This window comes from Tauraco erythrolophus, chromosome 3 (genome assembly GCF_009769465.1).
Source record: "Tauraco erythrolophus isolate bTauEry1 chromosome 3, bTauEry1.pri, whole genome shotgun sequence".
Lineage (NCBI taxonomy): Eukaryota > Metazoa > Chordata > Aves > Musophagiformes > Musophagidae > Tauraco > Tauraco erythrolophus.
In genome coordinates this window covers 6,427,035-6,571,213 of record NC_141467.1, presented here as the reverse complement: position 1 = coordinate 6,571,213, position 144,179 = coordinate 6,427,035, and the positions used below count along the sequence as shown (strand labels likewise).

Genomic DNA, 144,179 nt, shown 5'->3' with positions numbered 1-144,179 from the left:
CATGTCTTTGTGCTGGTGTAAAATGTACTGTTCTACTCTTCCTCTTCCCCCTAGCCTGCCCTTTTTCTTTCTGGGTTTGCAGGAGCGAGGGTACAGATGCACAAAAAAGTGCAAGGAACAGTTTTTATTGACTTGATGAGCCCAGCTGAAAAAGCAGTACCTGGAAGTATTAGGAAACTGATTGTCTTTGGTGCAGTAATTGGATGGAAGACATTCAGATCACCTTTGATTAGATGAACTTCTGAAACTGCTGAGATTTATCAGTGCACAGATCTTATTCTCAGAGGACTGGAGAGAAAGTGTCCCATTAACTTAATGAATCAGGCCGCAAGAGAACGACGGCTCTCGAAGCCAGAATGAGAGATTTCCCATCAGTGGCACAAATTCTGCCAATAAAGGCAACAGGATTTCTCAAGTGAAATGAGATTAGAATATGTCTCCCCTGATTTTTAGTAGTTAAATGATTGACTATCCTGTAACAGGCTAATTATTAGATTTCCCTTCAATTTTTGTGTTGCAGGAAGGAGTGAAAGTTTTCTTTCTTTACCTAGACTGTGTTGCAGCTGTGGCAGCGTTTCATCGACGCTCTTGCGTAGTCTTGACCTTTGAAAGGTGGCACGGTGCATTCATCTTTCCCAACCTCATCTGCCTTCAGCAAGGTGTTCCCAGCTCTGGAACTTCTGGCAATTTGACAAAGGTGTCTTCCTACATGTTGGTTCTTGTTATCCACTCTGTCTTCTTGACATATGACACACAAGTCAGCTCTCATTTTTCCACTGCTTGCTTTGTTTGCCCCTTCACAGGTAGGAGATTCCACACCCTCTTTTTTGAGCCATTTCCAAGGTGCTTCTTATTTTTCTGAAATACCTTTGTGGCCTTTCTTGGTGACTTAAAGGATCCTTTTTGTCACTGATGGTTTGTGGTTCTTCACAAAGAAAAACAGCTTTTTAGAGGCCTCCTTAGCTTGCCTTAGTAAACTATTTCCATGCCTTCTTTACAAAGGATACTCTTCCAGCTACCGTAGGAAAGTTGTTGCTAAATGTTTTTGACCTGGTGCATATGGAAGTTGCTCACCTCAGAATGCTTGTTTAGTAACATCAATGAATACTTTTACAACCTCTTTATCTTTTCAAAAACATTTCAAGTGTTGTTTGTTTCATCATTATAAAATTGTCTTACTGCTAAATATGAACATCTTAATTTTACAGACAGCAAAACTGGTACCTGCCTCCCACATGCTTTAGCTCAGGCTGTTTGATTGCAGTGATTTGTGATGGGGCATTGACAAGAAGTCTCTGCAAACCATCCGATCACTGTCTCCGCTCTCGTCTGGAAGTGAAAGAGCAGGAAGCCGAGTTTATAGAAACATGTTTGTGTCGATCCGTCCTTCACAAAGGCAAGGAGATATCTATCTATCTATCTGTCTATCTATCTATCTAGTTGGAGATATCCCTGTTCCTTCCAGGGGAGTTGGACTAGATGACCTTTGAAGGTCCCTTCCAGCCCTAACGATTCTATGATTCTAAGGTGCCTCTGACTGTGCCCCTAGTAGCTGCTCAGTGGTCTTGAAAGTGGTTTTAGGGAAAAAAACCTACAGGGTTGACTCACAAGGAGTAACTGTTTCCAGGCAAGCGGTCCTGAAGGCGGAAAGGCAAAAAACCATTCCTGAGCTGTTACTCACACATTGGGACACTTGCAGGAAGGACCTCAGTAAGAGCTGAGAGAAAGGGCTGGTACTGGTCAGATTGGGTATGATGGCTGTACATGCTAAACTACTTACCTGAGGTGAAGAAATTAAGACAGAAACATAGCAATTTAAATAACTTTTAAGCCTCATTTCTCCTTTTATACGTGGCTTTTTGCACCACTTTACCTTTGTAAAGGTAGTTTACACTGCTTTGATGTCAAAATGACATCATCATAAATGAGAGGCAGATATTTACAATAAATATATACTTTGAAAATACGCAGTTGCTGTGACCTAATATAACTTGATTTTATTACAATACATTTATTAACGTTAATTTTGAGGCTTTTTTAAATCCAGGTTTTATTTCTGCAATCACTAGCATAAATAATTATACCTAATAAAAACATCCTGATGCTGAGGGGTCTTCCTGTATGAGACTAGACTACATTGGAACACATGCTAATAAAATTGGCTCTTCTAGACAGTTTGGCGTTTTTCTTACAAATTTAGTTATATTTTTTTGTTTCTGATCCCCTTGAGAAGTTGCTAGCACAAGGCAGTGTGAATAGTCATGTTTGTCTCGCCTTTCAGAGTTCTCCTTTTAATGCAGTCCGCAGAGATGATGCAGTCAATGACTTTTGCCCGATTACTTTGGCTTTATTTAAGTGTCGTGGTTTTTGGACTGAGGGTCGAGATAAGAACCGAGAGGGAGCACCCACCAACCATGGTCCCGGGCAAAACATGACTCAGGCTTTCTTCATAAAACAAAACAATTTATTAACAGTTACTTAACAGGAGACATAAGGGAACGAAACCAGTTACTTGAGAGGAGAAAAGAGAAAACAAGGCCAGATCTTAAAACAACACCTCCCCACCCCGTTTCCTTTCGTTCCTGGCTCAACCTCCCCCCCGGGGGCGCAGGGGGACAGGGAATGGGGGAGTGCAGGTCAGTTCATCCGTGTTGTTAACTGCCGCTCCTTTCTTAAAGGAGGAGGAGCCTTTACACCATTTTTCCCTTGCTTTGGTGGATCCCCTACTCATGAAGAAAAAAGTCCCCAAACTTTTCCAACGTGAGTCCTGCCCGCAGGATTGCAATCCTTCCCCATGGATTGCACCAGTTCAGGCTTTACCAGTCTCGGCCTCTTAGGGAGCTGCTGCCACTCGCGTCGGTGTGGGTCATCCCATGGATTCCAGATGCCTCCACGACCTCGTCGTGCATTCCATGCCCCATTATTAACAGTACCTGGTCGCGCATCCCCTGCTCCACGGCCTCTCCTGGGCTCAGGCATCTCTTTTCCGACGTGGGTTTCTCCATGGGCCACAAGTGGGTCTCTGCTCTGCCGAGTACACCCTGGCTGCAGGGGGGCCGCCTGCCATCTCACACCGATTGCAAGGGAAACAGCTCCAGCACACCTCCTCCTGCTCCATCTTGACTGACCCGGTCGCTGTGGTTGTCTTCTCTTAGCTCTTAATCCTCTCTGGGGGAGCTCGGCCCGGCGGGCACCCCGGGAGCGAGGTGCTTCCCGAGTCCCCCATGCGGCTCCCCCGGCGCCATCTCGAGCACATGGCGCCGGCCCGAGCCCGAGCGGCCGCTCGGCCGGGAGCCGGGAGCGAGGGCCGCGCCCTCCTGCCGTCTCCTCTCCTCGCTCCTGAGCAAAAAGCCCCTTTTCCCGCCCCTTTGTCCCGACTTAAATAGGGCAATTCGCAGAGGCGCCAATTTGGCTCAACCTCCCCCGGGGGGGGATGGGACTCAGATCTGGTGGCACAGGGAGCAAATCCCCTCTCCTGCCACCAGAACATCCCCCCCATCAAACTATCACAATAAGTTTATAGGGATAATTTGCATTCTTAAAATTGGGAAGGTTTTTCGATAACTGGTTAAACGGCAAACAAGAGATCTGAAATTGTAGCATTAACCTACATCACAATATTCTGACTGTTTTCTTCCACAAAAAGGAATTACCAAACAGGCAGACCTGTCACACTGAATTAGAACATGGCTCAAATGAAAAATGCAAAAGAATGTGCAACCTAAACTTAAAAGAAAGTTAGATGACATTAGCAAAGAACAGGTATAAGAAGTATTTAAAATGTATATGTCTCTATATCAGACAATTTGCAGTAATGCAAGAAAGGTTGTAATATTTTATCATTACAATAAGTAGAATGCATGCTTTCAGAAATTGCCTATAGGCACATACTTTTATGCTATACAGTAAACACTTCAAACTATGTGTCTGAATAATAAAAGCATGAAGAACCTCCCCTTTACATTCGATAAGCTCTTCTCTGTTATTTATGTATGTTGAATATAATAACAATGCCGACTTCAGAGAGCTGATGTGGACATTTAGTAATGCATGTTTTATCAAGTTTTCAAAGTTCTTAAATGCAAAGTGTTTATGTACCTATGTATGTGTCTGTGTATCTATACACACACACACATATATATGTAAATCATTATGTGGATGTATTATTCTGGCTGTTCTAAATCTTTCTTCACTCTTTCCTCCCCTGCATCAAAATCTTATTTTAAAAATCATTGGTACTGAAAGTGTGAAATACAGTCAAATGTTTGAGTATCTATAAATCAGCCATCTGTGACACACGCTGTAACAAGGAAAAAGAAATCAAGTTTGCCAGTAAATGCTACTCTGACAAATCCGATCTTAAATGAAATGTACTACTAAGGGTGTGTCATAACAAGTTTCATGACTTTAAAAGGACAAATAAGTTATTTTTCTTTTTATTAATGCATTTATGTGGCGATTTAGTATAGTTTGAATTCAGATTTTTTACTTCTGTGGTAATTATGTTCATCTCAAAGAAGCTCAGTCTGAGCTTTTGGAGATGTTAATGGCTTTGCACGCTGCTATAATCAACTAACAAAAAAAAGCCGTGCAAGTTGATACATTCTAAACAGCCAGAGGACTTGATGGGCCGAAGGACAATGCATTCTTTCAGCTAGTGTTGTAACCTTCACACCAATTTATCTGGAAATAGGTTCTAAGGAAAAGCTCGGCAGAGATCTTGAGGAACATATGCGCTTCTAAACAGGTTTTTGCTGGCTATTTTGATCTCTCTCTTTTTTTTTAGATTATCTTTGTCCTTTGCAAAATCTCAGGATTTTGTTAAGGACAGCCAAGTAGGTGGTTTGTGATTATTAAATATACCACCCCGATAGTACACTCCGGAGGTTAGATGTACTCACCAAGATAACAGTCAGATAAACACAAGAGACACTTCTCCGTGTTGACCCACCCAGCTCACTGCACTGAGGGCAGCTTTTCAAGAGACGTGACAAAGTAAGTAAAAGACAACCTTTAGCGATGGAGAAATAACGTCAGGCATAGCCATAACGATACATGCAAAACAAGTGTGGAGCTGTTACCAGTAAAACTGTTAGCAGCCGGGAAGAAAATTCACCTGCACAAGGTAGATAACCAGGCACTGCTTTATTTCAGCGCTGGGGACATGGCGGGTAGCTCCGTCCAAGTGTGTCCACCTCAGCATCAAGATCCAGAGGTTTTTATACACTTATTGAGCCATTGTTACATAAGTTCTTGTACATAAAATTACATATTATTCTCGCTCGTAATTTTGACCTTTAAAGTGTTTGGTTTTACTAGCTATATTACCTTATTGATACTCTTATTCTATAACAATCATTGGTTATTCTACTTAATTTTACTAATTAGAATCCTTGCTATTCAAATGAAGATGGGAAGGAGCAAGGGAGTTTCCAAGCAGCGTAACTGGTGTCCGTGACAGTCTCCTTAACTTCTAAAAACAAAACACAGAAAAATGCAGTAGCTGGGTGATGAGGCATCCATGGTTCCTTGGTTTAAAACAATCCACAGAAAGATCCAGTAATTTCCTAGTGAAGTCTCTATAGTTACTCATTAAACTTAACAATCCTAACTCATAGATTTTACCTTTCAGTTTTCTATCTAACTTTTCTACTTGATTAAATCTTGATTATTTTGTCAAAGTTTTGTAACAGAGCCGACATGAAGTCTAATACACACATAATCCCCACCACGTGCACACACACGCTCCCCTCAATTCAGACTTCATGAAGCAGGAGGGAGGGTACTGTAACGCAGCGCTCTATATGCTTCCATGGTGAAAGGTTCTTCCAAAATGTGAGAAATGCACAATACACAACCTTACAGTGCATGTCCTAGCACAGCTGGTGTGTGCAGCAGCTGCAAAATAGAGTATCTACATGAGCTTTATTTAGTGAAACACAGTCTCCAAGCGATCAGAAAGTACATCATGAAAGATCCCCCAGAAACAGAGTAAAAGGAAGTTGAATACTATAATTGCTTTCTATGGATGAATCTCCTTAACCTTTAGTTAGGGCATATCTACACACAGCAGTTCCATTTTATCTCTGGATGTTCCTAGACTGTAAGTCATGAATTCGTTTTGAGTATGGGCATAGCTAATGCACAACAGCAGGCACCTGAGTATGTAGATATGCCTTTATTGAGCTCAATTTGGAACACACGTTACCCTGTTGGGTTTTTCTTAGTGAATGCAAATTCTTCAGGAGTTTTGTTCTGTAAACTACATTTTGTAATGAGCTTCCCTTTATATGCACCCAGATGAAATGGAAAAAGTGCCAAGTCAATTAGAGGAAAATCAAATAATATTGTGTCACGTAATATCAGATAAAACGAACAAACACTGTTTCCCTCGGTTTTGCTTTCAATCAACCTGAATATATTGTCTTTGTGCAGTTCTTTCTCACTTTCACCTGAACCATTTCCGAAGGCAGAGGGAAGAGGGAGAAAGACACACAGAAGAAAAGCAATTTATGCCATTGGACTTTTTCTTAAAAGACTTCAGGGAGACCTAATAGCTGCCTTCCAATACCTGAAGGGAACCTACAGGAAGGCTGGGGAGGGACCTTTTACAAGAGTGTCCACTGATAGGACAAGGGGAAATCGGTTTAAGTTGAAGGAGAACAGATTTAGATTAGATCTTAGGAAGAAATTCTTCAGTATGAGGGTGGTGAGACTTTGGAATAAATTGCCCAGAGAGGTTGTGGATGCCCCCTCCCTGGAGGTGTTCAAGGCCAAATTGGACAGAGCCTTGAGCAGCCTGATCTAGTTGAGAGGCGTCCCTGCCCATGACAGGGAGGTTGGATTAGATGATCTCTGAGGTCCCTTCCAGCCTATGCCATTCTATGATTCTATGAAATAACAATGTTACTGAAGTTCTGTGGGGTCTTGCTTGCCATAGTTGGATTGGGTAAAGACCAGAAGAATTATTTAAAGTGTCTTTTATTGTTTTATTATCTGCAACAGTACATCGTAGATCATAATCCGATGTACAATAAATAAAATTTACCAACGGGGTTACCTAAAGAAATGTGCTTACTCTGATTTAAACGACATTTAGTGTTTCCCTAGGGAAACCTAGTGAAGGTGAATGCTTGGAAAGGGAAGCTAGAATGTATTTGCACCTGGCAAAGTAAGCCACCCAGGAGAACGTAGATATTGGTGAAATATTCATATGGGGAAACCATGATTGAAACAACCACACAGTCAAGGTAAATTAGTTTTAAGCATTCTAATTTCATAAAAGGTTGATTCCAGACAACTGGCAAGGAGTAAGGACGTGTGATAATGACACTGCCAACAGCATTGGAAGAGGGCTCCTAAAACAATTAAAATGTCCTAAAAGTCATGCAGTTTAAAATCATAATAATTAATTTTTAGGTACTTTTTATTAACTTTTTAGCTTACAAGCCTGTAGGAACGAAGTCATGTTTTCAGAGGGCTCTTTGCATCTGCAAAGAAACTTTTAAAAAAACTATTGAATGGAAGCTGAGTTTTTTACTAAATCTATGTGGCTGTAGGAGCTTGCTCAAGAAGGCTATTAAACATCATGATAAAATAACGACTTGGCAAGACTGTGTACTCATACACATTTATAAAATATACGTGACACACAAACATGTTAACTTCTATCTTTGTGTCGAAAACAAGAAAAAAAAAAGGGCTTTTCAGAAACCTGTAATTTTTCTTCATGTAGCAAACACAGGAATTTTCTAGTTCTACCAGGCTTTGGCAGGTAGTAAATCTTCAAGAGAGAAGTAAATAGTTCCTGCACTATGCTCTTTGTATGGAATACATATATAAGAAGCAGAAAGGCGACCTTTTAACTCCACAGTATTAAATCCTTTAACAGAAAAAAAATGAAGAGACATGGAGAGAAAGCTGTACGGGTGCATTACTCAAACACGCTCCTTAAGAATTCCCTTGTGCTCTGGAGTTCTCTCTCATCACCATAAACTCTCTGCTAGGTGTGAAACCATAAGCATACGAGAGCTTGTCATGCAGGTGTATTTCCTATACCTGCCACACTGTGAACTCACCATGTCTCTGGCCCCGAGGAGAAGTTCTCTTTCCTTGCAGCAAGATTATGTTTTAAAAAGCTGACTTTTAAACCTCTTACTGAATTTTTTAATGGATTAAATTCATCATGTCACCAGCTGCTGTGCAGCTAATAGAGCCATAAAACACTGTATTAAAGGATTACCCATGCAAAATTTCCTCTTGTGCTAATGTGAATTTTAATACTTTTAACATTTAGTTGAGATGGGAATGTCCAAGAACAGCTTGTTCAATAGGTTGTTCTATAAAATTAAGTTCCTCAGCTCATCACAAATGCCAGGACTCCATTAAGTTAAAATTTTACAGAGAGGCTAAGATGATTCACTGTATAGCATTTGCAGGGAGGAAGGCAACATCTGCTTCTCCATTAATGCCATAAACCAAGGAAGTAAAACACACACGAGCATCGTAACTGCAGGGGAATCGGGCGGAACAGCTGAGAGTCCTCGCTCCAAATTAGTTGGAGGTCAGTTTATGCCATTATGTACATGGGGTATAAGAACAGAGGGAATATGAAATCCCACTCCCTGAAGCAGGGTGACAAGAGTAGGCCTTGAGTATAGTCTCACATTAATGTAAAGTCAGAAGGAATTTTGTGAAAGCAAATTATTTAATCTGGATAGGAGGCGTGGGGAAGAGAAGGGATAGTCATGCTTTCAAAACAGGGAGTGAGACCTTTAGTTTTATTCTTATCTATAAACAGTAATAAACAAGGTAGCATTTATGTACCTGAAATCATGAAGTGACTGCAAATAAGATATAAAGGGCTGCAGTTTGAATTTCTTTCATCTGACAGCAACAAAATGGTTTTCTAGAGGCTGTCTCTCTGGATTAGCTATAGGATTAGGAGTAGGGTGCCTTTTCTGGCTTTTAACTCCTATCTTCTGCAGAACAGGATAGTTTGATGGGATCCTAGTAGGTGTTACAAAGAGCCCCACCAAGCCTCTCCACCGCTGTCTCGCCCATAAGGATCTCTCATGGAAACCACCATCATTAACTAGATGCAATCCGTTTTTACTGCTGGCATTAATACATAATTAAGCACTAGGACCTTGCTCAGACCTATTTGTCCTGCCACAGGCAACAGGATAAGCTTGGAGGAAGGGCAAAGAGCAGATAAGAAACGGCACTCCCAGTCCATCAACATCTGCACTGAGCATCACTCTTGACAGTACAGTGTTTGGGTAGACAAAACTGTTAAAAATAAGGGAGACTAAGCTTTCTTGTGACCCTAATAGCACTTGGAAAAGAATGATTGGTAATGCAGCCAAAGCATTCCATGTTTTCAAATCACTATGTAAAAACTGGTTTTTTCCTTATGGCAGTTTGAGCACTGATTGTCCCAGTGCCAGCTAATAAATGGCAGCATGACCCCACACACTGTACCCTGCTGGCAGTGCCTTCATCGTGCAGAGGGTGCTGCCAAATTAGAAACCACTGGTTCCAGGGGCAGCCAGAGTGCTTCTTCAGTCCCACCCTGAGTACGTGGGAAAGAAGGCAGCCCTGCTGACACTAGCCCAGGCACAGTGCACCTTGGAAGAGAGGCAGGTGGTTGGCTTTATCACCCACTGATCCCAAAATGACCAGAGCCACTGCCAGCAACCTTCTCCTTAGAAGCCTGTGCAGCTGTTTACCTCTGATAATGTCCTGAGGGGGAGATCTTCACAGTCTGGAGCCTGATTAATGGGCAGAGGAGGGCAGTAGGAGCAGTCAATGGATTTTAGGTTACATCTCTAAATGCTTTAAAAATCCAGTGATGAGTAGTTGACTACCTTTTAAAATGTCTCCGAATGAGGGAGACTTTCCATATGGCAAGTAGTTCACACTGCTAAAGTATTTGACAAAATTTTGTAGCTGTAGCAGTAGTAGTAGTAGCAGCAGCACCAGCAGTAAAGGTTTCTGATGCTCACTTTGGAATAAAAAAAGGACAGTTATTTAAGATCCAACACAAGAGTGGTGAGAAAGTTTTAATAGGAATATGCTCAAGCTGCTGTTCCTTACCCCAACTGAATTTTCTCCACAGCTCCATATTTTGTTCTCCATGTGTATTACTGTTCTGAGAGCCTGTCATTTCTTATCAGAATGAGAAAGGCTAAAGAGATAATATTTCAATAACATACTGGCCTGATCATAAAATAACTCAATGGAAATGTGTAACTGCCTCAGGCAGCACAGCAGGATAGTCAGCAGTCAGATGATTTCTATTCTGGGTTTCTCTTTTTTATGGTTACATTTTCTGTTATATCAGACATACCCTCAAGTCTTAGTTATGCTTTTATTCAAAAGGAGAACCACAGTATAAAGATCTACAAAACTTATTATGATATATTACTGTAAAGAAATAAAAGTTGGTGCCACAGTAGCATATTGATAAGGACAGGCCTGCCACATTAATTGACCTTTTTTCATCTCAAACACCAGAGCTGAGGCCTAAGCATCTCAGTTGCTTAGCAACAGGGTCAATGCTTTCAGGCCTTAAAAGCACAAAAAAAAAAAAAAAAAAAGTTAAGAAAAAAATCAGAAGATGTGATCTGATGAAGGCAGCAGATATTTGGCAGAAGAAAGTATTTTTTTCTAACCGTTTTTACCCTATGCCGTTAAGCGCAATGCATAGAGGGCAAAAGGGAAACCAGGGTCTGAAGTTTTACTGATCTAAACAGACCAGCAAACCAGTATGGAAACCACAGGCATATATATGTTCCTGCTTGATATCAGTCCTGATGAGATGCTTTTGATTTTTAGAACATCCATAGATGTTTACAAATAATTCATAGGATTCTTCTACGTGCCTAAAACATGCACATACATGTGAAATACTAAGTGACCTGGATAACACAGATGTATTTTTATGACAGCAGGGTGCAGCAGAAAAGTAAAGAGGGGTTCCTGTTGTCTAGATTCTTTTTTAACATTCTATCATAAACATTAGTGCTCGCTCCTATGTTTAATGACAGGGCTTGAGGCAACACAACATCTCCTAAAGGTCAGCTCAGAGAGAAGTTTGTTTCTTCCCTCCTCAGCATGAAATACAGGAAAAAGTCAACACTTCTTTTAAGCTTTAATAAAGGCCATGGAACAAGAGTGCTTCTCTACCAGAAATCAAAATCTCTGGACACCAGAGTAGCCAAATGTTCACTGCAGGTCTCTCCTGGAGAGGAATCCTAGTGCTAGAGTCTGGAAGTCTGTGTTTTATTCCCAAATAATCATAAACAAAAACGATACCTGGCTTCATGAATGCCACTGTGCCTTAACACCAACCCTTTCTCAGCTTAAATGTAAGTTGGGAAGCTCCTGTTCTCTCAGTCCTAATGTAAATAACTGTGTGGGTCTCAGTGAACAAGGTATTTAATGTAAAACAAAAGTCAGTATTTGCCTCTCACAAAAATCAGTTGTGGTTGAATTTAATGTTAAATGTGGGGCACAGTAAGGAGAGTTTTTTAATTTTATTTATTTACACTGTTACTTTAAGCAGTTCTCTAGACCTTCCCTGGTGTGTTTTACTCTTTCACTGTTACTACCTGGCAACAGAAGTATTTGTATTGGAGCTTTTCACAGAATCATAGAATCATCGAGGTTGGAAGGGGCATTTGAAAATCGTCTAGTCCAAGCCCCCTGGATAAGATTGCCTTGCATCTATTCTTCTTGAGCTTGAACAGTCCCAGCTCTCTCAGCCTCTCCCCATATGACGGCTGCTCTAATCCTTTAATTATCCTGGCGGCCCTACACTGAACTTGCTCCAGTGTTTCTCGTATTGAGAAGCCCAGAACTGCACCCAACACTCCAAACGTGTGCAACTGGGGCTGAGTAGAGGGGAAGGGTCACATCGCTCAACCTGCTGGCAGTGCTCTGCTTAATGCAGCCCACAAGGATTTTGGCCTTCTTTGCCACAAGAGTACTCTGCTGACTCATGGTTAACTCAGTGTTCACCAGGACCCACAGGTCCTTTTCTGCAAAGCTGCTTTCCAGCTTTTCAGCCTCCAGTGTCTACTGGTGGCTGGGACTATTCCTTCCCAGGTGCAGCACTTTGCACATCTCTTTGTTGAACTTCATAAGAGTCCTGCTGGTCCTGTCCTGTACTTTTTGAATGGCAGCACACATATCTGGTGTATTAGCCACTCCAAATTTATATCATCTGCACACTTACTAGGCATGCACTGAGTCCAATTACTGAAGTCATTAATGAAGATGTTAAACAGTATTGGCCCCAATATTGACCTCTGAGATACTCCACTGATCCCAATCCTTCAAGCCTTGCATTTCAGCCAGTTACGAGCCGATTCCACTGTCCAGTCATCTAACTTGTATTTCAGCAATTTGTCTATGAAGATGTTACGGGAGACAGTGTCTAAAGCCGTAATAAAGCCAAGATAAACAGGAACCACTACTCTCCCCTCATCCATGAAGCTAGTCGTCTCATCATAGAAGGCAATCAGGTTGGTGAAGTATCATTTATCCTTCTTAAATACATGCTTCTTTTCCTCTATGTTTTCAGAAATGATTTCCAGGAGGATTCGTTCCTTCACCTTCCCAGAGATTGAGGTGAGGCTGACCAGCCTTATGGGTGCATCACATCAGATCCCATGGACTTGTATATGCCCATTTTTTAAAATGTTCCCTGCCCCAGTCCTCTTCCACTAAGGGTAAGTCTTCCTTGCTCTGGGACTTTGCCACTGGTCTGAGGAACCTGGGATTCCTTAAGGCCAGTCTTACCAGTAAAGACCAAGGTGAAGTAGGCATTGAGTAGCTTGGCCTATTCCCTGCTCTTTGTCACAAGACCAAATGCCCCATTCATCAGAAAGCTTGCATTTTCCCTAGTCTTTCTTTTGTTGCTGGTACTAACAGAGGATCTTGTTGCACTCCACATCCCTCACCACATTAAACTTGATAGGCTTTGGTTTTTCTTACTAAATCTTTGCATACTCAGTGTCTATGTATTCCTTCTGGGTCACCTGCCCCTGCTTCCATCTCCTGTACACTTCCTTTTTATGTCTGAATTTTTTCAGAAACCCCTTGTTTATCTGTGCAGGCCTCCTGCCACCTTTGTTTGATTTCCTGCTTATTGGGATGGACTATACTTGAGCTTGGAAAAGGTGATCCCTGAAAATTAACCAGCTCTTCTGAACCCACCTTCTTCCTAGGACAATTTCCTATGGAATTTGTCCAAGCAGATCCCTGAAGAGGTCAAAGTTTCCTCTCCTGAAAGCTAGGATTGTACTCCTGTTGCTAGCCTTCTGTGCTCCTTACCTTTTTGCCTCGTTTTTTTTGCGTTTTCCCGTATAATGATGTTTTAATGCAAGGAAAAGGGGACAATGAACTGATTTAGGTTATAGCTAGAACTGGCAGAAGTGTCGCTGTGACAGCAAATCATCTAGAATATGAGAGAACTATAGGAACACATTCTAGGCACATGCAGCAAGCTCTCAATGTGTGTGTGTGTGTGTATATATATATATATATATATATATATATATATATATACAATGCCTTCTCTTCCACATCAGTTTTTTTTTCTAACAAAATGACCAGAATACCCACACTCTGTTGTTGTCTGGATCAGCAGATAAAATGAGCATCTCTGTATTGCTTTCTGACCTTAGTTCCCAAGGTGGGGGATTTGGATGTCCTATTTTGGTGCTCACACTTGCATACTCACTTCCAAAATAGAGTTCCAATCCCTGATTGGAGAAAGCTGTGCATCACGTGGGGACTGTACAGGACTTACGGATCAAGCATTAGTCTTTGCCTATGATGTGAAGTTGGAGTATGTTGTCTATACAACATATTTAAGGAGGAAAATACATTTAAATAGGAAAATCCGTCTAGAAACGGTGATATCATACACATTACTAACAATCTCCCAAAACCAGCTTCAGTTGTATAAAAATTTAAATATCTGCACACATTGTGTCTAGGGGTGCCTTTAGCTTGGTAATATTTAACAGTTGTATGCAGGAACTTAGGGATTTGCACAGTTGGTTTTGGATCTTACTGTTGATTTTAAATAAGATCGGCAAGATGTTTGCCATGAACAAAGGATCAGCCTTAGTAGAATTCCTTTTGGCTAATTGAGTTCAGCCTTCTGGTATCTTCTTGAACATCAAAATGTTGTAACAGGTAAATCAGCATGTCAGGCTTTGTCTCTCTACCAAGATGGAGTATTAAATATCTATCAGCCTTCAGAGTTAACTGCTTTTAATGCTCACTCATACTAAAGATGTCCAAATACTTTTGATGAATTCTAAACTGACCTACACTTAAAAGTGTGACTCTCAAACGTTAATAGTATTAAAGTTACACTTTCATACTTTCTACGTATGTGACTCGTACATAGGTGGGTAGAAGTATTAATGTAAATGTAGTTACACAACAGACATAGCCTTCCTGCTGCTTCTCTCATTTAGGTGTCCTGTGTAAAACATCTCAGCAAAACCACTTTTACAAGCATAGGTAGATTAGGTGTAAACTACTCAGAAAAATGGGACTGCTAGTACGAACCCCGAGTATATTTCTGGCTTGGGCAGAGAAAGACCAGTGGAAACCCATGTCACAAATTTGTCAAAACATACATGATTGTGCCTTTAAATGGTGATTAATAATACTTGAACTGCTGCTGTCCTAAGCCCAGATTTCAGTTCCAGCAACTTCTAGAGTGGTATGCTTCCTTTTTAGTCTCAGTGATAAACTGGTATAAGGTTCTGCAGATCACTTGGCACTGCAGGTGTTGTTTATCCTGATGGCGAAGTTCAAGTCTGAGAAGTTGGGAAGTATTACAAGTGAGTGTCCTCAAGTATATCTTCACTTTTCCTACTGAGCTAAATCAATTTTGCCTGCGCACAGGTGTTTCTTTACAAAAGAAGTCTTAAGGTGATTTCTCAGAAGAGTGCTATATTTTATTCTGTTTTTATTCTGAAGAGGGAGGACAAAATATTTTTCTAGTTCAGATACTGGTACACAGCAGCAGACTGTTGTTACTAATGACATGTTAGACACTCATATGACTTTACAAATACAAAAGATGTATTTTTTTTCTCCATTCAGAAAGGGGAATTGCATCATGCTTACTGCATATCGTCTGTTGCAAAAAGTCTCACTGAAAAATCTTAAAAGGATCTATTTCCCTTAAATCAGTCCTTAGTTTTGCTCATTACCCTAAGGGTTCTTCCAGGATTTTGAAGTATTACTGATAGATTTCTATTTACTAGAAGAACTAAATTTGAGAATTAATTCTAAATATTTCTTTAAGCTAATATTTTTTCATCCTTTTTATTCTTTCATTTTTTTATACGTTTCTTTTAAGACTGCTGTGGAAATGGTTTTCATGGGCATATACAGCATAGTACAGACCATAGGGAGATTCTGCAAACATGTTTGTAAAGTTGTAGCAATAAAATATCTACCATCAGGCTACAATAGCATTTGAAAAATTATATGCAATAGAATGACTGAAAAATTACTGAACGTACAAGCTAAAATTCACTAACCACTGATGGTAAAGCCTTTAACTATGTAATTTGATCATGCATTTTTTGTAATTGCACTTACTGTTATTCTTCTGTGACTTTCTACTTTAAGAAAAGGCATGGTGGGAAGAAAAAGGAAAAGAGTTCACAAATTTCAGGGTTCTTTGACTTCTGTACGCGCGAATCCTTATGTGCATAGTATTTGACCAGGTACAGCCTGGAATACAGTCACTCCATTGAAGGCCACTGAAAACAAGCTGTGAAACTTAAAAAAAAAAAAAAATACCTGTGAGAATTAGGAACATTTCAGAGGAATTTGGGCATCAGATGGACACTTAACTGGTAAAGTACAAAAGAGCAGTGAAGTCTTTTTCCAGTAGTTAAAAAACATAGCAAAAAAAAGAAAAGGAAAACACTGCACAACTCTGTTGTGAAATCCATCATTTTCTCTATGTTCACTCAGTTGTTAAAGGAAAGCCATTCGCTATAGAACAAAAAATCTAGTGCATTTCCACATCAGGCCAAATATCGGCTGTTTAAACTCTGACTTTTTAGCAATACACTTCTTTAGCCCCACTAAATGACTGTTTTGTAAGAAATAGAGTATTATGGAAACCAAAGTAGGGCAGTACCAGAGCTAACTCTTTCACATCTCTGTGTGTGAATCTGTGAATCTCTGTGCAGATTCTGTTAGTCTTCAAGTCTACCAGGAAGACACAGGTGTAGAAACTCATCATGAGCGATTCTGGATTTTCTATACAGTTTGGAAAACTGGTAAGATGAAGTTGCAGATGTTCTAGTCACTCTCCCTTGCCTTGATTTCTGGAAAGTGAGTAATAACTGGTATTTACTAAAATGGTCATAGACTTGCAGGATTGGAACAGAAATTCTTGAAAAGATAATCTATGAAAGCCAGTGACCAGAACTCTACAAAAGGACTGGTTGAACTGAATTATCTTATTATTGTCACTAGCCAATAATCAGTACTTTTAACACACAGGGGGGTCTTAGTTTCATTTGAACCTGTAGCTTAGCAAAATCAAAAGTGCACAAAAGTACCGAAAAATCCAAAACAAAAGTAAATTTTCTGATGAAAACCACAGTGAGTAAAGAAATGTTGATCTCCCGGTCGAGTCAAAAGGATGGTCAGTACCTGCAGAGCATTGGATTCATTTTATATACCAGTGGATAACACTTTCCTTGCATTAATTTGAGGTCAAAACTGCTCAAGAGGAATATGTTTTTCTGCCCAGTCCCTTTAAGCCACTTCTTCTCTGGTAACCTTGCAGAAGGACTCAGTGGAAAGTTGCTGTGGTCACTCTTACTGCACACAGACAAAGCTGATTGAACTTTTTACCTTTTGGTTATGCTTTTGATCTGCAACCCACATGATCTCATCAGGACCATATTATTTAGCTTAAACTTCAGATACTTGACCATTTCTCACAGTAGCCCCAGGCTGGGTTCAGTGTAATATTGTTCGTGCCGGCTTCCTGGCATATCAACATGTCATAAAGTATCTGTTGGGATATGACAGAAGAGGTAGGTTGGGGGATGGAAGCTGGAATAAAGAGGCTCAGACACTTAGGAGAGCTTGCAAGGAGAGGTCAGTGCCCATCAGACAGTAGGATACCGAATCCCAATTACTCAGGAATGCTCAGCATGGGCTGCCTGATGCAGACTGTAATAAATCTTACAGCAGGCATTAGGAGCACCTGGTTTCAGATGAGAATGCCTTTCTTAGGTCCGTCTAAATCAATCCTCTCTCTTCCCCTTGCCTGCACTGATCTCTATCTAGTGGCGGAAGGGAGGGAAAGAAAAGCAGGCAGGTGATCTTATTATGGGTCTTGTCAGCCTCACTAACGCAAAACAGGTAACAGGCAGAAGAGACAAAAAGAAGAGGGTTTAAGCAGAGCAATAGCTCCTGTCACCTGCTTTGCGATTTGAGAGGAGCTTCTTTAACAACTGCCTTCAAATTGGCACATGTCACAACACTGGATTTTGTCCAGCCCGCGCTCAGATGTCAGATGAGCTTGATGGTCAGGAGTCCGTCCATTAAAAGCTTTTAACATTGGTGACCTCCTGGGTATCTTGGCTCGGTTGCTCTACCTGGAGAAGAAGAGGGAAGGTAAACACAGTTCAGGTACTGTCAGCTCTGCTGATCTAAATCACAATAGTTATGGTGATTTCAAGGAGCTGAGTCCGGGCCACACTCACTGTGGTCCTACCCTGCTCTTAAAGGACAAAAGGATAGTTCCCAGATTAAAAATTTTTAATAAAGCCATAAGCACTACAATTGACTTTTTACAGATTTGTATCTTTTAGATTTGCTGTCTGAGAAGGAGTAAGCTCTGATTTAAGTATTTTCCCTGGACTGGAATATCAGCAGGATCTCTCTCCTCCAGCCTGCCTTCATAAAAAGTACTTAATCTCTCAGAGATCTCTGCTGTTCCATGAAATTCTGCTGATATTGGTCAATAGATTCAAAATTTACCAAGGAGAGAGAAATATACACACATGCATACAGAGACATAGAAGATGATTCCATGAGTTTATTCCTTGAGAATCAGCCTGAAAATCAGTCAGTGGCAGCTGGGATTGTGGTTCACTGTGTTGTTCATTTTTCCTCTCAAACTCTTTTCTTTTCTTTACCCTTTCCTTTTCTTTTCTTTACTCTTTTTTCTCTTTTCTTTTCTTTTCTTTTCTTTTCTTTTCTTTTCTTTTCTTTTCTTTTCTTTTCTTTTCTTTTCTTTTCTTTTCTTTTCTTTTCTTTTCTTTTCTTTTCTTTTCTTTTCTTTTCTTTTCTTTTCTTTTCTTTTCTTTTCTTTTTTCTTTTCTTTTCTTTTCTTTTCTTTTCTTTTCTTTTTTTTCTTTTCTTTTCTTTTCTTTTCTTTTCTTTTCTTTTCTTTTCTTTTCTTTTCTTTTCTTTTCTTTTCTTTTCTTTTCTTTTCTTTTCTTTTCTTTTCTTTTCTTTTCTTTTCTTTTTTCTTTCCTTTTCTTTCCTTTTCTTCCCCCCAAATAATTTTCTTTTCCCTCACGACAGTCTCTTCCCTTTCAAAGAACTCCTATGAGCTATCCCGAGGGAATTTCCCATGTAACAGGTAAACATATGACCCAGTTACAAATACAGGATGTATTCATGACATGTAGATATGTGACTATCCTAGCATTGTTGCCTATCAGCATCCATTGCAAACAGACATCCAGTTCTGACCCTTGAACAGATCCATAGATTACCATGACCAGAAAGGCCAGCTGAAGGCCTTATGAGAGGAAGGAAACAGAATAAAATCTTCACACTTGCACTCCGTGGCAGTTTGGAGCTTACTGGCTTCCCCATTGCACCTTATGAGCAGCAGCTGTATTCCCAAGAGCTCCAGGCAGCTGCCCGCACAGTCGGCTGTGTCTAACAGGCACTGGAAAGCCAGCTATGTGGGATTATTTCAGTAATGGTTCTCACTGGGCTACCTAACTGATAATCTTCTCCCCCTGGTACACACAGCAGCACCGCAGCTCAGTGTACTCAGAGCTACAGAAGCCACTGAAAAACTTCACAGTAAATTAAGTACAATTAGTAGAGCAAACATCACCGCTGCTAGCCTCATAGTCTTGTAATTATTCTGACAGCACTTATTATTTGGGCCATTTCTCAAACCAGTGTTTTTGTAAATGAATATCATTGTAATAAAGTCCCTTTTCCAATAGAGTACCTCAGGGTACAGTGGAGGCTTGAGGAAGAAAGGGTTAAATCTTCTAATTCGAGTAAACATTGCAGTCCCACTCTGGAGAGCACCCGTTGGACCTTGTCAGGTGAATGGGAGAAGGACCTATACAAAAAGAACCCATGACCTGGTTCTTCCTGACTAAAGTCATGGTTAGATGTTGAATTTTAGAGTGGTGTCCAGGTGGCACTGCGATATGGACTGCAGGAGAAAACCTGCCTAGTGATGCAAACAAGCATGTGTCAGGCTGCCCATGCCCAGCAGTAGATCTCTCATATATGTTGGTCCTCAGCGGGTCTGCAAAACTCAGTGTCATTCTGGGATGATGTAACCAAAGTGCATAACCTTTCATGCAGAGCTCGAGACAGATTTTCCTGCTGCTTGGCAGCCCGTTTATCCCTCACTGCTTATGAAAGCACTCTGCACTTAGCCTTAGGCTCGCGTTTAATGCCCCGCACCTAAAGAGTGCTCCCAAACAGGAGTCAGCCTGGCCAGACTGAGTACTGGGGTTTACTGTCTGAAGGACATCAGTGGGACCACAGAGACAATACATTTGTAGGACCGCCACAACAGATATCTTGAGGTATGATGTGGGGTGGGCTAGCATTTTCAGCATCTCAAATTCCTCTGGAGCCAATGGGATCTATCCATCTTTGCAGCCTCCGGGAACTTATGTCTACTGCTGTTCTGGTGCCCAAATATGGCGAGCAACTTCAGGGAGTAAGGGTCAAAAGTTTGTGGCTAGTACAGCTAACAGGATAATTATTTGGAGAGATTGATCACCTTTCCTACTACATTCTGACTTACCTCTACTGAGTGACAGACTGGTGGCAATTTGTTCCAATTCTACAACAGAATAAGGGTAAACTGAGGACTCACCTGTTGAGAGCATCAAAATAAATAAGCGAAAAATGACTGGAAATGACAAGATCTCACTCCAGAAATAAACTCCCGTAGTAAAAAGGTTAACATTTGTGACAATTCTCTCTGCACAGCAGAGGCGAGGTATCGACAAGTGCCTGGAGAGACAAGGGATAAACAGCCAAATAAAAACTGCAAGAGAAGATATCAAAGGAGGCTCTTCATACTTAAAGTAGGGGTTTCTGACTCTTTAGTTCACAATTTGCTACTACTGAAGGTTTCCTGTATACTTAAAGACCAGAAGCGTACAGAATTTTAGACACGGGAATTCCAGATGCATTTCTTATTTAGAGAGGAGGGGCCACTAGGTGGCACAAATGTTGCCTAATTTCGGCAAATTCTCTGGTGGTGAGTTGGAAAATGACACTCCAAGGGGTGAACTACGGCTTTGTAACTACAACATTGTGCAACCAGCACAGGAAACACGCCAATGTTTGGAAGGTTGAGATTCTTCAAGTCCGTTCTGTGCTACTACATTGTAGGATTGGTGTGGTTCTGTTATTATTGGCCCCTCTCTCTAAAAAAACTGGTTTGTTTTTTAAAGAAGTAATTGATTAAATCTCACAGAAACAAAAGCAATTCTGCAAAATGAGAAGAAAAAAAAATAAACCCAAAACAGTGCTTTTTGTATTACAAAACAAAGATGCACAACCAGAAAGAGCTGACAGATTAATTGCATTAAAACATGGAAGTAAGTATGATGCTCCAAACAGATAACATTGTGCACTGCGGTGTAGTACAGCCTACAGAAAGCCCCATTGGCAAGGCACTCTGAGTTCAAGGATGTAGGATTATTTTTGAAAGAGGTGAGAATGACATCAGGAAAAAAGATAGGAAGAAGAAAAATATGTATAGTGGGACAGGTTGTTGCAGTGAATATTTATAACCTGAGAGCCAGTCAGCTAATGTAGAAGTCATCCTTACCAATGATATCTCAGAGGCACTTAAATATCACCCTCATTAATTAAAAAAACAAAACAACTGAAGGCCAATCCCTTTGGTCCCAGAGAGCATGCAAGGAACATTCCGTGAAGGAGAATTCATCTGACCCTCTGGACATACAGAATGTTGCACGATTTGCTGCTGGGGCTACCAACTGTCTGAGCAATGCCTTATACACCACATGAACATCCAGAGAGTCATTCTGGTCAAGGAGAGTCAACTCACAATCTGAAATCAGTTTTAATGAGAAGACTTTGATGGGCTTCTTTCAACCTTGGGGTTTTGATTGGCTGCTGAGGACTGCCCTTTAGATGATAACAAGGATGCTGTCAGTCCTACACAGATTGCTTGCACCAGGCTCGAATGCAAAAGCAAGTAGTGTGTGTATCATACATGATCTTTCTGCATCAGAAAGAATTTCAGCTTGAAATAATTTCACTGTAGGTAGTATTTAAAAACCAATTACAGATGGCACACCTTAAAAGTGAGATGTTCCTGCTGAGATAAACCATGGGCCTGATCATGAAAGTGTAGCTCCTGAGATCACTCAGTGGTATGCAGAGCCCAGTATGATCCAATTGCAATCACTGGTATTGATTGCAGTACCTTGTGAGTTGATAATCTGGTATAAAGGAAAGAAGGTGTATTTCCTGCACTGCTTACGCAATTTTCAGGAAAGATTTTCAGAAGCACTTCAATGCTTCTTTAAATTCAGTAGTGAATTTTATCTTTGTTTAAAAGCGAACTGCGTTAGACAAGTGCTGTGTGTTTAAAACCCTATGGCTTACACTTTCCAGCTGGGAAGGGAAAGTTAGTAAAATTAATAATAAATAAAACCAGAGCTGCCTTTTGTTTCTAAAGTATTTTTAAAGAGGAGAGGAGAGGAGAGGAGAGGAGAGGTAGAAGGTATTGGAAAAACTCTTTTTTTGATTTTCAGCCCTGCTACTGCAAATACGATAAAGTAAGATGTATCTTTCAGAAGTCGTTAATGACATTCAGTTTTTTTCCAGCCCACTTCCTGCTTTCTCACAACTAGTGATATCTGCTAACACCTCTGTACTTCACATGTCAGAGAAAAGTGATTCAAAAATCCCCAGACAGAGAAATGAAAAAAGAAAACCTTTGTCAATGACAGCTTTTTCAGAGCAAATAGAGCTTTGTATTGAATATTCAGAGTCCTGGAAACTTTAGAACATATTAGAAAAGAAGTATTATTTTTATAATAGGACTCATATGAATAAGATTTTGAATTCTACAGCAGCACCTCCAAGTACAAAATGGCTACACTACTCAAACGACATCTTTAAATGAAGCAATGACTAAGGCATGCAGTAAGCCAGGACTTAGTTTTTTTCCTGGAATGAACAAAAATACGTAGATTCTCTCTATACTCTTGTCCATGAGACACAGAGTTATCCCGTGATCAGGCTGAAAATACCACTCATCTGCAAGGAAAAATTATCCCTGGTTCCCACAAGATTGTACTTGATATTAGCATTCCACTTTAAAGTGGTTTATAAAGGGTTAATAAATAATTAATGGATGTTATAAGCACATTTCAGATACGATCAGTGTATGCAAGAGATGTGTATCAGTATGTGGAATTGTAGTTGGTTATATGCTATCGGGCTGTTACAGTCCATTTATTAAAACAGCTGCAAATAATTCAGTAAACCTTTCTACACTTCCTACAGCTGGAAGAATAACATGAAGTGTGAGCAAAAAGGGAAGAAATCTCCCTGTCAAAATAAAATTCTTTCACTTCTTCAGCAGTACAAGTCTGGCTTTGAGTCTAATCTAATCATTCAGCTTTATCATTGTTATTTTAACTCTAGAATCTGTTAAGTCAGATACTAATCTGTAAGATTTAAAATCTTTCATGTGGGAGAGGAACAAGCCCCTGAAACAACAGGACAGATTAGCATTTAATTACAGATCTTAAGGAATTAAACTCACATATTGTAAGTGCAGACATATGTAGGAAAGATTTGCGGTGCAATACATTTTGTCTTTTTCCCACCATGTCATTCACTGGGAAACTGGAACATACAGGAATTCTTGTGAGTTGCTGAGCATTATATAGGATCAGAACACAATTGTCTGCCCATTTTAGAAAGGACCAAACTAGATTATGAGGGTTTTTTCTAAGAAAATTTATTTTGAGCAAACACTAAGTAGGTAGTAGCAAATAAAAGAGGATTTACCTGTCTGTACCAGCCAAAATTATCAACTCTGCCTTATCCAAGCTAGAAGTGGATAAATCCGTCTACTTCAATTGGCTGTTGGCTTCACTGCTGCTCTACTCAGGGACTCTGACAGACCAACTGATGGATGTAGCTACTGGACTGTGAGACATCTCTGCCCTTTGCCACGCGTGCCATCCCTCTGCCAGAAGTTGCTGCCCTGTGTCTGTGGCCGCAGAACGAAACGTGCAAGCCTCTGCATCATCACCCTCCCGTCGATGGTCCACGATTAGCCTGGAGGTGCAGGGGCATGTCATCCTCTTGGCTGTGCGACAGGGTGACTAGCCAGGGTATAAAGTGGAAAAAGAAAGCACTCATATTTTTGGATGGCAAGATTTGTTAACCTCCCTTGAGAAACCAGAAAGTTTGGAATATCATGTCTCTCATATTTTCATTTTTAACTTAATCCTTACGTTTGTCTTTTCCCTTAGTCTGTCATAGTATTTAGGATCCTTAGTCCCATGAAGAGCTCCAGGCTGACAACGATCTCTGAGCTCCTTCTCAATTAAATCCTTCCTGGAAGATCAGGAAACCTGTTCAGTGTATTTCTTAAGAGAGACCAAGTCTCCCTCAAGACTTTTGCCAAAATGTTATTCAAAGTGGATTTACTGCTTTTGGAAATATTTATTCATGTAATGATTAACAGCAACAGCAGTAGTAGTAATAACAGCAGTAGTAGTAGCAGCAGCATCAGTAACAGCAGTAGCAGTAGCAGCAGCAGTTGTAGCAGTAAAATAAATATACCTTGTCCATGCCTAAAGGTTAAAAAGGTGGGTTTTTTTGTGAAAATAGTCAAAACTGATTAGTTGAATGGCAACCAGGGAAATGGTAACAATGAAGGTAAAAATGAAATAAAGGCCACTTAAAGCACATTAGTTGTTTTAGCTTAAAGCAGGATCCAAATTCAGGTCTGAACTGATTGGAGTTGTCTGCTTACTTCAATTTGCCCAATTATCACCCATCAGTAATTGGAAATTTGTCCCACTGCACATTAGGGGCTCATTAAGATTTTATTTTGACCGATAAAGCCCATATTGCTTGCACTTGCACTTTCTCCAGTTTGTGCTGTTGGAAACCTCAAGTCCCAGCACTTCCCCAGGGATTTCTGAGGCCCTGTAACACTGTCTGTCTGTGCCATAAGGAATACGGGGAAAATTCTGGCCCCTGAAGCCAACGACAAAACAGATATTAGCACAGTGTAATCAGAACTTGAGTTGCACACTATATCTTTCAGATTATTATCTCTATTTCTTCCTCATTTCCCAGATTTATTGCACCTCCAAAGGACGCTGTGTTAATTAACTAATCAATGCATAGCATTTTCTTTTCAGCATAAAAAGCTATTTTTTTTTACTTAATCATTCACCGTGTCAAGGAGCTAAAAAAGAATATGTTGAGAGGTTCGCCCTTGATTAAAACATAAAATGTGGCAATAAATATTTTTTATTGGTTACAATACCTTTACTTTATTAGGAAGATAACAGACTGCTGGTTAACTGATCATGAAATATTAATTAAAAAGAAAAATATATGATAGGGAGTTATTTCTGTTGTGTCTGCCTGTTTTTTATGTCTTCTTGTCATCCTATAAAAAATTGGAGCTTGTCTAGTTTGTTTCTTATTAACTACATTATATGATATTACCCAAGTCAGTGTCCAGGAGCAGCAGACTTTGAACTGATGTTAGCACTTCTTCCACTTGCTTCTCAGTGCTCTTCCACCATCCTTTCTCTGCTATGTGGGTTTGTTAAGCAGAATGAAAAAGAAAAAATAACTTTTAGCACTGATTTCAGAAAACGTCTTTAAAGTATCTGATATAAAGTATCAGATACCTCATGCCTGATGTAAAGTACCTGAAACTTACACATGTACATGAGCTTAGTGTTGATAAGGATGAACTGAAGCACGTGTCAAAATGCTTTAATGAACTGGGGGGAGGAGGCTTCATTTAGAAAATCAGTTACCAATACGTCGTAATAATTGCGATAAAAATCCCCCTAAAACTTCACGGCAAGTTTTATGTTTTGAGAAAGCCTTAGTGCTCTAAGTGGTTTGATTGTGTATTAACAGCACATTATAATATTTAGAAAATAAAACAAATGCTTATTTTTCAGGTATATTTTTGCGGGATCTTTATTTCTAACTCCACTCATGCTACATAATTGGGTATCTTATATGCCTACTTTTCATCTAATAAAAGAAAATCTTATTACTGTAAAATTCCATTACTCTCATGCCTCCCTATGTAGTACAATGTTAAGTACACTACAATACTGAGTCCCAGATGGAATACAATGCTGTAATTCAATCGAGGGATCCTGCTAATGTCCCACACTGAAGAATATAGCTTAAGGGTTTGGGTATGGTAGCAAACCTCTCAGCCTGGAGACTGAATTAGAACCTGACTATTCAGTCTGGGCCTCTGTGCAGTTGTTTGTAATGTACAGGACTCTGATTATTTGTAATACACCTGTAAAACAATTATTACAATAAAAAAGAAAGAGCACTGTAAATTAAATTTCATCCATAAGAATTGTGCTATTATAGGAGAACTGAGGTTACAATGAGCATGGAATAGAAAGAGAGGCTTGCAAAGTGTGCTAAAAATTGCATGGAAGGTCTACTGAATAAGGGTTCAATCCTGCCATCCCCACTTCTATTAGAAAGGACTGCTGGTTAATTTCTCAAAGAAGATAAATTAAAGGCTTTGGGTAGATTTAGGTCTCAATGTAGTTGAGGAGATAGTCGTGAGTATTTTAATTTTCACACTTTAGATGCCTAATACCACGTTTGATCCTGAAGCCACCTGCCAAACCGCCAGCTGACTCTTGTAGCACCCAAAATTTCCAGTCTCATAGTTTTCAGCAATAAAGCTTACTCACCACCACCGAGTCTGTCTCCTGGCAAGACCAGAGGTGCTTCAGTCATGACAAAGCTGCATGGCTCATGTTGAAACTCTTTCTAGATCTTCAAACAGCAAATTCCTCCCCATCATCTCTAAGGGCTCTGACAAGAGCAAGACGATGACCAGACTCCACACAAAACTGAGCACATTCAGACGATCTACCATCCTAATTCTCTGTACTTTTTGTGTAGCAGCTGTGCAGGCAGTGGGCTCAGCCGGAGACGCGGGTGCAGTCCCATCTGTCCACAGGGTGACTTGTGCATAGCTCTGAGGGAAGAGCTCTAGCCATGAAGCTGAAGGAGGTCAGGTTTGTGGGGCACCAGGCTGCAGCTCCAAGAGTGATAGAGCAAATCTATCAGGTTGTTGCTGCCAGTGGAGACAGATGTGAGCCCTTTTCCTGCCCGCTCCACGAGCCACATGTTCCTGCCTCCTCTCTTGTACTGGTCCTGGCATGGATCTGATCATGTGACAAGCCAATTGAAGGAGCTAAACTAATCAAAAATTACCCACACAAAACCAAAGTAAAGATTTTTTAGCTGGTTTAGTTCCTTGAAGCACTTCATGGAAATATCAAACAAGCAGTGGCACCACCTCAAGGGTGGCAGTGGGAATGTGCATTCAGGGCTGTAGGAAAAGGTAGGCAAAGAACTGACCTGGTTCAGTTTATGGTGTCGTTGTCCTGCAGCTCGAGACGCTTTTGTTGCTGCTGCTCTGTTTTTAGTGGAATAAAGACCAGTGGAGTGAGGCAAAGAAAAAGTAAGCATAGCTCTCTAGCTTAGTGATTACAGCACTCTGGTCAATGTTTATTTTAAATTGGAGAAATGTAAATTGGAAAAAAAAAAATGTGAGTAGTACTGTAGCAGACCATTTTAATAGCCCTGGGGCAGAGTTAGCTGAAACCTTCTCGGTCCCTCAAACGGTATTTGGCTGAACATAGGAGTTGGTTTTCAAACCATGACAATCTGTTAACCTTTTGGAGCAGAATACACTCTTGCTAGATCAGTACATCAGAGTTATGTGGACACCGAGGAAAAAAATGCCATCAGTTAAATGAATGGTCCTCACTGTCACAGCAGAGAGGAATGAGACCTGAACGGAGGCTTGTTAGGTGTGCTGGATGTGCTGGAGTGCTAGGTCATTGGGTGCCACAAAGTTGTGGGTTGCCAGGTACCTCCCTCATGTCCTCCTTGTTGTCAAGCAATCTGTACCTTCATAGAATTACCGATAAAAGATTTGTAGAAGCAGATTAGGTTTTAAAATCTACCTAATGTAGCATGAAATTTAGAGTGTATGCTCCAGCGATCAGAGCTCCAGTGTTGACCCATTATGCTCTGCAGTCACATTCTTCCATTTTCACCCTTTGAAGCCACAAGGGGAGGGGGAACAAATAATGCACACGCTTACAACCATTTCTCCTGTGGCTTTTTTTGGAGTAGGGCTGTAGCTCGTGTTGCCTGTGAGGGTTTGCTTAGAGTTTTGTCTAACTTTGCTTAAAGGACTTAAGATTCATTGCTAGGGTACCTGATGACTGTTTGCTGCTCTTTGTGAGAAAGCAGCCTTGGGTTTTCAGACTCATGGAAAGGAAGCACCTTCTTAATTCTTCAGGCACTGGGGCTCTGCAAAATTGGGCTCTCATCCTATGTGAGTTAAGAATCATAGAATCATAGAATCATAGAATGGTTTGGGTTGGAAGGGACCTCAAAGATCATCTAGTTCCAACCCCCCTGCCATGGGCAGGGAAACCCTCCACTACACCAGGTTGCTCAAAGCCTCATCCAACCTGGCCTTGAACACTTCCAGGGATGGGGCATCCACAACTTCTCTAAGCAATCTGTTCCAGTGCCTCACCGCCCTCTGAGTGAAAAATTTCTTCCTTATATCCAGTCTAAATCTCCCCTCTTTCAGTTTAAAGCCATTGTCCCTTGTCCTATCACTAAACGCTCTTGTAGAAAGTCCCTCGCCAGCTTTCCTGTAGGCCCCCTTTAAGTACTGGAAGGCTGCAATAAGATCACTCTGGAGCCTTCTCTTCTCCAGGCTGAACAGTCCCAATTCTCTCAGCCTGTTTCCATAGCAGAGGTGCTCCAGCCCTCTGATCGTCTTCGTGGTCCTCCTCTGGACCTGCTCCAGCAGCTCCATGTCCTTCTTGCATTAGGGACTCCAGAGCTGAACGCAGTACTCCAGGTGGGGTCTCACGAGAGCAGAGTAGAGGGACAGAATCACCTCCCTCGACCATGAAAGAATGATTCAAGCCATATCCTTTAGCATACAGTGAAATGTACTTCACTGAAAGTCAGGGAGGCAGAAGAGTGTGATAGCTACAGCTCGTGTTACAAGTCGGAAAGCTGCAGCCATATTAAAAAAGGTATACGGGGAATGTTCTGCCCTGCTTTAGCAATTATTAGCTGTCTTATTAAATGTGAAATGTCTTTTACACATTCATCCCCTTCTTGGGGTTGATGAGAAAAAAATAACACATAGTCAGTAGTCAACAAAGTTCAATGAGACTGTTTACATATGTGAACTGTTTTTAATCTCTGATCAGATATGTCTAGTGATTCTAGCAGCTACTGTGACTTCGCGATTCCGGGCCTAGACTGAGTTGTCATTCCAAGGAGACCTGCAGCAGGTCTTAGCTGCAGTAATATTTATTGAGTGGACGGGAGCAGAGATCAATTTATGTCAATATTACAAAACAACTAGATGGTTACATGCATGATCCTACTTGCAAAATCTGAAGCTACATCTTAATCTGTCTCACTGAGGCTTGGATCCTGTAATATGATAGAGTCTGATTTGGACTGATATGTAGCAAAATAAGATTCCCGATTTTCATTCTGCCAGAGCTTGCTGAAGAGTTTTTGAAGAGTTCCATCCTGCTATGTAAAGTCATGTTTCATCTCCCTGGAAGTAACCCCACTATGCAAATTGAGCACTGATTTCCCCACAGCATTAGTAGAAATTGAAGTACTGTGATGATTTTGATGAGAAAAGACCAAAGATAAGCCAGTGTGGCTAAAGAAATTTCCCTTTTACAGTGAAATAAGGACTTCTGAAAGAGGGAGTGGTCTTCAGTCTTTGTCTGGCAGACTAGTATTTTCCTATTTTTGATTATGTATTCTAAAGAAAATATAAACCTTCTGTATCTCTGTACTTTTTGCAAGAACCCAGATTCCAAACATGCATCTTTCAAAAGCTTATTTCCACACAGAGATATCTTGAAAAATCAAGTATATTCCTTTCACGTTACTGTTCAGCACAGCAACTTATGCTATTTGAGACCTACTGCCTTCAACAAAAGACCAAATAGTTCTAATTTCAAAAAGTGCTGGGAAGTGACTGCACCCTGCACACGTATTTCTGTTGCATGTTCTATTCCCTGTCACAGGAATTGTAGAGAGTTGCAAAAGAAGCAGGTTACCAGTATTTAACTGTTTATATCACAGTCTGGTAAAAAGAAGAAGTGCACCTTTTAACCTTTTCAGGGGCTTTAAAAAAAAAAAAAAAAAGACAAACAAACAGAACTATGCACATACACATTTCAGCTACTGCTGAGCTATTACATTTCCTACATTTGGTAGCCCTCTCTCAGCGTGAAACTATTTTCTGCCATATCTCCAGCTGTGAGAATACCGTCAGAGGACAGTGATCTCGCTTCCCAGATTCCACTGCCATCAATGAAAAAGCTCCGGGGGTACAGGGCTGTAACCGCCATCAGAGTCTGGCCCTGTCCATTGAAGTGAGGACAGCACACAAATATACATGCATGACAGTACCTGGTCACAGACTTTGTGATAATGGGGTGGGGAAGAGTTACAGGAACCACAGTGCTTCCATCTGAACCCCCTGCTACGACATCTACACTTTGGATCACAGGATGCTGAAATGGCCACACAGCTGGGCAACCCTTCTTTTCACAGCGTCGTGGCTGTGAGCCACTGATGGTCCTGACAGCCATTGCAGTGTCTAATGCTTTTCTTTAAACTCCATCAAGTCATTAAAAGGACAACCTTGGCTATCAGTTCGAAGAAAAGATTGCCAGCCTTTCTGGCTCAGAGACTGAAAGAAAAAAAAAAAAAAAAACAAAACTGAAAGTGGTTTTAAATCTCACGATTTTCAAGACAATCGGATGGTTTTGTGGAGCCTGGTTCACGACTCTCCAGTGCTTAGGTGTGTGTTTTCTTATTAAACACTGTCAGTAAAATTACACAATAGAAGCTGGTTGCATCCCTGTTGGGAAACGGCGGTTTTCCCCTGTGCAACAAGCTCAGGGCTCTGTGGGGCTTGGTCTATAAACCAAAAGATTTCTGCATTACAGCATCAGGTTATCATAACCTATCTCCCCCTCCTTTCTACCCCCAGAACTCATCTATATGCTAATTTAACGTGACTAATGCCGCCCCACAATATAATGGCTCTAATGTTTTCAGGGGAGGAAAGAAAGTGGAAAGAAGCTGATGCTCCTGTTTGATTAGTGCAGTGTCTTCTGACAAAAATCCTGTATTTTCTGATGAGAAGGTCTGATTGCATCAGCACCCTGGCTACATCTGGTTCAGCATTTGACCAAGCTTGCAGTTAGGTTTGAGTTTGCATTCCTGTGAGTTAAGTATCACTGAGTGAAGCAAATGTAAAATACATTTTCCTCACCTCGCTTTTGTGGAGATGACTCTAATGAAGCTCAGCCGTTTGTTTAAAGGGAAAGACACCACCCTCACTGCTCCTGTCAGGGGCTACCAACTACTGTATCCGCATCTGACAGAGCTCCCCACTGAGCTGCAAGATACTTGAACTGGCTGGGATTTGGCTCCTGGGCCTTTCTGGTGCAGTCATACAGCCTGGGGAGCTTTCAGTTTCTCCACAAACATGTGCATTGATAGTCCCTCTGCCCCCACTGTAACGCTATTAAGATATCAAATGCAGCAATTACAACAAGAAAACTCTAATTAGGCAGCAGCAGCTTCTGTAATAAAGGAATCAAAGAAATCTGAAGAAAGAGCTAAGAGGAAAGACAACAGAGGCTTTCAAATCACAGACTTCTTGTTCTTAAAGGACTCCTCAATGCTGATAGTCCTCCATGAATTTCACTTCACGAGCTTTCCTGTACTTTTCTAGGACAAAAGAAGTAATACCAACATAGAGTCCTGTGGCCATAATCAAATAATAATTGGCCTCGGAGATCACTTATGACAATCAGGGAAGTAATAAGGTTTCTGAATAATTATGAATAATTAGGCACATTTATGAATAATTACACTGTTAATAACTATCTAACACATCCAGTTTTTAAACTGTAATTCAGTCATTATTGATTGGCTAGCCATCATCTTCACTGCTGTTTCCCTACTCATTAACATGCTGATTCAGCCAGGAGCCCTGCAAGGCTGCATTTATTCTGTTGGTAAAGAGGAGTTTTATTGCTGCAACTTCTGAACCCCAAGAAAGGAGAATCACAGAATCACAGAATCACAGAATGTTAGGGATTGGAAGGGACCCCAAAGGATCATCTAGTCCAATCCCCCTGCCTGAGCAGGACCACCTAGATTAGATCACACAAGAACGCATCCAAGAAAACAGAAAACCTGTTTCACAAAGAACAGGTTTCACTGAGCATAGGGGAGGGACGTTTATGGAAAGAAAATGTCCTGGCACTTTCTAAATGTGATATTAAGACATTATGACAATGAGGAGTGCAGAAAATAGGACAATGGCACCATGTCTGGAGCTTCCAACTTTAACTTCCTGTGCTTGGACTGTGATGTTCATGAGGTGTGGACCATCTTGTATGGAATGGACTTAGCAGAGTTGACTCAAGAGGCTCCCAGCAGCACAAGTAGAAATAAACATTGTTTCTTCAAGAAAGAGGGGCCTGGGACATATAATTCCTGCCCTGGGAAGGAAAGGGCCAGGGAGCTAGTGCTGTCCCAGCCAGGATCTCCAGCACAGAGGCAGTGTTGCCTGGTGCTGTGGGGAGAGACCACATGCATCTGCCCTTCAGCAGCTGCCGCCACCTCCATCAGCATTTTCTCTGCTTTGACAGCTCTCCTATGGCTCAGCTGGAGCCAAGGATAGCAGGATTGCCAGGGCTCTGGCTTTGCCCAATAACCAGAATTGCAAGGAGAAAGTGCTGCTCCTGATGTTCTCTAATTCTCAGCAAACATCCGTTTTGCTTGTCTAAAGCTGTCCCTGGTTAGATAAATTAGGTAGTTAAATGGATGCCAGAGTTGCTGGCAGGGCCAATAATGAAGGGTAATACTATATATACCATTCAGAACACCCCTGTTTTCAGGGACAGTGCAACAGTTTTACACCAATAGGCTGGAGTGAGGCCAATCACTCAGAAAAAGCAGATGGAGCATCCGAGCTTTTAAACAAGAAATACTTTCTGAGTTGTTATTACTCCTCTTCCTCTTATTAGTACAGCATTTTTCATCCAGAAGAGCTGGGTCTGACATGGAGAAAATACGAGTCATGGTCTTGTACGATTTCAATACATTGAGACACATGCTGCCTACTTTTGGAAAAACGTTCAAGAGAGTAAAAGACACAGGTCAGTTGCCATGAACTGTAAGTCCCAGTCAGAAAATAAAGTAATGCTGCAGGATGGACATTTGGTAATCTGTGATTCTAGGACATTTTACATCAGATAAAAAAAAACAAACCACCACCTGTAAATTCCTTTTGACTATTTCCATGGCATGAGTAACATTCTAAGTGTTTTTTGACTAGATGTCTTTATTTTTTTGGTGCACAGCAAATTACATGATGGACATAACAAAAAATGCTTAAATCACTCCAAGTATTGCTTTAAAGAACAGTTTTAACAAAAAATAAGTGCCATAGATTAGTACTCTACCTGTATGTTTTTCTACATGTCTGTCCAATCCTCTGGAAAGAATACCGATTCATTTTCCCTTTGGAGGAATTTACTTTCTGCATTTTCTCCATAGCTTTATAATTAATTTTTGTGCTACAGTGCACTGTTGTTATATTTCAGAGTAGAAAACCAGAAGAAAACGGATTTTTTTCTAACAAAACCATCACTTATTAAGTTTGTGGCTCAAATCCTTTTTCAACTGTAAAGATTGAAGCAGCTGTGATAATGTGTGATCCACTTCATAATCATCTTCAAGCATAGTCTTTCTAATCATCTCCTGAAGGCTCAGAAAGGAGAAGAAGACAGAACAAACCACTTAGCAGGAAAAATGAGTAATTACATGCTGAATATTTATTAAGCTGGAACTGACCACTTCTAAAAAGCAGAAAAAGGTCCCAACAGATAATTCTGAGAAGGCATCCACGGAAGACTGGCTCTTCTACTTTGGTTTTGACGTGCTAAGAAACAGCATGAAAAATGGCTAAGAAAAACAGCATACTTCTCACTTTCAGGAGGGCAAAATGACAAATCTCCATCAAAGATCTAGAAAAGTCCATTATTTCCTTTTCATATAAAGTCCCTTTAAACTGTGGAACTCATTACCACCAGATTTTGTGGAGACTAACAGGTTAGATGGATTCAAAAAAGATTGGAGAAGTTCATATGGGAAATGCCCATTAGTGAACCAGATGTGACCTCTAGATCACATACTTTAAACTGGAAGAGATTACAAGTATCCCAGGAGATATATATCTAGATAGATAGATAGATATAGGCCTATTCTTTTCCCTAAAAGAGCAAATCAAGAAAATGTAGTTTTCTGTAGAGGCATAGATTTTAGTTATTAATTCCAGCAGCAGTAGTTCATCTTCTTTTTCTTTCCCTATAGCTGTGGACAAATGAATAGCTTGGCAATTCCCTGGTAGGACACCTGCCTCTATCAGCTGGCACAATAGATGCATTCAAGGCCAGAACCTCCCATGTTTAATCAGAGACGACCATTGTTACTGCATTTTCTGTGAAGACCACATTCATCCTCTCTGTAATGTGTTTCCCTGATTGTGTCAGCCCCATCCTCTAGGTGCTCGGCAAACAAGGTTCTTCATATTTGGGGAAAGGGAGAAGGGTGCACAGAAAGAAAAAGAAAGCTTTTGCTGGGACTGTTTACTTATTTATTGGTGTGCTTTGAAGTGTCAGGTAGCAGTCAGAAACTTGTGAGTTTTCTTTCTGGTATTTTTCAGTATTGATTGAATTTTGAGTGTGGTGACTATGAATACTTGAATAAATGATCAAAGACCAGCATGGACGCACTGGGAAAAATAAGAATAGATGAATGATTTTTCATTTCTATCTTATATTGTTTGATTCTATTTCAAGAGGATTGCTTTTACTGTGTGTTGGTTTTGTTGTCTACACAAGACTTTTTTATTTTGTCTCAACTCTGGGCTATCATTTTATGCAGCTCATTTTTCTAGAGTCGTAAGTAGGGCAACCCACAGTGTCATGTCTAGCACTTGACTGAATGCTGCTCCAACCTGCTTCTTACTAGATCTAGCACACATCAGCAACCATCCTTTCACAAGCTCTGAAGCACACCTAAAAAACTTGTTTTCCTGAGCATGAGCTTCTTTAGGATCTGTCTCCCCAGCAAGGCTTTTTGTATACTCCTACTTTCATGTCATAGAGAAACACCATGTTGCAGTTGATATCTGTACCAGCGAGACAGAGAAATGTGAAAGACCAATCTTCTTTCTCTCAAAGTGAAAAAGTCACCTTGCACGTAGCCACCTGGGGCTGCCCCAGACCCCACACGCTCCTCACCTCTCCCTTGCCTCTCCCCAGTTGTGTAGACACTGTGCCTTAGGCCATACTAACTTCTCCCTGCCCCCACCTCAGCCCACCCTTTCATCTTCAATTTGTTCATCCCCACACCACGGATGTCATCGAAAGCAAGGGTCAGTTAGCTGAATGTAGCCAGGGCACAGTGATTTGGGTCCTGCTTTTTGAAAAATAGAGCCAAAAGTGTACATTCAAAGTGGTTCCCGACTGCAAACATCAGTGGTGGTGAAATCCTGGCGACCTGGGGCAAGGAGAGGCAGAGCAGCAAGAGGACACATGGTGGGGGAGCCAGGTCCTCAGCCTAGTGATGTGGGACATAGTTTTGAGACCACACTGGCTTCCAGTGGGTTCTTTGGCTTCCGTTAAATATCATTAATGTTTTCAAAGCAGCATGAAATACATAATCATGCTTCCTCTGTTCCTCCTTCCCCGTCCCTGTCCCTCCTGCAACACAAAGGGGACCTTCTTTTGTTATATTTGGATAATTATACCGCTGCCTTCCCTCCTGCTACCCGCTAAACGTCCGTGATTGATGAAGGGAACACATTGAGAATTTGAGATGAAAAAGCGAAGAGAGAAAGACCGGGCAAATGAGCCAGTGGGTTGAAGCACTTGGGACATTAGAGGGTGTCAAGGATGGCAAATGACTTCATTGAAGTAATGATGATAAACATTTTATCCCAGTGCATATATGTGCATTATACCTAACGATCTCAAGCATAAGTAAGTGAAGAAAGGCACTAAATAAATCATACGAACAGGCCCTAAATGGGAATCCCTAAGGAATGGGATCTGAATTGTAAATGCACGCCTGAATTTCACACATCAAATTACAATAAGGAGATTGATATTTTAAACAGCTTTGTATTTAAAGGGTACTGTATCTAGTCCTGAGGATTTTTCTTTTGCTTAGATTTTTTTTTTCAGTTACATTGCATATATATATCTCTACACACACACAAAGATGTGTGTGTGTGTAAATTCATTAAATGAGGTACTTTGCATACCAGTGGGTTACTCTGGGTTTCATTAGCATCTCAGAGACTGACTAAAAAGTGTTTTCTGCCTGACTGAGATTTTTGAAAGGCATAAATTCTCAGGGACAAACTCTTTTCTGTTACGCTAAAGAAAATGGCAAAAAAAATCCTTACTTTCAATGAACTTAATCTAGACTTGGTCTGATGCAACTGGAAATACAGACTGACACTTACTGTTATACTTCTTTTATCTCTGTCTCTCCGTCCCTCAAATTGTGGAGCCAAATTCTTAGCTGGTGTCAACCAGCAAAGCTTCACGAGCAGTCAGCAGAGTGTGCCTGTTGGCACGAGCTGACTTGGTCCAGTAGCTACACAAGCAGAGAATGGACTTGGATATTAAAGGGAACAGGTTTTATGCAGAACAAATTATACTAGAAATGTCATCCCGTTCCCTTCCAGCCTCAGTCGTCTTAAAATCATCAAAGTACAACTGCAGTTGTGCTATAAACACACAGTAATAGAGGTGATAAGGTATGGGAAAGCCGGCTGAAAGAACGGAAAATGTCTAATAGGAGGCAGCAGCACTATGTCCTCACAGACAGGCCTGGCCTCCACTACATTCTTCACTGGAAACGCATGAGAGGATAACCATGGAGGTTTAGAACCTCTGGGATTTCAGCTATTCTCCAGGTTTTCCCATGAGAAGATTTTTTTCATGCAGCTAGTAAAGAGGATTCTGCCTACAGATATCACAGCCATCCCAGAATCTCCACGTCTTTCTCCCAGCAGCTGCAAGAAGGCTGGCTGGAGGTGAAAGGTCTGCATGAGAGTTGAAGGGCTCTTCTCACCACATTCCTTGACAGGCGGAGGCATTCTCAAGGCAGGGTTTTGGCAATGTTGCACCTGAGTTTCCCATTCAGCATTTCCAGAGTGGGAAGAAGCAGTGAATGGACCTCTTAAGTATCAACTCTCCTGGCTTTTTTCCCAGAGGATTACCAGCCCTGCCAGTGAACTTTGTTCCAGGATATGCACTTCCACATGCTTGCACATAAGTACATTTATACCTGCACACATACTTACATATATGCATTTATGTGTACACACACATATACATGTTCAGTTATTTTGCATTTGGGAAACAGCATACCATACCAAAAGTTAAGAAATTTAACCCATCCTCTGATTAAGTCTTACCCATGATGAGGAATCTGGGAAGCGAATACATGAAGCATGCCTTTTTCATTTAAAGAAATCCCTCCTACTGCAGATACTTATAAAAAATAAAATCCATTTATTGATCTGTAAGCAATTTCCACGTGCTCGGTGGTGTATAAAGCATAGCAAGAGGTAAAGGTCATGGAGTAGCTTCACATATAAGGGCTAGATCCTGCGCCCACTGAAGTCCTTCTCTGAAGCCAGTTTTAGTCTTTCCCCAGAATAGAGCAGGTTTTGAATGCTGGGGATGAACAACTTTATTTTTTTTTTTCCAAACTGAATATGTTTCAAAGTGTTGCTAAACTATCAGTAAGTTTTCCCATCAGTATTGCTATAATTTTTATTTTTATTTTTACTGAGAAAACAGAATGCCTTTTTGAAGTATAAAAAGCCATATCCACTTACTTTTTATATTAGCAAACTATATTTTCCATAAACTGTAATAAAACTAAAAACATCTTACATCCTGTAGTCCCTGCTGGAACGCTAAATCTGTCACTAGAGTTATTTGACTATTGATTAATTTTCAGAAATGTGTTGACAGAAACCTTTCTGTGAACAAGTCAGCTCCCTTCTCTTCTATTCCTGAACTGGCATGTCATCACATTTTTGCCTTTTTGCGTGATTAATGTTGTTCTGAAAGCTTCAAGAATCAATAAACATACTCTCAGGTGGATATGTCTGTATTTTAAAAGTGTCCTATTAGCTCAGTTTTCCAGTCAATCTGCAAAATACGTTTCCCACTGGACTCAATAGGTGCGAGCTGTGCCGCTAGTGATAACGTAGATGGTCGTCTGCTCTGACTGGGTCCTTGGCATGAAACCAGATCCTCCTTGCAGATTCAGGAATGTGGTGTGTCTGGTAAGTCTTCCGTCCAGGATTCCAGGAAGTGTGTTTCTGATTAGATTTTTTTTTCTTTCTTTCTTTTTTTGAGGTACCACTGTTTTGTGTAGCCATCTTGGAAATGTTTTGCATGACATTGCACAAGATATAGCTGGTGCAACACATCTCCTCTTCACGTCTTTAGCCAGGAGATAGCTGTATGCTCTCAAATTCCTCTGGCTTCCTTAAATGTTCAGCATACTCGGTGTACTGCAGGATCAAACCTTCAGTGGATATCCTTTGGGAAATCAAAAGAAAGATTCCTTCAAGCCAGCCAGCATCATACATATTCAATGAACACAAAGGGGATGAGACAGAGCGTAATCCAGCATTTGAGGGATTTTACTGGCATGATATTGCAAGGATCATGTTAGTCCATGCTGAGAAACACTGCAGGACTTGTGAGGGCTAAATGTGTGTTCTCTGTCAATGTAGGAACATGCCCTTTAAGTGGTCACAGTATTCCTATTTCCTAACTCAGAATCAGAGACTCATTGCCAAACTGAATGAGCCTGGCCTGTACTAATCCCTCAACATGTTGCAGTCTGGAGAAGGCGAAAGAAATAATTTACTGGCAGGATTCTTTTTTTTTCTCCTCAACAGATTTGATACTGTGTGCTTGAAACTTTGCAGAAGTACAGAATATTAGTCCTAGTCCCAGAAAAATGGATCAGTGGATAGGAACATGTCATAACCTGTAAAATTCATTTATAAATGTTGCCAGCAACTTATATTACATCTGTGGGGTCTCTGCAACCTCTCGTTCTGTTCTGAAAGTTATTACATATCCGTATGAGACTGTGTGTCTCTGTGGCCTAAGCCATAACCAGAAAGTAGTTACACCACAGTAAATGCAGAATTTGAACGTAGGAGCAGCAATCCATTCCAGGAAAAAGATGGGCAGAGGAGGAAAACCTACTGAAAAGCACAGTTAAGCCCTTTGTGCTGTGGAAATGAATCTGGTTTTGATGCTGGGGGCTGAGTTTGTGTTGATGCACAGAAATAAAACAAGAGTATTCAGACAAGTGGAACATGATCTGATAAGCCTGGAAATGACTCTGCCAGGCTATCCAGCCTGAATGACATCCCTGTCCATGTCCTTTCAACACATTTGATTTGAGCACAAGCTTCCCAGAGGAAGGCTTTTCCTGTGCTTTCCGTCCTGCTTCACTACTTCACAAACTCTCTGATGGTAGAAGCAGTGCAGGTTTATGTGAGAGGAGAGCTATACACTTTTCTTGAAGGGACAATATTTTTTCTGTTGTGGGTTTTGTTTGGTTTTTTTTCAGCATTGTAACCTGGCTGTCCTTTCAATATGGTACAAACTGAGCCTTTTCCTTTCTCTGCCAGCTTAATACAGTAATGAAGTTATGCCTTTCATTTATTAGATGCTTGAACTCTGTGCACATACTCTTTATCTGTGTATGAGCAGATAAAACTAGAAATAGGTCTACTCAGGTTTTTCAATATGAAGGAGACGAAACAATTTTTATAGAATTCCCAGAGTACAATTTCATTAAGGTCGATATCCATTGAATGAAACTTTTGCAAAATGTATACCCTTATTACATGAATAAAAAGCAACAAGATTTGTGCCTGAAGATTCATAGATATGAATAATGTTCACACAATGCCAAATTTCACTAAACTGAATATAAAGATTTATATTTGAACTACAGTCTTCAATTTGCACGATTTATGCCCTAGTGGTTGCATGACTGCATTTATCAGAAAGGGGCTGTTCTTGGGAGGTAATTCTACTAAAGCTTGCGATCATTTGGCTCTTGATCAGTGAAATGAACTGAATCTCATTTTCTCTGTCTGTCTCCTCATATGTTTTCCACTCTCATATGCTTTAACTCTGGCAAGAAGAGTACATATTTCAAATCAGGATATGAATCACCTGCCCATGAATAAGCCCAATACAGGCTCCGCATCTAGCACCGTCTTTTAACGTTTCTCCTAGACATGATAGTTGTCCTATTCACAATACACATGGATTTTAGAAACCTTAAATGTTGTCACATAGAAAAGCAAATACACTCTCACTCTTTAAGCTTCCTTGTATATCAGATAGTGTGTTTGCTTCTGAGCAATCGGGCACGCCGTAAGTGGATGGGAGACCAGCGATCCTTAGGCAGCCTTCCGATTCATACTGATGCCTTCAAAGCTCTTGTTGTGTATCCATTCCCACTGAATGGCATTGCCTTTGAAAGGTGGATCTTGACTCAAGTCTGAAAATTGCTGAAGCTCAGGAGAACTCGAATCAGGATGCAAATACGAATAAGTCGACTTTATTGGGCTGTGGCAAATAATGAAGATCATCAATACAGTCTCATCGATGTGACCACTTATCCCTGAAAGAAATCTTATTGACTGCTGCAATGTCAGTTGCATTAATCAATTAACAAATAGTGCTTTCATCTTAATAAGAAAGAAAAGAATAGTTTCGAGTAGAAATAGCATGCTGGAATAGAAATAGCCAGATAATCGTCTCTTTGCCAAAGTAAAACAGGGGAGAGCTCACCATACTTTTTCTAAAAAATATGGTTTTGGTTTAAAATAACAAAAACCAAAATTAAAAGGGAAGGATCACTGAAAGCACCTTTTTTTTCATGACTGATGCCTCTTCTGCAGCTGCGAGCACATTCATTTCTCCGTAATCCCTAGAAGCGCAGAAGAAAGAGAGCCTTCAGGTGAAAGGTTACCTACATTTATAATGTCAGGCACCGAGACTGGTGAGGTAAAAGGTAAATGGTAATTTTATCATTAGCGTGCCTGACCCCTTGCCCCCACCATATCTCATAGGAGACGTTAAGAACGGCTCACCTGTCAAGATGCAAACACTTAAAGGTCAATGCGCACAGAAATCTTCAAGGGCTTACAACTGAATTGCTGACACCTTTTATTATCACCGCTTAAACAAATGATTCAAGTGGCAAGACAAGGGTAAGATTGGTTTAATGTCAAGATTTACGCCTGGAATTCTTGAAGCATTATTTTCTAAACTCTGGCTACATAGATATGATATTTTAATTCTAGAAGTGTGGGAACAATGAGGTGGATTTCGCATCATTCACAGGAGTTTAAATATATATTCCTCTCTTTCAAGGCTTTCCAGCACTGCACAAGGAGGAAGTTTTGCTTTCGTTGGAGCAGTGAATGCAGATTCCTGGATCCACTATTGTCCTAGTGTGTGACGTTAGAAAGCTCATTTGACCTCTGTGCATGAGAAGTGGATAGTTATGACTTAAGAGGATGGGACGATGTCTTGCAACCTAATCACAAATTTTTTTAAACACTTGCTACGCTTCATTGTTACTTAATGAAGTAACTGGGCAAAGATCCTTTCCTCTTTTTCCAAGTTGTTTTCACATTGAAAAGTTCTGAAATCTGGACACATCAGCACCAGGGTTTGGAAGAACACCAGGGTTCACCCACGCATGCAATATCTACAAGATCAAGCGTAATTCTAAGGAGTGAGTGTCATTTACTCCTAACACTATGTACCACACCTCCTGTTGACACTGAGTAAGTCAGTCATTCCTGAGTAAGGGTACTTCAGTTTTAGGGAGCTCTCACAGCTTCACAAAGAAGCAACGTGAAGCAGAATGGAGGAAGGTGGCTTATGTTATCTGAAAAGCAGACCTCGCTCCTTTGTGCTCAACAGGTTCATGATCTCTCTAAGATCTCCTCGATCGTATAGGCTCTGTAGGTTCTCCTGGAATTAATCCCCTTTTCTTACTGTTGCTTGATATTTCCACTGAGACCGTACCAAAACTTGTGCAAGTGAACTGCCCTGAAGGGAGAAGGTATGTTCTTGGTGGGAGGCTGTCAATGGCGCAGTGAGAGGGTGCAGGGTCAGTTTGACACTGATGCATGGTCAGGGTTCGATGTTGTCCGAATGGTGAGTCCTTTGAGATAAGTGCACGTGTTAAAGCTGCCTTACCTAGAGAGTTATAATCCTTGACCAGTAGAGGATACACTGAGCACTCACTCCTATAAAGTAGCAATATTTTTAGTTTGACAACTACAAGCACAGCAACTGATTACTAGTGTGCGATGCAAGCCCTCCTGCATCTACATCTCCTTCGTCCTCCCCACGCAATGATTACTGTTCTCATTAATCTGCTGTCCTCTGCTTTGTCTCCATCCACTCCATCTCTCCTCAGAAATAAAATATTCTCTTCCTTTGACCTAGTGACCTTCAAATTTACTTCTCCAGGTAATGTTCCACATACTTTTCCCACATGTTTCATGAAACTTCTTCCTGAAACAGCAGCGTACCACTGAAGCTATCGAATGAAAAGCTTCATTTCTCCTTCCTGCCTATCACTAGCACACTACGGTGCTTGCATTTTTTTTCCTGTATTATTTTGTTTCTGGTGCCTTGTTGCTGTGCTGCATAAAGAAGCAATACAGTGATAAAGGAAGGTCAATAAAGGAAAAAAAAAGGTGGATACTCAAAGAAAACTTAGCTCCCCTTCATATTTAAAGAAACAGTGATCAAAAACAAGGAGTGGAGCAGAAGTACAAATAATGTTTATAAAAAATAGAATTTTCATAGAAGCCTCTGTCATCCAAGTGCTTTGCCAGGAATAACAGCAGGTGGGCCACACGTCCCCGGCTGTTTGTATCACAGCAATCCTTACAGAGAATTAAGGCATTGCTCCAAGAGGGTGCACCTACTGAATGTAAAGTTCAGGACAGACACTTCCACTTCTGTTTTTAAGTAAATCTCTTACTTTTTTTCCCCTACAATGTCCTACAGTAAGAGATCTGGTCATAAGTGACTTCCTTTAGTTTCATTGCTGTAATGTAATTCTATTTAGAATCTTCCTAGCAAATGTTATCGCAAGGCTGCAACCTCGCTTTGGCTTTCACATTTGTAAAATGAGAGAGAATGTTGCACCTGCAGAGGTCTGCTAGGTATACAGCTGAAACGCATTTTAAGACAGCATTTTTATATTATTTATTAATAATCCCTCTTTATGAATAATTATTAATAATAATAAATAATTATGATCATTCTTACTAACTGTGAAGCTCAAGGCCATCAGAGATTATTAGGTACTTAATTTTTAGTGAAATGCAGTATTGCATATTTATTCGTTACCCTCTGCTGAAACTACTTACTGTCTGAAGGCAGACATTTTGGGAGAGAAGAGAAGAGAAATTACTACCTATGAAAGTTTTTGGAATTGCAAAGTCCTCAAGAGAAATGGGAATGGACTCTAAATCACTTAACACTTTAGGAAGGTTCATCTAAGGCTTGAATGATCTTGAACCTTGACTTGGCAACACAGGACAGCAGGTTCTTCAGCCTGTTGAAAACCACCTGCTTTCTCAGTAATTCTGCATCCTTGGCTAACGTCCCTGCTAGGGGACCCTAGTTTTCCATCATTACTACCTGCACAGCAGGTTCATCAGCGGAAGACAAAAAGCAATGGGAGCACTAGTCTCATGCAGCCCTGGTATACTCAGTGTCACAGCATGTACTATTATTAAAGCTGAGTTCTGCATCACAAGATGCCTAGAACCACGGTTGACAAGTGACACCTTCTCCACAGGAGCACCTGACTGCAAAGGCAGAACATAAGTAGACACTCACATGTCAGAAGTATCAGAGATTTCACTGGAACAGACTTCAACTGAACCACAGATTTAACTATGACTAACTTTACACAGCAAGTTATCTCAGTGGGAATTAAGCTTAACCTGATGCCTAAGCACTTAGCTGAGTCAAGGATGTAATGTGAAGAGTTGGAATTACAGTCGCCATTTCATAAAAGGAACCATATAAAATAAAAATACTTTTGGAGACAACTACAGCTTTCTACCTGCAGAGTTGCTTCTAAGGATTTTAATACACAGCACAAAACTGTATGAAACAATCTTTTTTGCTTTGCATTGGTCTTGTGCATCAAAATCTTCTGTACTATCTTGATTTTAACCATGCGTGGTTGAGATATTATAAAACGGTTTATAACCGTTATAAAAAAATTTTCACTTCTTTACCTGATCACCTGAGAAAGACACCTGGTAGTAATAAAATTATTTTTACTACATGCCTTTCAGGACACAAGAGAAATAAAACACTTTCTTTTTTATGCAAGTATTATACAACTATGCTTAAACAAAACATCTGTTATGCCTCACCGAAATCAAGCAGCCACCTTTTTATGTTACTTGGTTGTTTTTCTTGTTTGTTTGTTTTGAATTATTTATTTTCCATACCATCAGAAGCATGCAAAGAGTAACCAACAGGTGAGATCAGCCTGGCAAACACCCTAAAAGCTCAAAGAGGAAGAGGCTTTCTCGTTTGCTTACCATGCAAAGCTATTTCTTTTTGAATCGATGTTCCCTATTTGAAATCTGATGGTGAACATGTGCAGAACACACCACTGCCTCTGATACTAACCGGTTTCTTGCACATGTAGAAATAGACTCCATTAAATATGGAAAGCAAGCATTGGATTGCTGCTTCTGTCTGGGTGTTGATGTGTTAGATAATAAATACAGAGATTCTCAATCTGTAGTATGGTACAGCTGATGGTACACCAGCTACTTACAGGTGGAACGTGACAAAATATATCCAACTCACCACCTTTTTTCCTGCAGAGAAGGACAACAGACCCACTTGCACCTCTCCACAAAGCTGAAAGATGCTGCTCTGACCAGTTCCAAGACGGAGAAGAAGGCAGAGCTGCCTAGAGGCCTGTCACTTTAAGATTTGTTGATACATGCTGCCATAACCTTCACCATGGTGTAAAACGTGTCTCATTCTGTATGCACAGAGAAGTAAAACTGAGAAAAACCTGGGCTGATCATTCTGAAACAGTCTTGGCTTGAGAGACTCCATATTCCGTTTTGGGATCAGGCCTCCCTTTCTTTCTGTGTTTCCACGTAGACTAATACGAAGTGGGTACAGATCACAGATATCTTGATGTGGAAGTATCTGATGCTTACTTTTTCTCAATGGAAGTGCCAAAACAACAATATAAGGGAATGGAGTGTTTGGTCCCAGCACTGGGTTACAAGGCTTTCAGGTATCTCTTTCCTCCGTGCTTCTGCCTCCTTGCAGTGCACTTTCTCATGCACGTTTGTGGAATCGGACCTCGGAGAAGTGGAGGAGACAGACAATCAGACTAATGTATTCGAATACCTCCTAACACACACCAATTTTTCTGTGTTGTTTTGTTTCTTAATAATCTCCAACTGCAAAATATACAGGAAGCCACACATAAATTCTGGTTACAGTGTCGTCCCCTAAGAGACAAACACAGGCAGGAGCATTTTTATGGGAGAAAAAAAAAGAACATCCAATTTTCCACTACAAAACAGGTGCACTCAGATTTTCAAAGGACATCGCACTTGTCTCTCTTGTTTATTTAATCCTAATTTATTGGATCAAGACAAAGAATAGTTCAGTTTGGTTTTCTGGCATGTTCATGTCCACAGCAAAAAGAAGGTCATTGCATTTGGGTACTAATCTACCAGTGCAGTAAACCGTGATTAAAATGTCTCGGTAATGTTCTCAAAAGAGCATTACAACTGCTTGAATCCATATCCATCCATGGCCAGAGAAGAGAGGATGCTAGTCTGGTTTGGTTAAATAGATATAAACTTATTCCCCAGTCAGTCAGCTAGAGCAGCAGCCCTGCATTTCAGCGAGCTAAATAAAAAGATTGCCTGAGGTCAGGATAAAAGCAAAGGTACGCAGGGCCGTGAAATAGTTTTCGCCATTATCATTTCACTTCAGAGGACCCAACAGAGCTCTCACCGAGGAGCATGAGTGACCTCAGCTCTCCCTGTAGGTTTCTTATGCCTCTAAATTTATTACCATGTTCACCAAGAAAGTGAAGGGTTAACAAGGAGGATAACTGAGGAGGGTATTTTGGCTTTGTTACGTTCTAATTCTGTCCAGGAGACTGAGTTTTGGACAGATAAGCAGGGAGGGATGGAGTCCTCAGCATAAAGTGAAGGTACAATGCAAAACAAGATCTCTCTGCTCAACTTCTGGGTGAAGTTCTGAGTGCCTGAGCCACGCTTCCCCTGCTGCCACTGCCGTGGCTTCTCCTCTTTTTTTTCCATAATCGTCCCTGTTACGAGTCGTTGTTCACAAAGGTGGAAAACACGGAGGGCTCTAATGATGCATTATCACAGGTCAGAGAATGAACCACATAAATCTCCCTGGCATTTGCCTCCACACAATACCTCTAAAAGGACAGCAGCATTCCTTAAAGATGTAGCTTTTCCCCCATCAAAGACGGCTCGACAAGGCAATGTACCTGTGGGCTTTTGCCAGGATAATCACCTTTTCCTCTCGCTGCTCCTTGGACAGCTCCGATCTTGTCTGCTTTTCTTCAGTCTGAGTGTTTTCTGTAATGAAGACTAGAATTCAATTGTACATCTGGGACTAATAGCTTTTAAACCTAAATTATTTCTCAGCTGCAATTACAGTCAGGTTGTCATAAACATGCAAGCAGTGCAGCACAGAGAGGAGAGATGCCTTCACTGTAAAAGCCATTTTGAAAGCAAAACTTCAGTCTAATTTAAAGGTATTATTGTTGTTATCGTTGGAGACTGATGGAGCTGTCTTTGAAGACCATGTCAGTTCTGCAATTGGCTTAGTTTAAATCAACAGAAAAGAAACCTGGATTGTGCAGAGGAATGAGAGTAAGACTATGTATAAAATGTCAGTAATCAATGGCAGTTGTGTTATTGTCATGACAGTATGATGGCGGTTCAGTGGAGCAATTATGAATTTTTCATAATACCACTGAAAGCAAAGACTTTCAAAGAAATAATAAGGTTTACTATATGTTACACAAGCAATTACCAAGGATAGGATAGAACAGAACAGATCAGACCAGACCAGAACAGAACAACTTTGCCGTATACATCAAGAAAAATCTATTTTTTAACGAAGAGCTTTGTACAGGTTCTCTGCTGTTGCAAATGGAACAGCAACACCACTGAAGTCAATTCGCTATTTTAGACCAGCTGAATGTTAGAATTCTGCAGCTCAATTTATAATGACTTGCTTCACATGTAGATATTACATTAGTGTTGACTGTATGGAAGATACCAATAGTCTCATTTTGTAGGAATCTAAATCCCCTTTCCTTGCACCCTGCATTGGAATGACCAGCAGTGAATTGGGCACTAGAAGAATACTTGTGATATTGCCAAAATAATGGCAGTTGTTCTTAGAGCACCATTGGCTATATGGGACCAAGTACAATACTGGCAGTTCCTGGTGGCTTTGAGTCATCCATTGTTACACATCTATATTGTAATACATAATCAAGTGTAATTTAAGTGGAAGCCCATTCCCTTGCAAAGTAAAAAGTCAAAGCAAGCAGTGATGGCCCCCAGTGTGCTACCCATTCTGTTACTATAACTGAACTCACAATAGACTCTGATTGTATGTTTAGGGAATATGGCTTGTGCAGGCTTTCTTCCTCTCCATCCTGACAAGGATCCCACAGTCCTTGTGGGCGTTCTGGCAGACTTCAACAAAATAATTTTCTCATTCGCCATTGCTTTCCGATGGTTTGACTGTTTAACTATAAAAACACTAATAAATGGGGGCCAACAGCCACAGAAAGTAGTAAATTGGCAGGCAAAGGTTGTTCTAGATATGCTGTTTTGTGTGTCTGGTGCACTTGTGAATTCAACCACAAGACACAAAGCCACAGTGGAAGCTGGTGTCATTATTTCTACTGTTCTCAGAACTACTTTTTTCAGAATGAAATCCTATTTATTTTGCACAATGTATTTATTTCTCTCTTGCTTAATTTGTGCTTCATCTTGCTTCCTGAAGAACAGTTTTGCAGCTGTGAACATAAGAAAGATCTTTCCTTCTATTTCCAGACTAAAGATGGCCCATATTACTTTTCTAGGTGTTCTCAGAGCAGCATATTTTCTCATCATGACACCTCTAGACTGACTAGCAATCATTTTCCATCGAGCTTAATTTTTACTTATGATTTTTAAACAAATTTATCTAAATCACAAAATCATTTATGGCTGTATTCTTCAACCTACTTATTTTACATTCTCTTTTACGAACATTCAGATCTGGTGATCAAAGGCTCTTAACTGGTCCCTTGCTAAAACAAAACTCTTTGGATGTTGGAGTTTGACTTCCTTTGCATTGCAATCACAGGATTATCTTTCTTTTAGTCACACAATATTATAAAGCTGTTGCATTTAGTTAGTTCCAAAGCAGAAGTGAAAGCTCTTTTTCAGCGTCTTGCTCCTTCTTACAATGCCAGTGGGAACAAAGTTGTTCTGTAGACCCCAACATGCTGATCATAGTAATAATAATAACGATGCTTATATTGAATTTGCATTGCATGATGCACATCTCTCCCTGCAGAGTAGCAGGTTTTGCTAACCAGTATTTCATGGCAGCTCCATCTTACTTCCTGTGAAACCAGCAAGGGGTCAGCTGAGAGAAGGAACCTTTGCACAATGAATTTAAAGTACACATACAATGAAGTTAAGCGTACAGAATCATCAGCAAATATCGGTGAATCTGAAAACAGACACAAAGCAGACACGTGGAATTCTGCATCCACCAGTAAAGACGGTAACTCAGATGACTCCATGGACAAGAACAGCATCTGCTGAGGAACCTCCAGAGATGGACATCAAGCTAATGATATTTATCTGCTGAGAAATCGGAGTGAGAAGCAGATTAGAGAAGAGGGTTAGAGAACGCACAAGAAAACGGGTCTTTGTGCACGTAGCTACATTACCTGCTGCTTCCAAAGCATTTTGCTTAAAACTTCTAGTGAAGACCTAGGGAAATTTCAGAATCAAGGAATCTCCAGGATGTGACGAATCAACACAAAAATATACTTTCCCAATGATGAATGAGTTACTAGGTAAGAAATAAGAAAATATCCTTTGTCTCTGATAAGACTATAAAACTGTAATTGCTGAAGTTGCACCTAACTCTCCTATAAAGCTGTACTAACTCCTGAAAAACCACTGCTTCCAGCTTTCATTGCCTGCATTCTTTTTATCCCTGTCATCATGTTCTCACCAGGTTTATCAAAAATATGGCACAACCAACTAACCTTCCACCCAGAAATACAAAAGTGCTGATCATCCAAGCGTTTTCTGTGACTCTAGGTACAGCTGGTAATAAAATGGTACTTTGTACAATAAAGGTGTCACCAGGCATGTTATTGTTGACTGGAGTCAATAATATCAGTAATGGTAGGATTAATGTGATACAGAAGTATGTACTGGGCTACTTTTTCTTGCTTTTTCTTACTTAACGAGACTGATGTTCAGCTTAGTTCAGCTGTGTCTTCAATGTGTGGCTAACTTGAAGTGTGAAACTCATCGAATTCAAGTTCATAGAGCCCCTCACCAGTTCAAGGAGTTTTGCAAAATCGGGACTCGAGCACAAAAGCCTGTCTTTTTAGGAAAAATTAAGAAAGACTTTACAACAGTTTAAGGAGTTGTTATCCTGCTATTTCTACAAATTAATCACCTCAAAATACTTCAGCTGTTTACCATCCTTTCTTTTGCACTAATTTGCCTACAGACCTGTTGTTTTTGCCAACTCCTCTGTATTATTGAAGCATATCTAAGAGTAGATAGAACGGAAATATGCTGTAATTAAAAGGTACGGGATTGAAGACAGGAGCTTTCCCTCCTTGTTTGCTAGCAAGCATGAGATACGTTGTCACTGTTTGATAAATAAGAAATTAATGCCATAAACACCGACACTTTTTTCAGTTAAGAGTCATCCTTGGTACGCAGCATAAAACATCCAGTGCAGTTCAAGGTGCCACAGTGCCTCTTTGATTCACTATACTTATCTCTAGAAAATATATCTGTATGTCTGTCATGTTTGTGTTACGTAAATGGAGCCACTGCAGTGTGCAGCTATCAAATGTCATTTCTTTTAACTGGAACAGCACTGCTCCACAAGTAAAGGTGCTATAGATTAGGTGAAGTTCTGAAAGAGAATAGTTCAGCTTTTATATAAGCACGTGATGAATGAACAGTAGAATCAGCTGAGTCAGTAATCAACGGTTGACTAGAAAATACATATGTCTGGGAATCCAATAAATTGATTTATTTTCAGAAATCACGTATTGTGTTGAATGTAGTGTTTATCAGCGTTTATCTTCAATACTGGCTGCCAGTGGGGCTGTAAGTTATTCATTTGTGTGAGCTCCCTGATTGATGTTGTTCATACAAACTTCTATTCTCAAAACAGCATCTAAAAAAGCATTTCACTATGATTAAGAGAATTATTGACGTTTTCATTGCCAGAGAGTAACATCTCATCTAGGATTCACAAACAGTAGTAGATTCAGTAGCTTCAAGTTTTGGATATTTGTGACAGTATTTTGGATTCAAATCACAGGATAAGACCCCAGGCAAAGCACAAACCTTGCAGCGCAGAGAAGCAGGAGATTCAGATAACACAAGTTTATGCCTTCACTATTCCGCTCAGGGTCAAACCCTTGACACTTGCTGGTGTGAAATCCAAGCTGAGGTACTGAGAAACACTCTACACAGCCAGGGAAACATCCACGTAGAGAAACAGACACCTCTGACCTTCTCACTCTGTGCTCCTCTGCTGCCCCATCCATGCTCCCACCACAAAACTAGAAAGTGTGGAGGGGACTTCTTGCAGATGTTTTATTCTTACATTATGGACATTCTCCCTATACCAGATAAGAAACTCTTATGTGTCACTTGTCTAAAGACAATAAAGCAAAAGAAGACATTCTATTTATTTCTCTGTCTTCATATCTACTTTCATATCCTAACCACCTACCCCGCTTACATTTCTAGCCAATTTTTGAATTTCCTTTACAATATTTCAGCTTTCTTTTTTACGAATCAGCTTTAGTTCTGTATCTTTTTTTATCTGTATCTGTATTTTCATCATATATTTAGCAATAGACATACATTATTGAAGGGAGTCTGTTGTTGGTTTTAAGGTATACTTGTTTGAGTGACTGTTGCTTTTTTATGGAATGTCAAGAGGAGTGAAACTGGGAAGGTTTTTTTCATTTAAATATACTCACAGTTTGGACTGAAGTGTGAGGTTTGACTGACCTGGTCAAATATTAGGATCCACAGGAATTTCAAAATAACATCAATCACACATTCCTCCCTTTTAGCCATATAGTACAGCTCTGAGTTACATATTTGAGCTTCCCAAGGGTTAATTATTTTAGCTTGGTAGTCTAATTCTGAATATCAACCCTAGGTTTAAACCCTGGAGTGTGGATCTGAGAAATTGTCTTCTGCTAATCCAACTCCCCAGAGGCATTTTAGGTGATTACAGTCATTCTTGCTGTAATTTATATAATTATAGAAAATCTGATTTTTCTTGGTTCTCTTTCTTTTTTCCCCCATTTGTCTCCTGTTGCCTGGCCCAAAATAGAAGGTAGAGATTTCATTTATGCTGCTAGATATGTAAGTGTGTGTATTTTCCCCAAGCTGTTGTATTGATCATGGGATATTGTGGTGATGGCTTACCAAGTGCCATCTTCAGAAAAACGTATTTGTGCTAAACTACCCACGCAGGTGCACGTGAGAGTCACGATAAGGGTATGAAACAGCATAACATGCAGCATCACCCCTGTAAGAGTGGCATGTTAAAGGATACCACTATGTGGCGGCTACAGGCAGTGTATGTATTGCAATAAACCAGTCCAGTGAATGGGACTGGAACTTGTGGATGGCTTATCAGACGATTAACAGTGCAGTACTCAATGCCTTTCTGCTCCAGGGGAAACACGCATTGTGGGGAGAGGTCGTATTTTGTATTACACCAATTGATAAAGTTAAAAAGACTACAAGATTTCAGGCTTTCATTTGTCTCATCAAATTAACTTATATCCTCAAAAACCCTAGGTCATTTCTAGACCTGAGTAGAGGGAAAGGCTTCAAACCTTTTTCTGAGTTGAGAAGCAAGAGGAGTTAAGTGTTTACAGATACTTGCTTGCTCACATAACTCCTGGAAGGGGTCATTGTGCAGGAAGGGTTATTGGTGCCAGGGTTCTGGAATTTCTCACAGGCCCTAATGGCCTCCACTATGCATCCTGTCCAGGTCATGACTGAGCTTCCTCTGCCATTTTTCTTTCTGGGGGCTGTGGAGGAGCAGGGTAATACCTTCCCTGTGCAGCTCCAGAGAGCACTAGAGTTGGTGCACGCACATGGGCCAACTGGTGGAGGACAGAAGTCTGACATCTGTGCCCTCCCTGCCTCTGCAGTAAGGAGCGTGGCTGTCTGGAAGGGCTGGACATTAGCACAGGGGAGCAGAAAAGCATTTCATTCATGATGGAAGAAAACCTGGGACTTGGACATCTCCGAAATTTCCCTGTTGTCATAAAGACTTTTTTTCTGTCTTTATCCAGAAGAACCTTTCTGGCATGGCCCAAGCTGCCATGAGTTGTCTAACCTCTCCTCACAGCCCTGGCATCCTCACCTCAGACCATCTTTCTCTCATAATGCAGTGCACATAAGTAATGTGCTGGGATTTCTAAGAGGCGTCCAATTCCGTACCCAAGCCATGAAGAGGTTGTATAAAAAAACAAAACCAAAACACGACAACAAAAACCTGAGGTCTACGGCAGACAAAATCAGACTCAAAATCTTTAGCAAAGCACAGAGACAACGGCTATGCACAGCTCAGAAGATACCAGATTAACAACAGTTAATTGACACTCTTTTTTAACAACCTTAGCAGAGAGATAACACAGCACAGCCCTGAAGTCTATTTTATCCTCCTTTGTTACGGTCCATTATGTAGATGGAGGGAGCTTTATGGCAACAAGAGGACATGGAGAAGCCTGTATTCAGCATTGTATGGATAGACAGTAATTTAATCAATGGTAGAAATAAAAAAAAAAAAAAGGAAAATATGCGTATTTTTAATATGGCTTAAAATGTGGGAAGGGGAAGGAAGGGAGGAAGGAAGGGAGGAAGGAAGGGAGGAAGCAAGGAAGGAAGGAAGGAAGAAAGGAAGGAAGGGAAGGAAGGAAGGGAGGAAGGAAGGAAGGAAGGAAGGAAGGACGAAGGAAATCTTATTTCAACTAGAAGATTTTATTCTAGCAACATATATCAATTTTCCTTGAGAAGCCTGTCGTAGAGTCACAGAACTGGGACAATTTGATTCTGCTTCTCTTGTGCACTATACAGTGTCTGGATTGGAAAAGATCCCAGTTCAAATCTCGGCTCTCCTGGGAAGGGCTCTGAATATTCCTCTGAGTATTCAGAGAAAGTCTTATCTCCTGCTGAAACGCTTTCACTTCTTGTGAAACACTTAAATGCTTATTAGAGCACGTTAAGGAGAGCGTGAGAATAACCTGATAGCTGCTCACCAGGAAACCCTCCCAAGAAATGGAACTGATTGCAATAGATAGATAGATAGATAAAAGCCATCTCCTGTCTGCTGTGTTGTTCTGCTCTGAGGATGCAGAAAGGAGACAGGACTTGAGTCTCCAGCTCTGAAAGCACAGGATCTGAGAGAAGAAACGATGGGAAAAGAAAAGCTGCTTCACACAAATATCTTTTGTTCTTCATCCAAGTAGGGATCTATCTGAAATCCTTTTGGAGAAAAGAGATAATTTTTTTAGTGGGAGCTAGATCAGATCCTCAGAAGTGAATACTTGGCAGAACTGAGAATTTCACCCTGGGAAGGAACTCATGGCCATAACTCTCCCCTGCACTCAGCTTCACTGCAATGCAACACCAACCACAGTGGCCCCTTGTTAGGATAACACATAAATGAGTCCTGTAGTGGTTTAGTTATTTAAAAGAATCAGAATTCAACAAAAACAGTGGTGCTTGCTTTAATGTTAGACTTCATGGTGTTTGATTCACAGTATTTTTGTATTTATCCGTAATTAGTTCATGTCGTGGTGCACAAAGTGACTAACATAGCTTCAAGCCAGTAGATTCCTTTGGGCTTCCTCCCACTCTTCCATTCCAACAAAGAACAGGTGAATGAGATATTTAATATATTTTTTTCATCAGGAAATATTGTTACTTAGCAATTTGCTTGTATTGAGGAGCAGATAATACACCGTGTTCAGAACAATATTTATTTGTAGCAGTTAACCACCTCTTCATTTACATAAATACTTATGACTTATATTTCTTGCCTTCTCCATTCTCTCTCTCCCCTACAGCTTCATTTTTATGACAAGTTTTTATATCTATTATTATTAGTAAAAGACTATTAACCAGATATTTATTTGGTGTCAACTGGATCTGGCCTTATAAGCTCTACTTGTCCCCTTAAAAAACAGGCAGTGTGTTACTGAAAAGCAGAATAAAAGTAATCGCTGTTAAATCATCAAGTAGGTTATTGCTTTTCTCACTCATCCTTCTCCACCTCACCACCACATACTAAAAAAATCAAGACAAGCAAGGTTTTCAAATCATATATTCCTTCAGCAATAATAAGCTGGTTGATGCTTAAAGCCTCTCACCAACCTTAATCCCCTAAATCCCTTGCATGCCATAGCAAATTGAAATTCAGTTGGGGCTGTCCAGCCTTGTAAAGACAAACCATCCTTCATCAAAGAGGTGTCTGTATTGATAAATTGCTCCCTTCATACGCATGGCACTATCTCTAAAAGTGATTTGTGTACCTTAGGACAGCAGGAAAAGATGAAACGAAAAACCCTTAAGAGTAAACTAAGATGAAGAAGAGAAAAGATTACTTAGAGCAGTCAAGTAGCTTTTTACAGAATCAAATTTGGGGAAGCGTCGTTCATTGCAGTCTCTGTAAAACACAAGTCCTGCATATAGGCACAGCAGATATGACTTACCATGGATGTAAAACCCACTGTGGAATTGCTCAGATGTGCTTGCAAAGCTGTTGTGGGGATGGAGTTCAGGAGGGCGAAATACCGAGCAAATGGAATGAATTCTTCTGCTGTCTGATTGAAAGCAAACATATTACAACATTAACAAGTATTTCGATTCCCACTGTTCTAGTGCAGCTGGGATGAAATCTTAAGTCATTGTTGTGGTTTATCCAATGCAGAAGCTCGTTTTTCTCCTAGGGAGGCACAACTCTGGCTGCTACTGTTGCTGCTGTCTTCAAATTTGGACTTGCCTGCCCTGCCTATTCTTCATCGCTTTTTGCAGTGCTCCTAATATAACACTTTGAGAAAGGTTTGTTCCTGTCATAGATTTTCACAGCAACCACTGCTTAGGATATAGAATGCTATGCTGCTCCTGGTACTTCAAATGTCTCTGTTTTTGTGATTAAGAAGTCTAAAGAAACAAAAGCTAAGGGAAATTGAATACACTGTAAAGTAGAGGATTAATAGGGATTGGACAATAGGATAGGCAAGAGACAATTATAAGCAGCATTAAGAGGTCAATTCAGTAACACATTTAAGAACATCTGATTAAATTTATGCAGATGATTAAGTGATTTGCTCAATTAGAACTTGAAGCTTAAAACTTCGCTGCACAACTCAGCTGTTTCACTGAGCATTATTAAGACCAGAAGTAACCAAGCAAATTTGCTACTTAAGAAAATGCGCTTTTCTTTAATGTCTATTTTTGTTTTCACATGGGATATTTAGACCTTGGAAATGGATTCGGGTTTCCTATGAATTTAGGCACGTAGTTTGTACTTCAGTTTTATTTTGCATAATCTCCTTTTATAACTTGGTACCAAAAAGACTCAAATTGTGTTGCTGTGTAAAATTATTATAAATTGTAAATGTGAAATAGATTTGAAGCACATCTTTATCCAAATAGAATTCAATGGAATTGAAAGGTGACAGTTTGATAGCATGTGTTTTAGTAGTATCACTTTGTGTTGCAATGATTACTAGGTGAATATCTATTTTGCAGCAATTAGGAGAAAAAATCTTGCTGAAGAATCTGTTCTGTAAGTTCCCAGCCCCAAATCTTAAGGAGCGAAAGAGTACGAACAGGTTTCCAGTGCAGAAAGCCCTCTTTTGTCTCCTGCCACAAAAAACTCTCAGACCTCAGGCTCTGTAACAAAGAATGGTGACGAGTTATGGTGGACCAAATTTTGCAGCTGTGTTTTGAACCTATTTTCAGTCCTTCTCTCCTGCTTTCTTCAGCCTTCCCAGTGGCATTGTGGGCACTTCACAAGACTGTCCAATAAAGACAGCATTTGCCTGCCTAAAACAGTTCCCTGAAGACCAGCAACAACAGAAACACCAAAAAGAAACACCAAATGAGAAAAGAGAGACAATTCCAACAATAAAAACCTGTTTAGAAATATGTGGCAAGTCTGTATGCATATCCCTGAAGGTAACCAGAGTAGACATGAGAATTATGCTGATCCCTACGTAGATCCTTTGTCTCTCCTTAAGGTTGGTGACTCACATCACAAAGGACCTTGACAAACAGAAGTGATTGACACTCTCCTCATTCAAACTTGATGTGCCTCAACCATTTTTCCATGATTCAATTTTGTATGCATGATCTGAGTTCTTCTGCAATGTGTTGTTCAGAGAATTCAGCTGGCTTTGCACACCTGATTAATTGCTTAACTAATCCAGCAGGCTTTTCTTTCCACTTTGCAAATCAGAATCTCAAGTAAATTCCTCTATGTGGGTTGCTGCATTCAGATGTTTATTTTACACATAATATGAGTACAGATGTACAAACTAAATCATAACCTGTATTTTCCTGTTAATTTGCTGTTTCTATAAAAGCGAGCAAAACTAAAACAATGGGGTGCAAGAGGCTCGCCTCTCCTTCATAAAGACATTGTAGTTGAAGGGTCTGAACCAGGATAGAAATCAGAGAGAAGGAAATGGCAGTCTATGTGCATGCATGCTTGGATGGCAGAGACTCAAACGGCTTGTTTCTTCACAGCCTTGCCACCTTTGTGCTGTCTGCTACATGGATATACGTGTCTTTGTATGACCATAAATTACTCTAAAGGCTCCAGGGTGATCTTATTGCAGCCTTCCAGTACTTAAAGGGGGCCTACAGAAAAGCTGGAGAGGGACTTTTTACAAGGGCGTGTAGCGACAGGACAAGGGGCAATGGATTTAAACTGAAAGAGGGGAGATTTAGATTAGATAGAAGGAAGAAATTTTTTACATTGAGGGTGGTGAGGCACTGGAACAGGTTGCCCAGAGAAGTTGTGGATGCCCCATCCCTGGAAGTGTTCAAGGCCAGGTTGGATGAGGTTTTGGGCAACCTGGTGTAGTGGAGGGTTTCCCTGCCCATGGCAGGGAGGTAGGAACTAGGTGATCTTTGAGGTCCCTTCCAACCCAAACCATTCTATGATTCTATGATTCTGTGAAATGCTGCAGTCAGATATTTCATTTCTGTCCCTGAAAATTTTTCTTGCAATGCAGAATTTTTGCCAAGAAAGAGTTTTCATACCTACATCTTCTTTCACCTTTATTGTTTGCAGAATCCAGAAAATCAGCGTATTTTCTATCATTTCTATAATCTCTCATTGTATTTGTATCATTAGTTTAGAATTTAATTCTGATATTCAGATGAGTTCAGTCCTCCCACAGGATTTCTTACAGAACTTTAGAAAATTAATTAGTTGAAACGTTGATCCTATTGACAGATGTTGATTTATATTGTTTCATGCATTAGTAGTGGTCGTTTCACAGCGGCACAGAGAGATTTGTTGGGCCAGATCCTCCACACAGACCTGGTTTGGTCTACGATGGTCTATAGCCTGAAGATCTTGTAATTTAAATAATCAAAAGAGATGGAGGGTGGGAGAGAAGCGGGGGAAGTATTCCCGGTTTACAAACACAGGTGGAGCAACGGAGGGCTGGATTCACAGCACAACCAGCTGAAGCACAGCTAAGCCGGGTCCCTCACTGCTGTCTGCTCCTTACACAGACAGCAGACAGAAATGAAGCCCTGCAGAGGCCAGGACAGCCTACCCGAGATCTGAGTCTCTTCTGTGAGCGTGTCCCCATCGATTAAACAGGGAGCCAAGGGCAACTGTGCTTCCAGCCAGAGAGGTTTCCCTGAGGGGCTGGAGGACAGATATTAAGTTATATGGCTGGTGAAAGATGCTGATAGCTCCCCAGGGAAGGGTTCAAGAGAGTCTCGATTCTCAGGGAAATAAAGTAGCTAGATGGTTTTAAAAACCAGGTCCCACATTCCACCTTTCAACCGTTTCTTACTGACATAACGTTTACAGCAAAAACAATTTGCTGGGTCTTCTTTTGCCCCTGAGCAGTCCCTCTCCCACTCCCCATTCCCCTTGACCTTGTCAGACGTGCTTTAACACCTTTGATCTCACATCTATCCTGCCCTGCACATCCAGCCCGGAGGTGCAGCTCTGGACCTGCTCGGGGACCAGGTGGACAGTGATGGGCTCCCTCGGACTGGCACCCGCGGCAGCAGCCGGCGGGAAGCGCCGAGCAGCACGCAGCCTTCGTGCTTCCCATCATCCAAACACAACGCCTGTGCAACACCCGCGGCCTCTTCAGGCTCAGGTATTAACATCACCAGGTATCCTCATCACCAAGCACTAGCCATGCCAGCCTCGTGCAGTACCAATGCTTCCTCCCTCGTAGGTAAAAATCCCCCCTGAGGTCTGATATTCACAGCCACCCCCTGCACAGAACTGCCCCCACCTCCTCTGATATCTTGGAGTAGTAAACCGTTTGTTTAATCTCTTTGCTTTTCCCTGACTGCCAGTAATGAAATGCTGCTCTTTCTGAAATAATTTCCTGACTATTTGCTAAGATTCATCTCCGACATTTCATTAAATATGATCATTTAACTGTACAAGTACAAATGTATTTTTAATTTAGCTTACTGCAGATATTATAGATGTGGGGAAATGAATTCGCATTGCTCTAGGACAAATATATCATTCACATATGAATGCCACAAAAGAACAAATTATTAAAAATTACTGAAACTTCCACAAAGATTTATACTTAACATTTCCATTTTCAATCTCAGTGCCAGGGAAAAGTATAGCTTGTCACTATATCACACATGATATTATGAAGAATGTTTGGAAGATTTCACTGAGAATCTTTATCAGTGTTTCAGTCTCAGATTTCATGCCAAGGAGCAAACTCTGGTTTTGAGATGAAAGGTGAATTAAGCTAGGGTTTGTTTGGGAAAGCCTGTCTTCTCAAATATGCTTTCACACAAAGAGTTCCCTAACCACACATAAAAGAGATATTGCTTTAATGAAGATAAGCCCAAAAGAATGGAAATAAACTACATATTGATTAATTTATCCAATGCGTCTTTTATCCATAATTTTTGTAAGCCATGTGTTTATAAACCATCAGTCAAGGTTAAAAAATAGGAAAAATATAAAAAATAAACCCCAAGTTGGACACATAGAGAGATGACTCAGACCCCAGTATGTGTTTCAGATATTTTTGGATTTTATGAAAAGCTGAACTGTTTTGGATGGATTACTTGGAGTTTTTTCCTGTTTCAGGACTAAGTACTGTTGTTTAGTTCGAACAGAAAGGAAAACAGTTACTATCAACATATTGTATGTTTTAATACTAAAAGTGTATTTTTATATTACCAAAACTTCCAAACATCCAGTTTGGAAGGGACTGCAGGGAGTATATCGTGCTAATCTCTATATAAAGAAGAGGACAAGAAGGCAGTCCCTGCTCCTGTAGATCACAATTTACTGTTTAGAAGCAAACAACTTCTGAAACTAATGGACAGGTTGATAAATAGCAGCAGTTCACTTAACACTTCAAAGTGGAGCAGTGAAATTTTAAAGTTGTATTTCAGTCTTTCCTGGCCTTGACGACATGGCTTCAGAATTACTTATATCTTGGGCCATCATTATGTTCTATTTTCGTGCAGTATATGGAGCTCTGGATTATGGTTCCTATGTTTACAAAGGAATGCAATAGTAACAATAGTACAACAGAGGAAAAATCAGATGTTGAAATTAAGGGGGAAAATGGCTTGTTGTTGAAGTGGGAAAAATGTATTTTATCATGTTCTGCTTCCATGGAATGTAATATTTTCTTAATTGTATTCCGTGCATTGGTTGGTTGGTGTGGTGGTTTTTCGCTGTACATGTATGAGAAATTTATTCATATTTTGAACATAATTTCCTTACTTTCACAAAAAGCAACTTTACAACACAACTGCGTTGAAAAATCAGGTTTAAGATTTTAAGATCAGGAACCCGAAGCCAGGGTCTATGACATACTCATATTTAGACAAATAAGTCTTCTTGCTTTCAAAAATTACTGATAAAAATTACAGAAACAAAAGAACACTCTTCCTCTTCATACAATGTTGCTCGATAAACAATATGCCAAACTGCTCCACTGTATCAAGTAGAATAATGAGGGAGAGAGAAACTAAGAAATATTGCCAAAAGAGAAAAATGTTCTGCAATCAGCCTGTCAAATTCTTATGGTAAATAGACAAAAGCAATATGCCTTTTTTTTCCAGTTAATTATGTAGCCAGCTCGCAATGAAGAGAGTTTAGGATGCTACACACATTGTCTATTTTATTTTGATGTATGTGATAGTCTATGAGGAGTCTGGAGCTGAAAGCTGATCTGAATTCATGTCGATCTGGTTTAGCATATTCAAAACAAATTTGTTCAGTTCTCCATAGTTTCCCAGTGGACACTTATAAGTGTCCCACAGCAGGGCATTTTGTTAACTTCTGTGTGGGAGAGGCCAAAGATTAGAGCAGCCGAGAGGCGACATTGCTTCAGTGCCAAGGAAAACTGGCAAAGCTGGAAAACAGATCTTCTCTCAGGATGCTGAGGAGCCGCAAGAGGACATATAGGGGCCCCGGATGTTGAGAAAGTTCCCACAACTTGGAAATGGTTTCCACTTCTAAACATCTGATATCATGTCACTCAAGTCCCTTGTGAAACTTTCTTCTCCTTCTTCCAACCCTGTATGCTGGTGGATGGGATGCAATGCTGAGCTTGCCTTGTGGATGTGATCAGAGACCAGGAGCACAACTCCTACCTCTGCTCCTGATCTGCTGGGTGAGCCCAAGCAAATTCCTTCACCTCTCTCTGCCCATGTTTCTGTCTTGTTCACTAGGCTGTCAGCAATTCCTAGCAAAAGACCCAGTACTTACACCAGCACAGCAGAATAACACGTGGAGGGTAAGTGACAACAGGGACTCTGAAACTGAAGATCATGCAGGATATGTAGTTTCAGCCCTTGCCATGACACAGGGATTTTTCTAAAAGTTACCAATTCTGTTTAGCAGACTGTGCTATCAGCTCTAGCATCAGTGATGTTTATTACCTGGACTAAAATAAACTTTGAAATTTTACATTAAACAAAACAGCCTCTTGAAACAGTATCCTCATCTTCTGATGAAGAAAACACTGCAATGAAACTACAAGAAAGCTTTCCGAAGTACCTCGACTGCTCAGCGGTAGTCACATTGGAAGAAATGTGTCTGAGAACAAAGCTATCAGAAGACCCACTATGCACGAAGGAGGAAGATGATGAGAAAAGGCAATGTCGATGACGGCACAATTGCTGAGTTCTTTCAGCAGTTTTTAATTAGTTTTTCTAGATTATTTTGTAACCTTTGCTTCTGTAGCCCAGCTGAATTCTACTTTGACTCTTCAAACACATTTAAAAATCTGCCCTTTAGTGTTTACAAAGCAAACTCCTATTGAGTTCAGTCACGGCTTAACCGGAAAAACACAGAGGAGAAACTTAGTAAGCAGCTTAGGATTCAGCCCAACTGTAATTTCATAGAATCATAGAATCATAGAATGGTTTGGGTTGGAAAGGACCTCAAAGATCATCTCTCTGAGACATGATTAATCATAAAACTGGTGTCTTGCTGGAGTGTCCTCCTAACATTTACCTAGTAATGGAAACAGATCGTTTGTCCAACATTATAAGGAGATGTTTGAAGGGACCTGCCATGTTGAACTGGATCTCATTGACTGTATGTAAGCGTACATATCAGTTGGAATGAGAAGTGCAGGTGCACAACATTGCATTTCTCTTGTCCAGAAAGTCAAATACCAATAATATGGACAGGGGTTAGAGGTAATAGCTAACGAAGTCAGGATCCTTACATTTTAACTGATCCACCTCTTCCAGGGGTACCTCACAGAGCCACCACTTCTGTGTGCAGCTGAGAGCATAAGCAATGTAGCCAAGTAGCAAATGTATAAACCAACAGAAGTAAGTGCTTGTGTTACACCAGTGGACGGTTCTGGCCAGCAATGTTTTGCAGTGTTTTGCAGTTCAAAAAATTAACTGAATAAGGGGAAGTCTGAATAATGATGCTGTGATCAATTAGATTTGTGATTAGAAAGACCGTAATTCCTAGGTAGTGGGAATAGCAGATGCTGGAGGAAAAGCCAAGTTAAGCGAGTTAAGTACCAAATCTCATTGAATTTCAACTGCTGTGTTAGTCACCTAATTGCACTGCAAAAAGAAAGCTGCTTCTTAAAGGGCCTACGGCATTTTTTTTACATCAGTAACTTTTGACCAAGTTTTGAAGGAAAAGTCCTCATGCCTGAAGTTTGTCACGGCCTCTGCGACTCGCTAGTATTACGCTTTATTCATTTTCCAGTGCCAGCAAGTATTTCACAGTCTTCGAATCTATTCCAGAATACATAAAATAGAAGAAAGCAGAGGCTGGTTTTAAAGTTTGGAGTTTTTTTCTTAGGATGGAGCTAGTGGAAGAATTGTCTTGATATTTGACCAAGCAAATTACGCCAGCTAGTAGGTGCTTTAATTTGTATGCCTGAGGCTTAAACAATGCCACATCCACTTAGGGACCCGAGCGTTACTCTTCTGCTCCTGTTACAGTTAGCGATATCGAATCCTGTTACTGTGGATGTGTGTCTGCAAGTCCTACTGGCTACACGTGTGCTTATGGGTATATTTCTAGCACGGGGATGGGGGATGAAAAATAAATCTAAATATGATGCACAAGAAGTGAAATTTTTAGTTTCAATAAAACGATCCGTTGGTACATGTTTGTGGACCAAGTGAGCAATGGTGTCACAAGTAATCAAAAGTTTAGCATCCAGAATCCCTACTAATCTAAAGTGATCTTGAATGCAGGCTGTCAGAAGCTTTAGAATTGATAAGAGTACAGTCCCAGATCAGCATGACATGGCAAACAACCAGTCGAAGTGCTGAGCTAAATAAGGCATGCTAATATGCAGGAGACCTTATTTATTTATTTTCAAATAAATAACTATATATAGTTTTTCCCATCAGGATATGTCCCCTAAAATGCTGTGGCTAGTTTTATGGATGTGCATCATGCAAGCATATATTAATGAGATAAAGGTCATCTAATTACTTGTTTGTTTCAAGCATGTCATGTACGATCGGAATATTCTCATTACCAACTGCAGCATCAAACCAGTACATAAGTTACTCCCAGTGCTGTCATCTTCTGCAGTAAGGTATCACCACATACCCTCTTACCTGCTGAGGGTAGCACTAACTGTATGTCCCTTGTACAATTAATGTCCTGCCCCGATACTGCTGCTGTCCTTACTGTATGACTACAGATTTGCAACAAATTGACAAAAAGCCTCACTAAATAACTGGACTTGGAACTGAGCAGCAAGTACTAAATTAACCTAGGCCAAGTATTTTCCTTGCCCAAAGTAAATATAGTCTTCTCTAGGATATCTGCTCTCTTCTCCTTGGTAGAAAATACTAAGAGACCTATTATGGAGCTATTCCCAGCAAGTGTCATGGTACTATATATGATCAGAACAGGACAATAGCAATAACAATCACAGGGATTTCCAGAATGCTGACTCTACAAAAATGAGGAAATCTTTAGACATATAAAATACAGGACTGAATGCAGGAGATCTGAGTTCTTCTAGCACCTCTGCTGCAGATTTCCTGTGTCACCATATCTGACCCAGTCACTGTTTGAATGCAGATTCGTCCTTCTGTAAAACAGGAATATTGCCATTTGCAGACGCAGGTATTTTCTGCCACCCATCTTCGAAAAGCTATCTGATGAGGATGCTGTGAGGTTCCATGCACTGAGGTTTTTAAAGTCCCTTGCATTTGAAAATGCATAGGTGAGGCTCCTGTGGAAATCTGATTCAAGTTTATGTCAAGCAAAGTTTTTTTAGAGACAGCGCTGATTTTCAATTCAGGGGCCACAGGTATGACTACGCTTCATACTGGTCCTTAATAATAGTTGCAGTTACACCAGCAATAACAGCGTGGTAACAATATTGGGAATAGTTTAGCTTACTCTGCACTGACATGTAAAATACCGTTAATGTCAGAGAATTGGACTCCATTGCATTTTTCAGTTAGAGAATGCACTGTCACACAGACATGACTTCCATAATTTAGTTGTAAGAATGATCTGTTAATCCACGTGGCATCATTTCAAAAGCAGAAGCCTAATGATGATGGTAATAATGATAACAGCAACGAGATGGTCAGAAGAGGAAAGACTTGCTTGCCAGGGAGAAATCCGAATGCATTGCTCAAAGTCAACAATATCGGCCAAAAAAATGCCAGTGTTTTAATTAATGATGCCTTAAGTGTAACTTGACAATTCTCTGTCCCAAATCATCCAAGTTACCATGCAGTTAAAGCCAGAAGTATCTATAAAGACACTGTACTGTGAAGACGGTGGCACTGTGTCTTTCATCTCTGACTGCCAGCACTGCACAAATACCAGTTCTCACCCAAGCTTTGGGGAACCCAGGCAGGGAGGAGAGGACAGATTCTATCATGACTGGAACATACTGCCTGGCCATAAGTCATCATCTTACATGGATGATAAAGACGTAGATGTGACTGATAAGACCATAAAGCAAGGAGAGCTCGAACTCTGGTAAAAATTATATCAGTAATTTCATGAAGAAATTGCTGAGAAGAAATACTTGATGCTAAGCACAACTGTTGGTTTTGCATTAACAAGCGTGCTGGATCACCCCAGATGTACATATATCTGTATGTAAATATATCTATATGTAAATATATCTGGAAAGTAATCCATTCGGTCTGGAAAAACACCTGTTATACTTTGCCCAGAACCAGCTGGGCTGAAAAGCAAGTAGTCACCAGCAAAAGTGGAAGTTTTAAACCATCACCAAAGATTTAAACATTCAGTGGTCTTGTGTTCCCTTCCTCGTTAGGACCCGAAATAAAGTTCTGAACAAAACCACCTTACCTTTGTGAACAGCCCCTGGTAAAACAACAAAAAACATACTTTAAAACTATTTAACTTCCAATAGCAAGTGCCCTTCAGGTCCCGCATATCAAACGAACAGGTAAATCGGAACGACAGAGTCATTTTTAAGGGGCACTTTTTTGTGTATTTACTTTGGCACAATTTTCTCCTTGTCATTTTTTGAAAAAACTATTACTCATCATTAGAGGTTTCCAGTCTTTTATTTATACAGTGATACAAGCAAATACTTTCTGCACACATCCTGCTGTTGCGTAAGACCTGTGCAGGTTTTTTTATTATGCCTTTCTTGAAATAAAAAAGCAATATGTAAAGTATTGTTAAAAAAATCACCCAGTCTCATCCACTGCTGCAGTAGCTTTACTGTGTTCACTCAGCTGCACGTTCCTAACAGAAATCTTCTTAAAATGTGAGCTAGAACTATATATTAATTTCACTAATGGGTAGCCATGTTTTACTGAAACAAAAGTCTGACCTAAATTTGCTAAACTGCTACTGGGCTAAGGTACTTACAGGTAAGTAAGCCATGGCTGCTAAAATGGAAAAAGAGGGCTCAGAAGACAATTCTACCCTCGCTTTTCTGCACTCTGCCTCAATGATTTCAGGCAAGCTACATAAGCTCTCTTCCTTCTTTTTAACCATCTTCAAACTATTACTTCAAACTGATGTTTAGCTTCATTTCTGAGGTGATGTTAAATGTATTAGAACCCACAAGCACTGCCTCTCAAGTAAGTCTTTGCTTTGGAAAACAAATTTGTGGCGTGTTGGGGAACCTATCTACCTGCAGCTTATGAATTCTAATTTTACTGTGAAATTACACTATCATCAAATGTACCAGAATAAGTAGGATCTACCATATGCTACCTGTGCTGTGTCATACAACGACCAGACTTGAGAAAATATGACTCCTTGAACATCAGTGGTCTCCCACTAAAATGCAAACCTTGTGTACCAATACCTGGTTGAAGTGAGGAAAGTAAACCATTCAATACTTCTGTGAGAGGAAGAATTAGAGAATATAAAAGCTCTTGTCAGAAACAAAAGTATTGGGTGTGAAACTCAGATAACGAGGCTGGAAGCACACGACAAGCGAGAGGATGAAAGGAATATATACTTGTTATAGGGAAAGACTTTTTAAATCAGGCAGCAAGTAGGTGCAGAGCAAGTTTACTCAGAACAGAGAGATAAAGACAGAGACTCAATGGTCCCAACAGAAAGCTATGTAGAAAAAGAAATTCAGGACTGGCCTGAATCAAAAGATCTTTTGGGAGTGCTGCTAAATTGAGGCATGAAAGGTGTATAGAGTTTATTGCTGTATCCAGATCTGGATGCTTCATGCTGTATAGGAACAGAATAATTGGTTTTAAGATCTTATGCGTAGTGTCTGTGTGTGTCATGTCATTTACTATTGCATGTCTTTGAAGGGTTAAATTATAAATGCAGAGTGCCTGCTGTGTACACACTCCAGGGAAGCATGTAATTAAGCTACTGGGGAAATAGAATGTGTCTGGGAGACCTGAAGCAGTCAGAGCCAAGGTCTCAATTTTTGTGGTAAGGAATAGCAGAACTATGTGCTGGAAATATGATGCAAAGGCAAAAGAGAATGTTTACAACAAAACAACCCAGCCTAAAAGATGAAGCCTAAACCAAAAGTATTCACTTATCTAGCTACAACTTTGACAGGTTTTGCATGTATGAGAAAATGGAGAACATTTAAAGAGAAAAGTTACAGAAGAAGTAAATGCTTGCTGTAGAAATCTTAATTTGCATATTGCAACCCACCTTAATCTAGTTCCATACTGTGTTTGGTTATACTATTCTTTTCTTTTACTGTGTCTTGTTCTGTCCAAAGCAGATTAAGTAAGCAAAGAGGGAAAATCTTTTCCCTCCAACAAAAATTGAGGAAAAAAATATTTCAGAAGAAACCAAAATAATTTCCTTGCTTTAGCTACTAAACCAAAGTTTTATAATTCTAGTTTATCCTACACAGATAACCCGCACTTGATACACACATGCTTTTAGAAGCTGATTGTAACAGCAAGGGAAATAACAGGAGCAGACTTCATAGTCCTGGATTGGCTACCGTTACGTTATCGCAGGTGAATTTGGGAATCAGAACCCAGCAGCATCAGGTACAAAGGAACTCACTTCCTGTAACAGTGTGAACAGACTATGAATAAGTAATTCATCTTATAAGTAGCTTAGACTGGGGCGAGAATGCATGAGGCTGGTTTCAGACCCAGGGGAAACGTTTCCTTACAGCTACTCCCCACACTAAACGAAGGGCTGATGTTCTGCACTCATCACATGGGACCTGCTCCCCACTGGAGCACAGAGTGGTAGACATCCCATCCAGATAAGCACACACACGTGACTGTTCTTCTGTTGAATTAGCTAGCTTACATTATACAGAGATTAGATAAGCTTTATTTTTTGTGGGTGTTGTAGTAGGCTGAGAGAGATTGGGTGCTGGTATAAAGCAAAAGTTTGAATGAGCAGGCAGTATGCAATTTGGCAGCAGTAGAAAATTAACACATCCAAGTAGTTTTACCACATTTAAATTGGTGGAGTGAGATCATCCTGGCTCAGTGTTTTATATCCTATAGTCGAAAAGTTTTTGATCTGGAATTAGTGCCCTATTGTTAGATTTACTGTGGACACAGATATATTCAGCTAAAGAGCTTTCCTTCTCTGCGCTGCTGGCTCAGTGTAGAGCTGGAGGGTGACCACCACCCCAGCACATCTACACACACGGAAATGTCTACTCTAAAGCAACCAGTGATTTTGGTGGGTTTGTTTTTTTCTTAAAGGAGCCTTTCAGTTGGCTTGGCTTATCATGGGGGTTTGCTGAACCTCAGGTGCTGCTGATATTCCGCTAATGTCTAAAGAGGGAGAGAAGTTTGACATGTAATAATAAAATAAAAAAATGATTTTGTGCTGTTAATCAGCTTGAGCATTGCTTTGTATAAGTGCAATCCATTCCCATAAAAGCTTTCATCTTCTGCTTCTCAGCAGAGTAACTAACTCAGGTGGGACTCTGGGCTGCCACAGCTAACCCTTAGACCATTTGAAACCGGTGTGGCGAAGCCCACGCACTTGTCTGTAGAACTACTGTTCCCCAAGCTGTTTCAAAAGCATGAGTAGAAAAGTGAAAATGTTCTACGAGGCTTGGAAAAAGTTATTTAGTTACTTGCTGGTTATCTCTTTTGGTAAATCTCTCTTCCAGATGGGTAAGTACAGTCACTCTCTCAAGAGTGGTTGTGATATAGTCAGAACTTCTATATTTTTGATCATAAATTCATTGGTAAAAGAGACTGTTTTAGTCTTGTGCAACACTGGGCATATTTTCTTATCAAAATTGCAGGTAATAACGATAATGACAATTCAGCTACACGGAAAGAAGTCAGTTCCTACCAGAGAAAAGTCAGGAAAGCAGGAAAAAGAAAGCTGATATTTGAATTTATTAAATCTATTCAGATTTAATGGATAAAAAGATGCAGCTTTGTACTGTACTGAGACAGCTACCAACTCAGATGGAGACGAACTGCCAGATCCAATCAGCTGCACTGGAATCTGGTCCAACAATTTAACTTTTCTTTTTCTTCGCATTCCCTTCAGCATTTGCAAAACTTTTCAGAACGACTAAGATCTGTCATTCATCCCCTAGTTCAATGTTGGTAAAATTTCAATCAGTCATAGGTTTACTAACAATTAATTTGAGAGCAGCGCTGTGTCATTAGTTCAGTCAAGTAGTGACCTTACTGCACGAGGAAAATTGTTGCGTTTCAGAGGTATTAACCTTGTTTTCTCAGGGATTTTCATTTATAAAACCCCATCCTTGATTGAACTCAATAGCCATCTCACAGCGGGAGAACTGCCAATGTGAGATACAAATTAACATAAGACCTCAGAACACTTTAGGAAAATATTAGGACACAAAAGTGATTACTGTTTAGTTACTAGTTTATACAGATAGGTGAATCTTCTGGAGTTAAAGATACGAAAAATCTACCAAGTTGATAGCTTGTCTGTGTCTTCCGTGTATGCTTACCACTTCCACTGACTTCACTGTTTCCTTGAGTAGGAAAGACAAGTAGGGTCTATATTATGAAGTCTTTTACCAACAACAGAAGCATGTCCACATGTACAATCTCCAAACTTAAGAGTCGTCCAACAGTGAGAAAAAGCATTTGCTAGTTTAAGCCCCATGAAGGCTCTCGTCCTGCAGTGCAATCACCGAATTCAGTGGGTTCTTTAAGGTTATCTGCACGTGCACTCAAACCACTTCCTACAAGGGGAGAAGTTGCAGCAGAAGTAGCAATGCCCCTATAGCGACCGGTCAGCTGCACAGCAGAAAACAAATTAATTGATTAAAACCCATTTTGCAGCCATGTAATTAAACTCAGTTCTTAGATTCAAGAATACATACCTTCAACCCTTTGAACCTTTTAATTTCTGTAGGTATTTTATATGCCATATTACCTTCATGACTATCCATTTGATAATAATTAATTATAAGAACACTTAAGTAAGTCTGTACCAACATTCTCTTTTTTCCTGCCTCAGACTAAAGAAATGTCACAACAGTCAGTGCAAATGGTCGTCACGAGACTGAGTCAGATGATGGAGTTTTGGCACGGTTCTGATGGCCTGCAGAATATCTAGCTTTGCCTTCTAAGTGTGAAAGGACTCTAGTGAACTCCCTTAACTAACAACAAGTACGTGGATGTTACCAAATCAAAACCAGGGTTTAATCCTTTGTTTCTGATTAGAAGCCATAAGTTGGTGTTAAAAGCCTGATTACAGTTACACTTAATAAGACCCATCTACTGACAATCGCTGTAAGATTTATAAAGCTTTGCTATTGCGTCCTAGATTGCAAGAATAGACAGATTAAAGCTGAACCCAGGAATGTGCCAATTAAGATAAGCAATTGGTAACCTTAAAGAAAAGGTAAAATAACTGATCTCCTGAATTACCTCCTTACTGTCAATAAAGGAGTGTAAACAGGAAGAGACAATTATTCTTTTCTGAGCTACAAAAGAAATAGTTTGTGCAGAGCAGTTGCACTGGATGGCTCTGGCAACCACCTTTACTACTGAGAAAAAAGATCTACCTTTAAGATTTTGCCAGGGTATACCAGCCCTGGGGAACATTGGAAAGGCTAATCAGCCAGTCTGACAGGCAGCTGAGATGCTAAATCAGCTAAGAAGGATACTTATTAAGTATAATCTTAGTAACACATTTTCTTACTTCATGTATTTGTAATTTTAATCTATTATTGCAAATGTGTATTATTTTCGAGCTAACTGTAGGTTTTTATCCTTAAACCTTTTCAAAGGATTTAAGGATCTGACAAACTACAAAGTAACACAGTTTTTTATCCCTGAAGTCAGAGAGCTGAAATATTCTTTGTTGTGTCCCGCGTTCCAATACCTTTTTCCACGGTATCCAAAGAGTATCAAAGTGTTCAACGTCTGATTCAGCCAAGCTGAGAAAAGATAGTTTAAGGGGCGTGTGAAAGGCCTCTGTAAGGTTTCCTGATTTTAGCAAAGAATTTGGGAAAGTGTCTAAATTTCAGGGTCCTTACACCATCATAGAGCATAGTACATACTATAAACTGTGCAGTATGTAGCAACTTCCTGGAAAAATAATTACAAAGCATTTTGTGTTTAATACTGTATTGCTGACTGATTGCTTCGAACAACTCTTTTAAAAATAATACCAAAATCACTGTACTAATGTGGCAAAGTTGCTGCTGGGATTGTTTGTAATCAGAGGGCCTTTTATTCCTTCATTACTAGTAACATCTGCAAGTAACAACATGGGCATTTTTCTTAATAGCAATAATCACAATAATGCACATTTAAGATCTTGCTCTTACTGAGATTTCAAGTCTTGTTCTTCACACCCACATTCTTGTCAATGAGCTGTTGCTTCTCCTCACCAACAGCTGATAGAATCAGTGTAAGAACCTCTGCTGACATGACCTGCGTGAAATGATGGATGTTGGATATTAGGAAAAAATTTTTTACCATGAGAGTTGTAGAACACTGGAACAGGTTGCCCAGAGAGGTGGTGGATGCTCCATCCCTGGAGATGTTCAAGGCCCGGTTGGATGAGGCCCTGAGCAACCTGATCTAGTTGGAGATATCCCTGTTCCTTGCAGGGGGGTTGGACTAGATGGCCTTTGAAGGTCCCTTCCAGCCCTAACGATTCTATGATTCTATGATTCTATGATTCTATGTCCTATAGTCTCCCTCACACATCTGCATGCAGGATACTTGTTTTGGTGTTCTGTTGAATAGTACTAGGCAGCCTCAAGTTTCCTCAGCCGCTCATCTGTCTGAAGTTATATCACTGTGGCATCTCAGCCTCCTGAAACATAAGTCTCTATGCCTTTTGGCTCTTTCTTTGGTAATACTGATGAGGTATCTTTCTTGTACGTGCATAGGGAAAAAAAAAAGAGAAAGAAAAGGAGAAAATGTGGCAGTTCAGAGGTGCAGCACAGCTGGATACTCTTGTCTGTGTAGGGAAAGCAGAATAGTAGAGAGCAGATGTGCTTGTCCTTCCTTTCCTTCAGAGCTCAAGCAAAGCTTAAGATGAAACGAAGAGCAAGAGTGAGAATGTGTAGCCATGTACAGGGGCCAGGCAACTCAAGTCAGGAGGATCAAGTGTAATTCTTCTTAAATACCCGAATTCCAGCCATACAAAAACAAATCACAGAGCTTTTTTTACATGAATTTGAGAAACACATTTTTATCTGCATTTTTTAAAGCAGTCTACTATGAAATATTCATACTGGGTTGCATTTGCCATAGAAAATGCTGTAAAGGAGATGTACAGAGATCTGTACTTACTAAGATGGGGGTTTATCTCATATCTTCTGTTAGCTCCCAATAAGCAGCCTTCTCTAGTTCCTGCTAAACTAACAACAGAGAAGGGGTGACATTAGAGGCTCCCAAGTTTTTTTTGCTACTTAACTCCTTGGCAGAAAGTCACAGTACATATCAGCAGGAACACAGGCAGAAAGACAAAAGGGGAAGCGAGCATGTACCAGATGAGGTGCCCATCAAGGGGAGAAACAAAAGAGAAATAATTGCTAGGAAGTTTTTTAGTGCATTTCCAACTTAGGCACATGCATAGAGCTACTGAAGACGAAGATGACAACCAATAATAATGCTTTGCTAGAGAGGCAGGTCTAGGTCACGGCTGCGTTCATGCTGGTCAGATCTGATTGACTGTGACAAACAGTGCTGAGTAATTGCTCTAATCACTCTGGTAGGCATTGTACCTTGGCCCAGGAAAGGAATGATGCAATAGCGGCTTCATAAGCCTGCCGCCCCTTCAACCTGACATCTCTGACAGCAGCGCGTTCGTTTTAATGGGAGGGTTGTTTGGAGTTGCTGCTGTTCAACAGGGGAGAGCCCAACGAGTATTCCCAAGTTGGCCAGAGATAAGGGCCTCATTAAAGTGCTCAGGAGTACTTATTTGCAGGTTGACTTGCTGTGATGATCAGTTGGTGGAAAACTATAACAACGAGAAGCGCAAAAACATGTCATGGAGCATCGGCTGCAGGTTTGTGCTTCTCTAGAGCAGCAAACAATTAGAGTGGTGTGTCATCAAAACTTTCACGTCAACAAAGCAACGCATTCGCTTTAAATGAGACAAAGTCAAATCTACTTAAAGGAAACCAAAACTGGAACGTTCTTCTGAAGTGCACGCCACTTCAGGTTGCCAGACTGTTTTCGAAGAGTACTGGGTGAAAGACTGCATAAAGAATCTGTAATTCCTTCCTTTTCACAGGGAATCCTGTAATTCCCTGCCTTTTTCCTCCTTCATGTTTATCTACTCTCTGCTTATAGCAAGAAGGTTGCGTGAAGTCTGCGCTCCCTTCTTAAGCAGACGAAGCAGCCTGAGATATTTCCATCTTTTCTGTTACAGAATGCCTTCAGAATGACTGTTGTGTAGAAAGGAGCAGTTTGTTTGCCTAATCATAAAGGGATGCAACATTTCCGAAGCTCTCCTGCCACTCCAGTCTCCTAAATACTTGCTGCCTCTGGAAGTCAAGTGTCTTCAGGGCTCTCCATAACTGGGCAAGGCTGATGCACACATTAAATGCCCGAGATGAACTTGAGTAACTGGTTTGGTGGCTGCTACAAGACGCATCTGTCTCATAAACAGTAGGCACTACATGATTTTATTGCCCACTGTCTCGACATCCAAAGCAAACACTGCTTGCTGGGATGCACTCCCAAGTATCTCATCTGTAAACACTAAGTGGACTGTCACTGAAATATAAAGCACAGCCTTCTATTATGAGAGCTGAAATGTTTAACACATGGGTGAGTCCCCTCTGGGGGACTAACTCTTGGCAGAGCCGGCCTCCCTTAACAATACGATGTTCTTCAATGGAATGACTACAATAGATAACACTAAGTGGATGTAAGCAAAAGGCACGATGGCAAATATTTTGTTTATTTTCACTCACTTCTGTCTGTGTGCGTGCACACGTGCGCACGCAGCGATATACGTCTGTAAGGACATCAGGCTGCCCGACCTTCAGAAAATAGGTGGAGCTGCAAATGCAGCAGCGTTGTTTGCACCGCTTTAAACATTCATCCCCTTGTAACGAGGGAAATTCAAGTTTATAGTGGGTTTTATATCACCTAACTGCTGCCAGGCCGTGGGAGCTGTGATTCAGCTTTATATTTAAAATGCATTTTCTGTTGATTATTTGCTATTAACTTAGGTTTTCAGCATGGGTGCACACATGTGCATGCGTTAGTGTGCGTGTATGAGAGAAAAGAGGGAGACTCAGAGCACGTGAACGAGCACCAGTCGAGCAAAGGAGGGTTGTGGCTTCCTCGTCGGAGACTGGTGCATGGGAAACACATGGTGTGCTTGGGAAGAGAGTCATATTTGCCTTCCTTCAGAAGTTTTATCCAGGAAAGGTGAATTTGAACAAACTGGCACATCCTTACTAGGGTTATAAATAATTACTGGAAGTCTGGAGAACAACCCGCAGGATCGATTTAGTAATATCACAGAATGGTTTGTACCTCTTGGCTGGGTTTGATTTTAATTTCTGTTTTGCAGATATTCAAGGACAGATCAGTTAATGGGGAGTTCTTCAGCAATCCTGAAAATATCTCTTTGAACTAAAGTTCATTCAGTTGAGACTTTTCTGACGAAGAAAGACAAAGGACGAAGAAAAGCCTCCAAAGCTACAGATCACAATGGAGCGGAAGAAACTTGGCAAACAGTAGAGCCCTAGGAAACATATTTTTAAATGTTTTGGGGTTTGTTGCTTGGTTTTGTTTTGTTTTTTTTTCAAAAATGAACTTTGCCTAGATCTTGCACTTCATATCCCACGTAAGTAGACGTGGCAGCTTAATTACAGGATTTCAGAAAGAAATCATGGACTAGTTAAGGCAGCACTTAAGAGTCACACATATCAAAGGACACAGCGTTAGCCCATGCTTTTTTCAAGACCGACTTAAATTTTTTCAATAAATTGCAAGGCTGTTCACCCAAAATACAGCCTGTTGAGCTAGCGTGCTCTTACTATGGCTTGACGGGGGAGTTCTTGGGCCATTGAAACCTCTCCTGAGCCAACTACTGAAACACTGGTATCCTTGTATCCACCTCCATTTAATTTTATTTAGAGTTAGATGAGGGAATGTTTGGAATACTGGAAAATTTAAAAAATTATGTCACTTCTGTCATTCACTGATGTGAAAGGGAATTTATTTTGACTTATTGGTCTGGTTTTGTCCTTTTGTCATACCAGTATTAATGAGTGACTCTGTTTATTTCATTGAAAGCGGGTAGTTATATCTGCAGTCGGGGCTCAAGTGACTTTGATTTGCACAAGGTGTGGATTTGGCCCATGTTCTCAGTGGACCTATTCCAGATACATATAAAGATTAGAATCCAACTCAACAGGTATCCAGAAGGGTTACAGTTTTAATTGTGGAAATTACTTGTGTAGGGACATTACGCTGAAATTTGATTATAGCTGCCTCAACAAGTGTAACACTCTGTAGGAAAATCAATCCTGTTTCTGTAATGAAGAAAAACAAGTCATTTTCAAGAGGAAATATGATTACACATTCACAGCTTAGGTTGAAGAAACAGAAGGCAGCTTAATGCAGTGCAGGCTTGCTCAGAGGGAATATCCACTCGCTGAGGCCAGCATAACAAGATTGGATTCCAGTTTAATGTGGTTGTGACTCAAATCCCTTTGGAGAGTTTGTTTGACAATCTGACAAAGTTATCTCAAGAAAAATAGGTTAAAAAACATAAACTTGACTTCAGTAACTGCATTTCCTCTTCAGCATGTAGAGTATTTTGCCTGGAGGCCCCCGCAGCCTGATGCCCCATAGGTAATACCACATTGTGCCTTTACATAAACCAAAATGTTTTAGCAGGCATTTTGCTCCAAGAAGAGGCTTGCCATGTGATTTTAATATGGGGAAATAGGGTCTTTCTGATCTCTCTCTATGAAAAAGAGCATGTGAAGGAGATGAAGTGTAACTGTTGTTACTGCAAGGACGTGGGCTCATCTCCAGTAATTTCTAACTACCGGTTTAGTTATATTTCACTAGATGCCTGGTTCCCTCATGATGCGTTTGAGAAATTCCTGTTTAATGTTGAATCCTCACACGTAGTGTCAAAGCAGAATGTGCTAAGTGAAAGTGAATGCGCTGCACCGTTCCGCTTCCGCAGACGGGAAATGGAGGCACAGAGAACTGTGCCATGTCGCCTTTGGGGCTAATTGTTTAGTCACTGGCGGAGCCGAGTCACTCCCACACTGCATCTTCAGGCACAATCACAGAGTTGCAATGGCAGTAATTGGAGCCTTCCAGATATTACAATCTCTAACTATTCATTACTGTCCCCAGTTGTCATTTACCATCTTCCAGCTGGTGGTTACCAACCCACAGTTGAGCCACCGGAACAGATTATGTAAATCCTAATAGATTCAATGCCTAATCAGTCAGGTCTTCTCAAGTCACCTTCATCTCCTATGAGAAAAGGCTGAGAGAGTTGGAGCTGTTCAGCTTGGAGAAGAGAAGGCTCCAGGGAGACCTTATTGTGGCCTTTCAATACTTAAAAGGGGCTTATAAGAAAGACAGGGACAGACTTTTTAGTGGGGCCTGTTGCAATAGGACAAGTGGTAATGGTTTTAAACTAAAAGAGTGTAGATCTAAACTAGATATAAGGAAGAAATCTTTTACAATGAGGAGAGTGAAACATGGAAATAGATTGCCCAGAAAGATGGTAGATGCCCCATCCCTACAAAATATTCAAGGTCAGGTTGGATGGGGTTCTGAGCAACCTGATCTAGTTGAAGATGTCCCTGCTTATTGCAGGGGGATTGGACTAGATGACCTTTAAAAGTCCCTTCCAGACCAAACTATTCTATGATTCTCTGGTTTAGGTTGAGCTGGATGAACTGAAACAGGATCATGCTGGCAGCTCTGTCATAAAATTAAGAAGTGGTCACAAAGATCTGGGAGAGCTCTAACTTCTTAAACTTCTCTAGGTGCATTTGCAGTAGTAAATCTGACTACACGCTTACTTCCTGACCAGCTGTGCATCCTGTGTGACGAACTGCTGATTCTTGGAGACCATACTCTTCTACATCTCTGGCTGCGACCTATTCTAACGTTTCAGTCACAATTGCATCCTAGAAAGGGACTATATGTACATACTGATAAACATGGGCACTAACACTGCTAAGTAAAAAATGTTTTCATAGGTCGAGACAGATAACTTAAGCTTTGCCTTTCTACTCAACCACTCACAATATTATGGGGAACGATATATGGTACAATTGCATTACACCATCTTTGAATGTGTTGCAACGGTCTCAGTTTGGCTGAACTTGAGAAAGTACCTATGACCTAGCTATGTAGAGAAGCCAAGGAGATGTTCAGATATTACGGTTATTTCGGTTTTAGAGAACCTGAACCCAAATCAGAAACAAGATGACCGAAAGTGCAAATCATTGGCATTCAATTAAAAAAACAAAAAACAAAAAAAAAGTGGAACTTTAACTTATCAGAATATATGGTTTAACTGAGTATTAGCTGACCACCTTACTTCATTAGCAGATCCCTCTGAAGTCTCTAGAGCATTCACCAGTCCCTTTTTCCTCACATCCTGTACCCTGCACTTTGAAGTGACAGTCTCTTAATGTGATAAGCAGACTGAACCCATGTCTCTTTCTACCTGTTTGGAAGTTTACTGATGCTTGATAATTTCCTTACCATTGCCGTTTTTTCCACCATCACACCAGTCATCACCATGACCTCACTTCCCCAGCCCCACATATGCTTTGCCAGGACATTCCACAGATTTCTTATTTTCTTTGAGCCCCATCACCTTGGTTTTGTCTCAAGGTCGAGCAGTTGGACACATCAATGACGACAGCTGTAGCTTGCTGCCTCTCACCTGAAGCGAATCCAAGCCAGGGACTGGCCCAGAAGATCAGTAAGGCGTTGCGTGCTTAAAGATTGCAGTGGACAGACCCTGGAAAGACAATCCCAACTAGATGCAAGAAATATGCACTAGGATTCTCAGAAGAAGTAAGTGTGGCATGGAATCTTTTTGGAAGCACCAAATTACATGAATGGTTGACCATGAAAGCAGACTGTCCTGTGTCCAGGGCATCAGCTGAGAAGTATAGAGAACACAAGCTTCATAAGGTCTCCAAGACCAGCTGAAGACAACCCCAGCACAATGTTGCAGTGATCCAAGATGTTGATGAACAATCAGGACAGGTCACAGGACAGAGAGAGGATACATACTCAATGGAGCAACGCTCGCTTTTAATTGCTGCATGTCACACATCGTGAGCTGGGGCCCTTCCAAAGAGCATTCTGAACTTCAGCGTTGTCTTACTGACTTTTCAGCCCCAAATTGATTCGGACCTGAATGTTATGAGTCAAAAGCTGCCACCTTCCATATAGCTGAAGTCCCTTTCTCTTCAGTATTCAGTGAGCATCACTGGTTGGATGGGCACCTTCCTGAGATCAGCTACAAGCAGATATTTCGGAACGTTTCCTTTCACAAGTTCTCCCCATATTGCTGATCTCCCCATATATGAAGTATAACCCTTTGATGGTATTCATAGCTCTTCTCACAGACCCAAATGCTGCAGGGAACAGGAACCTGCAGTTCCCTGGCCTTACTGTACTCAGTTTTATTAGCAATGAGAAAAAGTTTGGCAAAACAACCAATTCTGTCCCCTGTTCCCCTTCCCTGCTTGTGCAGCCCAGTGTGAAACACCATTCCCTGGGCATCACATCTGCACATCTCTATCACCAGCCTCTGGCAGGAAAGGGCCACTTTCAGGGCCACAGCCAGTAACAGATCCATGTTGCCACCTTCTGCACTCTGGAAACTGTGATGTCCAGGCACATGGTGACATGCCAACAGCACCTTACTTGTGACATAGTGACTTTCTAGGGTTGTTCCTGTGGTAATAACAGCTTCATAAGCAGGAGCTAACTTTTCTACCACAGTGCAACAGGCCATCATCCCAAACTGCATTTGAGAGATGAGAACGAATGGCATATGGGATTCATTGTACTTTGGGCTCTCTCATGGCACCGACTGACATAAGCACTATCTGATGTGCTGTGAATAATTCAAGAGGAATGCATGCCTGTCTGCACCAAATTTGTATTGCCAGGTGATCCAGTAATGCATAAATCCAATCTTAGTGATCATCTGACCACAGCCTAAACGTTCAATGCTTGGCTCTGTCATTAATCTCACTGTGTGATTTTAGACAAGTCATTTTCCCTTCCCTGAGAATCACTTTCCCACAGATGGAAAATGGGACATAACAGGTTCCCGTAAACCCGTACCTCTTGGGGGCTTACTGTCCCACTGCAGGATATAAGTAAAACCTCCTAGGATAGAATAAGTATTTGCAAACAAAAAGAAACAATGAGAATAAAAAAAAAAAAAAAAAAAAAAGAGAGATGTGAGAACAGAGGACAGCGTTCTGTGTTTTAAAGGCTGGTTGGAGGCTAACTGTCTCTGAAAATAAGGAGCTTTTATTTTATTCAGAAAACTACTTTTAGAGAAATAAACTGGTTCTCTGTCCATCCTGTAGATGCAATTAGTCCAAAGAAGCCCTTTCTGAGAACTGTGCTCTGGGGCACACAGATCAGCATCAGTGTTTGCAAATGCTGATACCAAGAGAATCCTTCTGCTTCTGTAATTCGTTAGATGAAACTGAAATAATATTTGCAGTTTTGTCCGTCTGCTGATTTTTCTGTTTTCTAATGGGTACTTCTGTCTTTATTACTGAACTGAAGTACTTCTGTGAACAGTATTGGGTGATTTCACATGACGTCAACCTGTGAAACATCACACAATTAGAAAATAGATGCGTGGGAATAGTACAGTGAAATTTATCTTTGTTCAGCCAAATTATTTACAAGAAAAAACAACTCTGAGAGAAAATGGCACGATATGGATCAGAAGTCATTCTATGCACTACTTGCTAGCTGTTCCAAAAATACACCCTTTAACCTTCCAAAACAGCAGTTATGCTAAAGTAGCGTGTAATGTTGAATAAAATACTGCATTTACACAGCCCATTTTTCTCTCCCTACCGATGTCGGTCATATATCACCACTGTTACTACTTCCCTTAGTGGTTAACAGGTTTGCCCATGTTTTGGAAGAAAAGCAGTTTTAACTCAAAGCCATAGAAGAAACAGGGTAGAAACATTATGGGCTAGATTCAACAGTGGACTTGGACGTCTCAAATTTGCCTAAAGCCTGTTTTAAGCTCATACATCATTTTTGGTTTGTTCCTTTTTTCCTTTTTTTTTTTTTTTTTAATGTTTATCCCTATTGCACAAAACTGAGACTGACTGTAAATGAATTAGTCTCCAGTTTAACAAAGCTGTTAAAGTTAAGCATGTGTCTAAGCATGTGAATAATCAACAAGCTCAACTCCAGGGACATGAAATAACCATGTGAACACACAGCTCCCTGAATACATGCATTGACGTGGTTGAGAAGGTGGAACTCTTCTGCAGAAAGCTGATCCCAGAGTTCCTGAGAGTGGAGAACTACAAATTAAAGCATCCCCTCACGTGCTGAACAATCTTCTCTCTAACATGTCTGCCTGAGTTTGGATGTCATGCGTTGCCCATCATAGTACCAGAGCACAACTGGAAAGTTAAGTCAATCATTTTACACTAGATTTTAAGATTAAAAAGGTTTACACTTCAGTTAACAACCGTGGAAATTTACTTATTTTACTTTTTGGCCACTGAGGAAGTGAATATTGCTTTACACACCCACTCAAAAGTTACTCAAGATTTCAAAAAACCCCAAGCCTAGAGAATAAGAAGAAAATGCATTGTTCAAATCAAGGTTAATTTATAATGCGCTTTGATCTTCTACTAAAAAGTAACAAATTAAGAACATTATCCTATGCCTACCACAGATTTAAAAATATTAAAAATGGAGAAACTCCTTTTACTCATAAAGATCTAACGTCTTTCACTATTGTGCAGGATTATTTCTTAATTAGTATCACATTTGCTAGCATTTTATCCAGCAAAGGTTTAAATGTCTCAAAGAAGAGAATTTACAGTTTATATTCATTCTGTCAATGCTGAGATAATGGTGTTATTGATGTTGCATATAACTCACTAAAGAAGTATTAAAAGTAAGAGGAAAGGTTCTTGCTATTTCCAGTGAGAAACAATCTGCCATAGTGCTATACACGTGTCCAAATTTGAGCTACTATTTCAGATGGTGAATTTTAGTAAATCCTTCAGGTAAAATGAAAGGCTGAGTCTCTGTCAAATTACTGACACACAAAAAAATGAATTACCACCACCACCACCCCAAAATCTCTTTTATTTCTGAATTATATTTAAGGCAGGTATTTTCGGACAACAAACCTGATCCAGTGGTTTGTCAAAATCCCTTCTGTGAAAGGCTGATCTCCCAAAGATTTTTTTAAAAGTTAAGCTGGAGGTCTTTTTATTTCTTTATTGCAATGAAAAATGCAAATCTTTTTCTTCTTTTTTTTTTTTTTTTCCTTTATACTTGTTTGCTTTAAAAATAATGGCTAAAATCCTGCCCTACTTAAGCCCCTGGGAGATCTGCCAAGGTATCACTCATCTAATGCAGCTTTCACACCATAATGTAAGTATTATGGATGCTGAATTTTAAATAAAAACATCCTCTTTCTAAACACTTTTTAGTCACTAAAATTAAACAAACCAAAAAAAATCAACACAGTCAAGGCAAAAACTCTTTCTCTCCTAAACACTTGACATTTTTGCTCGCCTCCTCTGATTAAATTTAAGTAGTTTTTTAGTTCTCACAGGCAGGCAGGCAAGACAGGACTTGCACAGTGAACATAAAATCCCTGCTTTCCTCTCACCTCTTTTAAAAAATGCCTATCAGACAGTCTTGATATGCATAAAAAACGAAAAAAAAGCAAACAATCCTATTATTTTTATGGGTCGTGATTAAGACTTCAATTAGTTGGCTTACTCAGTTAATTCAACTTTTAGCTAACGTTTCATTTTTGAGCAAGAGATATTGACTCGCTCACTGAAGTTCCTAACAAGCAGTTCCAATCTATTTTTTGAAGTAGAGCTCTTTCACTTTTTTAAAAATTGTATTTTTTCTTTCTATTTTCAAGGGTTTTTAACGTTTGAGTTTGCAAATAGATTATAGGCGCTGTTGATTTAGATAATAGCTACATGCCACCACCAAGTGATGGTTCCTTTTCCATCGGATGTCTAGGCATTTCAAGAGCATCGGGAAAAGGCAAATTTAAGTTGTGACATTGCAACAGCAATCCTTGCGAAGCACAAGGTGCTCAATAAATGACAAAGGTATCTCTTGAGGGACAGCTGAAAGGCATTTATACTGAGGCATTTCTACAGCATAAAAAAAAAAAAAGCAGAATGAGACACATTTATTGCTGTTATTTTTATTGATTAAACTTCATGTTAAATTTGAAGTAAGTGTGTTCAGTGGCAGCGTAGTCTCTGGAACCCCGTGTCTAATCCAACCAACTTGAGGATAAACTCACAGCTGTACAGACGATGTGTATTAATCAGCTATTAGCTGTGGCACATACACAGAGATGCTGCATAAGAAAACTTGGGAGGAGGAGGATTTTGTATGCTGGAAAGCGGCTTGCAACGTTGCATGACAGGACATGCAAAATACTCTTCTATCAACTGAAATGAATAATATGCAAAAGCTAGTTAAGGAATAGCTGAAACATGAGCAAATGGGTTATAAATCTTTCTCCATCTGCTTTAAGAGCACAGATTCATGTCAGAACAGAGATAGATATTGTATTATCATGCATGTGTTGAAAAGACTTGTTGATGAAGGGGAGATGCCAAAACCTAGCGTTACCTACATACAGCTATGTGAGACTGGATTTCAGAAAAGTTGGTCACTTCTTTATTAGGAGACTTTACAGAAATTCCTCACAACCCTTTTTTTTAATTATACAAGTATGTGCACCTTTGCCCCCCAGTGAGGCAATACATCACTCCCAGTGCCTCCATAGTCTAACCCTGTTGCAACTCTGTTTGTATCTCTTCCATGAGCTCAGCTAGAGGAGGCCCATACCACAGCCCTGTGTCTTCTACTAAAATGCAGCTATGGACTATCTACACTTGCCTGTGCCCCCATCATTAGTGGCCCAAGTGCAGACAGACAAATACAGCTGAGCCAAATCTGATTCTACCTGATCCTTCTCTTGGAGCAGGTGAGGGACACCTGTTACTTTGCTTCAAAAAAAGCAGCTCCTGCCCTGGGAGTGTAATTCTGATCTCTCCCCAGTCGTTCTTGTTCCTTATTTTCACTGGTAGCATTCACAAGCAACTTCCTAGTAAATACAGGGGTTCTCTCTGTTCTAGAAAGTGTGTGTTATTTCAGTGTCAGTGTCATGCTTCTTTACAATGTTATTTAGAGTTATGTACTGTGCTTTAATTTTTATTTTCCTGTCTGTCTGTGATCTCAGGGGAAAGGCAGGTAACTCTGTTGCTGTATGATGATGTTTATCTTTCAATGATGGCAGCTCTAAGCACTGGTGTCAACGTCTGGCAGGAAGGCGGGATGTGCATGTCTCTTTCAAAAGTTGAAACTTTTTCTGATACATCTGAAAAGGTCATTTATAGTAACTGCTCCTAGAAGGGCTGTCTGACCTGGATAGGACTCTTCTGAATTGGATTTGACCCTGGCCTCAGCTGTGAATTATACTTTTCTGACTATTCAGGTAGTTTAGTCCACATATTCTAACACCTCATTCTCTTCTCTCTGAACTTTGAGCCTGACTGATGGGGAGGATGGAAAGTCTTTGCTTGCAGGCCCTTGGGCTTCCCTGTAGGGAAGGCAGTCTCCTGCAGATCAGGTGGTGGGCTTTGCAGCGGCGGTTTAGGCTGGCAGGCTGCAGGCTTACCAAGCCTAAAGTTCTGACCCACAGAAGGCATACTGATGTTTCCTTCCATCTCTTTCTCCCTTTCCTGCTCCCCAGAAGGTGTTATTGTTACTTTGGAGCACCAGTCTCCAGTATCTATATGCAACACTTTCTGCACACTATCTCATCCGTCAGACTGTAAGTCATTTAAGTTAAGGATGTGCCATTTGCAGATTCAGTCCAATAATTAAAAGACTTGAATTTGGTCCAGACCAGCTGCACAATAAAGGATGGCATTACCTACTAGTTCAGCTGCCTAGCTCAAATTTACTGTGCTTAATTGAACAGTGATAAATTCAGTTACCCTGTATAGCAGAACCCCTTGTCTTTCCCAAGCATCCATCAGTCCTCCCTCAAACTATTTTATGTTTATGGTGGTTTTAGGTATTCACCTACAGCCACCATACAGCAAAATATAAATGAGGACAAACTGCAAGAGGAAAGACAAACTGATAGATTGTGGACAGACTGAATCAGCTTGTAGAGTTGACAATTATATTCATTAACTCAATCAGCCTTCCGTTAATAGTGTGGGTTTGATTGCCGTCTTGCCTACAGGTAAATCTCCATCAAAATTACAACCATCAGTTAGTCCTTATTTTTATAAACTATATGTGCTGAGGGGAAAAAAAAAAAAATAGAAAAATCTGTTGCTGTTTCCTTTCTTCCAGCAGCAAAAAGCTGCTCCAAAAGCAGCGGGAGGCACGGAGCCACAGTGACCTCAGCCGGTGCCAGAGAGACCGTGCGGCGCCAGCACCCCGGTGGGGACCACATCCACAGCTCTGCCTTGCCGTGCTTCCAGCTCGAGGGTGCTGAGCGTTTTCCTGCCCTGTGGTACTGCTGCTGTTACAAATCCGGATGCTACAGCCCATTCTGGACCGAGATCTCCAACTCCTCATTCTCGTCCTCTCCGAGGAACACAGGGTTCAGGATGGCCGTGTCTCCATTGCCACTGGGTAAGGATGTATGACAGTAACTAGGCAGATGTTAGCTGGTACCGGTGAGAAGGGTTTATTATGGGTTAAAATTAATTCTAGATTTTTTTTGCAGGCTCTTGTAGGAGATGTTTTAAAATGGTGTCCCAAACATTTAGTAATATAAGCAGCATACGTCTTATGCTGATGTCAGCCTCAAAATTAAGGGCTGTGGTCACTTGAAATAAATAATTCTCAGAAAAATCCCCTATGACGCAAATTAATTTTATAAAAATTGCTATGCTATACAAGATTTTCTGAATCATGTCCTTATACCGTGAATTCTCAAGTCATAGTCCACTGTAGTACAGCTTCATGAAAAAACAATGCTATGAAGAGCATGTACCTACATGTTCCAAGGTGAAAGGTGATAATCTCTGTCAAAGAGCTCACTTTGCTATTCCTGCTAACACTTTGTGCTAATTTATCAAGCTGAGAAGATCCTTACACTTACAAATAAGAAAACTGACATTTTTACCAGAAAACAGCATCTTTTAATTTCCCTCATTTTAAAATACTTTAATAAAGCCATATAAACACGAATAAGTGAGTCTTAGTTTCATGGATAAGAGATCTATTTTTCCCGTTGACAAGCAATAAACCCAACATCTTTGATTCCTCACCACAGCAAATAAATCCTGTATAACCCTAGAATCTAAAGATTATACATTCAGCTGAAACAAATTTGTTGTGTTCCATTTTCACCCGTGAAGTGATGTAGATTTGCACTGAACCAAGAGTCCAAATTTCTGTGTGTTCAGGGGCAGTGACTCCACAGTCTACAGTCCTCATAAAATCTAACCCATCTTTTCCTGGCCCAGGTTCACATGCTGTGAAACAGAAAGCCCGTTGTTGGGAGCTGGAGCAGGTCACAGCACCAAGCTGTGCTGTAAGAGGAGGTCGCTCGGAGGGCTGGGGACCGAGGGCAGTTCAGGTTAATAAGTGGGAAGAGCAGGCTGGGAATGGGGCACAGTCAGTATTCACAGTGCACTGGTTCACATCAGCTCCATGACAGAGAAGTTTCCAGAGAGCCCCAGCTTCAGTCTCGAGCTGCTTCTCATTGCAGGAAATTTTGAGAAGTGATGCCGTGTCCCTTATTCAGAGGAAATTCTCTGTACAGAGATACAACTTTTTTGTTTTGTGACATGGTGTATCTGACCACTTGTGTGCAGCAGCTTTAAACCTGAACTGCATTTATATTACACAACCATACACAAGCAGTACATGTTTCCTTCTTCCCTTTTGAAGTTAGCATGGAATCTATTCACATCCTTGGTTTGTTTTGTTTTTTTTCTCCTTGCATCATCTGGAGAACAGGAAACAATCCAGATGTTGCTGATGTGTCAGAAAAATGACTATTTATTTTAATCAAATCTCACCACTGCTATCAGGAATTTCCATTCTAGCTGCAGCCTAGAGTCAGTTTTCTTTTGTGTGCTCTAATGTGCTTCAGATCAGCCAAGGTTTTTTTTTTGGTTGTTTTTTTTCGGCAGGGTGGATGTTGGCTTATTGGTTATGAGAGCCCGTACAACCATTGCAGTGGAAATAAAAAGCCCTGACACTAGAGCAGTAGAAATAACAATGTCGGTTTCTTCCCACTAAGTGGAAATAACATGCTTTGTTCCACCAATTTGAGGTACAGAATACCTGACACGAGATGGTGTACACACTTTGTATTTTTCTGGGAAAATGTCTGAGCATCACTACACCACGCCAGAGCAAAACTGCGCCGAAAATGGTCAGGTACAAGGTCACTGATAACAGGCCAGATTCTCAGGGCTCAGGTAAATCAGAAGCTTGAGGCTACAAGGATTTCTAGCAACTGATAATGTGGTCCAAAACATTTATTTCACTGGCTAGCTGAAAGTCAATTCTTGGGTATTGTGCCCCAAAACTTGGGTGTGAAAGTCTTTTAAAAGACTGTCTCTAACCTTCAATAAATAAATATATATCGAGTGATAGGCGTGTACAATAACTGATCACGTATAACTGACGGGAAGAAATGGTGACTGATTTAATAAATCATGCAGCTTTCTGAACTCCATAGCATTACATGTTTTTAAGGTTAAGCTCTCAGCTTTTTGGATAAAAAAGTAATTGCTCAGAAAAAGGCACACTTTTTCCGTTCCTCATCTCCCTATTTTTAATGTAATAAAAAGACAGTAAGTGGACAGATTCACCTACTTCTTCCACTCAACCCTTTGCGATGCTGCATGGTCACAAACAGATTGAAAAGGAACCAAATCTTTCTAGTAACCACTTGTAACACCATTGTTACTGCACACTAAATATTAAAGGACTCAAACAATAGCTGTAGTTAAAATGTAACCTTGAGTTTTGGAGGGACTCTAGATGCGTATTTCCATTACAGTTTCAAAATCTCTAGGTTAAATTTAACACAAACACAAGGAAGTACTCCTGTCTACTTCAGTGGACAGTGAATCAGGACTGACCTACACTGAGAGACACTGAACAGGCAGAGAGTGTATTTTTCAAATACATGAAACAGTAGCGTTTCTAGGAGGATATTTTAAAATACAACTATGAAAAAAAGGGAAAAAAATGCTTCTCTTTAACTAAGATTCTTTCTTTCCCTTTTTTCCACAAATATTTTTATATTCTCATTTGAGACGATTCTTACAAAGCTTTTATGCAAGACCTTAGCATTAACTTTAATTTTCCTTCACATTTTGTTGGGAATTCATAATGAAAACAGTGTCATTTGGCATAACTGAATATCCACCAGGGTCAGCAGCAGCCTTTGTTCGTATCCTGAGACTTGGTCCCAGCTTTAGGAGGACAGACGGGGCTGTACGACGGAGGGGAAGCAGCACTGCTACTCGACTGTCTCTGCCTCGCACGACGTAGAATATGAGCAGGGCGTTGGGCAGCGCTGCTAGAGCTTGGGGGAGCACCTCTGAATCATCCTAGTCGTGGGACTGGTCTCCTGTTAATGGCCCAGTAAAAGATAGTATATTTAAAATCAATAACCATTGCCTTTGTGTAGCACCCTCCATTTTTCAGCTCACAAGGCAGACGTTCCAACTTTTCTGTGTTGGTTAAGCTGGAGTATAAATAACTGACTTTCCAAAGATTGTCAATAGAGCCTGTATTAATTAAATAACAGAAGGTGAACTAGGCAAGCAGAAGTGGCATTAGCCCAACATGAGAAAGATTTATACTCTCCTGATATATGTTTCCTGCGGAGCCTTAAGCAAACCATTTACCCCGTTGTGTCCTGTCCGAACAAACTGGACCAATAATGCTTCCTTGTTTCATGAGAGGGTTTGATGTAAAGATAAATATATCAAAGATGAGAAGTGCATACAGTCTGTGTAACAGGGGTGATGTCCATGTCTTACAACACAATTACAGTTGTGAGGGTTTTTTGAACTTTGCATGGTCTCATCATCTTACACTCTCCCTTGAAATAAACTGGTTTTTCAGTCACAATGTAATTTTATCTAGTCTTTGTAAAAACCTGATCGCAATATTTGTTCGGCATTTTTCCCAGCACTGGTCTGAAGTAAAAGAGAAAGATGTACAAGGGGAAGATGAAGTTATACGCTGATGCATTTCTAACTGACTGTTACAGCTCCTAGATCGCATTCTCAGCTGATAGAGCTACAGGGTAATTGGATTACAGTTAATGCAAATCTCCTGACTGACACCAGCTGAGAATCTAGTCCCATCTTCTAAAATCAGACCCTGTTTCAAAGGACTATGATATCTATAATGTTTTTCCTCACTGTGTGTTATGACATGTAATAAGAAAATAGAATGAGCTTCAACAGTGAACTTCTGAGTTTTCTGAATTTAAGTTTACTCTTACTGTAATATCATTTTTTATGTCACAACGAGACTGCAGATCGGAAGGCTGTCTGTGTCGAGGGAATTTGATGTTTTACATTTAGAAGGAACATTTAATGAATTATGCTGCCCCCAGATAACCCCTATTTCATTTGTATATAATGCTCAGGGCTAAGGATTGTCTTCCTGATCCTTCTCAGATGTTAGGCAGTACGATTCAAGAGTGGTCACATTACTGGTCCCATGCTTACTTGAGACTCAATCCTGCAAGTGCTGAGCGCTTTAACTCCCACCAAGGGCACAAAATGGCTTGAATACAACAATAATCTTAAATTTATCAAAGGCATAAAGATCATAGTGAAATCAAATGCTTAGTTTTTTTCTCTGTGTGGCTAGTGGGCAAAACATAATACGTAAACATGACCTTTTAGTAATTTAATATTTAGCGCTTTTTATATTAGTACCTAATTGCCAGATTTTTTTAAATGAAAACTACTCCAAAACATTAGGTTGCCTATAAATATTCTGTCCTCTTGATCCCTGGAGGTGTTACTGGCTCAGCTCCCACTAACCAGGGTTGTCAGTTTTCAGTTCCACATCTTCAGGAGAGGAGGTAAAGATCTTTAAGTTGATGTCAGAAACGAACTAAGAGGAATGTACCACATAATGTATTGGTAAATGAAACATTCTGGGTCTTATGAAGAAGCTATTTTATTACTTAACAGCCATGCAATGTAAAAAACCTGAACAACTAATCAGGTATCAGGCTTCAGGGTACAAGTTTGTTGACTGCCAGGGTCAGCAAAAAGAATTCTCCCCTCTCCCCTCTGTCAAGGCACTGGTATAATTGGCTCCGTGCATTACGGAAAGTAGCTCCTCTCCCTGTGGCACGAGGCAATTGTCAGTAGCCTCTGGAAACTGGGCTTTACCTCCAACACGCGTATATGCTTCGCATCATGCATCCCAATTTTGTGTTTGCTTTCATTTTGTGTGGTTTCAAATATGCGGTTTGTGGCGTATAAAGGCATGTGCATTTGTGCGTATGTGAGATACCAGACTAGACAAAAAGTCTCTGCTTTCAATCTGTGAGGTTAAATAGGAGGATGAGAGCCAGTATGTCTTAGGTCTGGCCGTGGGGACCTACCAGCTAACTTGCAAGCCTTCCAAGTGACTGGACTCTCACCATGGCTGTATAGTTTAGCTAGTACAAGCAGTGCCCAGCTGCAGTTACACGTGACAAAAAATGAACTAAATTCACTCTGAAAATCATTGACATCATTTTATACAAAATGCAATACAGTCTTCTATAGCACCTCTGAAGTGTTACCTAAGGACTGCGTTTGGCCGCTGATTTCTGTCCCACCCAGACATGCAGATAGAGCAGCACCCTGTGGAACAGTGATGTGTTCAAACACTGTCAGACTGAACCTTGGCTAGGAAAAAATGACATAACTTAGGTGAATACAGTATTTATCATTGCCTACAGTGGAACTGTGCTAATTCAGTTACCCAAGGACCTGGCCCGTGTTTCCTCAAACAGCACTGAGTATTCTCTTCCATTTTAGCGTGGTTTTGTTGTCACCTTGAACGAATGCTAGAAGAGAAGAAGAATCGGTGATTGCAGGCGGCTTTGGATCATACTTCAAAAGCTCTCATTTGAACTGGTGGCAAAACTCTCCTTGTCAAGAGTGGAAGTAGGTCTGGGCCTGGAATGGTACGTTTTCTCAGAATTTCCTGTTCTGTTAGATTCTGTGTCAATCACTAAGCATTTCCAGTTGCTATGATAATTTTAAGAAGAAAACTCAAGTCCAAGTATGGGAATAAGAAAGGAATGCTTTTGAGCAGCACTGATGATTTTTTCCCACCTGTTTTCCACTTGCATTCCCTCTTTGGTAGACCTACAAAATGAGAGTCTTTTGACCAGCAGCACTTGTTGTTGCTCCAGGGCAGAGAGCACAGGACAGAGCCAACATGTGCTCTGTTGCCCATACAGAGTCCAGATGTTATAAAATGCAGCAGAAGCAAGACAAGCTGTGGAATAGAAGTAGACAAAACATTCTGAAAATCCAGAGTTACTTTCTTCCCCAAGGACTTTTTCATGTATTTGCACATCAAACACCGATCTGATGTGTTGGAACTGAGCTTTTGGCATCGATATCAGCAGAGGATGTAAAACAATTCTGCCAAGGCCAGCAGAGCTGGATGCCTCCATTACAGCCAAGTCCTAGTACGTGCTAAATGGCAAACAGCTGCTCTTCAGTATCAGCAATGGAACCTGAGGGATGCTACAGGTCTTTAGGTTTCTCCTCTTTGTTATTAATATTGACCTATCTGCCTTTCAAGGTAGGAATTCATGGTGTCCATAAAACAATTTGTATTAGGGCAAGATATTTTTTGGCGTAAGGAAACTGGTTGCAAAAGATCTGGCTGGAGTTCCTGAAATCTTCTACCCTGACTAGGCCTAGCCAAGTGGAGACGAAACTGTCAGGAAAGTTTCAACACTGGTGAAGTTGCCACAGCAGACAACCTTAATATTCGTTGCGTGGTATGTCACTGGATTCAGCCTCATGAATTGCTCCTGTTAGTGGGTATATTCAGTTACACATAGTCAAAGATTTGGATACAGAGGAGAAAGATGAACTTAAAACAGCCAGATATATAGCTGTCTTGTCTGTGTACAACCCATTTATTCCAAAATTGGTTTTGCCAATGACCAGAAGATAAGCTTACTTTGGAAGTATGAAGTGGTGTTCACAATATCATGAATTATCATTCATCTGCAGACATTCCTGATGAGTAGTAAAGACTAGTCATTTTGAGCCTGTAAGCTAAAATGCTAAGGCTGTGAGTCCAGCCTACAGCAGCTTGAAACTTAACTGTGTCTTCTGGATACTTTTAAGATACCTGAATTACCTCAAAAATGCAAAGCAATTGAAGATATTCTGTTAGCTCTCTGTCGAGTGTTCAACAAATTATCACACACTGACAACATGTTGCATAGACAGTCTTTGAGGTTGTGCCTCAGCCTCTTTCCTCTACCTAAACACCGCATCTTTGTGGAAAGATGATGCAGCACAGTGCTGAGGCCTCAAAAGGATATGAATTAAAACTCATAGATCCTCATCAAAATCTCAAGGAAAAAAGGGGGTTGCCCTGCATGCAGTAGGCATGTAAGGAAATGCTCAGTAGGATCTGAAAGGCTTTTGTTATCCTGTTTAGGGAGAGAAGTCAACAATAGCCACATGGGAGCAGCGCACCCTTATTCAGGCAAAGATCTGCTCTGTTTAATGTCATCAAGAATAGGAGGACTGCTGAGTCCTAATGAAACAATCAAACAGTACGGTGTTGCTCTGTCCAAAAAGGAAAGTTTTACTGTGTTTTTGAATAAGTGAAACGTGGAGTTTTTTCTGCTTATGTGCCCAAGAATTTAGTGCGAGACCATACATACACAGCTATGTAAACCGCAAATATGCAAGCCACTAGCTACTCTGCCCTGATTCCCCATGTAGATGCTTTTAATCATTAAACACATGATATCTTACTCCACTCAACTCACAAATAAATGTTCTCAAGTCTTTTTATGTCATTATGGCACCTGGCCTGCTCTACTGACAGCAGTTTTCTTCCCTTAGCTGGGGCAGCAAACCTGAGTGTGGTTCAGCTCTTCAGCCTCCATCAACAGCAGCTCAGCTCATCAACACAAATCAGCCTTCACAGGTAATTTGAAAGAACACGGCAGGCTTTGAAGGAGGATGGTGGAAGTGTGGCCGTGTGCTCCTTTCCATCATCGCTGGAAGAGGGGCCATAATCTCCAGCAAAAGGACAAGGCAGATATCCAGGGACAGTGACCCCTTAAACTACCTCAGTGAGCACTGGCAGAGGCCATCTGAGCTCGCCCTGAGGGCTCACCACTCTCCCTATGAAGAATGTGTGCAGACAGCTACTGTACCATCAGTTTTCATCTTACCTTACCACATGCTGACTTCCCCATATAAACAGGCCTTTGGCTGCCCTTTAGACTCCGCTTGCTCCAAAGATATCCGTTAGTCAACTTTAAAACTGTGAGGAACAAGAGTTTGCATCAGAGATGCCTCTGTAATATTTACAGAGACTGCTTCTGGACCCTGACCATATGAAAAAGCTAAACAGAAAATCTTGCTGACATCTGGGAACCAAAATTTTTTGGGTCAAGCTGATTTGTGTTCACTGCAACCTACTTATGATATATTTAATTAGTCCATACTTCACGGCTGCTGTCAATCAATTTCCTCTGAAGACTGGCCACAGATGGAGCTGCAGTGTTGGGGGAGGTGGTGAATGTTCCTGGCACTATTGAGGAAGATCAGGTATTCCTATAGCATCTCTTCTTCACACTCTCAGGGTTAAACCTGTTACCAGACTCAACAGGAACAAACTGACGGTTTCAGGATAGAATTTTACTTCAGGAAATTAGCTCGGAATATCCTTCCTCCTCTGGAGCTTGGGGCATGGCCCACGGTCCCATGACTTCCTGGGAAGATCTGGAAACATCACCTAAGAAATTCCTGCTTCATCTAAAATATTTGTAATGCCCTTTATTTCATCTCTTCCTTACCTGTGACATCATTTTTGAGGTTTAGAATCTTTGTAACAATTGTAAAGTCTTTCATTCAAAGGTCTTAGAGGGTGTTTTATAAATTTTGGTTAGTCGATATTCCAGGACTGCCTGCAGATGTAAGACGCTGAATTTCATGACACGCAGTTGGTCCTAAAGGAACATGAGCTCAAAGAAGAACCTGGGAGGTACTTCATCTTTTCCAAACTAAAAGAAGCTGAAGTTCTAGGTTTAGAGTACATCAGACAAACAATGCATGTAATTTTATTTACCGTGGCAAATGGATGATTGATGTTTTCCACCAGGTCCTTTCCGCTACAAGATCTCAAAGAAGCAGCCTGCCTTATAAATAGTAGAGAAAAATGATAATCGCAGTGTTGTCTCCTGCTTCCAAATGATGATGTGCAAGGCACATACATAACTTCCTGGCAAGGATCCATTTGTCGAAATAAAAGCAGCCAACTGTGTAAGGGAAAGAGACAATAGATCTTGAAAACTTGTAGATGTTAGCAAAAATGTGAACAAAAAGTTGCTGTGGCTGATGTATTAATGTAACACTGCCAGAGTACTAGCTTCAAAAATTAACAACTGTTGATGCTTTTGTGACTAGTCAAAAGAGCACGTGTCATGATTTCTGCTATGTTTGACATTTTCTATAGTTTCTACTCAATTTTAATCTCTGTGTAATACTCAATACTCAGCTTTCTACAAGAAAGACAGAATAAGTAAGAATCCCACAAATGGGATAATACATTTGAAGACAGCTGACCTAAGAAAAGAGATAGCAGAGATGAAAATTTCTCGACATTTTTATGAACTCATCATTTTTGCCATTTAATATATAAAAAGAAAAACCTATTTCCACTGATTGATTACTTTAATGAATAAATGTACTCAATGATTTGGTGGCTTGAGTGGATTAAATTTCCCTTGCTGGCAGGAACTGGCCTTAAATGAAAGTGTTTTTAGGGTTTATTCATTTTTCCCACACCAAAAAAAAGATAGAAAATCAGTCTGAATTTCAAACCACTTTGATCTCTGTGTATATTTTATAAACTATTGTCTGAACCTCTGTGAGCTCCTGTGAAGTAAATCCCAATTACAGTCCTGCAGATTGTGGGCCTAAATAATTCTGAAGCAGATTTTTCACAATGTCGCTGAGGTGTTGAACAAGTCCCAGCAGCTTATAATCGTAACCTTCTTGTGCATTATATTTCCTTGCTGTAATCAGCTCAAATACTCATCATCACATAAGTCTCACTCCTCACCTCCACAAAATGCTTTCCAAAACACAGCAACAAATAAACTGTTGATTAAAACAAAATGGCTGCATTGGCAGGTATGGTTTTGACAAGTTCTGGATGGAGGCAGGAAGCAAGACCAAAGATGACTGCAAGGAGCAACAGGGAAAAGGAGAAGAGAGTGCATTACAAAAACCTAAATAAAATAAAAAAATAAAAAAATAAACCAAACCCACCCTAGGAAAAGGAGGAACTGCGTGATTTTGCAGAGGTGCTGGAGGACAGGAAAATCTTCTATTTGTGGCCCTGTTTTCTTCTGGCAGATCCATTATCAAACTCATGGGTTATATGGTGTGACACAACCTGAAGTTCTCAAACTTGTAAGTTTTGTGTGTAATTTTCCATGCAGTCCTGGGTCAAGCATCATGCATAGTAGAGCATCATGTGCCATCTCCACACTAATACAGATTTTCCTTTGGATGATGTACATGCTAACGTCAAACACGTCCACTTGCCAAAAGCTAAACGTAAACTTCTTCTCACAAAGGCAGCCTCTACAGGCAGAGTTTGTGTTGGCCTGGGTCTATAACATATATTCCAAATATATTTTATCTTTAAGAAAGTTGTTTTAATTGAAAAAATGCATTTAAAAAGTTATACGATGTACTGCTTTAATTACAATTTTATACTTAGAATATGTTTGCTTACTTTGTAGATCTAAATCTCCAGCAATTAGACGTTGAAAGAGACTGAGTGAAGGAAAGCACAGAACAAATGAAGGAATGTAACACTTATTTTCACTAGTAATACTGGCTTCAAGGCGCATTGCTGGAGATAATCCTCACGACTGCACACATACGAAAGAGAATTCAAACTATGGTGAGTCATTTGCTCCATATTTTCATTTGTCTGGTTGTGTCCCGATGTCTGCTCCTGTTGTCTTCCTGCAACATGTCTCAAACCACATTTGCAGGGGAAGGAGTTTGTAAGCTTTCCTTTGAGGCTGGCTGCCCCTCAGTGAAGGACGCTCTCAGTGTTCATACACGTGCCTATTCACTGTGACAAGTCTGTATTACTTTTTTCTCATTTTTCTGTTCTGCAACATTTCCTAGTTTTATTGAGTGGTTCCTCATTGACTCAAAAAGATCAAAAGAAAAATGTGCTTGTGTGTAGTATTTGAGCGTTCCTGTCCTATTAGAGAAAATGTACAGATACTCTAGGCAGTGTCAGATGGTTAGATTAGCAATAACTGAAGCCTGATTCCTCTTTTTTTTGTTAGTGATTTAACTACTGCTTTCTCTAAATGCTACAAGATGCAATCCTGAAGGCCATAAAGGCTTTTCATCTGGGAGAGAAGCATTAAGGTAGAGGCAGAATCCTCTCACAACTATTAATAACCACAGTGCATGCAATACACAGCGATACAGGCAATACCCAGCCTGGAGAACTGTCAGGGTTGCTATTTCATGAGATATGCCTCCAAAACAAGGTGTTTCTCTGAATAACTTCGTGTAATTGTGTAGTCCGTGCAGATAGACGCAATAAAAGAGGGGGCAGAAGAGCTGCTGGGATTGGCAATTAGTTATTCCAAACTGTGCCCAGTGCAATAGCACAGCATCCAGGTGTGGTTTTAACCCACCTCAGTGTGAATCTGTCTGGAACTAAAAAGACCACCGTATTTAGAGCCACTTATAAACTTCCTAGTTTCTAATTACATCTGTTTATTCAAATTGAGGTTTTCCCATTGCTCTTCTCAAGAGTCCCAACTATTTCACTAGCTGACTTGGTGAATAAGGCAATTGAAGCTACATGTGCATCTACTTCTCTATAATTCTGAACCGATACAAAGCCACAAGCAATAGTAGTCTACTCTAGAGAAAAGTGTAGGAAAAAAAAGCAGGTTTTCCATCATTTGTTGTCGAGGGAAGTGCTGAGTAGGTTTAGATGAACCGGCAACAAAAATTGTCTTGCTTCTGTGGAAGTGCTCTAGGTCTGCAACTGATAGAGCAAACTCCCTAAAATCCTCAGCGCAGACTTGGTTTATTTGTGCTAACAACTACATTAGCATGATTCTGACTGTAGAGTAGTTGTGTCCTTAAAATCTGGAGATGAATTGATAATTAAAATCAGAAAAGATGCACCAGTTCAGAAATTCACATACCATAGCAGGAATCCTAAACGCATCTGATTGCAACTCAACACTGAGGAAATTTTTTCTTTGAGAAAAAAAAGTAACCGATGACCACTCATGGCATTCCCCCGAGTAATCACAAATGGAAAAAATACTATTGGAAAGACTATTTTTAAAATGTGGCTTACTCTTATAGCCCTGTGAGACTCACCTACGGCATTAGCATAATCTGATAGTGATGTGACATCTCCTTTCAAATCCATCCTTTCCTCAAGGACATCAGGAGAGGTGAAAGCTGACAGCATTTCTGTTACACTGACAGAGCTGTGGGTCAAGTGAGCACCACACCAGTTTACATGAGGGCTGAATTCGACCTTGTGTCATGACAGCTCCCAAAGGATCCTACAGTAAGCACTGACGTGTTCAAGGCCGTATATGCTGGCATCGCAACGAGATCTCCACTTTAAGGGCAACGTTGAGGGCATCTTTCATCCTGGGGCAAACACAGAACATTGGCAAGATGTTCTGCTACAAAAATTTTGCGACAAGCTGCCATCATCTCCTGCAGGCAAATACAGGAGTCTACTGTTGAAGACAAGCCATCAGAGCCTGCCTCAGGTGCTGACAGCGCTTCTTTAACACATCCACTTCTCTAACACAGCCTTATTCTCAACAACAGCTGCTACTGATCGAGCTGCTACTGATCGGGCATCTTCTCCTTGTCGGCTAAAAGGCAAAAGCACATCTGTCAGAAACAACATGGCATAGCATCTTGTGGGCAGAGGGCTAGATCAGCTTCTAGTCCGCTGACTGCACACTCATACCCAGTACGGCGAGCCAAACGTGCTTTTGTCCAGGCCCGAGGAAGACCAATTGATCTTTGGGAGGCAGGAGAGAAGGCTGTGTGATGAACAGGCAAGGCTCATTTCCAGCCACCTGACCCGCCTGCCATCTAGCGTATGTTCAGGACATATTTCCAGCTCGGCACAGCGATAGCTGGAGAACAAAGGACAAAATTAGTCTGGACTCACGTGGCACGTTACTGATAGCATATTCCGAAATAGCTCAGCCTTTTCATCCCAGGACTCTGCTTTCTGTAAATAGGGCATCATCCCCAGAAACAGCTTGCCAGCAGCGATTCAGTTACAACAATGATGTTCGTTCTCAAAAACACAGCAGACGAAACCCAGCACTTGCTTAGCTGCAAAAGAAAAAGCAGATTGCATTTTCAACAACCGAATGTTAACACATTTACACATGGTAAACTAGGTGTAGTGTTCTAGATGTACGACTTTTTAAATTAGTTATCTGCTTCATCTACTTAGCTGTCTCTCAGGAGCAGAACTGCCTGTGCTAGATATGCACCACCACTGAACAAACCAGTGGTCCTCTGCCACACCGAACCCCAGCGTTCAGATTAGTATGTCAGACACCAGTTTGTTGCCTTCTGTGCCAAACAATCAGCCGTTTTCCATAATTCTTCATTTCTCTACACCCATCGATTTCAATTGTTTTTCTTTAACGACCTCTTCTAATTTGGAAGGCAAGTGAGTTAATAAAAGATAGTAAATTCGGCTTAACAAACGAGGATGAAACTGAGCGTACCATGTCTCTACAGATCTCTCAGTAAACTTTCCATGCAGGTCCATATTTTCTTGTCTGAGGGAAATCAAATTTGTGACAATCAGTGCCTAAGAGTTGACTCTTTCTTATTGAACAATGAAGTTACCTGGGCATTCCAATAAAAAACACTTCAAAGGAAGAAAGACATTTTTTGTATGTACATAGAAATATATATATAAAAATACATACACACTCTTTGCTGATTGATCTCCAAATCTATGGAAAATAACAAAAAATTATTTTGAAATTATCAAACCCAAACTCAAACTCATGCTCAACAGTTGATTAATCTCAAAACCGAGTCAGGATGCTTTTGAGATCCAAACACAGACACGCCTGTAAGAGGCAAAGTTCAGGGAACTCTGAGCTATGAATAAGCGAGTCAGCTCTGGGAACACCTTAAAAACAGGCACAGCAATGCGGAGCTAATTGCCTCCTCCCTGGGCTAATTAGCTTTTGTGCAGCAGTGTGGTAATGCAGCTATCCTGCCTGTGCATCTGACACTGCCTTGCAACCAAGACGACCTTACATCACTGTAATACCTGGGCAACACTGTGACTTGCAGCCATCTTCCATGGAACAGAAGACAAAAAGAATTAAGTCAATTCTGTAATGGTCAGTGATGAATCCTGTTGTCGCTCTGACATCAATGAATACAAACATATGCAGATTTTGCTAAATTAAGACATACATGTGCATGAGATCAGTCTTCTCCAAAGTATGACAAAGCTCCCTCGCTCTACTTTTGGTGTTGCGCTATCACAGCAGTAATATCACGGCAGCTTTCCCTTCCCTGTTTCCTTCAATACGCATTTGGGCTAAGATCAGCTGCTGGCTGCTGGGACAGTAACATCTCTGGGTCATTGGCTGCAGAGAGGCTTCTAACTGGGAGTCCTTTTGTCGGTGTGACCTAGTGGAAATGGGAGAAAAAGATAAAATTACCGTACCTCTTTGGTTTAAAATACTGCTTTTGAGTCATGTTTTCTGCCTGATACATACAAGAACGGCTAAATTTTCACTCGGACCTGGGGCTCATGTTTCTGTTGTACAGTACGAGGTTGAGCAGAAGAAAAAGGAAGCAGAAGCAGAAGAGAGGTGGCTGTTGCACTAATCATTCTTTTCGTCTGTTCGATTTTCAAAGACAACTTGGGAAAAAAAAAAAAAAGTCAATTTCATCTTTGACCAGGAGCAAGTCCAGATCTTTTAGTTTGACTGCACACATCCCCCTCATTTCAACAAGCGGAGTAACAGCAGCAAGGTCTCAGCCTCTTGGTTTTGCTCTTAAGCTAAAGGAATGGCTCCATCACACAGGCTGTAGATCAGGCAGTAGAAAGGATATTAGTCACAAACATCTAGCCAGTTTCTTACATGCATTTAAAAATTAATCATGAGACTTACAGCAATGAAACCTTGCTATAGCACTCCGTATTCCCTCTTTGCTCGGGGAATTTTTATGAAGTTTGGATTAGGAAGGTCCTACTGATCCTATTAGTGGGAAATAATGTGGTTTATTGATATTTTTATTTCAACAACTGTGTAAAAGCATCCATTGGGCAACCCCACCTTCTCCGCTTCCCCTGGGGTGCCAGTGAACAAATAAGCACTAAGGCTAGCGTAGTTCATCGTGCAAAGCACGGACGCAAAATGCAAAAAGTGAAGAAAGACCTCTTGGCTTCTGGTTTGGGGCAAGGGGAGGAGGGTCCTCTTGCATGCAAGAGGGGGTCTCCATGTGTCAGTGCAGGGGGCTGAGGAAGGAGTGGCACACGCAGCTATAGCCTGGACCTCCCCGTGGAAGGGTACTGCAGGACTACAGCCGCTGCTGCTGAATTTAAGAAGGTGGAAGGAAAAATGCATTCAAATTGCAACTGCAGTAGGTCCAAGGCACAGGGCAGAAAACATTCTCCATCTGTATAAAACACAGATTTGTATGTAAATATTCAACAGTAACTTCTCTAGTAATGAATAAGAAATAAATTGCTTATTTGATGTATGATAAAACCGTAATTTTGCACATATGAGGCAGATGACACTTGATTTATATTGTCTTGCAAAAGCTTCAGACTATTAAGGGGAAAACTGTTCTGAGACTTATTACCTTGACAAAATCCTGGTACAGCTAACAGCAATATGATTCACACAAGGATCGTCTGGCATGTAAAGCTCGTTTTAACAGATACCAATGTGACACACATAAAGCTGTCAGGCTTTTTCTAAAGGACAGTCATCCACTCCATGTTTCAAGTGTCAAATTAATTATATTTGACATCCAATTTATAACCTAGGGTGGTTTAGATTTGGAACTTGACTATGATGACAGCAGATTAGAGCAGCACTCCGTTTCACAGAATTGATTTTCCAAGTTATTTTCCTTGTGTGTGAGGGTCTTGATTCAGATTTTGGTGTATCGAGCTCGTGTACAGGACACCAATACCTCTAAGCAAAGTAGGCTTCGTTCACCTCCTCCCCCAGCCATTCCATGGTGATATTATTTTGCACTTGGGAGCAAGTTTCTTCTGCAGTCTTAATCACAAAGCTCCACCTAATGGAATGAGGGCAGAACTGTGCATAGAAAATAAAGGGAGAGAGACTCTGTTAATCTCTGTGATCAAGGGGAAACTGCTACACAACCACAAGCAGTTAATCTCCTCCATCTAATTTATAAAGTCTTCCTTTTCAAGGACTTTAAAACTTTGAGGTGGGAGGAAAGGAAAAAAAAAAAAGCTTTAGATTTTCATCTGGCTGAAACTGCAACCTTTTTATAGTCATTGATAAATATTTCAATACATCGATGCTAATATTTGACACTAAGTCTCACCTTCTAGGTTCCAAAGCATTTAAAAATTGCAAATATATAAAACATTTAAAAATTACAAATACATAAAATAACCTGTAAATGTAGGTATATATTTACTGATAGATGTTTCATTAGCGAAAGTGAAATCTTTCAATAACAAAACAATCAACTGGCTTTTTAAAAAATTGGCAGAACATTCCTATCAATTCTCCTACTGAAAATGAAGGCTTTTTGTACAACTTTACATCATTCATTGATATCACACTACAACAGAGCTGGAACACTAGCATTTCAAAATATTGCTGCAGGAAAGCAGCTGAAGAATTAAAAATTAAAAAAGACTTTGTAAAGAGTAATGCCATTTTCAAGGCAGAGCATTTTTATTTATTTTTGTAAATGAAGGGCTTTGCTGATGTTAATATAAAAGATCGGACAACTTCCTGCAAGAGCTTAAAAATTCACCCACAATTTCAGAATTGTCCCCCACTCAGAGGAAGGCTCTGCGGCCACTTTTGGACTTTTTCTGCAACAGAAGGTACAAATCTAAATGTCACCTTCCATGAAGACAAAACGTTTCAGTGAAGAACCAGGACATTTGTCAGGATCATCTTGTTTAAGATGACTAACGCAGTGATAGCCCTGAGTCTGTATTTTGAAATTGTCAGTAGTAGGACAAGACTACCTTGTTGGGTTTAGTGAAAAAACCCACTAGTTTGGTAATTAATAATCTTCTATCAAGAATTTCACTTTGGTATCCTGCACAAACAGACCTGCCAATCTAAAATCATTTTAATTCCTAACATTTGTGGTCAGATGTAGAGGTCTGACACCCGCAGCAGAGTATCTTCAATTAGGAAGGTGATTGAATCACGTCTTTAGCAAATCTCAAATACACGGACGTGCAGTTAAATCAGGCTATTTCACGGCCAGCTCAGATTTTCTGGTTTTTATTTCTTAACTTCACTACTATCATTAACCATGGTTCATTAACATGCTTTTCTTAACCCTTCTTCTATCCTTCCTCTTCCTTTGATGCCGTCCATCGGCGCGTTTAATAGCTCGGTTCTGCGTCATCTTCCTTCCTTCGTTTCCCAAAATCTCCAGCAACGTAGCTCTCCCCGAAAGTTCCGCTTCTCTGCTAAATTTGGCTACGCTTGGACAAGTTGAAAATTTAGGGGGTGGAGGAAGGCAGGACTGGTAAGCGGCTGGATAAGCCGATGGATAAGCTCATCACCCCCGGCTCGCGAGAAACGAACTGAAGGGATAACGCGTGTATCCAGCTAACCCGACGGCATTCCCCAGGTGCACGCTGCAGCTGCGGGAAGCCACCCATCGGGCCGAGAAGCGGCAGCGAGGGGCCGGGCAGCCCAGGACACCGACAACGGGGGACCCGGGGGGTCGGGCCGGCCCCGCGCGCCCCCAGCGCCCCAGAAACCGCAGGGCCGGGCGGCAGCGCCGCGAACCGGGCGCTGCGCGGGGCCCGCCGGCGGGGAGCGCCTTGTGCTGGGGGTCCGCGGCGCTGCCCGGCCCCCGCCGCCAGCGGCCCGGCCGCGGAGCGGCGAGCGGACCCCGCGCCGGCGCCCCCCGGGACCGTCCCCGCCCGGAGCGCTCGCCCCGCCCTCCGGGCGAGACCACGCCCCGGGGGCGTGGCTTAGCGCCCCTGTGTCGCGCACCCAGCGTGCGCATGCGCGAACTACCCCACAGGCGGGGGAGAGGCGCCGTTTGTAATCCGCAGCTCCCCCCCCTCCACCTCGGCTCAGCGCACGCGTTGACTGCGCCGAGCGTCTGATTGGCTGGCCGGCCCCTTCAGGCCAATAGCAGTGGCGGTTCCTTTGACGCCGTGGTGGTGCTGTCTTCCAATGGGGTTGGCGGTTGTTGTTGGGTGGCGTTTGCCGCGCCTCTTCCTTTCCCAGGGGATCCTCCGGCGAAGATGGCAGCTGCTGCGCGGCCGGGGGCGGGCGTGGAGGAGCTGGCGCTGCTGGAGAGGCTGCTGGGCCTGCCGGAAGGGAGCAAGTACGGCGTCCAAGGGGAGCGGAAGGTGAAGGGAGCGAGGAGGGGCCGGGCGCGGGCGCCGCTAACCCCCTTCCCCAAAGGTTTCTCGCCTCGCCGCTGGCCCTCCCGCCTCCCCATCCCGGTCCCGCGCCACCATTCCCCCCGCCACCGGTGCCACGATGGCTGGGGCTTCCCACCCCACCTCCCCGGGAGGGGCGGGCCCTGCGTCGGCCTCGGCTGCGCATCCCCGCGCGGTCGGCTCTTCCCCTTGAGCACGGAGGTTCATCTCTTCTCCCTCGGCCCCTTCCCTCACCACCCGCCTTAAGTTGTGGCTGTGGGGCCTCGCCACCTACTCGCGGGTTCTGGAAGCCTCTGCCTGTGGAAGGGTTGTGCTGTGTCGTTGGAGTGATGTCAGCTTAAAACGTACTTGTTCTTACTCCTCCCTGTTTTCCTGGTGCAAGTTGTGTCTGTGCTGGTGTGCTTAAATTACGTGAAAAAAGATGCAGATATAATATCCGAAATGCATCTGTAGTGAGGAACTGTTGGTCTTCAGTATTCTGCTCTTTTAAAGTAGATGTCTCGACATTTTGAAGTTCGTACTGAAACGTTAAGGTCTGGCTTAAGAGGCATCTGAGAGAAATGTAATGTGAGGCTGAGAGCGTCACAAATGTGTGAGAGCCTTTATGTGATTCGCTCCGAAAACGTCAACGGAGAAAAGAAGCTGTATGGTTGCGTTATGTTTTTCTGTGGTTTTTTATTGACTAAAGTTACTGTTTGTGATCAGAGTCCCGAATAGCATTCTTTGGTTGCAAAATCTTCCTTAATTGTTTAACAGCCCAGCTGGTATTTTAATGCTATTGCTATAAAGCATAAGTCTGAAAAATCAAGTAACTAGATCTGTTCATAGCTTTGTTTTTTGACTGCATGTTCAGTGGGAAAAATGAATAGTAGTCAAAGTCTGGCTACGACTGCAAAATGAATATTATGCTTTCAACTTGAATCTTATGTTAATAAATCTGAGCATAGACAGGCTCCTCTGTGTGGTCAGACACTTTAAAAAAAAAACACCAAACTATTGCATTTTAATCAGTTTCTCTTCTGTTGTTTGCTGTTAAATGACTGAATGGCCTTCAGTCTCTTTTCCATTCATTTTTCACTCTTAGTGGTTCAGTCTCCTCTCCCACAGTTTAACACGTGGTAATGTCACTAACAAAGACATGGTTAAACCTAGAGGAGCTGTGTTGTCCTCAGCTGTTACCAGTGAGCTGCTGACTCTGCCAGAGTGTTTGGCACTAGAACAGTGAGTGTGAATAAGGGTTTTGTACCTCTAGCTACTGCGGTCTGCCCAGAGAGGAATTGGGTGCTGCTAACTTCACAGTCTGAAGTCAGAGTCCTGAATTTGAAAATGAGTTAAAAGTTAGTGAATAAGATTTCTGCCAGTGTTAGAATGAGCAGTGCTATTTCCTGCTAATATTGGAAGAATTTGATTAATTGGAGCTAAAGGTGTCTTGGTTTGTCTACGTGCATCTGTTAAACACATTTCTTCTGAAAAAAAATGAAAATAAACCACCTCAAAGAGTAAGAAGAGATCATGACACCTTTTTTGATGTTACTGCCGTTAGTATGGATACTTCTAAATACTGATATATTGCTTTTAAGATCCTTTCGAGGGACTATAAGAAAACAGTAGCTGTTCTTAGAGACTGCTTTTTGAATGAGTTGTTTGGTGTTACGCTTTTGTTTCCTCTTCTAGGTTCCTGTCCTTCAAACAAACAATGGTCCTGGTCTCACAGGATTAATGACCATAGCTGCCCACCTCGTTAAACAGGCTAAGAAAGACCAACTGCTTGGAAGTACTGCGGAGGAGAAGGCTGTTGTTCAGCAGTGGTTGGAATATAGAGTGACTCGAGTAGATGGAGGCTCTAGTAGAGAAGATACTAGAGTAATTCTGAAGGTAGGGAGTACTTCATTACCTTGCCACTGAATTGGGGAGTGACTAGACCTCAAAGATTACAGTGCTAATGTGACAACCAGTTAATAAAACTGAGCAAATGGTGAAGACTTGGCAGTATCTTTAAGTACTAGCTTTTATTCTGCTTGCTGCTTTTCACTTTTATTGACAAAAATACCCCAACAACCTGGCACAGGAGGGAAAACAGCCTAAACTCAGAATTTCAGTTGTTTTTCAAACAAACTTGTGATGCCTTTTATTCTCTCCCAAACTGTGAGAAGACCAAATGAGAATAAATAACTAACTTTTTTTATATTTCTTGCCCTTCTATCATAGAAAAAAACAAAAGCTAGTGTTCTGTCCTGTTTCCTACAAACACACCTGCTCTGGATGGCGTAAGCGATGATGCTCACGTGTGTGTGCTGATAAAGCAGCTGTTTGCAGAACTGCGTTTGAGTGTTAAAAGGAGAGGCGGAGATACGGTGGTTTCATGCAGAAGCTGGTGTCTGTTTCTAGTTTTAGCCTTGGCAACTCTGGCAATGTAGAAAAGACGATGTACTGAAATATGAATAGGTTGGTACATCAGGTGTTTCCAAACAAAATGAAATTTCCTTACTGAGAAACATGCCACCTGAAGGAGAATCTCTGCCTTTAAGTGTAATCTAATATAGCACTTTTAAATTTTCGTATGGATGTGTGTGTTTGGTTTTTTTTCTTAGCAGATGTTGAGTGGCCAGTGTTTATTTTGACACAGGGTTGCTCTGGAATTAATCATAGAATCATTTGGGTTAGAAAGGACCTCAAAGATCATCTCGTTCCAACCCCCTGCCATGGGCAGGGAAACCCTCCACTACACCAGGTTGCCCAAAGCCTCATCCAGCCTGACCTTGAACACTACCAGGGATGGGGCAGCCACAGCTTCTCTGGACAACCTGTTCCAGTGCCTCACGGCCTTCACTGAAAAAATTTCTTCCTTATATCCAATCTAAGTCTACCCTCTTTCAGTTTAAAGCCATTTCCCCTTGTCCTATCACTACACGCCCTTGTAAAAAGTCCCTCTCCAGCTTTCCTGTAGGCCTCCTACAGGTACTGCAAGAATTGTTCCAGCACTAATAATTTCATAGTGTATCAATTAAGAATGTTTTTTTTTAATTTGTCCTCTTGCCACCATGATTAAGCAGAAAAAAACACAGCCTACCACTAAAGTATACTATGTCAAAAGAGAGTATGGATGAAAAAAAGAAAAACTAAAATCAAGAGGCAAGTCTGAGACTAAGTTTTACAACGTGTCTGGAGTACACAATGGCAGCCTTGGGACAGTTGCAGCCTCGAGCCACAATTTATCATGAGCTGTGGTGAAAACAGTTCCATCACTTCTGCTATAAACTTTAGGCTGCCTCTATTTAACCCTTAACTGCTCTGAAAAATGTCAGTAAATAATTGATTTAGTGTTTGGTCGTTGGAACACGAAGGGGTTTCTGTTGGCCTTAGGAAAATGGGTTCTTAAATTGTTCTTACTGACATGTTGACTGAAGTCGTTACTTGGCATGAAAACAGTCATGATGTGGTCAGACCATCTCAGCCAGGCTTTTTATGTTTATTCAGAGCAAATGCCATGCTGTTCAGAACCAGCCAATGGAAGTGCTCTTGGAGTTTTGTCCAACTTCAATTTGCACTCCTGTACTGCACAAAATAAACAGGAGCAAAACCTCTGAACTGTTTGTTAGCAGACGTGTGGGAATGATTGTCGATGGCAGTGCTAACATAACATCCAAAGCATTATGTTAACTTTCTTTTCCACAGGATGAGAGTGTTTTTCTTTGCTGCTTTGATGTTTGGATAGTAGTAAATTAAGCTGCATAAGAAACAAATACAAAAATAGCTGAGTAGTTGTGCTTGATAACCAGTAGTTTCTGGGAAGGAATTGAGAACCTTTGTGAAACACTTGTGCCATCACGTATCTAGTTAGATGTTAATGAATTCCATTCAGGAGATGTGAGTGTCTCTTTGTCAATTTTACGTATTCAAAAGGTAAGGGTTCTTCCTCCCTATCCCATCTTAAGAGGCAAATTGTGGATAACTGGGAGCTTTTACTTGAATTCACAAAAAAGCTTCCACAGAAATATGGAAATCTCTAGTCTCTGGAGGATAATTATAACCGAGAATTCTTGTGTACTACTTTCAGTGTCTCATACAGAAAATGTTCCATGATTTCAACTAGTCTTGTCCCAATTTCCTGTGCTGTCTGGCTCTAATAATGAAATCCAATTAGAAGTCTGAATAAGAGCTTCAATTCTTACTTAATGTGCTTGTTTGAAAAATTACTCTTTCCACAGATACATAAACAAGTTAATCCACGCTCTGTCCATGCTGTTAATCCGTAGTTCTTGTGCACAGTTTTTTGACAGACTCCCAAATGGAAGGGCTACCTACTTTGGCAAGCTCGCCCAGCAAGCATTTGTTAAACTTAGACTTTTTCCGTGTTCACTTCTCTCCCTTTTTTTGTTAGCACCAGGATATTTTTGTACACTTACAGGTGTAAAAGATGGAATTTTGACTATTTAAGCAATGTTTGTTGGTTCTTTTTCTTCTGTCTTTTACAGGAAACTCAGTACTCTGAATATAATATTCTTCCAGACCAGGTTTAGCTCCTAGTTCGCCAGTTAGACAGAGAAGCGTCTTGCATTAGAGCTAAAAATATGGCTGTGCCTCAGCAGTGCAGTTCTGCTTTTCTTGGGTATGGCTGTGGAGTCATTTTCCTGGGTTCTGCGTGGTCAGAGGCTGTCCTGAGGTGTTTCAGAGCGCTCAGCTCTGCCTTTGCACGGTGTAATATAGAGACATTTAGGGCGGACGTGACCTTGAGAATATTGCTGACTGAAAGGATGTGCTTCTGTTGGTAAGGCGAGTGTGTACGCTCGCGGTGTCTCGTCGCAGGGAAAATATCCAAAACAAAATCAGAGCGTGATTAGACCCATGGGAAGCCATTGAGTTGTGGTAAGAAGCAACTGTTACTTATCTGAGCTGCTGTCTCAGCTTGCGGTGACTGAAAGGGATTCAGTTGCCGTGTTGGATGAATGGAATTACAGGCAACTACGTTGCACGCTTAAAAGACAGCGAGCAGTCCTGTGGGGTAGCCAGAAGTGTGCCATGGGTGGGATGTGTTGAGCTGTCACTCTGGATCTAGGCTGTAAATTAGACTTTTTTTCCATAGAACAAGCAAATGGAAATACGTTGGTTAGTCTTCAGGTAATGCAACTTCTCTTCTTTATGTTGCTTTTTCTCCCTCATACCCAAAACCAAGAAGGACACGGAGCTGCTGTAGCAGGTCCAGAGGAGGCCACGAAGATGATCCGAGGGCTGGAGCACCTCTGCTATGGAGACAGGCTGAGAGAGTTGGGGCTGTTCAGCCTGGAGAAGAGAAGGCTCCGGGGTGATCTTATTGCAGCCTTCCAGTACCTAAAGGGGGCCTACAGGAAAGCTGGAGAGGAACTTTTTACAGGACAAAAGGGCAATGGCTTTAAACTGAAAGAGGGGAGATTTGGATTAGATGTGAGGAAGAAATTTTTCATTCAGAGGTTGGTGAGGCACTGGAACAGATTGCTTAGAGAAGTTGTGGCTGCCCCATCCCTGGAAGTGTTCAAGGCCAGGTTGGATGATGCTTTGAGCAACCTGGTGTAGTGGAGGGTGTCCCTGCCCATGGCAGGGGGGTTGGAACTAGATGATCCTTGAGGTCCCTTCCAACCCAAACCGTTCTGTGATTCTATGAAAACCAGAATTTGATTTACTGCAGTTGTTCAATGTGTGTTAGTGCATAAAACTGCAGTTGTGCCAGTTATGCCTTAAATACCTGTGTGAAATTTGAGAAAGGGTTTCCTGAGGGATCACATCGGAAAGTTCATACAGTTACAAGCAACTTCCAAGACTGTTTCAGTCATTTATACTGGGATTGTGTATGCCTAGTCAGTTGGGTACCTGAAACAGGTATGATGATACACATGACTGCAACAGACCTGAACTTCCTGGATGTGATAGAAATTCCAGTACAGTTCTGTATCCATATTTTCATTGATCCCTTCAGGATAGGAGCACTATTTCAGTGTAATACCATGATCACTTAAGAAAGCTTGACTTCCAGGAATGTTAACACAGTTGGCTATTAGCCAATAATTTAATCATCTATGGGATGCATAATGCGTGAGGCAAGATAAACTAGAGGTGCCTCGTGCACAGGAGAAAAGGATTGCTCTGTGATGTTTCTGAATTAGCTTAATTCACAGAATGAAGTTGCAATATCTGTCCATGTTTTACAGAAGGAAAGTACATGTTCAAAACCGGAATTGTAAAGTAATACTAATTTATCCAAGACTAAACAATTTTTGTCGAATTCTATTTTTTCAGTTAACTGACTTAATAAAATTTCATGAACCAGACTAAGTAATTATTCGTGCTGTAATTACTTACCTTGCCTTCAAAGTTGTAAGGATTTTTTTAATTGATGAATATTTTGAGTATACATCCACAGTATATTCAAATAACAGATTTATTCTGTGTATGATACTAACCCATCCTGAACAACTGGAGAAACAATGTTTCTATACAGAAACTATTCTACCTCTTGAAGATGTATAAAACTAAGAATTAGCATGCTATAACTTTGATGCAGAAATCCACAAGTTTAAGTAGGGAAATAACTGTGTTGATTGTACCTTAAGAGATAATGAGCTTTTTACTTTACAAAATCCTGATTCCATAGCCTAGACTGAGAAGGAGGAGGGTTGGAGCAGGGGGATATAATTTCACTGGTATTACTTCTCATTATAATCCATGTTGAATTTCTGGTTAATCAAAAAGAAAAATGCTGGTCAGACAATCAGTGTCAGAATAGATAAGTTTATGATTTTTTTTCCATAGTAAACAAATTTGTAGATATTTTTTTCTTCCTGCAAGCTTTTTCTTCTTAACATTGCATTTGCCTTTATGTTGTGTGTATGAAATTCCACAGAACTGTAGTTACATGTCTAAAGTAATTTGAGACCTAACTAACATGAACAAAGCAGTAAACCAGTTTAAAGAAAAGAAGTTACATAGCCAGGAGCAGGTGACCTTAACAGAATTTTAAGTATGCAGGGGTTAATATTTTTCCCTGATTTGCTCTAATAAAAGAAATGAAAGCAGACACGGGGATGTTTAAATATTACAGAAGTACAGGAGTCCTGTCATGAAGAGGTTATCAAAGAAGTAGTAAGGTGACATAGTGGAGTCAAACTTGTCAAATTCAAACGCAAGGTCACATGTCTCACAGTCTTCAGCATTTTATTTTTGTGGTTTGGTTTTGTCTCTTTTAGGTATGCCTTGTGGGATAGCTCCATATCAGTAAAATTACGGAACCACAAAAAATGCAATATGCTGAAGGCTAAATGTAATTTTTAAGTGTTCACTAATTATTAACCTCCTTCTCCTTACCCTAGACTTTTATTTTAAAAGTTTGTCTTAAAATGGAACATGCTGTAATTGAGACGGAAAAATTATTTTAGGGATGTTTTGAAAAATACTAGTTATGTTTTAAGCAGCTTCTGTTTCTGGGTTGGAGGTAGAGGGTGGCTTAAGGAGATCTCTGAGGAAAAAGGGATGCATCTACTACCAGTTAACTGACAGAAGAATACTAAAAGGGAGAGTTTTCAAATCCAAGGGAAAGCTGGGAAACTTTTCCTGCATTTCTGTAAAGAATGTTATAAAATGAAAGCTTGCTTATGCTGAGGTCAGGGTTAAAGCAGATGTTTGTTTGCTGTTATGTTTTTCTTTAGAGGGAAGTAGGGGGCAGGAAGGTGCATAAGTTGGACGAGAAGGAGGTAAGATGTGGAGAAAAGGAAGGACAGGAAAAGAAGTAGAGCTGGTGTGTGATGCCTGTGTTCTCCGGATTGAGGTGCTTGAGCAATGATGATTCTGTCAGCCTCCTGTTTTCTGGCAGGCTGAAAAAAAAAAAAACATGAAAAAAGGTCTTAGAGTAATACAGATTTGAAATATTTATTTGTTGAACCTAAATGGAAGCCGCCTACTACTCACCCTTACGGCCTCTGATAGGGAATTGTTGAGAGATGATCTTAAGATGCTGAAGCAGTGCTCTCTTCCCGTGGACTTGGATAGCAACTGGACTGACAGCAGCTCTTAATGACTAATACGAGCAGCAACTTCAGCACTAATAAAAGCAGATGTCGAATGATACCGACTGATGGGTGTCAAGTTTCCAGCATTGAGCTTTAAACACTCGGTATTTGCCTCCCACCCCACCATCCCTCTGTGTTTCCCTGGTTCTTACACATTTGCAGTTCCAGAACCTTGCTGTCCAGCTGCATGGAGTGAGTTCTGGAGGACAGGAGAAGCTGCTGCTGGAAGAGCAATATACTCTCCTTCGGTCAATCTCCACCCATCAGACATGTCACAGTGGTGCTTCTGAGTCATATGTGCTAATAAAAGAAAAAACAACACAACTCTTGCATTTTTGAATTCTGGTAACTTGAAGCCAAGAAAAGACAGATTTGAAAGTGTTTCTGTGAAGTCAGCTTAATATGTAAAATAAGTCACTCTCATATTTACAAAAAAATTTGAGTCAATGTGAGGGAATTATGAAAAATTATGTGCCTGCCGCAAGCTGGCTAGCACTTTGTTTAGAGACCAGCACTTGAATATTAGTGAGTCCTCACTGTCAAAGAATGATGATACTTCAGTTTATTATCTTGATGATTTTTAGAATTTCTTCTTCTTTTAATGTTGTTCTCCTTTGAGTTGGGTAAATTAAAGCTGGCATTTATTTTGTTTTACATGCATGATGTCCAGAGGAGGTTTTCTATTATTTTTAACAATTGCCTTAATATTTTATCTTACAAAGTTGCTACTATAGCTGTATAATGACTTTTTCCTTTTTAGGATCTTAACGTACACCTTGAAGATAAAGTCTACCTTGCAGGAAATATTTTTACCTTAGCAGACATTTTGATGTACTATGGATTGCATCATGTCATGGTAAGTGTTATTTGCATTTTTTATCTGTGTACAACTTTCATAATTGTTTATCTAAAAGGCGGTTTATTGCTGTAGAAGTTGACCTACCAAATTGATAAATGATAATTACACAACAAAAATATAAGACCTTCAAATAAAACTTTAAAATGAAGTTCTTTTTTTTCTAATGTTTATCTCTGGATCTGTCAAAAGATCTGTAGTGTCCAGAATATGTTTATTTCCTCTGTGTAATGTAACAAGGATGGTACCTGTCCCTGTGTTTCTAGGTGTGAGGACTCTGTTCAAGTCTGAAACATGCCTGCTTACAGAACTACATGGGGAAAGAGATAAATGACACTGAAAGGCCGTGTCAGAACTGAAAGTGCTAACCTTGTTAGTGTTGGAGAAATGCTGCTGGTGCTGTGAATGATGCATGTAAATTAAATTCCTGAAGGATGAATGCATATAAAACTGAGACATAACAAAACGTCATTTGTGTTTCAAGACTAAATGGTAACACTTGATAACATACAGAATATGAAAATAACACGGGGAGCTGGTGCTTAGGAGAAGGAAAAGAAACAAAACAAAACAAACCCGCTCCAAAACCAAAAATAAAAGTTTGTACTGAGTGGAGAAGATATTGAAATTCTTCCCAGTCAGCCCAGGGTTTACTGTGAAGGTCTCATAAATCATTGCATCTCACTTCTGAACTCCCAAGTGGTAATTTAAAGATGAAGCAGTAGAAGTTATTTGTGTTTTGGTGGCTATAACGTGGTTGTAAATGAGCTGTCCTTCTCTGGAGTGGATATTACTTAACAAACCAAAGGACTTTAAACAAAAAGGTCTGCAAAATTCTTGGCAGAAGATAAAATCAGTCAATTTTATGTTAGAAAATTGAAGGGGAGGGGGTAATCAGAAAAAGATGCCTCTGACAAATGCACGTGTCTGAGAATGCGTGAATGGTTACTTCGTGTGATTAAAAGGGCTCTGGGAGAAGAGTGCAAGGATGCTGCACTTCCAGAAGGAGGAGTTAGGGGGTGGGTAGATCAAGTTATTAAATACTACCAAGAACGAGCGAGAACTTGTGTGTCTTGACTGTCCAGGAGTGAAAGTGCAGAGGGGAGGGAAGGGAAGCTTCATTTCAGAAGGCTTTTGAAAACACATTAGAGTAAGTCACTTAGAATTAATGCTGTTAAATCATATTTGCCTCGTAAAATATCTTAAGTAGTAGGATAGATGTGTTCACTAGAGTGTCAGGATGAGTTACCTTTCACAGATGATATGTAGGCACAGAAAAAAACGTGTAAGTGCTTTCTAAAAATATGACTGTATGTGCTGTAAGAGAGTACGAGTTCAAATGAGACCTTTTTTTTTTAAACTTAGGCAGGGGAAAATCAAGCGTATTTTAAATTTAGAGTTTGCTCTAGAGTAGACCACCTAATCAAGAAGAAAAGATACAAGTTATTGCTTTGGGAAATAGAACAGATGGTAAAAACAAATGACTTGGTGCTCCTGGGTGCCTGCAACTATCCAGACGCTGCTTGGGACATGTTTATAGTACAGCATCTGTTTCTGAAAGGTTGGATTTCATGGAGGACGATTTTCTGAATCGGAAAGGTATAAAGGACAAATAATGAGGTGGCTCTCCTAAATAAAAAGGACAATCTAGAAGCTGCTAGCTAGGAATTACATGTGTTTTGAAGGTTTCAGAATTGATTAATATTAGTACTTAACTATAGAGGTAAGATCTTGAACTTTAGAATCCCGTGATTTTTAATTTAATTATTGTTTTTATTTTTCCTGTAATGGGAAGAGAGTACATCAAGAACTGCTTCTCTGCCCTAAACCTGGAGGGAGGGGAAGAAGCTGCTGCATCTCTTAATGTGCAGGGAAGCAGTTTGTCATATCCACCACTGTTTCAGCTGAGGCTGGTGTAAAATACCAATAAATGTTTTCTGTAGATCTTCGAGAGGAGGTAGAAATGGGAGACACGGGGAGGGGAGACTCACAGTTCTTGCTGTCCATCAAGCTGTTAATGGCCTTTAGGATTAATCTCTGCTTTTGAGAGACTAACACAGATGTTAGTAATAGAATACTGTAAATATTAGTGACGTACCATGATCATCCTGAGTGAGACAAGTATTATTAAAACTTTAAAAGCCCTCTGATGCCAATTTCATTGGAAAAGTTTTTAAGACCACCCAGTCCTATTTCTCACATCTTCACCTGTGGTTTCCTCTTCTTTTCTTAGTGTTTCTGAAGATAGATCATACATCTTCGTATTCCTTCCTTTGTCCCACCTTCATTTTGCCCTTCCCATTATCTAGGGAGGTTCTGGAACCTGATTCCTCACTGTCCAGGCACATGGAGTTGAACTTACTGAACAGCAGCAACTCTTAATTTTGCAGTTGTATACCTTCCTTTCTTCCTCTCCCTTCTGGTTACTGTAAGCACAATAGTACTATGTTTTTAAAAAATCCTTATTGTGGGAAGGGAATTCGTATTTTAATGAGAGAGAGTCAGATTCACAGGTAGTGTTTTAGGCTTCTTGTAGACTGAGTCTATTTGGAGTCTACTAATTAGAAACATGGACTTGGAATAATAAGGCAGGAGCTAAACTGTATACATTGTTGTTCTGCATCATGATACAGGTCACAAACACCCAAAAAGTGTAACGCTTGATGCTAACTGTCTAAAGGAGCTTTGTCAGTCAATGTGATTTACATTGTCATATGTAATTCCATATCTCCATGTATCTAATACAAATCTTCTTGTCTTTAGACACTTTTATTACTTAAATATGTGGATAAATATGATGAACGATGAAGTCCTACTAGGTTAAAACACAGATTGCAGAGAAATCATGAATTTGGGAGCGTTGCTTGAGGATAGCTCAGGCAATCAGTAAGCATTAAATTCCCCCTGTGGTAATGAACTTGTTTTCATATCATTTAAAATAAAAAAAACCTTATGTTTTTGTTCTTGAGGTTTTTTTTCAAACAGCATAAGTCCAATTCTATTTAAGAGAAATACAAAGGTTGATCTGTTTTTATACTTCAAAAATCTTGTCAGAACCAAAGTAGTAGACTCAAATTTGTATGTCTGACTTAAAAATTTCTTTAATAAGATCTAGAAAATAACTTATGGGTGAAATTTATATCTGCAATTGGAAGAAGCTTCAGTCAAAATCTTGGGGTCAAACCAAGTACAAAACAAAGTTGTTCTCCTCTGGTCAGAACTACTAATACTGAACTCTAATATTAGAGACTTCAATAGTTGTTCATTTTCTGGTTAATTTTTTCCATAAGGAACATTTCCTGTAATAAACAGATTGCTGAGAATTTTTGTTAATAGTCACTGATACGCTGCTTATCTTAGTGCTGGGATAACAGGCTTTCCTTCTAAAGAATGATGCTAGAAATGTAATTCAGTTTTACTTTAAAGAAAGGTTTAATTTTAAGCATGTTACTTTAACAGCCGAACATTAATCAAAACTATGTGAAAGTACATGTATTTCATTAAATACACCATTCAACTGTGTGGGGGGTTTTTTTTCCTCTTTCCCTCATATCTAAAGGGTAAATTTAAAAAATGGGATAGCATCTTATCCTTTTCTTGGTGCTGAAGAACTTAAAATCTAGGCAGATGTTTTTAGACTTTCCATGCACATGCAGGGTGTGGGAATGGGAATTTATGCCTGCATCCCCTATGCTGCTGAAAGCAAATATAATTAAAGCATTTATTATATTTATAGCCCTTCTAGAAACTCTCCTCGTTGCCTTGTATGATGACCACCTTGCTTACCCTTTATGAGCTTTGTGGTGGAAGAATAAGACTTTTTTTTTTCCTCCATGACATTAGAAAAAAAAAAAACCTGTCAAATTGAGTGTCTGCTTCTTTGCTATTAAAATAATTGCTTTAATAGCAAATAATTATTTTAACAGCAGAACAGCAGCCTTTCTTAACTTGGGGGAATTATCTAATTTAATGAGGAAGAACAGAAAATACTCATCTAACAAAATGTTGTAAAAAATGCCATGGAAGTGATCTCTAAACAATTAACCTAAGAGTTATGTTCTGAGTAAAAAGTAGAGCATGCCACAAAGTGCTTTTTAATGTATTTCAGTGATAAAGTACATTATGTAAATAAGTGAAAATATCTTGCTTGTTGTGCCTAGAGTACAGGAAGGGGTTCTGTTATGAGAGTAGCTGTCTGATTTGCCCTTCAGATGTTTTTTCACTACGCTAACAGAATGGAAGAGGACTAGTTTTCCAGACTTTATTTCTGATTTACATCAGAGAAATGTGAAGATTGAGAATTATCAGTAGAAAATTATGGGGAGGAAATACTGTACCTGCTGCAAAATCCAAAGTTTAGTTGAGTATTTTCTTAACCAAGTGCTTACCCATAAAGACTTTGAAAAAGGATATTGTAATTATAACTTGAAGTGTGTAACACTCACAGAACTTAGAGTGACAGTGTTTTTAGGATCCGCTCATGCTTAAATACTTTTCACTTTCTGTAATTTTAGATGGCCTTAGAGCACACATTTCTCTTTTCATGCTCTGTGTTGCTTTGTTTTACAGCTTCGTATCAAGCACCAGCTTCCAACTACCATTAATTATAGCAAACTGCAGGTGATCAAAAGCATCTTCCCTTAAATGGTACTGGAGTTTTTTGTCCTGGATATGCTTCACTTGCAGAAGCTCAGGCAATTTGTGCAGTGCTCAGTGATACATTTTAATAACTTCCACTTTTTGTTTGTAATGCCTTTAAAAATTCCGGAGTTTTTCCCCTTCGCGGTGTTGTTCTCTCCCCCTTGGCTAATGCTGATTAACTTTCTTGTGTTTCTAGCTTAGCAGAAATAATATGTGGCTGTGTTTTGATTTGTCTGTGCACTTCTCTCAGACTAAACAGCTGTAGGAATAGTGCTGCCACTTCCATGCCAGCAGCAAGAAAAGCAGACTTTCTCATACTGCCTGAACTGGGGCTCATAACAGTTCAAAATTGCAGAATTTGTTGTGGGAATACGTGTGCAGGACTATGCTTGTGTTCTGGCAGGTGAGTCCTGTAGGAAGAAGACCTATTTGGGTTTAGCAGCTGCAAGATCCTTGATTTTCAGTTGTTGCTGCAGTTACTATGCTCTGCAACTCCTTGAGATTCTTCTTCCTCAGTATTTTTCCAGTGGTTTATCTTGTATATATCCTTATTTTCCTTTTACCTCTGCATGTTTAAAGCTTTCCAGTTCCAAGGCAAGTGCTAGGCTGTGTGAGAGAACAGTAAGGAGAAGCAGCAAATGAAATGGAATTGGCAGCTCTTGAAATGGAAAGGGTTGGTGTGTCACGAGGTGAGATTGAACATGAGGCTTAGTTTTGAACACCAGCTTTTCACTCCTACAACTGAGTACATGAGTATGTATAATTCTTCCTGTGGTTTAAACTTTGTGGGAACATACTTGTTTCCAGCTGACCTGTGCCCGAGATGAAATTTTGAATGAACCTGTGTTACCTATGAGATCTAGTGTTTGTAGAACATAAGGAGTATGCCATCTGTTCAGCTTTTGAGGAGGGGATCAAACTTGATTAGTTTTAGAAGTCTACACATGAAAAATACTGGGCATGTCTAGCTAGTGATTTGTCTGTTAAAACTCTCCTCTAGAGGTGTGCCCTTTGGCATTGACTGCAGGTGTTGTCAAAATGACTTAGTTAAGCTTGATGGCGAACTTATCTAACTGAAAACGAAGTGAGGTGAATCCCACGCTGATGGGTTGAAGAGTTGGTGAGATACGATAGAGAAGTTGATGATGTGAAGATCGTATTTTGTTCCTGATGCAGTTTTTATAGTCTGTTTTGAGGACTACCCCATCTGTAATTCAGTTGTAGTAGGTTAGAATCATAGAACGGTTTGGGTTGGAAGGGACCTCAAAGATCATCTAGTTCCAACCCCCCTGCCATGGGCAGGGAAACCCTCCACTACACCAGGTTGCCCAAAGCCTCATCCAACCTGGCCTTGAACACTTCCAGGGATGGGGCATCTACAACTTCTCTGGGCAACCTGTTCCAGTGCCTCACCACCCTCATTGTAAAAAAAAAAAATTCCTCCTTATATCCAATCTAAATCTATCGTCTTTCAGTTTAAAGCCATTTCTCCTTGTCCTATCACTACGTGCCCTTGTAAAAAAGTTAGCATGAGGAAATGGATTATTGTCTAACCTGATAAGCTGACTTCATTACAGAGGAATGAGGAGACCTAAAATTGCTAATCAGGGAATGTTAACAAATGTGATACAGGAGGGGAATAGTTTTTCTACAGCTGGCTTGGAAGACTCTGAAGCAATAAGACTTTGTAATGAAGCTTTGAGGACGTTGCTGACTTGAACTTAGAATTTGAAAGGTATAGTTAAGATCTGTAATTGTAGACTTCTATCTGACCCAGTCCTCTGATCAAAATAAAGGTAGGCTTTAAGCTTTTGATTAATCTTACTGACAATTCCTGTGGCAAGGAGCTGTGGCAATAGGTATATGATAGTAGGAGGCTTCTTCCTGACCTTGCAACTGTTTAGATCTGGCTTAAAACAAGCGACTGTGCTGTTGACTTGAGAACTCTGGTGAACGAGACCTCAAAGTGGAGGAATGTTTTCAGTTTGTTTTATTGTGGTGATTGGAATTGTGCCACTGCTATCTTAATGTGAGCTAGCACATCTGAACAGTGAGGTGTTAAGCTGTGCTGTTTCTTGATGACTATTGTATGGCTATTACTCAAAATGGAAAACAACTTTCAAGTTTTCTATCCAGTCTGAAATTGCCTGAAAAAAAAACCTTATTCCTGTACTTATAATATGCTTTGAAATGCAAAGTAGTCACTTTGCCTCTGAGGCAAGACCACCTGCTAGATGAATGTGGAAGACTTGTGCATGTTGTGGAACTCTTCCCTGCTCCCCCCAGTACTGTATGCTAACCCCATGAGTAGGTAGATGCATTAAATTCAAGCGAGCTAATGCCCTTTTTCCCCCTCTCTATCATACAAATGTATATTCCACCCTCCAGGCCTGCTCATCTGAGTAAATGAAAAGTAAATACCTGTCTTGGGCTGTGAATTTTAATGTGTGAAATCAAGGTAGAATACTGCTGATTGTGAGAACCTTTTGTGCGAGTTAAAATCAGCTGTAAAACTATCCACTTTGGTTTTACCTTACCACATGTTAAGACACGAATGATTGCCGTGTGTTTGTTGTTGATGCCTCGTGTTTCTTCCCCGTGCAGGTGGACCTCACCGTGCAAGAAAAGGAGAAATACCTTAACGTGTCTCGTTGGTTCAATCACATTCAGCATTATCCAGGTGTCCGACAACATCTGTCCAATGTCATCTTTATCAAGAACAGATTATACACCAACGCTCATTAAGGAAAATCTTAATGTCGTGTCGGAGGAGTGTTTGGGAGTTTAGAAGTTACCCCGTCCAAAACCACTAGCTTGCAAATACTGGTCTGTAACCTTCTGTATGTGAACCAAAACTGTCGATGCCTCAAATAATACAATTGCATTGAATTGCTGTTGCTCCTTCAAGAATTCGAACCAGTTGAAGAGCTGTATCATGTATCTGATTAAAATACAACAATGATAGAAAGATGGTAATTGAGTTTTAATTCACTGTTTTTTTTAAAAAATGAGAAGTTCTTTCATTTAAACATCCAAATGTAATTACATCATCTTTGTAGGAAAGAATTACTTCTTTTCCTTCAATCATTCACTCCTTTTGCTATTTATTTTTTACGTATGTCCTGCTTTCTTTTCATTTTGTTGTCCATAGATGTTTACACTAGTTTTGTAAAAGTCGAGAGCTATATTATGTGCCAAGGATGTGAAAAAGGGAACATGCAAATGTTACAAAGTATTTATGTGACTGAATAAATTATTTTAAAACTGTAGTCTTAATTTGGCTGTGAAACTTTTTAGTTTTTCTTTGGTAGATTTTAAAAGATTAGTTCACTTGCTACTTCATTTTGTGGTATATGGACTTTTGTTTAAATTCTAAAAGCGTTTTCTTTCAAACCGGGTTACAAAGTCAGTGTTTTCCAAGATTTTGCATATGTCTCACTTCATATGGTATTTCCACACAAGTGCAAATGCAAGTTTCAAGATCCAAACAACTAAACCCCACACACAAAAAAAATAAACAAACCGAAACCAACCAACCCTCCCAGCTTAAGATAGTAATGAGCTAATCCGTCAAGTTCACTCTCACTGTTCTAAAGTTTGTTTTAAAACCGAGGACGCTATCCTTGAATCAGATGGTTGGACAGGTCCTTTCACTGCAGGCTGTGGTCCCTCTGTTTTTATTTTTAACAAATTTGAAAGTGCTAACACAATGCCCTGAGGATACATCTGAATTGGGTAATTACCTTCTGCACAATTCAGTTAACATTTCTTTTAAAACACTGAAAGGAATACAGAAATACTTTGATATTTCAGTTGATAAACTTCTATGTTGGTTTCTACAACAGCATTCAGCAAACAACTTCTCAGTTGCATGTTCTTTTTGTCTTAACTCGTGCACTACTTCAGGAGCCTCCCACCCGGCAAGTCAGATATAAAGATATCTTGGATAGGTGTTTGAGTGTTTTAAATGTTCCAAGGCCTGAAGAAAAAAGTAGGTAGATAATGAGATGAGGTAACTAAAATATGACCTAACACATAAAAGGACAGAAGAAAATTGCACAAGTAAGTTTAGCTTGGACAGTTTTGGGTTCACCAATAGGGGTTTCTGTATATACATAATTTCTGTAGTGGGTTTACAGGCACACAGTTACTCTTAGGAATATTTTATATTGTTAAAAATGAGAATATTATAGGTTTGAAAAAGTTCTCATCACTTCTCAGGGGGCTTAATTCTCAGCTTCCACCATTTCTCTTGTTCTTTGCCGTTTAAGAGCAGGCCTTAGGTACTTAATGGTGAAGATCTCACTGACATCTGGAGATCTGTAAAAGAATCCTAGAGTGGGCTTTAGTGCAAGTGTACATTAGAAACTTCATACTCCACGTTTTTCATGTTTGACTACTGCAGGGCTTGAGGGTTTTGGTGTCAGTACTTGTGCTTTTAATTCCCAATTTATTCAAACATTTGTTAGCTAGTAGTATGTATGGGAGTGAGTTTGCTTTTTTCCCTGCTTGTGGCTGGCAGCAGGTGAGGATGCAACTTAGAAAAATACCTGCACTTCTACTAAATTCTCCTTGAATGAACCATTTTCTATTCCTGAAGGGGAGCATGAGTCGGAATCAGCAGTGCATTTGGTCAGGTTTTGGGGAAGTTTTACATTCAATTTACAGATTGTTTGGGTTTGTATATGCTACTGCAAAGGAGAACGATTTAAGTTTTGTCGAGTGTACGTGTGAGCCTTCATCCATGGAAACAGCTTACGGTACAGGTAAAGAACGCTGAAACGGAACCCAAGCTAAAAATGTCGCTGAAAACAACACTGCTGTCGTTTCAGACAAGTTTTGTAGGGATGGTGCTGCAGAGTGTCATTTTTTGTTTCAAATCCCAGACAGACACTGTTTCCGAGTGTTGGGATTTCTCGAGGTGGCTACGCGCCACTGCTGCAGTATCCCCTAGCCTCCTGTGCCAGTTTTATTTTCTCTGGTGTAGAAGTGTTACTTGCTGCTGAAATGTTTAAAAAAAAAAAATGTTCAGCTAACAGAAAGATGAAATGTTTAGAAGTGGATTAGTAAAATTTAACTCTATATTGTCTAAAAGGCATTTGGTCATTGTCGTACGCTAACTTGAGAGTTTCAGTTTACTCTCCCCTGCATGGAGAAACTTAAGGGGGTAGAGGGTTAAAAGCAAAGAAGGACGAATTGAGACTTTGCCTTCAGAGAGATGGCTGGGAAAAGCAGATGGTGTTGATTTCCTCCCCTCTCCCCCTTTCTGTCTAATGCCTTTTGATCATCAAGGACAACTAAATCTGTGAAAAAAACTGAAAAATCATGAAAACGTATAGCTTAGTCTGTCTGAGATTGTATGAGGTATGTTTTTTAAGATGATGCTTCATATTTACAGGTGAGGTGTGGTGTATGTGAGCTCTCAGCATTGCTGGTCTGTATAAGGAGTAGGTGGGCAAGCGTTCTGCTGCTTTTAGAGCTACTACTACTCGTCTTTCTGTTTCTGTAATATTTTATTACAGTTTCACTGAACATTAGTAAAGATGACTTTCCTCCCTTGCAACCCCCTTCTCCTTTCTGAACATTTCAGTTGCTGAAGGGCACAGCAAATACTGTGGTGATGTTTTACTTTTGTTGCTTCGCAGTTTGATGATGATGATGACCACAGTGATGTGTGGAATTTATTTTCACGGCGTTTCATGAACACTGACACTCTCATTTGTTAATCTATCTCATCATTGCAGTATTATTATTTTGCATAATTGTTCTATCTAATTTATTCAAAGGGCCTGACATGTTATGGTCTTTTAAGTATGTGCCTCTAGGACTTGAGGTTGTTGCCATATGGTGAGATAGTGCTTCATGACAACCTTTCAGCAACTGAAGAATGCAACAGTGAAATAAATACGATAATCATAAGTGTTCAGTGAAATCTTACATTTACCACTTTGACTTGTCTTTTTCCCCTTGATGCCAAGATGACCACTGTTGGCAGACAAGCCAGCTTGAAACAGATGCTGAAGTATTGCATCGGATACGTTAGAAACGTGCTGACGATTTTGAGTTGTCTCTGTATGTGTAACTTCATTTTCAGGTGAGCTGTCAGAGTTCACTTTGGCTTCAAAAGTCTCTAGGGACAGTTCTTGCATTGACACTTATAACTGGGCAATAGTGATTTATAGAAAAAAACACACATTTTTAATGTGGGATTAGAGAAGAGTGAGTAGGAATGAGAAAATTGAGGAGATCTGTGTTAACACTGAACAAAAAAAAAAAAAAACAAACTAGTTCCAGTTTAGACCTGGGTACTAAGAAAACCTGACTATTCACATGGAACTGAAGTGTAGGCTTTTCAGCAGCAAAACTGTAAAGATTTTTTTTATTTATGGCTTAAAAGTATAACATGGTTCTTGTTGAATTCCTTTTGTGTCATCGGTGATTTACCGACCGAGTTGGCATCCCGGTTTTCCACACAGAAACCAAGTTAGGAGATAACACTTGTGATTAGCAATTGAAACAGTCCAAGCAAGTTTTGTTACCTGTCTTCGCTGCCCACCCACAGTAAGTACGTGCCTTCAAGAGGTTTGCACCTATTGAATTGCCAGAGATTCTTCGGGTAGAACGCGTAACATCTGGACAGTGAAGCCTCCTGGCTAGCATCTTAGCTGTTCGCCTGTAAGAGGTGATATTTGCACATCTTATTAATCTATTTTTTCTTGTGATCCTTCTCTGTAGCCTACCCCATCGTCTTCAGAATATAAACTGAGGCAGCCCTTCTCCCAGGAATTTCTTACTACCGTCTGAATCTTCGGAAGAACGTAGGCTTAGAAATGGGTAACTTATTTTCGTAAAGTAAATCTTAAACTTCCCAATATGGCTCATTGATAAATTCTTCAACTTCTCTTTCTTTCTCTCTCACACACACACATGCACACTTATTTCAATTATAATTATAATTATAGCTGATGGAAGAGTAGTCTAGACTCTTCAGCGCGAGTGTGAATCTTGGGTTGTCAGCAGGGAGTTGAGACTAACTGAGGTTTAAGATGGACTTGAGTACTTTGCAGTTCAAGACAGCACGCCAGTAACATTACAGATGAGAGCTCAGATGAGGCATCTTTCTTTTCCTCTTGGTTATAAAGCTATAGATGATCAAAACCCTGCTCGTCATTACTGTGGATTTGGAAGAGACAAGGAGAAAGTACTTAAAAAGGGGTTAGCTGAGGGAGATGAAAATGAACAGATAACACCTATGAAACATTACAAAGAAATCCAGTGTAAGCTCTTTATTCAGAGGTCTCGTTCATATTCTTTCTCACCTGCTAGCATCTTACGTTTGCACTTCTGCAAGTACTTTATGGTTTGTCTGCTACACGAATGCTGAAGTTGGGAACAGAGGCATCATGATTTTTCTCCACGTAAATTTGCCTTGATATGGTCATAAATTGGTTTTATAATTGTATGTGTGTGCAGAGCCTCGTATGTAATATTTTTACCTCTTTGTTTTGGTTATTTTTTGCTAGGAAGAGGGATCTGTAGGCCAGTTTGATTTTTTTTCTCTTTTGGTGTTCAATTTTATCACCTCTCTTACTTAATCTTTGGTGTGTTTCACAGTCTTTAACTTCAAAGTGTAATTGCAGTGATGCAGCTGCTTAATGGATTAATACATTTAATATTTTCCCCCTAAGAGCAGTCTTTCTTCCTTGCGTCTATAATTGGATCGTGCCGCTGCTGTTCCTCACGGAAACGCCAGGTATTCACCATACACCTGAGCACATGCTTACTCGCTTGGTAACCTTCATTTTTTGTCCTGGATTTATTGAAACCGAATTGTATTTTGCACGTTTTTTGTGCTTGAATTGTAAAAGACGCGTGAGGGGAGATGCCATCACGCTCCTCTGCTGCGCCGAGCTTTCGGATTCAGGCTGGCTCTTTGTACCCCACCGCCGCGCGTCTCGGATGTTAGACGTCTGGTACTTCGGAGCCCAGCTCCGGGGCGACACGCCAAGGTTTCACAGATCCAGCGGCGGGAATGGATTTTGCAGCACGGGTTCCTCGCGGCTGCTCTGAGCGCGTTCCTGCAGGCGTGGCCTTCGTTTTCCGTGCTGGTGGTGACTCCAGCCGCCCAAAGCCGCGCATCCCATCGCTCGCTCTGCAGGCGGGCGGGAGGTGAGTGATTTTTCCATTGTTGCTGCATCTGAAGGATTCCCCGTTCCCCTCCCACGCTACCTTGGCCCCTTTAGGAAGATTTTCATCTATTAAACTTTCCCTGTTCTGTTGGAAGAACTAAATCTCTTTCAGCGTTTCCAGGCTGGTGATCTAATGTGACAGCTCGTCGGTGATGTCTATTCCACTTCAAACAGGCAGGTAGCCCCGGGCTAGCCAGCTGCATTGTGGATTCGGCAGATTTGGCTGGCTGTTCCTGCTGGGTGTCATCTGCCTTCTTAGTCTCGCGGTGGATAATTTTTGTCCTCCCCGAGCATCATCTGCCTGAGCAGTTCCTGCCTGGCAGGCCTGTCCGTCCAGGTTGAGCATCAAACACAGTAGCCGCGTGGCTAATCCGACCAGGCACCCCTCTGCCAAGCGCAGCCCCGGGCCGGCTTTGGCCAGCGTCGGCATGGCGGCCGGCAAACTTCCAGCCATCACGATGGCGGTCTGGGTCTCCCATCACGGGTGCAGCCCATGGACTTATTCTGCTGGCGCAAAGTACGGCCCCCGCCTCGTCCTCGGAAGAGCCGTCGCTCCGATTCCTCCCGTCTCGGCAGACGTCTGCCTCAACAGGTTTGGGCTTCCCTGCCTGTTGCCGGCATTTGACTCGGACACCGCCACTCGGATGAAACAATCCTTTAGTGGATTATCGTCGCCAGACAGCCTGTGGGGGAAATGACAGGACTCGGCACGTTCCTCTGAAGATTCTGCAATTCCGAGTGCTGCTAACGCTAATGGGAAGCGGCAGGGTGATCCCTAAAAGAGAAAGCGGGTTCCATTGCACGGCAAAAGTGACAGAGGTTGTTTAGCCTCTCTTCCAAAAAAATACATGATGACTACATATGTTGATTTTCATGCTCCAAGCCATAGCTATTTCCATATCTTTGTGACTTGATGGCGAATTCCTACAAACTGACAGGTTAGGGGCTCCACAAGTATTGTCTTTTTATAGCCATCACCTCTTTAAGTCCTCCTTAATTTTTTTAAATGTGTTTTGAGAATAAGCTTGACGGGGCAGGGAGAGTAAGCAGGGGGAAAAAAAAAAAAAAAAACAGGAATAAATGCAGCAAATAAAGCATATTCTTTAAAAAAAAAAACAAACACTATTCAAACAAAGAGGCGAAATGGTTTCAGGACAGCAGTCCTAGAAACCGATGCACTTATCTGTCACAGGATTTGCCCTTGTTGCAGTCCCGTAATTCCGAACCTGACATTATTCATGATGTAAAAAATCTTTCCTAGAAATGCCGTAGTTATAAACCCCCTGCACTACGGGGTTTCTTCCTTAGCAAATAAAAAGATAGCTGGAACACAGGGCTTAGTGGGTGAAATAACTCGTCTGAGAGGCTGGGAAAGGATGGCAGCTAGACTGAAAATTGTTCAAAATTAACAAAATTACCTCTTCTAATTTTTGTATATTTAATGTAATATTTACAGACTACGTACCAGGGAGTGGAGAAACTTTTAGATTGTATATTTATGCTGAATTCAATAATGTTAGTTGTAGTATTCAACATTTCCCAATGTAATATTAATTTGTTATTTATCCAGATTTTAACTGTTTTTTGACTGATTGGGGGAGAGAATGTTTCAACAAAACTAGTTCACTCATTTTCAAGGCTGAATTTAGAAGATTATCTGTAATTAAAACATATAATCATTTCATTGAGCAGTTTCTGACTTTTGACACAGAATTTAATAACACAATAATTTCTTCTGTCTGTTTTAATAGTTTCACACAATAAAAAACATCCTTTTTGTTTTTCCTCAGCCAGGCAGCTGCTCCTCCTGACAAAAGCTATGCAGAGTAGAACATGGGCGGAACTGATTTCTAACAAAAATACCGTTACTCACTCCTGTTTTCTACCCGTAAAAGAGTAGTTGTTACAAGCTAAACTGGCTCCACTCCGGTGTCGCAGCCCAGGGCACTGTTGGTTGCAGCGGACTGGTTTGCGGTCCCGTTCTTCCTCCATGGACTGTTCAAAGACACCGAGCAGCATGGTTTATATTCCAAATAAAAAGGATGTGTTAAAAAAAAAAAACAAAAACAAAACAAAAACAAAAAAACAAGCTATAGATGCAATGACCTAAACAAGGATCAAGCTGTTCTGAAAGTTGTATAGAATGAAAAAAAAAATCCCAGAAGTTTTATATTCTTTTAATAAAAAGTTTATTTTTTTTAAATATTTTTAATAAAAGTTTTATAAAATTTTTTGATAAAATTTTTATTAAAAAATTTATAAAAGTATTGTTTAAAAAAATATAAAAGTTTTATAATTTTTTTTAAATAAATCTCAGAAGAAAAATAAATCCCAGACTGTGTTTTGTTGTGGGGGCAGGGGCGGGGAACACATTGAAAACATCCTGGCACTCCCAAATGGTTCTAAAATGACCGGATAGGGAGTTTAACGACTTTTTCCTATTTTTTTTTTGTTTCAGTAGTCCCCAAACCGACTACTCCAAAATTCCGCGGACGGCGAGTGACGCACTGACGTCTCACCCTCCCCCCCCCCCCCCGCCCCAACACGCAGCGGGCGAGCGCGGCGGGGGATGCAGCGGCCGCACCGGCCCCGGGGGGGCGGGGCGGGGCCGTAACGGCCGCCGTTACCGGGGCGGGCGCGCGGCAATGACGTCACGGCGATGACGTCACGGCGATGCGCGGCGGGCCGCGGGGTGCCGGGGCGGTTCCCGGAGCGCCATGAGCGGCGGCGGCCCCGCGTCCCCCGGGCGGGGCGAGGCGGCCCCGCCGCCCAGCGACAGGAAGCGGGAGGCGGCGGTGGCCGCGTCCCCGATTCAGCCCATCGTGAAGGGTAGGGAGCGGCAACGGGAACGGGAGCGGGAGCGGGGCGGGGCGGGCTCTGTGCGGCGGCCGAGCCCGCCGGGTACCGGGCGCGGGGCGGGGGGGACACACGCTGTCCTGTCCAGCCACGCTCCTGCGTTTCGTCCTGGTGAATCTGTGCACTAATGTTCCAACCTAAAGTGCCGGCTAAACCGCTTCCGTTTACTATAGCCGTATTATTCCCCGAATCTGAAATAATCGCATGATTCCGTGCTTTTTGTTGTGGTTTTGGGTTGTTTTTTTGTTTTTTTTTTTTTGAACGGGGTGGGGTTCAGGTTGTTGAACAAATCTCTGCGGATGCGGTAGAGAGGGAGAGCCCAAGATAGGAATAAAGAGAGGAGAAAGTAGGGCTGTCCCTTTGGATGGCAGTTCCGCGTCAGCTTCAAGCGCTTGTTCAACCTGGTGTAGTGGAGGGTGTCCCTGCCCATGGCAGGGGGGTTGGAACTAGATGATCTTTGAGGTCCCTTCCAACCCAAACCACTCTAAGATTTTATGGTTCTATCTTTATGTTGTAATTACTCTTCTCCAAGAGGAAGTTTCAAGTCTTTGACCCTGGAATAGAAAGAAGAGCTCACAGGCTTCCTCTGCAGTGAGCTGCCTGTTTGTCTTTTGCTACGGAAAACTCCCGTGTCCCAAGCCGTGATCCTCTGTTGAGCTGCAGCCTTTAATTCTCCTCTACATCGAGTTGTTACTGCTGCTAACAGTCAGATGCGGAACCTGTACGGAGGAGGATTGGAACAGAGAGTGCTGAGAGGCAGAGGAGAGCCTTTACCTTCACAGAAGGGTGTCTGTGGCACCTGGAATATTGATTCCTTGTGTTTTATCTGATCGGTGGTTTGCCAAGTAGATAGGATAGCCTACAAAGGTCCTGGTGCTCTTTTGATGTCCTGTGTGTTCGGTGAGCAGCAGTGCCTCTTGCACTGAAGCGCGGCGTGCTGCCTTCTGTTGCCTAGCCAGGTATGGAGTGCGAGAGAAAAACTAAAAATCTGACTTTCATTAATCTTCTAGATGTTGGGGAAATCTACTCAAGACTACTGGATCACAGACCAGTAATTCAGGGAGAAATACGTTACTTTGTTAAAGAATTTGAAGTAAGTACCTGTGTCTTATTGCGAGCTGTCGTCTTCAGTGTCTGAAACTTTAAACATCTTTTTAGAGATTGTAATGTGTGTGTAATTTTCTACAGAAAGACTTAAAGTGTATTTCTTGCCCAAAATAACATGCCTATAGTATATGTCTTCATCTTTAGTAAACAAGGCAGTAATTTAGATGTTTTTAAATAAAAAGTTTTGAAAGGGACATAAATATTTTTCCTGCAAAAGACTGACAGAATGTTGATGTAGGAGAATGATGTAGTCCTAACTTCTTAGATAAGTCTAGTTGGTTCAAGGAAAACACCGTTGGCCGGTATAGGTTGGCATCTGATTAAGAAACTGCTTTGTGCCCCGGCGGGATTCAGCTTGCACAGTTGTAATTTAATTTCGCTTTAATTTCTGTTCCATGAAAGACAGTAATATTCCTGCAAGAGAAGAGCAGCACTTTATGGAAAGTAAGAAAATCATTAAAAATTGAATGGATGTTATCTGATTGGCTGCAAATAAGGCTAAAATTCTGAAGGTGTGAAAGTGTTTATTGTACAACTTTGCTTGGAAAGCGCAATAGGGTTTCCACACGATGGCAGCAAAAGTTTAGAAAAGTAAGAGTCTTGTGTCTACAAAAGGCTGTGTCTGAGTACGTTTTCATTCTTACAGAATGGGGAATTCCAAATCTTAAAATACAGTTGTACCTCAAACTCTTAGTTTGCAGAGCTGATTTTTAAAAATGACGTTAAAATGTCCTCTGTCCTTGTAGCTAATATTCCAAGTAGGTCTAATTTGTCTCCATACTGGTTTAGCCAAATAAGTATGTGAACTAAACTCTCAGACGTGTATCATATAGACTTGAGAGTCATAGGGAATGATTTCTTTTCTTTGCTTTTCCTAAATAAGTTATAGGATACAGTAGAGAGTTATGTGTGGCTTTTCATAGGAAGGAAAATTTTAAACTTATTTACAAAATTATAACTCATATCTTTATAATTCATATATTTCTCTCATTGCACCCTGAAGTCTTGTTCTATGTCTTAAACAAGTTTCGTATATTCTTAGATTTCTCTTGAAATTTGTTTTCTCGTTTATACTTTTAGGGCAAAAATAGCAAAGCAGAGGATTATTTGTGGTTTTGCAACTTGGAATTTCTTCCAAAATGACACTTGTTTCTAAGTATGAGATATCAGTTATTTTTTGGTTGTAGTAGGACATAAGCTGCTTCTTTCACTGATTAAGGTCTAGTGTGTAACAACTGTAGATTTGCATTCAGGAGGTGTGGAACCTGTTTAACTAAGCAACTTTACTTGCCTGTGCCTCTATTTCTGAAGTTTTAAAATGGATGTGGTGATCCAGTTGCCCACTTCATGTGATGCAGTATTCCTTGATCATCTAGAATTGCTTTATGATTAGCAGCTTTCAGTATCAGGAATGCTTGTGTGCAGCTCTACCCATAACTCCAAAGAGAGGGAAAAGGGGGCAAGGGGCAGGCAGCATTCTGGAGCAGGTGTCAGAATCCTTTTCATTGTCCAAAGGAAAGTGCAGGTGAAATTCAGAGTGGAAGTAGTGCTGTGGCTTTGGAAAAATAGGTTTGTTTGTTTGTTTGTTTTAATGTAAATAATAAAGCAAGAGCTTGTTCTTGTAATCCTGATCAGCAGTGAGCCAGAAGAAGGGCTGCCTTTTTAGTCAGCTGTGTTACGTTGTTTTTTAGTCTTGACTTGGTTGCTTTACTAAAAACAATTTTTCGTGTGTTGTTTTAACCTCGTACCATGCTAAATCTGGAAGGTCAGACATCAAGCAAGCAAAATCACTGCTGTGTTATTTCTCTGTAGCAGTTGAGTTATAAAAATGCAATGCTTTCAAGCTCTGTTTCTCTCTGTTGTTTTTGATATGCTGTAAATTGCAGCAACATATGTTTCCACATGATGTTTTCATTAGTAAATACTAACTTTTCTCACAAGGGCCAGAGTATTCATGCATTTTACTGTGAAGAATGGAGCATTACCCTCATTTTTCACAAAACTAATTTTATCAATTGTGCTAAATGAGTAACACTTTAATAGGTAATTGTATAGTCTTTGAGATAAAGCTATTAGTTTATCAAGTGGGAAACCATCTTATTTGGGAAAGTAAACTTCCTTGTTAGCCACTCATTTTCTTTCAATTCTTCTGGCAGGAAAAACGTGGCCTCCGTGAACTGCGAGTACTCGAAAATCTAAAGAACACCATCTTTGAAACAAACGAGCACGTTTTTCCCAAGTGTGAGCAGGCAATGCATGACAATTTGAATGAAGCATTCAAGAGATGTAAGCACGTTGCTTCTTATTCTGGCTGTGTAGTTTTTGACTGCCAAATTTATGCAGTTGAAGCATACTACTGTGGGTTTTGTTATATTGTACGTATAGCGTGCTGTATAAACATTTAATTTCATATAGCGTAATTATATGGCATCTGGCAGAATAACAAATGGTAGGTGATGCTATACGTATAAAACAAAGGCAGGAAAATATTTGGAACTTGAAATCTAGCCATGCAAATAAGCCATATGTTCTAATACTTGTTAAATGGAGTGGAGGATATTACTTACTGTCTAATGGTCAGCTGTGCAATACATCGTTACTAGTAGAATCCTAGAATGGTTGAGGGGAGAAGGGACCTCTGGAGGTCGTTTTGTCCTACCTCACTGTGCAAGCAAGGGCAGCTAGAGCCAGTTTCCCAGGGCTGTGTCCAGTTGGGTTTTGAATACCTTTACAGACGGAGACTCTGCAACCTCTCTGCGCAACCTATGCCAGTGTTTGACCGCTCTCACTGGAAAAAAAGCTTTTTCTTGTGTTCAGATGGTATCTCATGTGTCTCAGTTTGTGCCCACTGCCTCTTGTCCTGTCAGCGAGCACTACAGAGAAGAGTCTGGCTCCCTCATCTTCATTCCCTTCAATCAAATATTTATTCACATTGATGAGATTCCCCCTGGGCCTTTATTTCTCCAGGCTGAATGGTCTGATCTTTCTCAGCCTCTCCTCATATGAAAGATATGCCAGCCCCTTAATCTTTGTGGCCATGTGGTGGACTTGGTCCTGTAAATCCATCTCTCTTATTTACTGGAGAGCCCAGAAGTGGACATGCTGCCACAGGTGTGGCCTCACCAGAGCTGAGCAGAGAGGAGAGATCGCCTCTTTTGACTTGTTGGCAGTGCTTTTCCAAATGCAGCCCAGGCCACCTTTTTTTACTGCAAGGCTGTGTTGTTGGTCCTAAGCGTGTATTCCTGCCTGGGATTATTCCTCCCCAGATGCAGGACTTATCGTTTCCTTATGTTGAACTTCATAAGATTCCTCTCAGTCCAATTCTCCAGTGGCTTAAGGCCCCTCTGAATGGCGGCACAACGGTATAATCTATCAGCCACTCTTCCTGGTTTTGTATCGCCTGCAAACTTGCTGAAGGTGCTCTCTGCTCCAGCATCTGGGTCCCCAATGAAAGATGTTAAACAGTTTTGGCCGCAGTGCTGACCCCTTGGATAAACCACTAGTGACTTGCCTCCAGCTTGACTTTGTGCTGCCGTCACAGGCTCTAGACTTGGCTGTTCAGCCAGTTTTCAGTCCACCTCACTGTCCACTTACCTAACCCCTGCTGTGTTCGCTTGCCCGTGAGGGTGTTATGAGAGACAGCATCAAAAGCCACGCTGAAGCTGAGGTGAACAACCTTGCCAGCTTTCCCCTCCTCTGCCAAGCTAGTCGCTGCATTGTAGAAGATGGTCAGGTCAGTTAAGGAGGATTTCCCGTTCATAAATTCATGCTGACTACTCCTGATCGCTTTTGCCTCTCCTTCATGTGTTAGAAAAAGTCCTCCTGGAAGCATTTCCAATCACCTTTCTCAGGATTCAGGTGGGCTGACTGGCCAGTAGTTCTCCGAATCTTCCTTCTTGCCCTCCTTGAAGATAGGAATCCAGTCTTCAGGAACCTTTCCCTTTTCAAAGAGAGAGTGTGGCCTCGCAGTAACATCAGCCCAGCTTGCTTGGCACTCATGGATGCAACTCATGGAGCCCGATGGACTCAAATAGTTCCAGTTTGTTTAAGTGCTCCCTGAGCTGGTCCTCCTCCACCAAGGGTAAGTCATCTTTGCTCCAGTCTCTCCTCTGGTCTCAGGGGCCTAGGATTACTGAAGGCTGGTCTTTATGGTAAAGACTAAGGCAAAGGCAGCACTGAGTATCTTGGCCTTTTCCATGTTCTTTATCACCAGCTGCCCTGCCTCGTTCAGCAGAGGGCCTGCGTTTTCTCCAGTTTTCCTTTTGCTGTTTATGTACTTGTAGAATCCTTTCTTGTTGCCCTTTGCATCCCTTGCCAGATTCAACTCCAGATCAGCCTTGACTTTTCTAACCCTGTCTCTGCAGGATTGGGCAGCAACTCGTTAATCCTCCTGGGTCACCTGTCCCTGCTTCCACCTCCTGTACGCTTCCTTTTTAAGTCTGAATTCAGTTAGGAGCATCTTGCTCATCCATGCAGGCCTCCTACCACCTTTGCTTGATTTCCTACTTGTTGGGATGGACCTTTCTTGAGCTTGGAGGAGGTGATGCTTGAAAAGGGTGCTATATCCCTTCTGTTACCACTGTCCCAGACCCTTGGTTTACCTACTCTATCCCCAACTTCCTTACTTTCCTTTTTTTGAGGAATCACTCCCTCACTTGTCATTTCTAGTTTAAAGCTGTCCCTACCAGCTTGGCCAGCCTCTTGGCCAGGATACTTTTACCCTGTTTAGCCAGGTGGCTCCCATCTCTTCCAAGCAGCTCTTGATGCTCAGAATAGGTTTCATGACTAGAAACCAAAATCCTGCTGCCAACACCAGCTGTGCAACCCAAAGACCCATTGAGTCCCCCTCACCAGGAAGGTTAAGGGGAACATTACCTGGACCCACCCTGTGCCTTTGACCACTGTCCCCAGATCCCTGTAGTCATTCCTGATATTTCTCAGGTCACCCTGAGTACCACTGGTTTCTACATGGAAGAGCACCAAGGGTAATCGTCCAAGCCTCAGTAGCCTCTCTGCAACATCCCCAGTGTGAGCCCCTGGCAAGCAGCAAACCTCCCTAGATGACAAATCATATCAACAGGTGGGGAGCCTCCATCTCTTGCTGTAGGGAGTCTGCTACAACTGTCACTTGCCACTGTCTTCTGATGGTCCTGAGTGGCTCAGGCTCAGCCACCAGAGACGCTCCAACTCCTGGTGCTCCCAGCTCCTCATCAGCTACGAGGGCAGCGAACCTGTTCTGTAACTGGAAGTTCTCAGAGGGACAGAAGCCTGCCTCCTGCTGTGAGGAGTCAACAGCTTTAAGATGATGATAAGTAAGGTGTTTCTCGATACTGGGATGTGTTAGTGGGAGAAATGACTGCTTTGGGGAAATCAGTTTATTTAATTCTACATTAATTAAGTAAGTTAGGAAAAAAACCTGCATAGGAATTCGGTTCCTGTTTCCATTGATAAGTTTTCCTAGGCTTAGTCTCACGAGAGAAGAGACTGGCTCCAGCATAGAGATGTTCTCCATGTAAATTGCTTATGCTGAATCATTAATTCACCTTTTACATTTGATGGGGAAAAAAATAAGAGGAAAAAAACCCAAACAACCACCACCCAAAACATAGAGCTTGGTCACCTGTTTCCGCTTACTGACTTGAGGGTTTTTTTATGTGTTCTGAGGTGCAGAGTAAGGCAGTCTGACTCATCAGCAGCACCAAGGAGTGTGGGCACAAGGGGACGTAGCTGCCTTTCTCCTTTCGGCTTCTGGAACGCACCAGGGTTGAACTCGATGATGTGCCCTCGTACAGTTACCAGTGCCAAGCGTTTTCGGCAAGTTCTGACAAATTTGTTGCGTGCAGAGTTAAGCACATATAATTTTTGACTTGCAACAGCCTCATGTCTTTTTAAATCCCTTTCAGGCGACTTTCTTTGATTTAGAACAGCGGACTGATCCAGTGCAATTTGTTATTTCAGTGCAAGCTGCCAACGATATGATCCATAGACTCCAGGAGAGGGAGCATGAAGAGAGGAAGGTAAAGGATGGATGGATAGATTTTTATAATGTGACCTAAGTAAGAGTCTTGTGCTTCTACAGCAGGTCAGTCTGCCTTCAGTACAGCAGAAGTTAAAAGCATATTTTTCTATACTTTATGTACTGGCAGTAACACTTCTTTTGGGGTGATTTCTGCACTTATAAAACACGTACTGCATCAGCATATGTGTTCTCAACTGCAAATTTAATGGATCACTAGCTCTTCCTACAATCTCCTGATGTATGGAAACATTTTTTTTTTAATTTCCTTTGCTTTATTTTCCTTCCTAGCTCAGACTACAATATTTGTCACATACAGGGAAAGCTTAAATATAAAAAAAAATTGTTTTCTGTGGAACAAAAAACACCTACTAACCTACCAGAATGGAAACATAAATGTTTCCTAGTTAGCTGAGAACATTGACCATATTATATATATATATATATATTTTGCTTGTTGAAAAGGAAGTGTTTTTTTCACTTGTGGATGGGTTATTTAATGAAGGGCCATATTATAGGAACATGCGAATCATTGGAATCTTTTCAGTTGGCTATGCTTTGCTCATTTGAAATACATGTGCTCTGAATATAAAATTTGGAAAATTATACAAGACATTAGTGTCATGTTTTCCCCCATTGCTCCTTCATGATTGTGTTCCTGTGCTATCTTTTTACTTGCAAAATATTACTTATAATCGTTTAGTTTCGAAAAACCAAAGACGTCTCTGTGGCCGTCACGCGCAACAGGCGGCGCGGGGGTTTGCGTAAGCCGAGTCCTGTTTTTCTTTCCTTTTTGTGACCGGTGAAGATGGGCAGCCCAGGTGCAGTTGGATGCGAGTACCCTGCGAATGGCACGCTGCTGAACCCCAACAGTTTGCTTGTTTGATATCCACTGGTGTAGATATTGCTAGAGAGCTCAAGCAGGCAATTCTTATCGTTCTGCTACTGTTTGTTTGAAGTAAAACTTTAATAAAAAAAATCTGTAGCTTATAAAATGACCAGTCACTTAATAAGAATGGTAACTATTCTTATTTTAAGATATTAGCTTTATGTTTCCACTCTTGTGTTTGGGGTTTTTTTTATATGCAGTGAAGGAATACTTATAGCTATTCAGGACTTGAAGTGTTTCTTTAAGCTTGTATAGTAAGACTTTCTGGCTTGAAGCTTTCCAAATCTGAGTAGTAACAAAGAGGTAGGTAACTTTTTTTTAAAATTATAGATAAAAGTTGTCATTGTAGTGTAGCCACTTGAGGAGTAATACTTTTTCCTTACTTTTCTTTCTGAAATCATGTGTTCTGAAAAAATAATGGGGTTTTGGTAAGATCAGGTGTCAAGTGGTTAGTGTTAACAGCACTCTGAAATTAATTCAATTTCTGCTGAATAGAATGAATTTCAAGATTATTTGCTTTCCAGATTATCTTTTTTGTGCAGTGCCTTTCAGCTACTGGTATCCACCAAGTAACGAAAGGGTAGTTACGTTGTCCCTGTGACATTCTCACTCTGAGGATAGAGTAGTTGGTGATTAGAGGAGTGTCATTGAAAGAAGCATTCCTGGAATCCCCTGTCTGGTTGAGTAGTCTTCCTATCCGGATCAGTAATCTTTAGTTACTTCAAGTTGTGGAGTACCTTAAGCTTGTGGGAGAAATTAAAGAAGACTTCAAGAAGTCTCATAAACATGTTTTTGTGTAATATATTCTTTCTTTTTTGTTTTATATTTAAATATTTGTATGTGGAAGAGTATTGGCTTATACTGGAAGCTACCTAATGTTTCCCATTATGGTGTTACCTCTTAATTGCTTGTAGCATAAACTAGTATGATCACATTTCTCAAAGCCTGTGTCTGCCTCTAATGGTGGGGGTTTTGGTTTGGGTTTTTTTTAATGTGCTTTTGATTTTTGTTTGTTTCTTTTTAATTTCATAAAAAACAAGTAATACTAAAAACAAAGTTTACTGAAAAATTAGATGTATTTACAAATCATTTTTTGACATAATTAATGGCAGTAAACCAAGGATAGAAATAAATAAAACCCACTCATGTGAGTCAGTACTGTATGTAAGAAAGCTTTACTGTCTGCCAAGTTCAAGCAGTATGCACTATTGAGCGAAAAAATGGTTTCATAATCACATTAGATTTTTTCCAAATAACTATTGTCTGACTTTAGGTGTTGATATAAAAGGAATATGAAAGACGTCACTGCCAAAATATGTAAATTTGCGAACACACCAAAGGGAATTCCCAGAAGAGGAATTAATAAGGCAGCAGCTATGTTTGTAATTTAGGCAAGCTTTGGTTTATCTCTAAACCAAATTATGAAACTTTAACTCAAAACTGCTTTCAACTTTTTATACGAACAAGAAAGCTGAAAATCTTCAGATTTAGTGATGTCTGAATATCTTGTAAAAAAAAAAAAAATCCCTCATAAAAATAGTAGGCATTGTTACAAACACAGAGCAGATTCTAAGCTTAGTCTGAGTTTCCCAAACGCTTGTATTTAGAAAGTTATACTGAAAGACAGAAATTGAGGACAAGTGTTCAGGCTACGTGTGAGAAGTGAAGTTTAACAGCTTGCTATGGCTCATGTTCTGATGGGTGACTAAAGGGACTTCTAGCAGAACAGCTGAAATACAGCTCCGAGAAGAAGATTTGCTGAAAGAATGGATAAATAGCAACCAAAGACAGGACAGGGCTGTGTTGGGGTGGTTTGGAGCTGCAAACTGTAGAGGGGGATAGAGCTGGCGTTCTCTAAGGGTGTTTGGGGGTGAGGAGACGATTCTCCGGTTAAACAAGCAAACAAAAAAATCTGTCTGAATTTTGCAAATGAACAGCCCTGGAGAAATACCATTTGTACTGCCTTGTGGATCTTTTTGGGTGGGGTAAAAATTTTTTTTTTTTTTCTATGCACTAGATGGTAGTAAGTGCCAGTCAGTAGCACAGATAGTAAATATTAAAGCATCATGTACTGTTGCTGACAGCTGAACGGTCTTTTGGTTCAAACAGAAATTTCCAGCATGGTAGGGTTGTCCGTGCATTTCCTGTGTTACAAAGGTCGGGAGGTCTTACCTAAACCAAAATGTGTTGTTCTGAAGCCTGGATGTGGTGCCATGATATTGGCTCCTGTCTCGTTATCGTGCACCAGGATGTTTATACAATCAAATACCAAAACAATTTCATTGGCGCTTCTTGACGGGAAGAGGAGAACGGTGGAACTTCGTATGTTTTCTGAAATGGCTGTGTTGGGCTTATTTGGTGCTGATTTATAATTAAGTCTGACTTAAGGGACAGACTTAATTAAGTCTGACAGAAAGAACTTGTGTTCTTTTCTGTTTGGTTGCATTTTTTATTTGTAAATTTAGACTGTAGTTATTTTAAAGATTTTTTTTTTTTTCCTTGTTTTAGCAGTCATTTGAAACGATGAAAGGTAGGAATTAAAATTAGGCTACACTCTGAAAAGTTGTTGTATGAAAGTATACTGCTTTTCATGTTTGTTTGTGCTGTTCTATGTGATATTTTGTTAGTTTACAAGTTACAGTTTCTCCAGGTGGCAGCCCTGGAAAAAAGAATGAAACCTAAAACTCAAGGTGTCTGTTTCTGGCTTTTGAATCAACACCAGCAATCTAAAAATCTGTAATTAGAAGTTTTCAGCAATCTGGGAGTTCTGTAAATCTTCATTTTATTTTAAGTATTTTACTGACTCTGCACGGACCAGAATTCATTTCAATTTATCTTTTACATAGTTGGGTTGGTCTTGCAAAGTTACAAGTTGAAAAGTAATGAAAATTAACACCGAATTACAATTCTTACAAATATTTTGTTTGGGGTTTTTTTAGAAAAAAAAAGGAGAAAAAAATTATTACTTTCTTATGCAACTGTACCTGCGTTTTCAAACACACAGGCATTATTTCCTTCTTTATGACAGTAGAAATATTAATTTTAACAGATTAGAAGTTATTTATTAATACTGCAAGTGCTTTCTGGACTTCAGAAAAACCTATTCTTCTACCTTCTGGAAATATGAGTATGTACTTATTCATAATGCATGTTATATTTTTTATGTTCTGTGACAAGACTGAAGTGCTTCCTAACTGAGCATCAGTATGCGAAGGCAATTTCGAGTTCTTAGTCTCTTAATAGGTCACGTCACCTACGAGAGCCCAGCTACTGCAGGTCTTTAGATTATTGTTTGACTTGGAAGTTGAGATATTTGACTGGAGTCATTGACTTGATGAATTCAGATTTATAAATATCTGTGTGTGTACATATAGAAACTACAGCGTGTACTCTTTTCAGTCTACATGATTAACCAAGCAGATACAGGGCATGTGTTCCTTTCAAATAACTGACTGAAAAAGTATGTAAGAATAATAAACTGTTATAATATTAATAAATATTAAATAGTTATTGGCATCAGGATAGGATAGTTATTGGCATCAGTTGTCTAGAACTTAATTATTCAATGTATAAGGAACTGGAAATAGGTCTCTACCGTCAGGGTAAATGCCATAAGCAAAAGGTTTTCAATTCTCTCTTTTTGCTTGCCCAGGAATCATAGCAGCTTAGGGAAACTGTGGAGATTGATCCCAGAATATTCTGTAGCTCTAATACCAAGACTGTCTTGTGAGTTGGGATATGCGAGTTCGATTTTTCAAGTAAAAAGATATTTTAACATACATCTCTAACATCTCGAAACATGGACCACTCTGCATGTGGCTGGCTTTTTAACCTTGTATGTACAGATTACAATTTTGGAGGGTCACTAATTCATTGGAATATATTTATTCTATTAGGAGTGAATTATTTTTTTTTTTTAAACCTAAGCCACTGAGACATGGTAACATATTTGAGGTTGCTCCGAATGCTGTTAATCCTTTCCTGAATGCAAAATTTCTGAGAACATTCAAAAGCAGGAGCGTGAATTACTACCAATTATTACAGTCATGATAAATTGTTTTTAACTTATAAAAGAATGATTGGAGTTTTGTATATATCAGCATCACAGATCTCTAGGCTGATCATTCTTCTTACTGTCGTCATACTTGTGTCAGCAAGCTGTAGGAGATACCTAGAGCCTTAACTTTTTGTTTCAATTTTCAGTTCATATTTAGCAAGAGAAGGTATGTATTTCAAAGATTACTCCTCTTAAATGATGCTCATGTGCTCTTTGCTACTCAGCGTGAGTTTAAATGTGCAGTGAATTAATGCTACATAACTAGGGATCCTGATAAGACAGCAGCACCAATTTGTATTAATATTTAAATTGACTGATGTTATTTCTTCGATTTTAAGTAGTCAGACTTTGAGGAGTGAGAAACATAATACGACATTGGAAAGCTTCCTAAACAGCAAATCGATGGGAAATAACCTGAAGTTCTCTTGTCTTAAAATGAAGATGTTCTTTTCTTCACCTTTATGAAATCACCCTGAAAATTAATTTGCCAGGCACACTACCAAATTCTAGCAAACTTTTTGCAAATCTATAAATTTAGAAATTATGAATTGATAGTATAAAATACACTCAGTGTTGTATCTGCAGATCACTAACATATGTAAATGTGTTGACTTTTGGAAACTGTTTGCTTTTTGAGAGTGACTTTTGACTTAACCAGTAGAAATCCATGCCAAGATGTCTAGACATCTTGAAGAACTTAATATTTTGAAGATTTTTCATTACCTCCAGGGGCATATTTTAAAAAGAGAGATTATTCATTTACCTGTAGGGACTCCTGTGCTTTCTAGCTGTGCTGCAGCTACAGCTACACTTAGGACACAATATTTTTTGCATAGCGTATTGATTTCATTAGTTTTTCATCCTGTGTGTTATGCTCAATTGAATAAAGCAGTGAAGTTAATGGCACTGGATGTGAAGAGGATGTGGTGAGAGTGGAAAGCATTGTGGTAAGAAAGCACAATGTAGGGCAAACCTGAAGGGTACTTGCAGAGCTGCAGTGTGAAAGTCATCTTTCTGTGCTGAGAAACTGAATCTTTTGGTGGCTGGAGCTAGGAGTCGATGTCCTGTGCGGGAGCCTGAGTCATAAACCTTGAGTCTGTTTGTGTTAGTAGGCAGCTTTTTTCTGTGTGAACACAAGAAAATAATTTTTTTTAAAAAAAGGCAAGAAAAAAAAAAAACAATGTCCATTTACTGACTTTTTATTTCCCCTCCACTCCCCAGCTAAGGAGCTAAAAGCACTTAATACCATGTTCCTAAAATCAGAAGTTAATTGTAAAAGAAAATCTTTGTTAGATAATACGGATTTATATCAACTGCTTACAGTGCTTCTGACATTGTTAGTAGTCAGAGGAGCAAATAATGCAACAAGTACGATATTTAGAAACTAACAGAAGTGAACTAGGTGAACTAGTAACTTTAAAAGTGTCTTTCCTTTATTTATTTATTTATTTATCACCAGACTGTAGCATAAAAAAAACCCTATTGTTGCTAATGCTGTCACGTTAATAGTATCGTAGACATTTTACTGTTTGTTTTGAATTGACTACATTTTATAAAAATAATGGTTTTCTTTTTGGCTTCACCTTTTCATATGTTTTCTTGCTAGTTTCACTTTCCTCTACTGAAGTAAAAGCCCAGTTTCTCTAATACTCTTACCATTATGTAGATCTCGTTAAACCCTCTGTTTTAATCTGGAAATGACTGTTAATACTTGACATTTTCCTCCTCTCAGCGTCAGATGGACAAGCTGATGGCTCGTGAAGAGAAGCGCGTAGCCCGCTCGGAGGAATTCCTGAAAGAACAACAAAACAAACGAGCAGAGGTGGACGAAGAGCACAGAAAAGCTATGGAGCGCCTCAAAGAGCAGTATTCCGAGATGGAGAAGGAACTGGCCAAATATATCTCTTTTTAAGGCCTTTCTTTTTTAATAATGCTGGATTTGTGCCAATACTCAGTTGCTTCTGACTTTAATTGAGATTCTTTTGGAAAGCTGAAACAAATAAGAAAAAAGGAGAATTTCCTCTACAGGTTTAGCATTGGAAGAAAAGGTTTGCATACCTTCAACTTAAGTGCCTATCTATGCTTGTTTTGTTCAGGGCAAGTGGAATGCCAGTATTTCTTCATTCATTGGAAGGTGGAACTGGAAATTACATTGTGTGACTACATCAGCTCAGGGAGTTGCAAACTGGAATTCTCTCCCATCTGCAGAGTGTATCGTATCATTTGGGAAAACAGAGTCTAACGTTAACATTAACTGTCCCAGTGTGCAGCCACAGCCCTTTCCCAAAAAAGCAGGTGTAATAGGTTTCAGCCATAGTTAGCTGAGAATTCACTGGGAAAACTGTAACTCCCATTAACAGATTTCAGGAAAACCCAACTCGTTTTTGGAATACTTTACTTTGAAGCTTCAGCAGTTCAAGATCTCAACAGAGTTTTAAATCCAGTTGTAATTCCAGCTTTTGGGTTGTACGTTCAGTATTATGAAGAAGAGTTGAGATTTGAATGGTTTTTGCTAACATAAAAATGGCTAAGTGAGCTTGGACAGCAATTTCTTTTCTCTCCCTGTAGACCCTTTTCCCTTTTTTTCTCCCTTTTCTCTCAGACCTCTCTTTTTAAGCTTTACTGTTCTAAGGAAAGCCAAAACAAGCTCAAAAGTATGAGAAGCACATCAGTCTTTGTATTAGCTTTGTAGCTAGTACAGTATTTACCTTAAATATTTGACATACTGTTGGTTTACTTAGGATAAGCTTGTCAGAGCGTTATAAAGCAATTGAGGAAAGATTTCTGTTTCTTTATCAGCGTAACAAATGAGCAGATTAGTGGCAAAAAGCCTGTCGTACTGATCTGCTTTCTTGCTAGCTGTTCCTCTTACGGAGCGTGCGAAGCTCCTGTATTGCTTTATTTTATTTAAAATTTGTAGTTAACAGCAGTGTAACTGAAGAAGTTAGCTTAATCAGTTCATTAACCGAGCAAAATGAGACATAGTACCTTAATGAAATTTGCTGCAAGCTAACCGTTAGTACAGGAAATATCTTTCCATAATTTAGCTGGTGTCCGATGTAGAATGGAAACAGGTAAAAAATAAACAGAATTTACCCTTTACTTGTGTTGCAACAGTAATATGCCAACAGTGGTTACTTGTGTAAGTTTATGGCTTGGTGTCAAGGCTCCGTTCCTGGCAGCATGTTGATAGTGTGATTAAAGTTAGTAGAGGAGATGGAATAAGTATTTGAGATTTCTTTCAATAACACTGAATTCCTGCCAAGTTGCTCTGCCCGCTACTGTAGGCCCAGCAGCTTCATCAATCATCGTCGTGTATCTGGACCGAAAAGAGGACTTGCCAACACTGGGGCATGCTGGAATGTTGTTAATTCTCTGTTGCGGATGGAAAAAAAGTAGATGTCTCCAAAGCATCCCACACATGAAAAATAGGAAAGCCTCTTTCAGAGCAGCCCCTATTTGAATAGAAGGTGACCTCTGTAATATTTTTCAGCTTCTGTACCCATGATGAATGTGGTAAATAAGCTCCGACTTCCATTTGAAAAGAAAAAGTTAGTTCTTGCTTGTCTTTAGAATTGGGTGTGGAATAGTTGTGATTGTTTTGAGCACGGACTGAAAACGGCCTCTCTCTTACCAGATTGTTTGATGTGTATGTGCTCAAAGCCCAAATATCTTTATAGCAAAAGGCGTTTAACTGCGTACCGAATTCGTTTTTATTTTTGCACTGATAATTTTTATTAAGATTTAGATATCTAATTAACCGTACACTGGAGCTGTAGATTTTGGTATTTCATCAATTTGAGGGCTGTTAAGCAATGATGCAAGTGTTGCAAGCTGAATGCTCACTGGAAAATAAAGTGGTGTTTCCGAAATCTTTTGGGATGCGTGCTCCTGATTCTCTGAAAAGCTTCTAAATACTAACAAACACTGAAAATCTTTTCATCTTTTAGAATGATACAGGTATTTTTATGCTGAAGATCATTTGAAGACACTTGTCTTCGTAGTCTATACCTGCCTTTTGGCCCACTCTTAGTCATTGTGGGGACTACCTGAAAACTATCCATTGCTGAATTATTCAGTAATTTTTACTTTTTTTTCCTATATAATACACTGAAGGTTTTAAGGTACTTGGAAATGCTTAATTGTCTTTGAAGCAACTTGGCAACATTTACAGGAAAACCTTTTTTTTTTTTTTTTGTCCAAATGCTTAAAAAAACCCTGACAAACCTGGTGTGTCTAATATTAATCTCAAAACAGAACATATCTGATAGATAAAAAAAGATTCTTATCTTCCTGGAGAAGAGAAGGCTCCAGGGTGATCTTATTGCAGCCTTCCAGTACTTAAAGGGGGCTACAGGAAAGCTGGAGAGGGACTTTTTACAAGGGCGTGTAGTGATAGGACAAGGGGCAATGGCTTTAAACTGAAAGAGGAGAGATTTCGATTAGATATAACGAAGAAATTTTTCACTCAGAGGGTGCTGAGGCACTGGAACAGGTTACCCAGAGAAGTTGTGGATGCCCCATCCCTGGAAGTGTTCAAGGCCAGGTTGGAT

The 144,179-nt window shown here is 40.5% G+C and overlaps 2 protein-coding genes across 3 annotated transcripts; both read left to right on the top strand.

Annotated features, from left to right (window-relative positions):
* Positions 1-102,815: 102,815 nt before the first annotated feature.
* EEF1E1 (eukaryotic translation elongation factor 1 epsilon 1) lies at positions 102,816-119,788 on the top strand. Of its 2 annotated transcripts, XM_086608440.1 has the most exons (5): positions 102,816-102,946; positions 104,654-104,854; positions 111,776-111,871; positions 116,441-116,518; positions 119,117-119,147. In XM_086608440.1, exons 1-4 carry the CDS (start codon positions 102,839-102,841, stop codon positions 116,513-116,515), a joined length of 480 nt encoding a protein of 159 aa, XP_086464566.1. In that variant the 5' UTR covers positions 102,816-102,838; the 3' UTR covers positions 116,516-116,518; positions 119,117-119,147. The 2 variants fall into 2 exon arrangements, with proteins under 2 accessions (XP_086464566.1, XP_086464565.1); XM_086608439.1 differs by lacking the exon at positions 116,441-116,518 and having other exon boundaries at positions 119,117-119,788.
* Positions 119,789-127,418: 7,630 nt separating this feature from the next.
* Positions 127,419-143,492, top strand: BLOC1S5 (biogenesis of lysosomal organelles complex 1 subunit 5). The gene is made up of 5 exons (XM_086608437.1): positions 127,419-127,530; positions 128,568-128,650; positions 130,821-130,950; positions 134,623-134,681; positions 141,359-143,492. The coding sequence occupies exons 1-5, from the start codon at positions 127,419-127,421 to the stop codon at positions 141,536-141,538; spliced, it is 564 nt and encodes a 187-aa protein (XP_086464563.1). The 3' UTR covers positions 141,539-143,492.
* Positions 143,493-144,179: the final 687 nt, after the last annotated feature.

What these genes read in the sequence shown, in the direction of transcription:
- EEF1E1 (XM_086608439.1), top strand. Translation starts at nt 102,839, where the DNA reads ATGGCAGCTGCTGCGCGGCCGGGGGCGGGCGTGGAGGAGCTGGCGCTG. An exon ending in ATACTAGAGTAATTCTGAAG is followed by an intron (nt 104,855 to 111,775) that starts GTAGGGAGTACT and finishes TTTCCTTTTTAG; the next exon opens with GATCTTAACGTACACCTTGA. An exon ending in ATGGATTGCATCATGTCATG is followed by an intron (nt 111,872 to 119,116) that starts GTAAGTGTTATT and finishes TTCCCCGTGCAG; the next exon opens with GTGGACCTCACCGTGCAAGA.
- BLOC1S5 (XM_086608437.1), top strand. Translation starts at nt 127,419, where the DNA reads ATGAGCGGCGGCGGCCCCGCGTCCCCCGGGCGGGGCGAGGCGGCCCCG. An exon ending in GATTCAGCCCATCGTGAAGG is followed by an intron (nt 127,531 to 128,567) that starts GTAGGGAGCGGC and finishes TTAATCTTCTAG; the next exon opens with ATGTTGGGGAAATCTACTCA. An exon ending in ACTTTGTTAAAGAATTTGAA is followed by an intron (nt 128,651 to 130,820) that starts GTAAGTACCTGT and finishes TTCTTCTGGCAG; the next exon opens with GAAAAACGTGGCCTCCGTGA.